At 45.4% G+C, this 141756-nt stretch overlaps 6 protein-coding genes, 1 non-coding gene and 2 pseudogenes across 9 annotated transcripts; 7 read left to right on the top strand and 2 right to left on the bottom strand.

Annotated features, from left to right (window-relative positions):
* Positions 1–30401: 30401 nt before the first annotated feature.
* Positions 30402–31678, top strand: LOC134378995 (MKI67 FHA domain-interacting nucleolar phosphoprotein-like; annotated as a pseudogene).
* Positions 31679–60358: 28680 nt separating this feature from the next.
* LOC134378994 (small ribosomal subunit protein uS10-like) lies at positions 60359–74579 on the bottom strand (annotated as a pseudogene).
* Positions 63149–63222, top strand: TRNAI-AAU (transfer RNA isoleucine (anticodon AAU)). Its single transcript has one exon. It is a non-coding gene; the product is annotated as a tRNA-Ile (tRNA).
* A 4157-nt stretch (positions 74580–78736) lies between the features above and the next one.
* Positions 78737–83238, top strand: POU5F1 (POU class 5 homeobox 1). Its single transcript, XM_063097594.1, has 5 exons — positions 78737–79141; positions 81823–81943; positions 82254–82384; positions 82625–82783; positions 82972–83238. The coding sequence occupies exons 1-5, from the start codon at positions 78737–78739 to the stop codon at positions 83236–83238; spliced, it is 1083 nt and encodes a 360-aa protein (XP_062953664.1).
* Positions 83239–85196: 1958 nt separating this feature from the next.
* On the bottom strand, positions 85197–88040 carry TCF19 (transcription factor 19). The gene is made up of 3 exons (XM_063098466.1): positions 87803–88040; positions 86197–86749; positions 85197–85437 (listed from the first exon to the last, which is right to left on the bottom strand). The coding sequence occupies exons 1-3, from the start codon at positions 88038–88040 to the stop codon at positions 85197–85199; spliced, it is 1032 nt and encodes a 343-aa protein (XP_062954536.1).
* Positions 88041–89502: 1462 nt separating this feature from the next.
* On the top strand, positions 89503–102251 carry CCHCR1 (coiled-coil alpha-helical rod protein 1). Of its 3 annotated transcripts, none has more exons than XM_063096330.1 (18): positions 89503–89535; positions 90613–90679; positions 90758–90959; positions 92829–93132; positions 95428–95591; positions 95695–95830; positions 96014–96124; positions 96337–96486; positions 97017–97127; positions 97234–97340; positions 99194–99306; positions 99466–99511; positions 99669–99811; positions 99918–100106; positions 100195–100296; positions 101282–101433; positions 101589–101718; positions 101967–102251. In XM_063096330.1, the coding sequence occupies exons 2-18, from the start codon at positions 90664–90666 to the stop codon at positions 102077–102079; spliced, it is 2289 nt and encodes a 762-aa protein (XP_062952400.1). In that variant the 5' UTR covers positions 89503–89535; positions 90613–90663; the 3' UTR covers positions 102080–102251. The 3 variants fall into 3 exon arrangements, with proteins under 3 accessions (XP_062952400.1, XP_062952399.1, XP_062952401.1); XM_063096329.1 differs by having other exon boundaries at positions 101547–101718; XM_063096331.1 differs by lacking the exon at positions 89503–89535 and having other exon boundaries at positions 90617–90693; positions 90809–90959; positions 101547–101718.
* Positions 102252–104316: 2065 nt separating this feature from the next.
* Positions 104317–105905, top strand: PSORS1C2 (psoriasis susceptibility 1 candidate 2). Its single transcript, XM_063098497.1, has 2 exons — positions 104317–104371; positions 105153–105905. The coding sequence occupies exons 1-2, from the start codon at positions 104317–104319 to the stop codon at positions 105497–105499; spliced, it is 402 nt and encodes a 133-aa protein (XP_062954567.1). The 3' UTR covers positions 105500–105905.
* Positions 105906–119260: 13355 nt separating this feature from the next.
* On the top strand, positions 119261–123846 carry CDSN (corneodesmosin). Its single transcript, XM_063097770.1, has 2 exons — positions 119261–119345; positions 121609–123846. Exons 1-2 carry the CDS (start codon positions 119261–119263, stop codon positions 123102–123104), a joined length of 1581 nt encoding a protein of 526 aa, XP_062953840.1. The 3' UTR covers positions 123105–123846.
* A 2649-nt stretch (positions 123847–126495) lies between these two features.
* C5H6orf15 (chromosome 5 C6orf15 homolog) lies at positions 126496–127685 on the top strand. The gene is made up of 2 exons (XM_063096222.1): positions 126496–126562; positions 126808–127685. Exons 1-2 carry the CDS (start codon positions 126496–126498, stop codon positions 127683–127685), a joined length of 945 nt encoding a protein of 314 aa, XP_062952292.1.
* Positions 127686–141756: the final 14071 nt, after the last annotated feature.

The raw sequence follows: 141756 nt of genomic DNA, 5'->3' as shown, positions 1-141756 counted from the left end.
GGTTTCTCCCTCTGCCGTCTTTTTTGTCATACATATTCTGGACAATTTTCAGTGACACTTATTTCTGAAACATGAAATCTTCCTTTAGGAAAGTCTCCAAATATTAGGGAATAAAATTATTAATGACTAAGCCCCACAAACAGAAAAAAAACAAACCTTAGGAAATAGAGACGTGTATGGGAAACTGAACATAGAGGCTGTCTGTCAAAGGCTGCATGGAACAAGCTCTGCTGAGCTGAGGTGAGAGCCACTGACTTGCCTTGTGAGCTCAGGCAGTGCTTGGAACCTCTATGTCCTCTTTAGAAAAGTGAACTGAGCACCCAAGCCCAGATCTTGAATTCAAAATATTATTCTCCATTAAAGGGATACGTGATGATCCTGATGAGCCTGGAACATCTCGTAGTGCCAGAAAGAAAGTTCCCTTTGGCCCCTCCCTGCAAGGGGCCTTGTCAAAGGCACACAGGAACCAATGTGAGAGAACTTCCTATGAACAAAACTGGAATATCCTGAGCAACAATATAATAATACTATTGTATAATAACCCCAAATTTAAAGTAAACATACATGAGTCCATACTGAAACAGATAAATGATTGAATAAATAAACAAATGGGAGAGAAGGGAAAAATATTCCTTACAGAAGAATTCTAAGTAATATATAAAGAGAACCCTCCCTTCAAGAAGAAATTTGGGGTGCTCAATTTCCTTCCCTTTATTTGTATCCTGGACTTGGTGACTCACTTCTAAAGAATTGAGCATACAAAGGAAAAAACAGTAATTTTATGGAAGGGAAACTTGGCAGACATAATCTAAATCTAGCGATCCAAGCCACGTTGATATCATGCACCCCCTGATGTGATGTCATGAGAGGGGCACATGACCTCTATGGTACTCTTCCCCAAGCCCATACACCCAAACTGATCACAAGAAAACCTCAGACAAACCCAATCCAAGTGACATTCTACAGATTACCAGTCCGGTACTCTTCAAAACTTTTAGGGTCATAAAAACAGGTAAAGAATGAGAAACTCACAGATGAGACGAAGTTAAGGAGACACGAGAACTAAATACATTAAAGTTGCTGGACTGAATCCTAGAAAAGAAAAAGTGACATTACTGGAAAAACTGAAGAAATCCAAATAAAGTCTACCATTTAGTTAATAGTATCGAACCAATGTTAGTTTCTTAGATTCTAAGTTTTAACTTGGTTTTGTTATTCACATGCAGGGAAGCTGGGAGAAGGATATACAGGAACTCTGAGTTCCAAGCTTTACAACTCTTCTTCAAATCTAAAGTTATTCAAAATAACTTTTTAATTAAAAAGAGAAATGAAATACACAATCTGAATTACAGACCTATATTTGTTACAGAAAATTGGATCAAAAATTAATAATATTCTAAACTCAAAGCACCGGGGCCAGATGGATTCACTGGTGAATCTACCAAACATTTAAGGAAGAAATTATAGCAATTTTCTATGATCTCTCCCTGAAGAAAGAAAGAGAGGGAATACTTGCCAAATCATTCTATAAAGCCAGCATTACTCTAATGCTAAAATCAGACAAATACATTACAGTAAAATTACAGACCAATACCTCTCATGAACATAGATGCAAAACTCAACAAAATATTAGCAAATTGAATTTACAATGTATATATAAGAAGTACTATACACCATGAGCAAGTGGGAATTATCTCAGGTATGAAAGACTGGTTCAACATGTGAAAACTGAATAACGCAATCCATTACATCAACAGGCTAAAGAAAAAGAATATCACGATCCTATCAATAGTTACAGAAGAAGCATTTGACAAAATCCAACATGCATTCATGATAAAAAACAATCAAATCTTAGCAAATTAGAATGGAGGGGGAACATTCTTAACTTGGTAATAAAACCCACAGCTTATTTCATACTTGATGAGAAATTACAATCTTGCCTGCTAAGATCAGGAACAGGGCATGAATGACCCTCTCAGCATTTCTTTGCAACATCAAATTGGAAGGCCTAGCTAATGTAATAAGAAAGGGAACTAAAAGGTATACAGATTGTAAAGAAAGAAATAAAACTTCGTTCACAGATGACATGATTGTCTATGTAGAAAATCCAAAGGAAACAACAAAAAAAGAACCTCAAGGAACTAACAAGCAATTATAGCAAGTTTCTAAAATACAAGGTTAACATACAAAAGTCAATTGCTTTCCTATCTAACAGCAATAAAAAAGTGGAATTTAAAATTAAAAGCACATTACCATTTCCATCAACACCACCAAAAATGAAATACTTAGCTATAAATCTAACAAAACATATTCAATAATATGTACAAAAATAGGTACAAGATCAGCATGAGGAAAACTACAAAACTCTGATGAAAGAAATAAGAAAACTAAATAAATGTAGAGATAATCCATGTTCAAGATTAGGAAGACTCACTATTGTCGAGATGTCACTTCTTTCCAAATTTATTTATAGATTCAATGCAATCCCAATCAAAATCCAGCAAGTTATTGTGTGGATATCAACAAACCATATCTGGCCAGAGCTGACCCTGATAGGTCCTGGCACAATGAGTGAGTGCTGCATGGAACTGCCTGGGCCAAGTTCTTCATCTGCAAACCAGTGCTTTAATTCCTACATAAGGAATTGAGGGGAATAAGAGAAGACATAGTGTTAGAAAAACACGCACAAACTGTGAAAGGCTGGGCACCAGCATTCTAAAGCAAGTTCTGCCTAAACTGGAGGAATATTTCTCCCTTCAGGAAGAGGAGTTGTTCTTGGAATGTGTCTGGGCCCTGCTGGGTAGGAGTTGTGGGCAGCAGAGCAGGGCAGGTGTGGGGGTCTGGGCAGAGCTGGCACAGAGGAGGGGCCAAGACTGCAGGGAGCCAGTTCCTGGAGGCTTCTGGTTCCTGGAGCCAGTTCCTGGAGGGCTCAGTTTTCTGCCTACCCATCATGTTCCTCCCTATGCCTGGGGATCTCTCAGTGCTGTTGTCTTTGCCTCCTTCTGCCCTTGTGATCCTGGCATCCCAGGGCTCCCAGGGGTGCTGCTCCCAGAACTCCAAGGCCAGCACAGAAGAGCAGACAAGCTCGATGGGCAGTGGGAAGATGAGGTCACCCCCAGGGTAATGGTACACAGGATGAGGGTGGAGGGAGTGAGGGGGACTTGTACTGGGACGGGGGACATCCCCCCAATCTCACTCTGCACCTGCCCACCCTGCTGCTCCATGCCCAGTTTCAGCTCTCAGCACCCAGCTCCTGCCCACCCCACCCAATGCAGTCATCGGGGCTCCTCTCCTCACACCCTCTCCCTCCACAGCAGCACAGTGTACAAAGTCCCTGAACAGGAATGCCTTCTCATCTAACAGTTACTTATTTCTCAAGGGGGAGAGACAGTTCTTCCTTCATGGGATGGTCTCCATGTTACATTGTGAAGGGGGAAAAATGCAGGTGAGGGATAGCATGTGTGGGCTGCTGGAATTTGTGTGAAAAGGGGGAAAGAATACACACATGCACATTCATTCTTGCTGACATAGGCATAAATGTCTCTGGAAGGGTAAGCAAGAAACTGATACCAGTGGCTGTCTGTCAGGGGTGGGGCAGGAGTGAGAGACTTTTGAGCCAAGTCAAACAGACACAAAAGATAATTCCAAGAGAGACAAAACAAACAAAACCAAAACACTCAAAATGGAAAACTTTTTAAAATGTCTGATAGAAATAATTCACTTACATTAAGATCAAAACAAAATTTCTAAAACATATCGTTCCTTAAACAGGCAATTACTACCATTTTAATTCAGGATGTTGTTTTCTTTTTAAATGCATTATCTTTCCTTATATATTTGTCTCTCGTTCATTACAAGGTAAAATAGGGCATGATTAACAAATGTAATTTCTTTGGGGAAGAAATTTTGACCAAATCTTGATGCGAGTGGGAAAGCCCAGTCTACAAGGGATTCTAGGTGGTCTGACCACACTCCTGCTGCAACTTGTGTGACCTCCAGATGCCCTCTAGTGTCCTTCTGGACTCAAGGATGTGATATTTAGGGGGAAAAAACAAATAAGGGGGAAAAAATCCACATTGGTAGTTCTCCTCTAGGACACCCAATTGAAGCAATTCATTTGTCACGTCCTCATTATGAGCCCATTCTCTTTTCCCTATACGTTTGCTTACACCTGTCAAAGTACGTCACCCTATCTCTGGATTAGAAAGTAGCTCAGATTTTCTCCCATGACATCATAGACTGAAACAGCTGAGGAGTGGCGGGGCCTGGAGGTCCATGTCGTGAGGTGCAGGGCAGCACTGAGGGCTCAGAAGCCAGTCTGTGGAGCAGCAGGAGCCTTGGATTCTGTGTGTAAGCCCTGACCCGGGTCACCCTCTGATCCCACACCCAGTCCCTCCTTCGTGTCTGCCATTCCCGGGACCTCCAGGAAATCAATCACTGAATCCTTGGGTGCGGGGTCTCTAGGATAGGCCAGGTGTGGTCTAGCTTGTCCTACACCTCTGCCTCACGGCCCTCTTTTGATATCAGGAATGAAACCAGATGGGCTTAAGGCAGTCCTTCCCAAACTGTGGTCCTGGAACCAGCAGCACTGGCATCACCAGGACTTGTTAGAAATGCAATTGCAGGGCCGGCTCCATGGCTCACTTGGGAGAGTGTGGCGCTGGTAGCGCCGAGGCCACTGGTTCGGATCCTTTGTAGGGATGGCCGGTGTGCTCACTGGCTGAGCATGGTGCGGACCACACTGTGTCAAGGGTTGCGATCCCCTTAGCGATCAAACAAACAACAACAACAAAAAAAGAAATGCAATTGCAGGCCCCACACCAGACCCACTGGTTAAAAACTACATTTAAACAAGCCTGCAGCAGAACTTTGCTTTTCCAGTCAGTCTTTTCTTGCTCTCCCTCAAGTCTCACTATTGAGTAGCTGTGATTTCTGAACAGTCACATGTAGGACACACTTTCTTGGCAGGAAGCTCCTGGCTCCTCAAACAAACTAATCTGAGACCTGACCTGGCCCCAGGAAGGAAACTCATGTTCTGGATTTTGAGCAATTCACTCTTGTCCTGGGTGCCCACTGGGCTTCTACTTATACCTCGAATCTTGGTCAACTCTTAGGTTTTATGAGGTTTTGTGACTGTTTGGTCAGCACTGATGGTCCACATGTATATGCACAAAGCAAGCATGCATGTTGCACTTACCATCTGTGCTCTGATGTCGTTATGATCTAAGCCTGAGGAAGACTGGGTCAACCTCCAGGGTGAGAAGAGTCTGGTTCCTCTTCCCTCAGCCCCAGCTCCTCCTAAAGACAAGTGCAGTGCACAGTAGATGTTTAATAAATGTTTACTAAATGAAGGATTGTCTGCCATGGCCTAGCAGACAGGGAAGTGGAAGGGAAATCACAAGCCAGGAGTGGCCAGGAAAAGATTTTCCAAATCCCTTTACTGAGCCACACGCAGAAACACTGAAGTGCTTTTGGGACCTTCCCATCTGTCCTGGTTCTCCTTTCACCAGGCACTTCCCTGTGCTCCCCAGAGCCATGTAGTAAAACACCACCTTTCAGGACCCCTTCCAGATCAGCCAAGTCCACACCCAAAATGACTTCCTGCCTTGGCTCCAAATGCTCAGTGGTTAATTTCAGTGGACTCAGAAGATTATCCAGTTGGGATGTCACTAGGAGTGACAATGGCTGGACCTCAATGTTTGCATTTCTAAAGAGAAGCCTGCTCACAAGGAATATAGAGTCTTAGTATGTGCAGGATTTGGGTCTTCAGGAGAAAAAATAAAGATAGCTCCAGGAATGCCAGGACCCACACTCAGTGGCTAATCCACCCACCCATCTGCCAACCATAGCTAAAGACAGGAACCAGATCCTTACCTGGGCCCCCATCTGCACCCCAAGATGTGGACCTTTGGTCAACGTAAATGTCCCTGAGCTCTGACCCTGACATTGCTCTTCCCACTGTTGTGGGTCCTCTGCTGCTGTGGCTCATGTCCAGTTGAGCATCATAGGTGACCAAGAGCCCTTTAAGTCTCAAGGGCAACATCCCAGGCCAGGCACTCAAAATCTCAGGGACTCAGATCTCAGGCTGTGTAAATGAATCTATCGCACTATCTCAGGTGTTGGATGTCACATATATGTATCACAATTGGTAATCTATAAGTTGATGGTATTCTGTGTTGACGTACTGCTCAGCCGATGCCAACAAGGAAGAGTTAATTTCTTACTTCTCAAGGAGCCATCAAGAGAGATTTCTGCCCTGTGGAGTCCACAGGAGATATTTTGTCTCAAGATGAGTTGAGAAAGGAGATGTACACTTTTTTTAAATTAAAATTTATTTCACATATTTTAAAACTTCACAATAACTATTTTATGGTATTAAAAACTAAGATCTACTCAATCACAGAAATATGAATAATGTATGAAGCAGAAAGATGGAAAACCACCCATTATCTCCACTGCTTCGCCTTCGACAGGAAGATTTGCATGGACTTCAGAATGAAGGGCCCTGAAACTGTGCTTTGCAGCTGGCCTCAGTCCCCAGTTGTTTCTTTTGTGAGTGTCTCTATGCAGGACTGCATGGCTATGGTCATACACTATGCATTATTTGGAATGCATCTTGCTTTTGAAAACTGTATTATTATCAATAAGCAACTTTATATGATATTACAAACTCTTCTTAAACACTGCTTTTACCAGCTGTATACTATTTCCAAAACAAGGACATAACCACTCCTTTTTTGTATCTTTTTTCATCATTGTAAATAATGTCTGATTAATATCTGTAGTGGACTGAATTATGTCCCCCTCAAAACTCACTGAATCTCGAATTGTGTCCTCCAAACTTTATGTATTTGAAACTTGCTCCCCACTGTGACTGTTAAGAGGATGGGAAATCCTATTATGGTAATTGAAAGGTAGAGTCTTGGAGAGGTGATTGGATTGCGGGACCATGTTGTAGTGAATGGATTAAACATGGTGGTCAAGGTTGTGATTCTGAGGGCTTTAAAAGAAGAGAGAAGAGAGTCTGGCTTTCGCTCTTGCTCTCTCTGTTTCTAACATCTTACGATGTGAGACCCCTGGGTCACTGTCACTGCCAGCAGGTGGACTTTGGACTTCCCAGCCTCAGAAAGTGTAAGCAAATAGATTTCATTTTCTTATAAATCACCCAGTTCCAGGTATTTTGTTATAAGCAATAGAAACAGACCAAAACAAAAAATTGGTACCAAGAGTGGGGTGTTGCTTATAACAAATACTTGAAGATGTGGAATTGGCTTTGGAACTGGGTGTTAGGTAAAGGGTAGAGGAGTTTGAAGGACTTAGAAGAAGAAAAAATTGAAGTTTGGAATGTCTTAGAGACTGGTTACATGGTGACGAGCAGAATGCTGATAGAAATATGGACAGTAAAGGCCATTCTGAGAATGTCTCAGATGTAAATGTGAAGGGACTTATTGGAAATCGGGACAAAGCTCACCCTTGTTAAGAACTGGCAAGGAACTTGGCTTCATTGTGTCCATGCCCTAGGATTTTGTGGAAGTTGGAACATAGGAGTTGTGAACCAGAACATGTGGTGGGAGAAATTTCTAAGCAGCAAAACATTCGAGAAACTGCATGGCTACTTGTAACAGCCTACTCTGAGTTATGGTGGCAAATTCATGACATAATGCCAGAATTTAAAAGGAAAGAAGAGTGTAAAGATTTGGAAAATTTGCAGCCTGGTCATGTGGTAGAGATGCAGAAAGCATTTTAAGAAGAAAAATTCAATGATATTAAGAAGATTAGTACAAAATGTTGTGAGAAATTAGAAAAGGACAAGAGTGGGAAGGGGAAACCTAGCTGTTTGTGAATAGGATAGGAGGTACTGCTGGTTCTCTGAGGACTAGGCATGCACAGCCACAAGAAATAAAGACAGATAGGGAGTTCTGACCCCATGTTTGGCACTATTCAGTTGGGCCAATGAGCTCTCGCCAGCTAAGGTGCCAATCAACAGAGACAACCAGGGGTCAACCAATGACCAAATGACATGAATCCAGCTGGGAGGACTATAAAAACAGGCACTCGGCCAGTGGAACAGAATAGAGAACCCAGAAATCAAACCTCAGGTTTACAGTCATCTGATATTTGACAGAGGCAACAAGAATATACATTGGGGAAAAGACTGGCTCTTCAATAACTGGTGCTGGGAAAAATGGATATCCATGTACAGAAGAATGAAACTAGACATGCACCTCTCACCATATACTAACATCAACTCAAAATGTACCAAAGACGTAAGTATAAGACCTGAAACTATAAAATTCCTACGGGAAAATATAGGGGAAGCACTTCAGGAACTATGTCTGGGCACATAGTTGAACATGAGCCCAAAAGCACAAGGAACAAAATAAATAATAAATGGGACTATATCAAACTAAAAAGCTTCTGCACAGCAAAGGAAACAATCAACAGAGTGAAATGACAACCTACAGAGTGATAGAAAATTTTTGCTAACTGTGCATCTGACAAGGGATTAATATCCATAATATACAAGGAACTCAAGCAATTATACAGTAAAACATAAAAAAAAACAACTAAATATGGGCAAAGAACTTTAATAGACATTTTTCAAAGGAAGACATACAAATGGCCAAGAGGTACATGAAAAAATGCTCAACATCACTAGTCATCAAGGAAATGCAAATTAAAACCATATTGAGATACCACCTCACCCCATTTAGACTGGCTATAATCAAAAATACAGAGAATAACAAATGCCGGTGAGGGTGTGGAGAGAAGGGAGTGCTCCTACACTGTTGCTGGGACTGTAAATTAGTACAACCACTATGGAAAACAGTATGGAGGCTTCTCAAACCACTACAGATAGATCTTCCATACAATCCATCAATTCCACCTCTGAGTATATACCCAAAGGAATGGAAATCATCATGTCAAAGTGATACCAGTACTCCCATGTTCATTGCAGCTCTGTTCACAATAGCCAAAATATGGAACCAACCTAAATGTCCATTAATGGATGATTGGATGAGGAAAATGTGGTATATATACACCACGGAATACTACTCTGCCATAAAAAAAGAATGAAATTCTCACATTTGCAACAGCACGGATGAGCTTGGAGAAACTTATGTTGAGTGAAATAAGCAAAGCACAGAGGGATAAATACCACATGTGCTCACCCATAAGTGGGGGCTAAGAGAGAAAGAAGGAAAGAAAGACCACAGTGGTGCATTGGACTTGCAGAGGGAGAGAGCATACCTAGGGATACAAAGGGGGGTGGGGGAAAGAGGGATGGGGAGGGAGGTTGGGGATAATTGGGTGGGGGACATGGGGTACAATTGCAATTTGTGGTAATGAGCATGCTTCTAGTATGGATCTGGCCATCGCATCTTGGGCACAAGTGGTGACAGTCAGCTTTGCATCTCATGAATATTCATAACCACTAAAAAATTTAACTGAAAAAACAAATTAATCTTAAGATGGTAAACATGAAGTCAACATCTACAAAGTCAGTGAGTAAGTGTAAACCTCTAGGAATCCAGGGAGACTCCACACATCTCCCCAGGAAAGGCTTCACTGTGCACTGCTAACGGGAGAGGGTCCTTTCAAGAGAGCCCACGGTGTAGGGGCTATTGGGCTACTGCCCTAAACAGAGATGTCCTTCTTTCTAACCACCGTTTCCACAAAGCATTATAGACAACTTCAGTGATCTCATCTGAGCTGGGGATTTTTTTCCCCCCTCAATGTTAGTTCTATTTGAGCTATTGTATGCCCTTAAAAGAATGACATGATGTTGTTATAATGGTATCTCTTTGATGGAATGTGACGTCCACAGTGGCTTGACTTGCCTGTCTGGTACCTGGAGGGATGCACAGTCCTGCACCTGCACATCTTTCTGTATCTCTTTGTGCAGGAGTGATCAGTTGACTTGGACTTTGGGGCTTCCCCAATCTTCCCCGCTTAATGCAGAGTCCCTTGAGCTTTTGGAGCACAGTGTTGGCACTCTGCTGAACTGCTGATTGTCATCGTCCCATGTCCTCACATAAAGGCACATGTGCACATAACATCAGCTCTTGCCTGCAATGCCAAAGTAGGGAGGTTTCTTAGATGACACATTAAAGGCTTTGATGGACCATTTATACCCATGCACACACACACACACTAAGCATGGTCTGGGGAAGGGGGCTAATGTCTAGGGTGGGAGTCACAGGTGTCCTTCAGTTTTTCAGTGAGTGGTCTTTGTCTTTTTTTCCCCCTGGAGTTTGGAAAAAGTCTTTGAAGAAGGTGAGAGGTGTTCAGGGACTGGGTCCAGAGAGGAGAAAAGGATGAGGAAGTAGAGACAAAGTGCAGTGGGCTGGGTAGGAGGTGAGGGGAGTCCAGATCAGAGGGGCCTGGCCTGACAGCTGCAGGTCCGGAGCCCATAACCTTATGGCATGGAGTCCTGAAGCAGGTGAGGAATGGGAGAGTGGCAGGACCTTCTCATGCCAGAAAATCCAATGCCGAATTTGTTACTTATTTAGAGTGGGAGATAGGAGCCTACTTTTCTTTTCTTCTTTCTTCTACTTTTTTTTTTTTTTCTTTTTGGCTGGCAGATACAGCAATAAAACCTGGCTCCTGTGTTAGAGTGCCACGCTCTAACCAAGTGAGCTAGCCAGTCAGCCTCTCTCTCTCTCTCTCTCTCTTTTTTTTTTTTTTTTTTTTGACCGGTAAGAGGATCGCAACCCTCCGCGTGGTGTTGTCTGCACCACGCTCAGTCAGTGAGCGCACCAGCCATCCCTATAAAGGATCCGAACCCGCTGGCATCGGCGCTACAGCGTCGCACTCTCCCGAGTGAGCCACGGGGCTGGCCCAGCCTCTCTTTTTAAAAGCCTTCAGCACCAGTATCCCCAGGCGGTCTCCTATTCAAGTACTAACTATGCCCGACCTTGCTTAGCTTCTGAGATCAAGGGAGTTCAGATGTGTTCAAGGTGATATGGCCTCAGACTGGAGCCCAATTTCAAATGACAACTTTTATAATTCCTCCCAGTTTGAACTCATCAGTAGCAAATGGGAGAAGGAAGCCAAACCCTCTGCAAGGGATCCATAAGGCCACTTTATGGCGACACCGGTTTTTTCACACCACAGGCTGCCCCTCCAGGGACCAAGATGGCCCTCTCCACGCCCACAGGGAGGGCAGGAAGGAGAGGTCTGGAGGTTTGGGGTCCTCCCTCGCACGCCTCCTTCCTCTACCAGTTATCATCCGAGTGTCCTTGCCTCTCGCCCCTACACCAGCCCCCACTACTGCAAAGCACGTGCCGCGCGCTCTTTTGGCCTCAGACCCGCCTGTGCAGTTTCGCTGCGTCCCGTCCTTCCGGCCTTTGCCACTGGGTGGAGCCAGAGAGCATCACCTGTGCGGGCTGGATTCTCTTTACGGAGACACTGCCACCGTCCAAAACTTCTAGAAACGTGTTTAGATTAGAAAGTCGGTCTCATTCTTCAAGTTTTCTCCAAAAGCCTTTGCCTGTTCGCAAGGGCAAATGGATGCTCAAGGAACAAGATGTGCTCGGCGTTGTCTAGGTCCCAAGGATGATATGGTAATGTGGATTTCAAACTCGGTTTGAGTATAAATGTGACAAGGTCCCGTATGCCCACACTCGATTTTGCGTTTTTCTATTATAGCCCACACGTTTTGTAAATATTTATTATATGTTTGTCCACTCCACTGAAAGTATCCAGTTCAAAATCGCTTTAAGAAGGATTCAGGGCTGGCGGGTTAGCTCATGGTCAGACCACGGTGCTAGTAACACCAGGGTCAAGGGTTCAGATCCTCTTACAGGTCAGTTGCACACCCCCTGCAAAAGAGATTCGGTGCTACAAAAATTTAAAGGCTTATCTCAAAGTGCTAGTTTCTGGCATTGGATTTTCATCAACATTTTGGTTTTAAAGATCTGTATCTGATTGAATTTGGGCTTTGTTGTATCATGTTTTTAAACTGCTGCATTTTATCCTTGATCACCCATGCAAATTCAAAAGAGAAAATTACAACATTTCAGAGAAAGTGAAAATCACTAAGTTATCCCAGTCCCTGCTGATGCCACTGTCAAAACTTTGGTGTGAAACCTTCCAGGTTTCCCCCTATTTAAAATATATGCTATTTAAGTGACATTAGTGGCATTACAATTCAGTATTGTCTTAACCTTTTAAAAAAGCCTAAAAGTGTGTTGGGCACATCTTTTCAAAGCAATACATTAAAGTAGATCTTCCTCCTTTCAATAGCTGCATAGAATTTTATCACGTAGCTTTTCTTTAAGGGACGATGGAAATGTTTTACATTTTCTTTTTTTTTTTGGTTTTTTTTTGGTTTTTTTTTTTTTTTGTCGTTTTTTTGTGACCGGCACTCAGCCAGTGAGTGCACCGGTCAGTCCCATATAGGATCCGAACCCGCGGCGGGAGCGTCGCCGCGCTGCCAGCGCAGCACTCTACCAAGTGCGCCACGGGCTCGGCCCATGTTTTACATTTTCACTGTGATAGTGGTGACGTTGGCGTATAGGATTGCCAAAACTCAAGGAGCTGCACATTTCAGTAGATGCATCTTTCTGTATGTAAATCATACCTCAGTAAAGCTGTCCTAAAGAATATCATCCCTCTTTGAAATTTGGACTTTGGTTGTGCAAAACCAAAACCAAACAAAACCCTTGATGTTGTTCTTAAGAGAAACTCCCTGACATATCTGGAGGTAGAGTCATGAGATCTGCAACTTACTCTCATAAGGTTCAGCAATTCCATCTTAGCCCTGTGATGTATTAACATATCCAGAGACAGAGCGATCAAGCAGCTGTGGTAAAATGTTAACAAAAGAGGAAACTAGGAAAAGGATAAAAATAAAAGTTTGCTTTCTATCTCAAAGTTAGTATTTTCTTCAATCATGAACGTAGGCAGAAAGCTGGGGTAGTATTAGCCATATCTCTGACTTTGACCACAAAAACCACAGGTATCTGCATATCTCACACAGTATTGCAGGGAGCTGGAAACATGAGTTATGCTCCTCCCTGCTGTGATACTATGGTGGTCGTTAGACCTGCTCCCAGCTCTGATTTCTTAATGTGTTAAGAAAAAAACAAATGTATTATCTTTTAGTATTCTCAATCATTTATTTATTTGATGACAATCACATCCTAAATCCAAACTCCATTGTTATTTTTATTGTTATTAGAATTTAATTATTTTTTTTGAAAAAAGAGTGTAACAAGGTTAGGCACATAAAGAAATTTTGTGAATTCTTGCTCTTAATAGTACCAAAAGTCTGCACAATTGAACAAATGCATTTCAGATACAGATTTTTTTTTTATTATTCTTTTTTTATTGAAGCATTGATTTTACATATTTTGGGGGTTCAACATTGTCATATGTTGATCAAATCAACATTATTATCATGTTTTATTAGAAATTGTACTTATTCTTTATGCCCCTTATCCAATCTGTCCCCATCACCCCTCCCTCCTCCTCCCACCTCTGATAACCCTAGATTTCTTCTCTCCTTCTGAAAAAGTAATGATTACTATGTTGATTTGTAGCAGAGATGATCTGTCCAGTGCTGAGAGAGGTGTGTTCAAGTCCCCCACTATTGTCATAGAGCAGATGCTTCGTCTGTCTCTCTGGAATGCGCTTTGTGGAGGGAGACATCCTCTTCTTTTCTTTGTTCTCAGCTGGAGACTCTCCTTGTGCCAATGCACTCCAGCAGCTGGCTGACCATCTGCATGGTGATTGTGGCATCTAGTTGCTATTGGGTCAGCCATGCCATGGTTATTGTGGTGGCTGTAGCGGGCCACCCACATGGAGGTGATGTTTTGGGGATGCTCCTTACCTAGTTGCTGGTGGCTCCTGGCTTCAAGCCTCAGGACCCCATGTGGGCCCTGTGGTGCTGACACATTGCCCATTTTTGAATGGATTGAATGTTTTGTTGTTTTAGAGTTACAGGAGTTCTTTATATAATCTGGATATTAATCTCTTATCAGAAAACATTACAACTGTTTTCTCCCATTTCAGGGGTTGCCCTTTCACCCAGTTGATTGTTCTTTGATGCACAGATGTTTTAATTTTGATGAGCTCAGTGTATCCATTGCATTTCTTTGTTGTCTGTGCTTTGGTATATCCATGAAAGCACTGTCAAATCCTATCTCAGTAATATTATCCGCAATGTTTTCTTTTAGGAGTTTTTTAGTTCTAGGTCTTGAGCTTAGGTCTTTGATTCATTTTGAGTTAATTTTTGTATATGGTGTAAGTTAAGGGTCCAACTTCATTTTTATGGATATGTAGTTGTATTAGTCTGTTTTGTGTTGCTATAACAGAAATACCTGAGATCAGATAATTTATAAAGGAAAGAGGTTTATTTGGCTTACGATTCTGGGACAGCTGCAACTGACGCGGGCCTCAGGCTGCTTCTACTCATGGCAGAAAGTGGTAGGCAGCTGGCGGGTACAAGCAGATCACATGGTGAGAGGAAGCAAGAGAGAGAAAGAGAGAGAGAGGAGGTGCCAGGGTCCATTGAACTATCAGGTCTCGTGGGAACTAATACAGTGAGAACTCACTCATTAATCCCCCCTTCCCCAGGGAGAGCATTAATCCATTTGTTAGGGATCCACCCCCATGACTCAATCAGTTTCCAACACTGCCACATTGGAGATCAAATTTCCACATGAGTTTTGGAGGGGACAACACATCCAAACTCCATCAGCTGCAGAACCTGGCTTGAGGATACACAGCTAGGAACACCATCTACAATCCCACCCTAAGTTGGGTCCCACATAGAAACCTCTACTGGGCACAGATGCCACTGCTGACACCACTGACACCCTAATGCTGTACACTAGACCTTCCTGCTAGGACTACTGTCACTGCTGCTCCCAGAAACTGTATGTTGCTACTGCCACTTGCGCCACCTTTACCAAAATGCATTCTGCACAGTCCGAGCCTCTCTGTTTCACCTCATCCTGAGTCAGAGTCCAGCAGGTGGTCATCTGACTTATACTGAGGAACCTAGAAGGCACATGCATGCCCATGCTAACACATATGCTCAAAAAAGACCTGAAATGACCTGAAACTTTCACCTCTGGCTGATCTTTAAGCTCCATATAAGCAATAAATGAAGATGAAGGTGGAGGTGTAAACAGCTTGGTTAGGGGTTTTTTAATTTTTATTCATTTTTATTTATTTGTTTTGGTGGCTGGCCAGTACAAGGATCCACACTCATGATTTTGGTGTTATCAGCACCATGCTCTCCCAAGTGAGCTAACCAGCCAACTGGTTAGGTGTTAAAGAAGTGTCCAAACTCAGAGCCGATTTGGAAACTCTGGGAGAGTATCATTTATTTATTTGGTTGCAGTTGTTTAAGGAAACCTCTGTCAAATCACTAGCTGCCCATTAAGCTAATGGTGACTTTAGTGACCACACATGAAAAAGAACAATCTTTACAAAAATGTTTTAGAAAAGTTACTAAATAAAGAAACAGGTACAATCCACAAAAAGCATCAACAAGAAACTAGGGAGGGGAAGGAGTCTGATTTCCAGATTTACCACATTATAAGTATTCAGCATATTTGGTTTTCAACAAAAACATTATGAGGCATACAAAGATTCAAGGAAGTAGTTCATTCATAGGAAAAAATAAATTAAACTGTCCCTAATAAGCCAAGTCATTGGGCTTACTAGACAAAGACTTAAATCAACAGCCTTAAATATGCCCCAAAGAGCCAAAGGAAACCACGGACAAACTAACTAAGGGAAACCAGAGGAACAATATCTTACTAATAAAGACTATCAATAAAGAGATGGGAATTATAACAAGGATAATAATGTGGTAAAAATTCTACAGTAGAAAAGTATAATTACTGAAATAAAAAATTCACTAGAGTTAAAAACATACTTGAATAGACAGAAGAATCAGCAAACTGGAAGACAAGTTCTTTGAAATCATAGAGCATGAGGAGAAAAGGGAAAAAAAAGTGAACAGAGTTTGAGACTTATAAGACGCCACCATCACCACCATCAGATGAACAATATACATAGTTTATCAGGAATAAGGATCTGTGAATTGAAGATACACCAATTAAATTATCCGATCTCAGGAGCAGAAAGAAAAAGGAATGAAGACAAATTAACACAGCCTATGAAACCTCTGGACACCATCAATTGTACTAACATAGTGAGAGTCCCCAAAGGAGAAGATAGATAGAAAGAGGCAGTAAGAATGTTTGGAAAAAGAACAGGTGAAAAATCCCCAAATTTGATACAGACGTGAATATTCATATTCTGAAATCCAGGTAGAATAAACTCAAAGAGGTCTATTCCAAGACACACTAAGCCAACCTGTTGATAGAGAAAGACAAAGAATCTTGAAAGCAGTGAGTAATAAACAATTCGTCATGTACATGGGAACTTCATTTAGTTTAACAGATGATTTGATACCAAAAACTATTGAGGCAAGATGACAGTGGAATGACACTTTAAAGTGCAGAAAGAATAAAACTGTCAACCAAAAATTGTATATCTGAAAAAACTATCCTTCAAAAATGAAGATATAGAGTTGGCAATATAGATGAAAAGAATTCTGGAGATTGTTTGCACAACTCTACTGACCTGTATGGCTAAGAACAGTTAAGATGGCAAATTTTATGTTATGTGTATTTTATCACTATTAAAATAAATAAAGAAGAAATTAAGACATTCCCAGGTAATTAAAAGCTGAGAGAGTTTATTGCTATTAGACCTTTTCTATAAGAAACACTAAAGTGAGTCATTAAGGCTGAAATGAAAGGGCACTAGACAATAATCCAGAGCCATAAAAAAAAAAAAAGAACATCAGTAAAGGTGTCCAGACCACTCAGTGATGAAAAGAATAGGCTCCCCATCAAATGGTACTGGGACAAGGGGATATCCACATGCTAAAGCATGAAGTTGAAATCTCAGCTTGTACCATATACAAAAATTAACACAAAGAGATTAAAGATCTACATGTAAGGGCAAAAACCATAAAACTTTTTTTTGTTTTGTGGCTGGCTGATATGTGAATCTGAACCCTTGATCTTGGTGTTATCGGCACCACACTCTAACCGAATGAACTAACCAGTCAACCCCCATAATACTCGTAGAAGAAAATAAAGTGGGCTCTCATCAATTTTTCTGTTTGTTTATCCTTGAATAAATAGTCCACTCTCTTCATTACTGTAGCTTTTCAGTACCTCTTGATATCCGGTAGTTTTAAGTCCTCAAATTTGGTTCTTTGTCAAGATTTTTTTCAAAGATTTTTTCTTTTTTCAAGTTATTTCAGGTGCCTCACATTTCCATATACGTTTTGGAAGGTGCATGTCAGTTCTCAAAGAAAACTGTTCTGAAATTTTGATTGAAGTTACATTTACTCCGTAGATCATTTTGTGGACAAATGGCATCTTAGAAGTATTGTCTTCCAGGCCCAGCCCGTGGCGCACTTGGTAGAGTGCGGCGCCGGGAGTGTGGCGACGCTCCTGCCGCGGGTTCGGAGTTGGGATCCTATATGGGAATGACCGGTGCACTCACTGTCTGAGTGCCGGTCACGAAAACGACAAAAAAATAAAATAAAAAATAAGTAAATAAAGTGTCCCATCAAAAAAAAAAAAAGTATTGTCTTCCAATCCGTATGCATAAAATGATTCTCCACTTAATTCATCTGAGTAATTCTGTGTGACTTTTAGTGTAGATATTTTAAATATCGTGCATTATATTTATTTCTAGGAAGTTTTTGTTTCTTCTTGCTTGTAAAAAGTTCTGTTTAAAGAATGTCATTTTTTTCTCATTGTTTATTACTCACATAGAGTAATGTTACTTTTTGTTGTATATTGACCTCGTCAAATTCAATTGTTATTTTTAATAATCTGTTCGTAGAGTTTCATAGGTTTTCTACATAAACAGTAATGTTTTCTGTGAATAAAGACAGTTCTCATTCTTATCTCCTCTGAATTTTTTTTTTGCTGTTGGACCCACAGTGCAATGTTAAATAGAAATAATGTTATTGAACATCCTTATCTTTTTCCCAACTCAGAAAAGCGTTCAATATTTGTCCATTAATTATGGTTTTAGATATAGGGATTTCTTTTTTGTAGATAGCTTTTATTAGATTCAGGAAATTCTCTCATTTCCAGTTTATTGAGAGTTTTTATTATGAATGGTTGTTGAATTTTATCAAATCATTTTTCTGTATATTTTGAGATGACCGTGAGTTTTTCTACTTTTTTCTGTTTATGTAGTAAATGACTCTAATTTTCTTGAAGTTATACCAAACTTGCATTTCTCCTATAAACCCCATTTGGTTATTATGTATTATTCTTCTCCTATTTAGTTCTTTTTACTAATATTTTTATTGGAATTTTTGCAGCTATGCTCAAAAGAGTTTTCAGTGTGTGGATCTTCTTTCTTCTCTCTCCTTCTTCTCCTTCATGTCTTTGTCATGTTTAGGTCCTTACCGGGTTATGTTGCCTCACAAAATGAGTTGGAAAGTTTTTACTCTTTCGTTACTGTTTGAGAGAGTATAAGATTGATGTCCTTTCTTTAAGTTTTTGAAAGAATTGATTGGTGAAAATGTCTGGGCAAGGAGATTTTCTAGTGGGAAGGAATTTAATTACAATTCAATTTGATAATAGATATAGGACTACTGATATTTTCTGTTTATTCCTCTGTCAGCTTTGTTCAACCATGTTTTTCAAAACCTCATTTTATTGCACCTAAATTTTAAAAGGTATTTTAATGATGTTGTTTTAAATATCTTCTTATTTTTGCTTTAATAAAATCTATGGGTTCTTAGTGTTGTTCCTTCTCAAAGTGTTTATTTGTGTTTTCTATCTTTTTTAGGATTGATTTGGGGGGGAGCTTTCAAACATTTTGCCCAACTTTTCCTCTATTTTCTTTAATATATTAATCTTAATTATTTTGAGATAAGTCCTTGCTTGCTGGCTTCAATATTCATATCATCTCTGGGTCTGCTTCTGTGGATTATTTTATTTCTACTGGTTACATCTTTCCTGCTGCTTTGCATTCCAGATGTTCTGGATGAGTTTTAGAGACTCTGGAAATGCTATCTTCCTCCAAAGACTGCTGACATTAGTTTGGCAGTACATGTATCTTATTTTGGAGAACTGCAATCGGGCCAAGCCCGTGGTGCACTCGGGAGAGTGCGGCGCTGGGAGCACAGCAATGCTCCTGCCGCGGGTTCGGATCCTATATAGGAATGGCCGGTGCACTCACTGGCTGAGTGCCGGTCACGAAAAAAGACACACACAAAAAAGAACTGCAATCTTTCTGCCGTGTCTCCGACAACAGCATGGTGATTCCTCCAAGAAACCCAAAGCACCATCTGCATACAGGGGCTCCCTGACTGTCACATTTTTATTGTTAGACTGTTCCTGCCTTTGTCTTCTTACCAGCACAGTCACCAGAAGCCTTCTTAATTCCCATGCACTGTAGTAAGCCAAACTGTGGGATCAGTGTGGAGAAGTGATGTGTCAGTTCTGCAATATTAGTAAATTCTTCTTGATATTTTATCATTTTCAGTGCCCTATATCAGGTAGGGACCTGGCAGGAAAAAGATTGCACAATCAAAGTGATCATTAGAGAGACTTTAATGACTGGGTCATATACAGAGGTATACACAGATGTTAAATGATAAAATTACAACAAACTTAGTTGTAGATGTAATTGGCTTTTACTCATGATTTGTGAATCAGGGCAGCCTTCATTCTGTAAAATAGAATGAGAGCTTCAACTGGGCAATGGCAGAACAGTGGGTTTTGTAAGCTGGAAACAAGGAAACAGAACAGTAGAAAAAAGGCTGATTGATTCACATCAGGTTACTTCAAGTTACTTTTTCTGTATGTATTCAAGTAGAGGGGGCTTCCTTATTAAGCTGACTCAGGGAGACTGGAATCTCCTGTTTGAGGAAAAACTGGTCTGTTTTAGGATTTACTTGCTTTCTTAAAGTTTTAGTTTGATTATGTGACATTTAGCATGAATGGCTCCATTTTGGTTTGGTCTGGCCTTTGGGAGCCTAGTGCAGGAGGTCAGTCAAAATAATGTCCCCCTGCCCATAATTTTTGTTTAGCATAGGCAACAGCAATATCTAGTAAAGAGCCCTGAAACTAGCAACAGCAGGAAGCTGTTCCCACCTCTACACTGAAGGGACGGCAGAAGGGAATTGTTTCTAGAACCCAACAAAGCTATATATGGTCTTGGAGAGGAGCCATAAAACCTGTGCTGCAGCTGTCAGCAGAGAAGTGCAGGCACTACTGCAGCACAGCACTGCAGGACAGAGTGTGCTAATAAATGCCTTGAATTCTCACTCCTCCAACACAGTGAACCCTGCAGTGCCTCCTATTGTCAAACCCAACTGGAAACCAGAGGACAAGGAGCCCAGGTGACATATCCTGTAAGGATAACAGGGAAAAAAAATGATTCTTCACAAGCCATTTGGGACCTGAAGATTAGACAAAGGAGAGCAACTAGGATGCAAAGATTTTGTAGATTCTGTGAAAGAAAAGGCAGCATTGTGTCTGCTATTGTAAAAACAAATTCTAAAATAATGACAGACATTAGGCTTGTTCTACATGGCTTCACAGTTCTATCTGGGTGGAAGGGAGAAGAAATGGCTACAAGAAACTATGATGAAGAGCTGCGAGGTCTCCCTCAATCAGGATGGACGAGCAGAGGCTGGACAACCATGTAGAAGGGATGTTATAACAGGGATTAACACCCTAGACTAGAGGACCTGTGTTCATTTCCTACGATGTGTGTTAAAGCAGAAGTCTAGAGACAGGTGCCATGGTGGCAAATGAGAGTGGTTCCCTCAGATTCCATCAGCACAGGAGAGCTCATGCCTGTGGGAATTAATCTGCTGGAAAAGGGGCCCAATCTCCCTGTGAATTCTCCCCAAAGGGTCATGGCCTGAGTTTACCTGCTTATACCACTGAATACTTTTTTACATATGTTTTATGTTCCTGGGCACATCTAGTGTTCACCCTCACTTGTATGCTTTGAATTTCACAGGGTCCCACACACCCATTTGTTAGGTTTACATTTGGAAAGCCTTTTTGCAACCCTACAGTTTTCATCTGACACTGAACATTGTACTGAACAGGTAATAAGCATGTTTGTTTCTTCAGTAGCCAATCCCTTCCCTATTATTTAAACTAAATATTATCCAAATACATCTCTACAAATTTGGGTTCACTTTTCCACAATGTTTTACCCATAGGATAAAACAGTAGGGAAAAAAGAGGCCTTGTTTGTACAGAAGCAAAAGATGAGCTCAAGTGTGAAGGTGTGAAAACCTGGCTCAGTGCTGCCCCCAAACCCAGACAGGACCCAGACAAGCAGAGCTCCTGGCCCGGCCGTACCTCTGTGGTCCTCACTTGTGGGAGATTTGGGCCCCAGGAGACGTTTTGAAAAGTCTGGGACATTTGTGGCTGTCTTATGGGATGGTAGGAGGGGAATAATTGGGTGCTACTGCCCTCTAGTGGGTAGAGGCCAGGAATGCTGCTAAACATCCCATAATGCATAGACAGCCCCACAACAAAGTAGTATCTGGTCCAAAATGTTAGTGGTGAAGAGGTTGAGAAACTCTGCCCTAGAGGTAAGTGTTATAATGTCCTTAGCAGTTCACAGATGAGGGAACTGAGGCACAAAGACGGAAAGTGCCAGAAGACCAGAGCTGCGACTGAGGCCAGGCGGTCTGGCTGCAGATCCCATGCTCCCCAGTTAGATTAGTGGGTGAGGAGCTGACCAGACACAAACCCAGCTGTGGTGCCTTTAGGGTCTGTCGGAACCATCCGGTGTTGGCACTGGGCTTGTGGTGTCATGAGATCTGTGGGGAAAAGGTAAAAGAAAAAATCATCGACAGAAATGAGTTAATTTGGTGGGAAGTCTTTGTCCTCTCAGTAACACTCCCTCCTCAGGCTCTCCACTTATCAGGCTATAATAAGTCCAGAAAATATAAGGCCTCTCCTTGATTCTCCCTCCCACTCCACTTTTCTCAGTGCTCACCAGTCTCCTCCTAAGACCCAATCATCATCTTCACCTCCACTGTTTCCACCACCCACTACATAGGGAGTGAAAGGGCCACAGGACTGAAAGACAAGTCCCAGGAATGGAACCCAGTGCCCTCTCCTGCTGTCCAACACAGTGGGAGGCCTCTCCAAAGAGAGGTCCTGGCTTGTGTCCTTCCTGGCCTGGGGTCACACACACAGTCCTTCCCTCCCTAAATTCCCAGGCCCTCCTCACCTGCAGAGGCTCCTGCTCACCAGGACAGACCCTGCTCCCTGCAGGCTCTGCCCTCCACCTGCAGCTCAGCTTTCCTCCCTCCCCAGCCATGAGCCAGCAGCTCCTCACTGGACAGCCCATCATGATGCCCAGGGGCACCAGCAGACTCAGGCTAGAAAAACTTGGCTGCCTCATGGTCTGTACCTGCCCTGACCCTGCAGCACCCATGCTCGAGGAGGCCCAGCCTTCCCTGCCCCTCTGCACTGACCAGACTCTCAACCTGCACATTGGCTGTCCTTGCTCCTTCCTGGTCCACTTGGCCCTGGAATCACAGCTCCATCCAAAGGGCTGCTGATTGCCCAGGACTGCCACAGCCTTCCTGACCCTGTTCTTAGCAGGGATTCAACCTGGGCCCCTGTCCTCACAGCCCACAGGTGATCTTCTTTCCCACGTGGAGTAGGGGGTTTCTTCAGGCCCCTCAGCCTGAGGCTATGTCTGCCCACCCTCTGCACCCTGGGGTTGCCACTGCCACAGTCCACCATGTACCCCATGGAGCCTCGTCCAGAGGGATTTCCAAATTTGAGTTCCTTTCTAATTAAATTTCATTACAAGGTTAGCAATGCAGGAAATTCTGTAAAGAGTATCCAAGTAAATTGATAAACAGTTTTATTTACTTCAAAAGTCAAAATAGGGATTATGAGAAATAAGACCCTAATTACCAAAATGGTGAATAAAAGAGAAAGTATCACTAACAATCCTCTGGACATAAAAAAGCATTATAAGGGCTGGCCCATGGCTCACTTGGGAGGGTTTGGTGCTGAAAACACCAAGTCAAGGGTTAAGATCCCCTTACCGGTCATCTTTAAAAAAAAAAAAAAAAAAAAAAAAGCATTATAAGGGGATAATGCCTTGGGTTGAATGTTCCCCCAGAAAACTTAATTTCTACTGTAACTGTTAAGGGTGGAAAATCCTATTATGGTATGTGAAAGGTGGGGCCTTGAAGAGGTGATTAGATTGTTGGACCATAACACAGTGAATGGATTAATAATGGTGGTAGGGGCTTGGTTCTGAGGGCTTTAAAAGCATCACACATGAAGAGTCTACTCACTCTCTGCTCTCTCTGCTTCCACCATTTTGCATTGTGAGACCCCTGGGTCATTGTCACCACTACCAGATGTGCTCCTTGGACTGTGGACTTCCCGGCCTCCAAAACTGTAAGCAACATACTTCACTTTCTTATAAATTACCCAGTTCCATGTATTTTGTTATAAGCAACAGAAACAGACTAATAAAGATTATATGAATAACTTTATGCCAATAAATTAGACCAATTAGATAAGAGGGACAAATCCAGAGAAAGATATAAATTACCAAAACCAACTCAAGAATAAGTAGAAAATCTTAGTAGAAGTGTACATTAAATCAGTAGTTTAAAAATATTCCCTCAAAGAAATTCCTGTGTACAGATGTCATCGCTGGTGAACTCTACCAAATATTTAAATAATAAGACAGTCTTTCAAAAGTTCTCTCAGACAATAGCAAAGGAAGGAAAACTTTCCAGCTCATTTTATGGGGCTGGCATTACCCTAATATCAAAGTCACACAAAAGGAATACTACAGAACAGTATCACCAATGAACATGAACGCAAACATCCTTAACAAGACACTGGCAAACTGAATACAGCACCACATAGAAAGGATTATATTCCATTGGAATTTATCCCAGGAATACAAGGTTAGTTTAACATTTGGAAAGCAATTAATGTATCATATTAATGGAATAAAAGACAAAAGCCGCATGATTGTCTCAAAAGATGCACAAAAACAATTGACAAAAATCTTCGTATCATTCATAATAACAACTCTCAACAAAATAGGAATGGGCTGGAGATGTCATCAAGATGGTGGAATAGATGGTCCCCAGTGTCACTCTGCCCCAGAATCGACCAATTTACAATGATTAAAAAGCAAAAGAAAACAACTAACTAGACAAATAACTATAAATAAATAAGGGAGGGGGGGAAGACTGCCAACCTGGGACTGCTGGAGCTTGGGGTAAGAATAGGAGAAGCCCATGGAGTTGGAGAAGGTGGGAGAAGCCTCTGTGAGAGGAAGAAGAAACAGCTGTGACCATTTCGAGCACCAACCGCATCAGGAAGAAGCTGTGAGAGGAGGGAAGAAGCTGCAGCACACATGGAACAGGAGCCAGCAAAAGCTGTAGTGAACCCTGTGCATGAAGTTGCTTGGAGTGTGCAGGGAAGAAGAGGGCCTTGGAGTGCATCCCACCAGCCCCCAGGCCAGCGAGACCACTGACAGGTTTCCCATGGACCCACAAAGTAGTGAGGGGCCGCAGCCAACCAACTAAAGATAGGAACCACCCAGAGGCTGGTAAATCATTGCAAGGGACCTGCACATGGCCCACCCCAGAGGAAGCTTTTGGAGTGTGGGAGGGAGGCTGGGCTGCTGGGAGAACACTGGGGTGCAAAGTGGGCAGCTGATCTGCCTTCCAATTGGCACAGGCCCACTCAATGGAGACTAGTCAGGGCAATAAAACCGGAGGAGGCACAGTTTTCTGGAAAGACTCAGTCCTGGGCCAGAATTTCCACACAGTCCAGGAGTGTCTAACCTCACAAGACCCAGAAGTAATTAAAAGGCCAACAATTAAAATCCAGTCCACACAAAAAACCCTCTCCAGAGAATGACAGCAAAGCAGCCATTTAGTACAACCACAGAGCTGAAGTTCTGGTCCCCACAGGCAGTTTCCCTAATTTTGTAATTAACCAAAACCACAGACTACAAAGATCTGTTATTAACCAGTAAAGGTCTAACACCACCAAAAAACACCTATAAAACCTAGAAGAGGTATCAGTCTCCTCTAATGCCCAGGCATCATTGTAAAAACAGAAAGCTCAAGAAAGAAGAGAGAAATATGATACCAACAAAGGAAACAAATGAGGCACCAGCAATGGACCCAGAGGACAGTGGATTTATGAAATGTCCAACAGAGAGAATAAAGAATACATTATCTGAACTGAGAAACTCAACAGAGAGCTCCAACAGCAGACTCAGTCAGAGGGGGAATCCACGAGCTCAAAAATAGAGTATATGAAATTACCAAATCAGAGGAGCAAAAAGAAAAAAGGAATAAGAGAAAGTGAAACAGAAATACACCAAATATGAGACTCCCTCAAGCAAAATAACCTCTGCATAATTGGCATACCTAAAGGAGAGGAGAAAGGAAGAGATGTAGAAAGCATATTCAAGAAAATAATGGCCAAATTTTTCTCAAGTATAGAGAAAAATGACAGCATCCAGGTATAGGAAGCTCAGAAGTCACCAATCAAATTCAGTCCAAGGAGCAACACCCCAAGGCACATCATAATCAAATTATCAAAAGCCAAAGACAAAGAGAGAATACTGAAAGCAGCAAGAGAAAAGAAACACACAACACTCAACAAAGCCCCAATATGTCTCTCAGTGGATTTCTCAATAGAAACTCTTCAAGCCAGAAGAGAATGGGATGATATATTCAGAGCGCTGAAAGAAAAAGACTGTCAGCCAAGAATTCTGTATCCAGCAAAACTGACTTTCAGATATTAAGGAGAAATAAAGCCTTTTCCAGACAAACAAAAGCTATGGGAATTCGTCAACACTAGACCTGCATTACAGGAAATGCTAAAGGGAGTTCCTCGAACTGAAAGAAGACAGTGCTAAACAGAAGGAAGAAAACATTTGATGGTACATAATTCATAGTAAAATAAGTTCACAAACAACCTCAGAATACTCCAAAGTTGTAAGGGTGGTGTATAAATTACATCTTAGTAAGAAGACTAAAGGATAAACCTAACAAGACACTAACATAAACAACAACTATATAAGAGATAGGCAATATTAAAAGATGTAACTTGAAACAACAAATTGCCAAAAAGTGAGGAGGAATGATGCCAGAGTGTAGAGTTGGCTTTGGATTTTTCTTTTTTCTTTGATATAGAAGTTAAGTTGGTAACTGTCTAAAATAATTTGTTATAACTATAACATGATTTTTGTAAGCCTCTTGGTAACCATAACACAAAAACTTATGAGACATACTACAAATAAATAAGGAGAAATCAAAATTCACTGATAGAGAAAACAACTAAATTACAAAAGAAGACAATAAGATTGGAAAAAAGAATCAACAAAACAACCCAAAGAAAAGAAAAAAATGGCAGTAACAAGTCTGTTATTAACCAGTAAATACTCTAAACGTGAATGGTTTAAATGCTCCAGTTAAAAAACACAGGGTGGGGCCGACCCCGTGGCGCACTCGGGAGAGTGCAGCGCTGGGAGCGCAGCAGCGCTCCCGCCACGGGTTTGGATCCTATATAGGGATGGCCGGAGCACTCACTGGCTGAGCGCGGTGCAGCCGGTCACAAAACGAGACAAAAAAAAAAAAAAACACACACAGGGTGGCTAAATGGATTATAAAACAAGAACCAACAATATGCTGCTGTAGGGCTAGGGCTAGGTCTCACAGACCTCTTGAGCCCATTCACAAACCCTTCACATGCAGTTCTATGAGCTAGGCAAGGAAATGACCTAGGAAAAGGTCATTGGAGCTGTGGGTGAAGAAATAATAGGATTTATTTCTAGACGCAAGCTCGTACCAGCCAGGAGCTCAGAGCCGCTGCCTCATACACACTGAAGAGCACACAAAGATAGCAACAAGCAAAAAGATACATGGGCACACATGCACACTAACTCTACTCCCACACAACTTGTCTACAAAGGATGTGCTATACCACGCCCAGCTGTACCTCAGGGAAGGAGGCCTGACTAAAGTACTCTATTTTCCTCACAGCTGCCTGCAAGAAACTAAATTCACCTATAAAGACACATACCATCTGAAAGTGAAGGGATGGAAAAAGATGTTTCACGCAAATGAAAACCAAAAAAGAGGAGGAGAAGCTATACTTATATCAGATAAAACAGACTTCAAGCCAAGGAAAGTAAAAAACAAGAAGGAAGGTCATTATATAATGATAAAGGGATCAATTCAACAAGAGGATATAACAATTCTCAATACAGACACATCCAACTCCAGAGCACCCAGTTACATAAAGCAACTAATATTAGATCTAACAAGAGAAATAGACTCCAACACAGTAATAGCTGAGGATTTAACACCCCACTCAGCAAAGGACAGGTCATCCAGACAGAAAATTAACCAAGAAGCATGAAAATTAATCTCTGCTCTAGGCCAATTAGACCTAATGGTCATATTTAGAACATTTCATCCAACAGCTGCAGAATACACATTCTTCTCAGCAGCACATGGAACATTCTCTAGAATAGACCATATGTTAGGCCACAAAACAAGTTTCAACAGATTTTTAAAAATTGAAACCATATCAACTACCTGGTCTGACCACAATGGAATAAAACTAGAAATCAGTGGGCTGACTGGTTAGCTCAGCTGGTTAGCATGTGGTGTTATAACACAAAGGTCAAGGGTTCAGACCCTCACGCTGGCCAGCCACCAAAAATAAATAAATATAAATAAATAATAAAAGAGACCCTAGAAACCATACACATATGTGGAAATCAAACAACATGCTCCTTAACAATGAATGGGCCAAAAAAAAAAAAAAAATCAAAATGGAAATTTTTAAAATTCCTGGAAACAAATGAAAATGAAAATACAACATACCAGAACCAATGGGATACAGCAAATATTGTTCTATGCAGGAATTTTTTAGCACCAAATGCCTACATTAAAAAAGAAGAAAAACTTCAAATAAACAACCTAACATTACACCTCATCTGGATAAACAAGAATAAGTCAAACCCAAAATCAGTAGGAGAGAAATAACAAACATCAGACAGAAATAAAAGAAATAGAAACTAAAAAAAAAAAAATACAAAAGATCAATGAAACAAAGAGTTAGATTTTCCAAAAGATAAACAAAATGAATAAACCTTTAGTCAGACTGATAAAGAAGAGAGAAGACTCAAATAAAATCAGAAATAAAAAAGGAGACAGTACAACTGATACACAGAAACAAAAAAGATCAGAAGAGACTACTATGACAAACCATTGGCGAACAAACAGGAAAATCTAGAAGAAATGGATAAATTCCTGGACACATACAACTTATCAAGGTTGAATCATGAAGAACTAGAAAACTGAAACAGACCAATGAGAAGTAACAAGATTGAAGCAGTAATAAAAAGTCTCCCAACAAAGAAAAGCCCAGGACCAGATGACTTTACTGCTGAATACTGCCAAACATTTAAAGAACTAATACCAATTCTCAAACTCTTCCAAAAAATTGAAGAGGAGGGAATACTTCCAAATTCATTCTATGAGACTGACATTAACCTCATACCAAACCTGGAAAAACATACAACCAAAAAATAAAAAAACTACAGACCAATATCCCTAATGAACACAGATGCAAAGATCCTCAACAAAATACTAGCAAACAGAATCCAACAGCAATTAAAAAGATCATTTGCCATGATCAAGTGGAATTCATCTCAAGGATGCAAGGATGATTCAACATATGCAAATCAGTAAATGTGATACATCACATCAACAGAATGAAGAAAAAAAACCACATGACCATTTCAATAGATGCAGAAAAAGCATTTTATAAAATCTATCACCACTTCATGATAAAAACACTCAACAAATCAGGTATAGAAGGAATGAACCTCAACACAATAAGGGCCATATATGACAAACCTATAGTTAATGTCATACTGAATGGACAAAAATTGGAGGCTTTTCCTCTAAGATCTGGAACAAGATAAGCATGCCCACTTTCCCCACTCTTATTCAAAATAGTACTGGAAGTTCTAGCCAGTGCAATAAGGCAAGAGAGAGCAATAAAAGGCACTCAAATTGGAAAGGAGGAAGTCAAATTATCCCTATTTGCAGATGCCATGATCCCAAACAAAGAAGACCTTAAAGACTCTACCAAAAAATTACTAGAACTAATAAATGAATTCAGTATAGTGGCAGGATACAAAATCAACACACAAATATCAATAGCCTTTGTATACGCCAATAATAAAATAGCTGAAGAAGAAATCAAGAAAATAATCCGATGCACAATAGTTACCAAAAAAAATGAAATACTTAGGAGTAAATTTGACCAAGGTAAAAGACCTCTACAATGAGAACTATAAAACGTTGGTAAAAAATACTGAACAGGACACAAATAAATGGAAAGATATCCCATGTTCTTGGGTTGAAGAAATTAAAATCATCAAAATATCCATATTACCAAAAGCAATCTATGCATTCAGTGCAATTCTTATCTAAGTATCAATAACAGTCTTCACAGAAATAGGAAAAAAGATCTTAAAATTTGTGTGGATAAACACAAAAAGGAAAAAAAAAGAGAAAAGCAAAGAAAAAAAAGAAAGAAAAAAATTTGTATGGAACCACAAAAGACCCCAGATAGCAAAAGCAATCTTCAACAAAAAGAAAAAAGTAGGAGGCATCATACTTCCTGACTTCAAAATATAGTATAAAGCTATAGTAACAAAAAGAACATGGTACTGACATAAAAAACAGACAAATTAACCAACTGATTAGAATAAAGAGCCCCAAAATAAACCCACACGCTTACAGCCAACTGATATTCAACAAAGGTGCCAAGAATATACATTGGGGAAAGGACAGCCTCTTCAATAAACAGTGCTGGAGAAACTGGATATCCACATGCCGAGGATTGAAACTAGACCTCTAGCTCTCACCATACATAAAATTTAACTCAAAATGGATTAAAGATCTAAATTTAAGACCTAGAAGAAAGCAGAAAGAAATTGGATATGTACATGAAGATTGGAAACACTCCATGAAATGGAGTGGGCAGCACTTTTTTGAGCAAAACTACAAAGGCACAGACAACTAAAGCAAAAATACACAAATGGGACTACAACAAACTGAAAAGCTTATGCAGAGCAAGGGACACTATCCAAAAAGTGAAGAGACAACCTGCAGAATGAAAGAAAGTGTTTGCAAACTACGCATCAGAAAAGGGGTTAATATCCAGAATATATTAGGAACTGAAACAATTCAACAGCAACCCCCCCCCCCCCAAATAACCCAGTTTTAAAATGGGCAAGGGCTGGTGTTTGTCTGTTGGTGCGTTTTTGGTATGGTGAACTTTGAAGCCCCAGCTGGGCCGCTTCTGTCATTGAACCTGCAGGAAGCCACCAAGTTTCAGGAGGTGGCACACATTCACTGTCACATAACCCAGTGACAAGAGCAAGAAAAATTTACTCCAGGAGTAATCTATGTGAACCACCTACCTTATGCACTTTATGAAACCCAGATCTGATTATATTTCTCCCAGTTTGTTACTGTTACAAGACTCAGACTGTCCAGAAGTAAAAAGACTGGAAATAGCAAAGGCTACACCTTTGTGGAGTTTGAGTCTGAGTATGTTGCCAAGATAGTTGCCAAAACAATGAACAACTAAAATTTTGGTGAAAGATTCTTTTAAGTGTCATTTTCTGCCACCTGAGAAAGTATGTAAGTGTCATTTTCTGCCACCTGAGAAAGTATGTAAAGAACTTTTTTTTTTTTTCCTAAAAGATGACTGGTAAGGGGATCTTAACCCTTGACTTGGTGTGGTCAGCAACACGCTCAACCAGTGAGCCAACCAGCCATCCATATATAGGATCCAAACCCATGGCCTCGGTGTTATCAGCACCGCACTCTACCAAGTGAGCCACGGGCTGGCCCTGTAAAGAACTTTTTAAAGAGTGGAATCTTCCATTTATTTATTTATTTTTTAAAGATGACCGGTAAGGGGATCTCAACCCTTGGCTTGGTGTTGTCAGCACCACACTTAGCCTGTGGGAGAACCGGCCATCCCTACATAGGATCCGAACCCATGGCCTTTGTATTATCAGCACTGCACTCTCCCGAGTGAGCCATGGGCCGGCCCTGGAATCTTCCATTTAAACAGCCATCATATCCAGCCGTGAAATGTATAATCAGAATTGGACACTTCTACAGAAGTTACAGATGGAGAAGTGATTTTAAAATAAAGAAAAATTACTCAGGGAGAGATTAACTGATAAAGGAATTGATTATAATTTTCCTTCACTGATTTTACAGAAGAAGGAAAATGTTTCAAACACTGAACTTCAGAAATCTACAAATAGCCAGGTTTTACCGAAGAAGAAGAAGAAGAAAGTTTTAGGCACTCCTAACTCTCCTGAGAAGACTGGCTAGACAGGGCCCATACCAATTTGTATGCTAACATTTTTGGAGAAGTGACAGTCTGAAGTGGCTGAGATGAAAGAAGATGATAAAGATAATGAAATAGTTTTCAAACAGCCCACATCCAGTGTAAAAGAAGGAATACAAGAGACTCAAACACCTATACATTCAGGGAAAAAAAGACAACAAAAAAGCAATCAGTGATTCTGAATGTATTATGTATAATATTTCTTATGAAAAATGTGGTAGTTTTTTTACAAAAAAAAAAAATATATATATATATATATACACACACACATATATATATATATATATATATATATATATATATATATATATGGGCAAAGGACCTGAACAGGCATTTTTCAAAAGAAGATATACAAATAGCCAAAAGCACATGAAAAAATGTTCAAAATCACTCATCAGGGAAATGCAAATTAAAACCACGCTGAGATATCAACTCCCCCCAGTTAAAATGGCCATTATCAACAAGACAGTAAATAACAAATGCTGAGGGGGATATGGAGAAAAGGGAACCCTCCTACACTACTGGTGGGCATGTAAATCAGTACAACCATTGTGGAAAACAGTATGTAGGTTCCTCAGAGAACTAAAAAAGATCTACCTTATGACTCAGCTATCCCACTACTGGGCATATACCCAAGCAAATGAAATCAATAGATCAAAAACACACCTGCACTCCCATGTTCATCACACTACTCACAATAGTCAAGAGAACCTAAATGTCCATCAATGGATGAATGGATAAAAAGCTGGTGGCTTCTGGTCAAGATGATGGAACAGACAGTTCCCAGTATCACTTTCTCCCCCAAATCAATCAATTTACAACTATTAAAAAGCAATGATAGAGATAGATGCCACTGCAGGACTCCCAGCCCAGGCCAGTCCCTGAGGCCCAGAGAGGTCTGAGCCTCCTGCCCACAGGCACCAAGGCAGCCATGCAAAATTGGCAGTCACTGCAGGATTCTAGCCAGACATTAGGGCTGAACGAGAGGACCATGAAATCCCCTGCCGCAATGACTAAACACCAAAGGAAAAATACCAGAAAAATGAAAAATCAAGAAAATACAACACCACCAAAGGAAAATGATAACTCTCAAGCTCTAGATCCTATAGAACAGGAAGTCCTTGAAATGACTGACAAGGAATTTCAAGCAACAATTCTAAGGAAACTAAATGAGATACAAGAAAACTTAATCAGACAACACAATGAAATAAGAAAAAGTACACAGGACCTGAAAAAAGAAGTGTACAAAGAAATCACTGCCCTGAGAAAGAATGTAGCAGAGCTCACAGAGCTGAAGAATTCATTCAACAAAATAAAAAACACAACAGAGAGTTTAACCAGCAGGCTAGAACAAGCAGAAGAGAGAATTTCTGACCTTGAAGAGGGTCTGTTTGAAATAACACAGGCAGACAAAAAAGAAACAAAGAAAAAAGAATTTAAAACATTGAAGAAAATCTAAGAGAGATAACAGACAACCTTAAGCCCTCAAATATCCAAATGATGGGTATTCCAAAAGGGGAGGAAAGGGGAGGAAAAAGGAAATGGCATTGAAAACATATTCAACAAAATAATGGCAGAAAACTTCCCAGGTATAGGGAAAGACACAGATCCTCAGATTCAGGAGGCTCAAAGATTCCCAAACATATTCAGCCCAAAAGGGTCCTCTCCAAGACATGTTGTAGTCAAATTGGCAAAACTCAAAGACAAAGAGATAATCTTAAAAGCTGCAAGAGAGAAGCACCAAGTCACCTATAAGGGAGCCCCAATCAGATTAACATCATACTTTTCATCAGAAACACTAAAAGCCAGAAAAGAATGGGATGATATATTCAAAATACTAAAAGACAAAAATTGCCAGCCCAGAATACTTTACCCAGCAAGGCTATCCTTCCAAAATGAAGGACAAATAGTATATTTCTCAGACAAACAAAAATTGCGGGAGTTCACTACCACACGACCAGACTTAAAAGAAATTCTCAAGGGAGTTCTGGGTTTGGTACCTGAAAAACAACCACCACTACCATAAATACTCAAGAAAAAACAAAACCCACTAGTAAAATAAAAATGCTAACAATAAAGAGAAAAAAAAGTTTATCTACCATCTCAAGAAAACAACAAATACAGAAGACAAACAGTAAAGCAGAAAGAAAGGAACAAAAAATACTTAAGACACCCAAACAACAATCAATAAAATGCTAGGAGTAAATCAACACCTTTCAATAACAACTCTTTTTTTTTTTTTTTTTTAAAGATGACCAGTAAGGAGATCTTAACCCTTGGCTTGGTGTTGTCAGCACCACCCTCTCCCAAGTGAGCCATGGACTTGCCCTCAATAACAACTGTTAATGTAAAAGGATTAAATTCCCTACTCAAAAGACACAGCCTGACTGACTTGATTAAAAAGGTGGACCCACCAATACGCTGCCTTCAAGAGACTCACCTCACCTGTAAAAACAGACATAGACTAAGAGTCAAAGGATGGGAAAAGATATACCATGCAAATAGATATGAAAAATGAGCTGGAGTAGCTATTCTTATATCAGATAAAATAAAGAAGAGATATATAAGGCCACTATATAATGATAAAAGGATTTATCCATCAAGAAGACATAACAATCATAAATATACATGCACCCAATGCTGGAACAGCCAGATTTATAAAGCAAACACTATTAGACCTAAAGAATGAGATAGACACTAATACCATAATAGCAGGGTACCTAAACACCCTACTCTCAATATTGGACAGATCATCTAGGCAAAGAATCAGTAGAGAAACACAAGATCTAAACAACACTTTAGACCAAATGGACTTGGCAGATATATACAGAACATTCCATCCAACAACCTCAGAATATTCATTCTTCTCATCAGCACATGGAACATTCTCCAGGATAGATCACATGTTAGGTCACAAATCCAGTCTCAACAAATTCAATAAAATTGGAATTATTCCATGTATTTTTTCACATCACAATGGATTAAAATTAGAAATCAATAACAAATGAAACTCTGGAAACTATACAAACACATGGAAATTAAACAGCATTCTACTTAATGACATATGGGTGCAGAAATTAAACAGGAAATCAAAAAATTTATTAAAACTAGTGAAAATAATGACATATCATACCAAAACCTGTGGGATACTGCAACAGTACTAAGTGGGAAATTTATTGCATTAAATGCTTACTTCAGAAGAATGGAAAGATGGCAAGTAAACAACCTAACAGTGCACCTTAAAGAACTAGAAAAAAAAGAACAATCCAAACTCAAAGTTAGGAGATGGAAAGAACTCATTAAGATCAGAGCAGAACTTTATGAAATAGAAACCCAAAACATGATACAAAAGATCAATGAATCAAAAAGTTGTAGTTTTGAAAAGATAAATAAAATTGACACACTAACAGCAAGGCTAACTAAAAAAAGAGAGAAGACCCAGATAAAAATTAGAAATGAAAAAAGTGATATTACAACTGATGCCTCAGAAATACAAGAAATCAGTAGAGAGTACAATAAACAACTATATGTCAACAAATTTGAAAATCTGGAGGAAATGGATAAATTTCGGGACACACACAAACTACCAAAACTGAGCCAAGAAGATGTAGAAAATCTGAACAGATGAATAACAATAAAATAGATTGAAGCTGTTATCGGAAGGCTCCCAACAAAGAAAAGCCCAGGACCAGATGGGTTCACTGCAGAATTCTATCAAACCCTCAAAGAGGAATTGATACCAATTCTCTACAAACTATTCCAAAAGACTGAAACAGAGGCCATTCTCCCAAACTCATTGTATGAAGCAAACATCATCCTGATACCAAAACCAGACAAAGGTACAACAAAAAAGAAAACTACAGGCCAATATCCTTGATGAATATGGATGCAAAAATCCTCAATAAAATACTAGCTAATAGAATATTGCAACACATACACAAAATTGTACACCATGATCAAGTGGGATTCATCCCAGGGAAGCAAGGTTGATTTAACATATAAAAATCAATAAATATGATACACCACATCAATAAATCAAAGACCAAGACCATATGATCATCTCTATAGATGCTGAAAGAGCATTTGACAAAATTCGACATCCATTCATGATAAAGACTCTCTACAAGTTAGGTATAGATGGAAAGTATCTCAACATAATTAAACCCATATATGATAACCCGACTGCCAATATCATCCTGAATGGGGAAAAGCTGAAAGCTTTTCCTTTAAGAACAGGAACTAGACAAGGATGCCCACTCTCACCACTCCTATTCAACATAGTGTTGGAAGTACTAGCCAGAGCAATCAGAGAAGAGAAGGAAATAAAGGGCATCCAGATTGGAAAAGATGAAGTCGAACTGTCCCTGTTTGCAGATGACATGATCCTATATATCAAACAGCCTAAAGCCTCTACAAAGAAACTCTCAGAGTTGATAAATGCTTTCAGCAAATTTGCAGCATCCAAAATCAATACATAAAAATCAGTAGCATTTCTGTACTCCAACAGTGAACATGCAGAAAAAGAATTCAAGAAAGCTATCTCATTTACAATAGCCACCAAAAATAATAATAATAATAATAGACTACTTAGGAATAAAGTTAAGGATGTGAAAAATCTCTATAATGAGAACTACAAACCACTGCTGAGAGAAATTAGAGAGGATACAAGAAGATGGAAAGATATCCCATGCTCTTGGATTGGAAGAATCAACATAGTGAAAATGTCCATACTACCCAAAGTGATATACAAATTCAAGGCAATCCCCATCAAAATTCCAATGACATTTTTCTCAGAAATGGAAAGAACTATCCAGACATTTATATGGAATAACAAAAGACCACGCATAGCCAAAGCAACGCTGAGCAAAAAAAATAAAGCTGGAGGCATAACACTACCTGACTTTAAGCTATACTACAAAGCTATAATAACCAAAACAGTATGGTACTGGCATAAAAACAGACACAGTGATCAATGGAATAGAATAGAGAATCCAGAAATCAACCCACACACCTACAGCCATCTGATCTTTGACAAAGGCACCAAGCCTATACACTGGGGAAGAGACTGCCTCTTTAGCAAATGGTGCTGGGAGAACTGGATATCAATATGCAGGAGAATGAAACTAGACCCATACCTTTCACCATATACTAAAGTCAACTCAAAATGGATTAAAGAATTAAATATAAACCTTGAAACGATAAAACTTCTTAAAGAAAACATAGGAGAAACACTTCAGGAAATAGGACTGGACACTGACTTCATGAATACGACCCCCAAAGCACAGGCAACCAAAGGAAAAATAAGCAAATGGGATTGTATCAAACTAAAGATCTTCTGCACAGCAAAAGAAACAATTAACAGAGTTAAAAGACAACCAACAGAGTGGGAGAAAATATTTGCAAAATATACATCTGACAAAGGATTAATATACAGAATATACAAGGAACTCAAACAACTTTATAAGAAAAAAACAAGCAACCCAATTAAAAAATGGGCAAAAGAGCTAAGTAGGCATTTCTCTAAGGAAGATATAGAAATGGCCAACAGACATATGAAAAAATGCTCAACATCACTCAGCATCCGGGAAATGCAAATCAAAACCACACTGAGATACCATCTCACCCCAGTTAGGATGGCTAAAATCCAAAAGACTCTGAACGATAAATGCTGGCGAGGTTGCAGAGAAAAGGGAACTCTCATACATTGTTGGTGGGACTGCAAAATGGTGCAGCCTCTATGGAAAATGGTATGGAGGTTCCTCAAACAATTGCAGATAGATCTACCATACGACCCAGCTATCCCACTGTTGGGAATATACCCAGAGGAATGGAAATCATCAAGTTGAAGGTATACCTGTTCCCCAATGTTCATCGCAGCACTCTTTACAATAGCCAAGAGTTGGAACCAGCCCAAATGCCCATCATCGGATGAGTGGATACGGAAAATGTGGTATATCTACACAATGGAATACTACTCAGCTATAAAAACGAATGAAATACTGCCATTTGCAGCAACATGGATGGACCTTGAGAGAATTATATTAAGTGAAACAAGTCAGGCACAGAAAGAGAAATCCCACATGTTCTCACTTATTGGTGGGAGCTAAAAATATACAAATAAATTCACACACACACACACAAAAAGAAAACCCGGGTGGGGGAGGGAAGAAGACATAACAACTACAGTTCCTTGAAGTTGATACAACAAGCAAACAGAAAGGACATTGTTGGGTGGGAGTGGGGGGAAGGAGGAGGGAGGAAAGTTTCAGTAATGGGCCACAATAATCAACCACATTGTATATCAACAAAATAAAAAAAAAATTTTTTTTAAAGAAAAAATAAATAAATAAATAAATTTTTATGGTAGTTATTACATAAATAAATAAATAAATAAATAAAGCCACCCATCACCAAGAGTTCAGAAAGACCACAGGATATAAAACCAATACTCAAAAATAAATTATATTTCTCTTTTTTTTTACTTTTTCTTTCAATTATATTTCTCTATGCCAACATGAAAATCTAAAATTTTCTTTCACAATAGCTTTTTTAACAAGTAAAAGAGGAATAAATTTAGGAAGAGTGCAGTATTTGTACACTGAAAAATACAAAACATTACTGAGAGAAATTTTAAAAGGTCTAAATAGATGGAGAGATGTGGGTTGTTCAATAGCTCAATGCAGTTAAGACAGCAATTCTTTCCAAATCAGTCTGTAGATTCAATGCAATCTCTATCAAAATCTCAACAAATTTATAGAAATTAATAAAATAATCCTAAAATGCATACGAAAATGCAAAGAATGCAAAAGAGCCAACACAAATTTGAAAATATAAAAACAAAATTGGAATGTAGCATAAACCTACTATAATCCAGACAGTGTAGCACTGATATAAGGATAGGCATATGATTAGTGAAACAGAGTTGAGAATTGAGAAAGACATCTTTACATTTTTGGTCAGTTGAATTACCCTAGGCAAAGTAGGCTAGGGTAATTCAATGGGAGCAAAGTAGCCTAGGGTAATTCAATGGGAAAAGAACAGTGTTTTCAACAAATGATTTGGAGACTATTAGATATGTACATGAAAAGAGAGATGAATTTAGACACTTACACCATATAAAAAATATTAACTGAAATGGATTATAGACCTAAAGAGGTAAAATATATTTAAGAGTTAAAGCTATAAAATTTCTAAAATAAAATATAGGCAAAAAACTTTGTGACTTTAGATTAAGCAAAAAAAATTCTTAGATAAAACACCAAAAGCATGATGCAAAATGAAGGGGGAAGAAAATATAAATTGGACTCAATTAAAATTTAAAACTTTAATACTACAAAAGACACCACTAAGAAAATGAAAATTAACTGGCTGGTTACTCAGTTGGTCAGAGAGTGGTGCTGATAATGTGCTGATAAGGTCCGGGGATCAACCCCTGCACTGGCCAGCCACCAAAAGAAAAAAAGAAAGAAAGAAAAAGAAAAAGCCATAGGCTAAGAGAAAATATTTGCAAATCATACATGTGATAAAGATCTTGTATCCAGAATCTACAAATATGCCAAATTCTTAAAACCCATAAGAAGACAAACAACTAAAAAATGGGCTAAACACACAAACATGCCCAACTGACAATTTTTTACAAAAGTGCAAAAGCAATTCAATGTGGGAAGGAAAGGCTTCTCAACAAAAGGTGTTGCAGCAACTGAAAACAATGGAAAAAAATGAACCTAGACCTAGACTTTATACTTTATGCAAGAAAAATCCCAAATTGGATCACAGACTTAAGTGAAAAACATACATGTAAAACTACAAAACTTTTAAGGAAAAAAGGCAAAATTATCATAACCTGGGACTGGGCAAGGAGTTCTTAGACATAACACCAAAAGCATGATCCATAAAAGAAAAAGATGATATATCAGACCTTATCAAATTTAAAAACTTTTGCTTTATGAACCACCTATGAAGAACATGAAAAGACAAGCTACATAATGGGAGAAGATATTTGCAAACAGCATATCTGATGAGGACTTGTATTTAGAATATATGAAGGACTCAGCAGTAGAAAAGAACTCTAATCACAAAATAGGCAATGAGCAAAAGACATGAGTAGACATTTCACTAATGAAGGTAAACACAGGACTAATAAGCACATGAAAAAATGTTCAACATTGTTAGCCATTAGGGAAATACAAATTAAAACCACAGTGAGACTAAGTATACACACATCAGAATGGCTAAAACAAAAAATAAAGGTAACATCAGATGCTGCCGAGGATGCAAAGAAACTGGATCACTCATATAGTGCTGGTAAGAATGTAAAATGCCACAGCTACTCTGGAAATCTGTATGGCGGTGTAGAGCTAGGGCTGGGTCTGGGGCTCACAAACCCCTCAAGCCCATTCACAAACCCTTCACATGCAGGTCTATGAGCTAGGTAACTGGCAAAAACGTCCTTGGAGCCTTGGCAGAAGTAGTAATAGTCTTTATTCAGCACACACACACATCTGAGAACTAAGCAGTACAAAGAGAAACTCTGAAACTCAACTGCTACTGGCAAAGTCCAAAGAGAAACTGAGCAGCTGTGGGCAGAGTAAACATGCTCTATCTTTAGACAGGAGCTCTCTGCCAGCTAGCCTCCTTCACAAACTACAGAACACACAATAGCAATAAAACTAAAAAGATACGTTGGCGCACATGCGCACTAACTCCACCCACACACGACTTGTTTACAAGAAATGTGGAGGGAGCCTGACTAAATTATCCTATTTTCCCCACAGGCAGTTTTCTACAAAACTAAATGTGCAATCACCAAATAACCAGCAATTTCTCTCCTGGTCACAGAAAACCCTGTACATGAATAATCATAGCAGCTCTATTGATAATAGCAAAAATCCAATGTCTTTCTATGAGTGAATGAGAAGATCAGCTAGTTGAGCTCACAACTCAATCACAAGTGTTTCATGCACACTTCCCATTTTCTCACAAAGAATATTAAAAAGACATGTATTCAAGGATCAAAATTTAGTGAAAGTAATTTCTACTGCTTCATCAAAGACATTCTTAAGTAAGATTGCAATTTGGTGCCGTTCCCATGATTTCTGCTAAGGTTCTGGGTGCTTTCCTTACCTTGGCATTTGCACCATCAATGGAAAAGTCTACGCACTGAAACAGGCAGGTGGCGTCTTGGCATTATTGTGAAACCAGGTTTCCCTTCTGGACCCACTGAAAGCAATTCAAGAATCCCAAGAATTTCTGGGCCACACTTTGAGAACTGAAAAGATTAAGTATCTTTCCTAGTGGTACACAACTTCTAGGATCTTCAGATTCAGCTCTCTCTGTCTTCTCTCTCTCTCCTGTTCTTCCAATTTATAATTATATAACTTTCAAATGTGCAAAAAAAAGCAGCCAGTCTCATTTGGTTCCTAATATCAGAAAAGGGCTGGACGAGGGCTGTGAGGCAGAGGTATAGGACCAGCTAGACCACACCTGGCCCATCATAGACAGCCCCTACCCCAAGGCTCCAGTGTTTGATTTCCTGGGGGTCCCAGAAATGACAGATAGCAGAGAGGGACTGGGTATGGGGTCAGAGGGTGACCTGGGGCAGAGCTTACACAGAGCATCCAGGGCTCCTGCAGCTCCACAAAATGGCTCCTGTGCACTCAGGGCCCTCCTTCCTGTCAGGACATGGACCTCCAGGCCTGGCTCTACTGCACCTGGGCGGTTTGGGCCTGTTATCTCACTAGAGGAGTTTTGAGCTACTTTCTCTTGTCCAGAGAGTGACGTAGTCTGACAAGTGTGAGCAAATTTATAGGTAAAACAGAATGAGCTCATAATGAGGACCCTGAAAATCTGACAAACTGAGAACTATTGAAGTATTTTTTTTTCTAAGTAATATCACATCCTTGAGCCCACATGGACCCTAGAGGCGACTGAAGCTTGCTGAAGCTTCAGCATTGTGCCATACCACCTAGAATCCCTTGTAGATTGGGCTTTCCCTCTCACACCAAGATTTGGGCAAAATTTCATGAACCACACAAATTGCATTTGTCAGTTAATCATAATTAATTATGTTTAATTTTCATGCCCTAATTTTACTTTTTAATGAATGAAAGATATGTAAAGAAAGATAATGCAATTAAAAAGAAAACAACATAGTGAATTAAAACATTAGTAAATATACTCTTTTTTTTTTAAATTTATTTTTTCTTAATTTTATTTTGTCGATATACAATGTGGTTGATTATTGTGGCCCATTACTGAAACCTCCCTGCCTCCTCCCTCTCCCCCCTCCCTCCCAACAATGTCCTTTCTGTATGCTTGTCTTATCAACTTCAAGGAATTATAGTTGTTATGTATCCCTCCCCCCCACCAGTTTTTGTGTGTGTGTGTGTGTGAATTTATATATTAATTTTTAGCTCCCACCAATAAGTGAGAACATGTGGTATTTCTCTTTCTGTGCCTGACTTGTTTCACTTAATATAATTCTCTCAAGGTCCATCCATGTTGTTGCAAATGGCAGTATTTCATTCGTTTTTATAGCTGAGTAGTATTCCATTGTGTAGATGTACCACATTTTCCGTATCCACTCATCTGATGATGGGCATTTGGGCTGGTTCCAACTCTTGGCTATTGTAAAGAGTGCTGCGATGAACATTGGGGAACAGGTATACCTTCGACTTGATGATTTCCATTCCTCTGGGTATATTCCCAACAGTGGGATGGCTGGGTCGTATGGTAGATCTATTTGCAATTGTTTAAGGAAACTCCATACCATTTTCCATAGAGGCTGCACCATTTTGCAGTCCCACCAACAATGTATGAGAGTTCCCTTTTCTCCACAACCTTGCCAGCATTTATTGTGCAGAGTCTTTTGTATTTTAGCCATCCTAGCTGGGGTGAGATGGTATCTCAGTGTGGTTTTGATTTGCATTTCCCGGATGCTGAGTGATGTTGAGCATTTTTTCATATGTCTGTTGGCCATTTGTATATCTTCCATAGAGAAATGCTTGCTTAGCTCTTTTGCCCATTTTTTAATTGGGTTGCTTGTTTTTTTCTTATAAAGTTGTTTGAGTTCCTTGTATATTCTGTATATTAATCCTTTGTCAGATGTATATTTTGCAAATATTATCTCCCACTCTGTTGGTTGTCTTTTAACTCTGTTAATTGTTTCTTTTGCTATGCAGAAGATTTTTAGTTTGATATAATCCCATTTGGGCCGGCCTGTGGCTCACTCGGGAGAGTGCGGTGCTGATATAATCCCATTTATTTATTTTTCCTTTGGTTGCCCGTGCTTTTGGGGTCGTATTCATGAAGTCAGTGTCCAGTCCTATTTCCTGAAGTGTTTCTCCTATGTTTTCTTTAAGAAGTTTTATCGTTTCAGGGTTTATATTTAATTCTTTAATCCATTTTGAGTTGACTTTAGTATATGGTGAAAGGTATGGGTCTAGTTTCATTCTCCTGCATATTGCTATCCAGTTCTCCCAGCACCATTTGCTAAAGAGGCAGTCTCTTCCCCAGTGTATAGGCTTGGTGCCTTTGTCAAAGATCAGATGGCTGTAGATGTGTGGGTTGATTTCTGGATTCTCTATTCTATTCCATTGATCACTGTGTCTGTTTTTATGCCAGTACCATACTGTTTTGGTTATTATAGCTTTGTAGTATAGCTTAAAGTCAGGTAGTGTTATGCCTCCAGCTTTATTTTTTTTGCTCAGCATTGCTTTGGCTATGCGTGGTCTTTTGTTATTCCATATAAATGTCTGGATAGTTCTTTCCATTTCTGAGAAAAATGTCATTGGAATTTTGATGGGGATTGCATTGAATTTGTATATCACTTTGGGTAGTATGGACATTTTCACTATGTTGATTCTTCCAATCCAAGAGCATGGGATATCTTTCCATCTTCTTGTATCCTCTCTAATTTCTCTCAGCAGTGGTTTGTAGTTCTCATTACAGAGATTTTTCACATCCTTAACTTTATTCCCAAGTATTCTATTATTATTTTTGTTTTTGGTGGCTATTGTAAATGAGATACCTTTCTTGAATTCTTTTTCTGCATGTTCACTGTTGGAGTACAGAAATGCTACTGATTTTTATGTATTGATTTTGGATGCTGCAAATTTGCTGAAAGCATTTATCAACTCTGAGAGTTTCTTTGTAGAGGCTTTAGGCTGTTTGATATATAGGATCATGTCATCTGCAAACAGGGACAGTTTGACTTCATCTTTTCCAATCTGGATGCCCTTTATTTCCTTCTCTTCTCTGATTGTTCTGGCTAGTACTTCCAACACTATGTTGAATAGGAGTGGTGAGAGTGGGCATCCTTGTCTAGTTCCTGTTCTTAAAGGAAAAGCTTTCAGCTTTTGCCCATTCAGGATGATATTGGCAGTGGGTTTGTCATATATGGCTTTAATTATGTTGAGATACTTTCCCTCTATACCTAACTTATAGAGGGTCTTTGTCATGAATGAGTGCTGAACTTTATCAAATGCTTTTTCAGCATCTATAGAGATGATCATATGGTCCTTGTGTTTGACTTTATTAATATGGTGTATCACATTTATTGATTTGCATATGTTGAACCAACCTTGCATCCCTGGGATGAATCTCACTTGATCGTGGTGAATAATTTTACGTATGTGTTGCTGTATTCTGTTTGCTAGTATTTTAGTGAAGATTTTTGCATCTATATTCATCAAGGATATCGGCCTGTAGTTTTCTTTTTTGGTTATATCTTTACCTGGTTTTGGTATCAGGATCATGTTTACTTCATAGAAAGAGTTCGGAAGACTTGTGTCTGTTTCAATCTTTTGGAATAGTTTGTAAAGAATCGGTGTCAATTCCTCTTAGAATGTTTGGTAAAATTCTGCTGTGAATCCATCTGGTCCTGGGCTTTTCTTTGTTGGGAGCTTTCTGATAACAGCTTCAATTTCCTTTATTGTTATTGGTCTGTTCAGATTTTCTACATCTTCATGGCTCAGTTTTGGGAGCTTGTGTGTGTCCAGAAATTTATCCATTTCCTCCAGATTTTCAAACTTGTTGGCGTATAGTTGTTTATAGCAGTCTCGAATGATTCCTTGTATTTCAGATGAATCAGTTGTAATATCACCTTTTTCATTTCTAATTTTTGTTATTTGAATCTTCTCTCTTCTTTTTTCTGTTAGCCATGCTAATGGTTTGTCAATTTTATTTATCTTTTCAAAAAACCAACTTTTTGATTCATTGATCTTTTATATTGTTTTTTGGGTTTCAATTTCATTAAGTTCTGCTCTGATCTTAATGATTTCTTTCCGTCTGCTAACTTTAGGTTTGGATTGTTCTTGTTTTTCTAGTTCTTTAAGGTGAAGTGTTAGGTTCTTCACTTGCCATCTTTCCATTCTTCTGAGGTGAGCATTTAATGCAATAAATTTCCCCCTTAATACTGCTTTTGCAGTATCCCACAGGTTTTGGTATGATGTATCATTATTTTCATTAGTTTCAATAAATTTTTTGATTTCCTGCTTGATTTCTTCTTGGACCCATATGTCATTAAGTAGAATGCTGTTTAATTTCCATGTGTTTTTACAGTTTTCAGAATTTCGTTTGTTATTGATTTCTAGTTTTAATCCATTATGGCCTGAGAAAATACATGGGATAATTCCAATTTTTAAAAATTTGTTGAGACTTGATTTATGACCTAATATGTGATCTATCCTGGAGAATGATCCATGTGCTGATGAGAAGAATGAATATTCTGAGGTTGTTGGGTGGAATGTTCTGTATATATCTGCCAAGTCCAATTGGTCTAGAGTATTGTTTAGATCTTGTGTTTCTATGCTGATTCTTTGCCTAGATGATCTGTCCAATATTGACAGTGGGGTGTTCAGGTCCCCTGCTATTATGGTATTAGTGTCTATTTCCTTCATTTGGTCTAATAGAGTTTGTTTTATAAATCTGGCTGCTCCAACATTGGGTGCGTACATATTTATGATTGTTATGTCTTCTTGATGGATCAGTCCTTTTATCATTATGTAGTGTCCCTCGTTGTCTCTTTTTATGGTTTTTAGTTTAAAGTCTACTTTATCAGATATAAGAATAGCTACTCCAGCTCGTTTTTCTTTTCTGTTTGCATGGTAAATCTTTTTCCATCCTTTCACTCTTAGTCTATGTGAGTCTTTATGGGTGAGGTGGGTCTCTTGAAGGCAGCATATAGTTGGGTCCTCCTTTTTAATCCAGTCAGCCAGTCTGTGTCTTTTGATTGGGGAATTTAAGCCTTTTACATTAAGAGTTGTTATTGAAAGGTGTTGATTTATTCCTAGCATTTTGTTGGTTGTTTGGTTGTCTTAGCTGTCTTTTGTTCCTCGCTTTCTGATTTACTGTTTGGTTTCTGTGTTTGTTGGTTCCTTAGGTTGTAGATAGCCTTTTTTGTTTGTTTGTTTTCTCTTCATGAATGCCATTTTTATTATACTAGTGGGTTTAGATTTTTCTTAGGTTTTTATGGCAGTGGTAGTTATTTCTCAGGAACCAAACCCAGTACTCCCTTGAGAATTTCTTGTAAGGGTGGTCGTGTGGTGGTGAACTCCTGCAGTTTTTGTTTGTCTGAGAAATATACTATTTGCCCTTCATTTTGGAAGAATAGCCTTGCAGGGTAGAGTATTCTTGGCTGACAATCTTTGTCTTTTAGTATTTTGAATATATCATCCCATTCCTTTCTGGCTTTTAGGGTTTGTGATGAAAAGTCTGATGTTAGCCTGATTGGGGCTCCCTTATAGGTGATTTGACACTTCTCTCTTGCAGCTTTTAAGATTCTCTCTTTGTCTTTGAGTTTTGCCCATTTGACTATAACATGTCTTGGAGAAGACCTTTTTGGGTTGAATACGTTTGGAGATCATTGAGCTTCCTGGATCTGAAGATCTGTGATTTTTCCTATACCTGGGAAGTTTTCTGCCACTATTTTGTTGAATATGTTTTCAATGCAATCTCCTTTTTCCTCCCCTTCTGGAATACCCATGACTTGGATATTTGAGCACTTAAGGTTATCTGACATCTCTCTCTCAGATTTTCTTCAATGCCTTTTATTCTTTTTTCTTTTTTTGTCTGCTTGTGTTATTTCAAACAGCCCATTTTCAAGTTCAGAGGTTCTCTCTTCAACTTCCACAACCTTGTTGGTTAAACTCTCCGTTGTGTTTTTTATTTCGCTGAATAACTTCTTCAGTTCGGCAAGTTCTGTAACATTTTTTTTCAGGGCATTGATTTCCTTGTACATTTCCTCTTTCAGGTCCTGTATACTTTTCCTCATTTCATCATGATGTCTAGCTGAGTTTTCTTGTATCTCATTCAGTTTCCTTAGAATTATCACTCGAAATTCCTTGTCAGTCATTTCAAGGGCTTCTTGTTCTATAGGATCTAGAGCTTGAGCTTTATTATCTTTTGGTGTTGTACTTTCTTGATTTTTCGTATTTCTGGTGTCTTTTCTTTGATGTTTATTCATTGTGGCAGGGGGTTTCACAGTCCACAGGTTTGACACTATTGGCTGACTAAGATGTTGCTGTGGTTGCCAATTTGGTATCGCTATCTCAGTGACTCACTGTTCCGTGTGCTCAGGTCCGGGCTGCTGGGATGCGCCGAGGCACCGCAGAGCGTGTGGTCTCTGCAGAGCTTCCCCTTCCCCTACAGGATGTCTCCCTGCTCTGTGCGCACTAGGCTGGGCTTGGGATGGAGCCCGGTGGTGGTGGTGAAGCCTACCTGCTGCTGGATTGCAGTGGTAGCAGCGTGGACTCTGTGGAGTTCCCGCCTCCCCTTCCAGACGTCTCCCTGCTCTGTGTGCACTGGGCTGGGCTGGGAATGAAGCCGGGTGGCGGCAGTGACGCCTACCTGTTGGATCACACAGTGGTGTCCCCGCAGGGCGTGTGGTCTCCGTGGAACTTCTGCCTCTCCCACTGGACGGCTCCCTGTCTTGGCCGCGGGTTGATTCGCTTCCAGCTCCAGGGACGGGCGGGTGGGGGTGGGGCGTCAGAAGCCGTGGTCACCGCTGCAGCCCGGGGTGACACACGCCAGCTCAGGCCTCCATGTTTCCACCTCTGCGGCTGCGGCTGCGACGAGGCTGCAGCGCACCGGCGGGTCGCGCGCGCGGGTTGGGGGAAGATTCCCGGTTCTCAGCAGGGTAAAGGCACCCTTTCAAAACCATTCCTTTGCGCCGATTCTGCTACAGCTGCATCTGGTGCAGGCTTCAGGCTGCTTCTCGTGATTACCTTTTAGTTTCTGAGGCTGAGAAGTCCAAAGTCCATCTGGTGGTGGTGACAGTGACCCAGGGGTCTCACATTGCCAGATGGTGGAAGCAGAGAGAGTAGTAAACATCCTCATTTAAGGAATAATACAATATTTTTTTAAAAGATGACCAGTAAGGGGATCTTTTTAAATGTCCATACTACCCAAAGTGATATACAAATTCAATGCAATCCCCATCAAAATTCCAAAGACATTTTTCTCAGAAATGGAAAAAACTATTCAGACATTTATATGGAACAATAAAAGACCACGAATAGCCAAAGCAATGCTCAGCAAAAAAAATAAAGCTGGAGGCATAACACTACCTGACTTTAAGCTATACTACAAAGCTATAATAACCAAAACAGTATGGTACTGGCATAAAAACAGACACACTGACCAATGGAATAGAATAGAGAATCCAGAAATCAACCCACACACTTACTGCCATCTGATCTTTGACAAAGGCACCAAGCCTATTCACTGGGGAAGGGACTGCCTCTTCAGCAAGTGGTGCTGGGATAACTGGATATCGATATGCAGGAGAATGAAACTAGATCCATACCTCTCACCGTATACTAAAATCAACTCAAAATGGATTAAGGATTTAAATATACACCCTGAGACAATAAAACTTCTTAAAGAAAACATAGGAGAAACACTTCAGGAAATAGGACTGGGCACAGACTTCATGAATACGACCCCAAAAGCACGGGCAACCAAAGGAAAATAAACAAATGGGATTATATCAAACTAAAAAGCTTCTGCACAGCAAAAGAAACAATTAACAGAGTTAAAAGACAACCAACAGAGTGGGAGAAAATATTTGCAAAATATACATCTGACAAAGGATTAATATCCAGAATATATAAGGAACTCAAACAACTTTACAAGAAGAAAACAAGCAACCCAATTAAAAAATGGGCAAAAGAGCTAAGTAGGCATTTCTCTAAGGAAGATATCCAGATGGCCAACAGACATATGAAAAAATGCTCAACATCACTCAGCATCCGGGAAATGCAAATCAAAACCACATTGAGATACCATCTAACCCCAGTTAGGATGGCTAAAATCCAAAAGACTATGAACGATAAATGCTGGCGAGGCTGCGGAGAAAAAGGAACTCTCATACATTGTTGGTGGGACTGCAAAATGGTGTAGCCTCTATGGAAAATGGTATGGAGTTTCCTTAAACAATTGCAAATAGATCTACCATACGACCCAGCCATCCCACTGTTGGGAATATACCCAGAGGAATGGAAATCATCAAGTCGAAGGTATACCTGTTCCCCAATGTTCATCGCAGCACTCTTTACAATAGCCAAGAGTTGGAACCAGCCCAAATGCCCATCATCAGATGAGTGGATACGGAAAATGTGGTACATCTACACAATGGAATACTACTCAGCTATAAAAACAAATGAAATACTGCCATTTGCAACAACATGGATGGACCTTGAGAGAATTATATTAAGTGAAACAAGTCAGGCACAGAAAGAGAAATACCACATGTTCTCACTTATTGGAGGGAGCTAAAAATTAATATATAAATTCACACACACACATACACACTCACACACACAAACCGGGGGGGCGGGGAAGAAGATATAACAACCACAATTATTTGAAGTTGATACAACAAGCAAACAGAAAGGACATTGTTGGGGGGGAGGGGGGGAGGGAGAAGGGAGGGACATTTTGGTGATGGGGAGCAATAATCAGCTACAATGTATATCGACAAAATAAAATTAAAAAAAAAAAAAAAAAAGAATAACTATAAAAAAAAAAAAAAAACCCTTTGACTTGGTGTTGTCAGCACCACGCTCTCCCAAGTGAGCAACAGGCCATCCCTATATAGGGATCTGAACCCTTGGCCTTGGTGTTATCAGCACCACACTGTCCCGAGTGAGCCACAGGCCAGCCCTGGAATAATACAATTTTTCTATTACCTTTTTTTGGTGGCTGGCCAGTAAGGGGATCTAAGGGGATCTAAACCCTTGCCTTTGTTGTTATAATACCATGCTCTAACCAACCGAGCTAACCCAATTTTTTTTATCTTAATGAAAGTAAAAGAATTATTTGTATCAGAGGTTTTGGGTTTTTTTTTTTTTTTTGAGTTTTGAGTTTTTTGGTTTTGTTTGTTTTGTCTCCCTTAAAATTATCTTTTTTTTTTTTTATGTTTCAACTTGGTTCAAAACTCAGAATTCAAAAGATGAAAAGTCTCTCTTATCCCTGTCCTATCACTGACAGGCAGCCACTGATAGTTTCTTGCTAATTCTTCCAAAGACATTTTATGCACATGAAGCAAATATAAATGTATATGTGTATATTCTTTCCCCCTTTTTACACAAATTTTAGCAAACTACACATGCTTTTCTGCACTTTGCATTTTTTCCCTTAACAATGTATCATGGAGATTATCCCATGAGAGAACAAGAAGAGCTTTCTACATCTTTTTCTTTTTTTAATTTTCATGGTACTCTATTGTAGAGATATGCAATACCTTTTTTTTAATTGTAACATAGTTGATTGTACATATCTGTGGGGTACAGAGTTGAATATCAATATTCATGTGTCATATGTGATGCTCAAATAAGAATAATTATTATATTTAATAATATACACTGTCATTGCTATTCATGGCCCTTTACCAATTCCTCCCTCTCTCCTCTCTTACTGCTTCTAGTAACCTCAGACCTACTTTTGAAAGTTCAATGTATTATTGTGAATGTCATATCTTTCTTTCTTTTATTTATATGTTTATTATTTTAGCTCCCACTTATGAGTGAGACCATATGGTATTTTTCTTTCTGTGCCTGGCTTATTTCACTTAGTATGGTTTTCTCTTCAATTCATGTTGCTGCAAATGGCAATATTTCATTCTTTATTATGGCAGAATAATATTCCATTGTGTCTATACACCACATTTTCCTTATTTGTCTGATGATGGACATTTAGGTTGGTTCCAACTGTTAGCCATGATAAATAGATCTGCAATAAACATGGGAGTGCAGGTATCTCTTCAACATGATGCTTTCCATTCCTTTGGGTATATATCCAGCCGTGGAATTGCTGGATTGTATGGCATTTCTATCTGAAGTTGTTTAAGGAATCTCCACACTGTTTCCCATAATGGCTGTACCAGTTTACAGTTCCACCAACAGTGTAGTAGGTTTCCCTTTTCTCCACATCCTCGTCAGCATTTGTTGTTCTCCATCTTTTTGATGATAGGCAGTCTAACTGGGATGAGATGGTATCTTAATGTGATTTTTGATTTGCATTTCCCTGATACTGAGTGATGTTGAGCAGTTTTTCATATGTCTGTTGGCCATTTGGATATCTTCCTTTGAAAAATGCCTATTCAGTTCCTTTGCCCATTTTTTAGATTGGGTTATTTGTTTTTTTAGTTAGGTTGTTTGAGTTGCTTGTATGTTCTGGATATTAATCCTTTGTCAGATGCATAGTTTGCAAATATTTTCTCCCACTCTGTAGGTTGTCATTTTGCTCTGTTAATTGGTATTTTTTGCTATGCAGAATGTCGTAGTTTGATGTAATCCCATTTGTTTATTTTTCCTTTTGTTGCCTGTGCTTTGGGGGTCATGTTTATAAACTCTTTTCCCAGTCTTACTTACTGAAGTGTTTCCCCTGCATTTTCTTTTAGGAGTTTTATAGTTTCAGGTCTTATATTTAAATCTTTAATCCATTTTGAGTTGATTTTGATATATGGTGAGAGGTACAGGTCTAGTTTCATTCTTTTACATATGGATGTCCAGTTTTCCCAGCACCATTTATTGAAGAGGCAGTCATTTCCCCAATGTATGTTCTTGTTGTGTCTGTTGAAGATCAGTTGGCTGTAGGTTTGTGGGTTGATTTCTGCGTTCTCTATTCTGTCCCATTTGTCCTAGTGTCTGTTTTCATGCCAGTACCAAGCTGTTTTGGTTACTATAGCTTTGTAGTATATTTTGAAGTCATGTAGTGTTATGCCTCCAGCTTGCTTGCTTATTGATTGATTGATTGATTGATTGATATTGATTGATTGATTGCACCAGATTGCTTTGGCTATTCAGGGTCTTTTGTTGTTCCATATGAATGTTAGGATTATTTTTTCTATTTTTGTGAAGAATGTCATTGGTATTTTGATGGAGATTGCATTGAATCTGTAGAGTGCTTTGGGTAGTATGGACATTTTCACAATGTTAATTCTTCCAGTCTAGGAGCAAGGAATGTCTTTCCATCTTTTTGTGTCCTCTCTAATTTCTTTCAACAGTGACTTATAGTTCTCATTGTAGAGATCTTTCGCCTCCTTGGTTAAGTTGATTCCTATGTATTGTGTGTGTGTGTGTGTGTGTGTGTGTGTGTGTGTGTGTGTGTGTGTGTGTGTCCATGGTAAATGGGCTTGCTTTCTTGATTTCTTTTCCTGCTAGTTTGTTGTTGGAGTGTAAAAATGCTACCGATTTTTATGTGTTGATTTTGTATCCTGCAACTTTACTAAAATCGTTTATCAACTCTAAGAGTTTTGGTTTTATGGTAGAGATTTTAGGCTGTTCTATATGTAGGATCATGACATCTGCAAACAGGGACAATTTGACTTCATCTTTTCCAGTCTGTATGCCTTTATTTCTTGTCTTGCCTGATTGCTCTGGCTAGTATTTCCAGTACTATTTTGAATAGCAGTGGTGAGAGTGGGCATCCTTGTCTCATTACCATTCTCAAGGGGAAAGCTTTCAACTTTTCCTTCTATACCTAATTTGCTGAGAGTCTTTATCATGAAGCAATGTTGAATTTTGTCAAATGCTTTTTACTGCATCTATTGAGATAATCATATGGTTTTTGTCCTTGAGTTTGTTGATGTGGTGTATCACATTTATTGATTTGCATACATTGAGCCATCCTTGCGTCCCTGGGATAAATCCCACTTGATCATGGTGTTTAATTTTTTGTGTGTGTTGCTATATTCTGTTTGCTAATATTTTGTTGAGGATTTTTGCATCTATGTTCATCAAGGATATTGGCCTGTAGTTGTCTTTTGTTGAATCTTTGTCTGGCTTTGGTATCAGGATGATACTGAACTTATAGAATGAGTCTAGGAGAATGGCCTCTGTTTCAATTTTTGGAATAGTTTGAAGAGAATTGGTATTAATTCCTCTTTAAATGTTTGGTATAATTCAGCAGTAAAACCATCTGGTCCTGGGCTTTTCTTTGTTGGGAGACTGCTGATTACTGCTTCAATCTCTTTGCTTGTTATTGGTCTGTTCAGATTTTCTATTTTTTCTTGGTTTAGTCTTGGTAGTTTGTATGTGTCCAGAAATTTATCCATTTCCTCCAATTTTTCAAATTTATTGGTTTATAGTTGTTCATAGTAGTCTCTAATGATTCTTTGTATTTCTGTGGTATTGATTGTTATGTCTCCTTTTTCATCTCTAATTATTGTTTTTGGGTCTTCTGTCTTTTTTTTTTTTTTTTTTTTTTTAGTTAGTCTGGCTAATGGTTTTCTATTTCATTATCTTCTTGAAAAGCCAACTTTTTGTTTGATTAATCTTTTGTATTGTTTAGGGGGTTTCTATTTTATTGAGTTCTGCTCTGATCTTAATCATTTCTTTCCATCTGCTACATTTGGGATTGGATTGCTCTTGTTTTTCTAATTCTTTGAGATGTAGTGTTACATTGTTAATTTGAAATCTTTCTATGCTCTTGATGTAAGCATTCAATGCAATTAACTTCCCTCTTAGAACTGCTTTTGCAGCATCCCACATGTTTTGATATGATGTTTCATTATTTTCATTAGTCTCAAGAAATTTTTTGATTTCCTGTTTAATTTCTTCTTGGACCCATATGTTGTTCAGGAGCATGTTGTTCAATTTCCATGTGTTTGTATAGTTTCCAGAGTTTAGCTTGTGTTGATTTCTAGTTGTAATCCATTGTGGTCTGAAAAGATATGTCAAATGATTTCAATTTTCAAATATGTTGAAGCTTGATTTGTGACCTAGCATGTGCTCTATCCTGGAGAATGTTCCATGAACTGGTAAGAAGTATGTATATTCTATAGTTGTTGAATGAAATATTCTGCAGATATCTGCCAAGTCCAATTGGTCTAAAGTGTGGTTTAATTCTGTGTTTCATTATTGATTTGTTGCCTACATGATCTGTCCAATGTTGAGAGAGGGATATTTAGATCCCCTACTATTATCAATTGGGGTCTTTCTCTTTCCTGAAGTCTAACAGTGTTTGCTTTATGATGGAGTTTGGATGTGTTGTCCCCTCCAAAACTCATGCGGAAATTTGATCCCCAAATGTGGCAGTGTTGGAAACTGACTGAGTCGTGGGGGCAGATCCCTCATGAATGGATTAGTGCTCTCCCTAGGTGGGGAGAGAAATGAGTGAGTTCTCGTGCTATTAGTTCCTGCCAGAGCTGGTTGTTTATAGGACCCTGGCACCTCCTCTCTCTCTCTCTCTTGCTTCCTCTTGCCATGTGATCTGCTTGTACTTGCTGCTTTCCACCATGAGTAGAAATAGCCTGAGGCCTGTGCCAGATGCAGCTATCCCAGAATCATAAGCCAAATAAACCTCTATTCTTTATAAATTACCCAGTCTCAGGTAATTCTGTTATAGCAACACAAAGCAGACTAAAACTATATATCTCAGTGCTCCAATGTTAGGTGAGTATATATTTATGACTATTATGTCTTCTTGCTCGATAGATCCCTTTATCTTTATATAGTGGCCTTCTTTGACTCTTTTTATAGTTTTCGGTTTGAAGTCTATTTTATCCAATATAAGAATAGCTACTCCTGTTTGTTTTTGATTTCCCTTTGCATGGTATATCCTTTTCCATCCTTTCCTTCTTAGTCTGTATGTGTCTTCACAGGTGAGGTCAGTCTCTTGCGGACAGCATGTAGTAGAGTCTAGCTTTTTAATCCAATTAGCCAGTCTGTGTCTTTAAAGTGGGGAATTTAATCCACTTACATTTAGGGTTGTTACTGAAAAGTATTGTCTTACTTCTGACATTTTATCAATTTTTAGTTGGATATTTTGAATATCTTATGTTTCTTTCTTCCCCTTTTGTTATTTTTCTTTGGTGTAACACAATGGATTACAACTAGAAATCAACACAAGCTAAACTCTGGAAGCTATACAAACACATGGAAATTAAGTTGAGTTTTTGAGGTGGTGAGATACAGTTTCTTTCTGGTTCTCATTTGCATTTTTGTTCCATCAGTGGGTTTTGTTCTTTCTTGTGTATTCGTGGAAGTGATTATAATTTTTTGGATTCAAGATGCAGGACTCCCTTGAGAATTTTCTTGTAGGGCTGGTCATGTGGTGATGAACTATCATAGTTTTTGTTTGCCTGGTAAATACACTATTTCTCCTTCATTTCTGAATGATAGCTTCACTAGATGTAGTATTCTTGGCTGGCAGTTTTTTTCTTTTAGTATTTTGAATATATCATCCCATCCTCTTCTGGCTTGTAGAGTTTCTTTTGAGATGTTTGCTGTTAGTCTGATGGAGACTCCCTTATATGTGACTTGACACTTTTCTTTTGCTGTTTTTAGGATTCTCTCTTTATCTTTGACTTTGAACAGTTTGACTGCAATGTGTCTCAGAGAGGACCTTTTTGGATTGAAACTGTTCGGGGATCTTTGAGCCTCTTGAATCTGAAAGTCCATGTCTGTCCCTGTACCTGGGAAGTTTTCTGCTATTATTTCATTGAATATGTTCTTAATGCCTTTTCCTTTCTCCTCCCCTTCAGGAATACCCATGATTCAGATATTTGTATGCTTAAGGTTACCTGCTATCTCTCTTAGATTATCTTCATATTTTTAAAATTCTTTTTTCTTTTTCTTTTTTTTTGTCTGCCTGACTTATTTCAAAAAGATTATCTTCAAGATCAGAAATTCTTTCTTCTGCTTGCTCTAGTTTTCTGCTTAAGCTTTCAGTTGTGGTTGTTTTTTTTTTTTTTTTTTCATTGAGTGACTCCTTCAGTTCATGAGTTCTGCTACATTCTTTTTTAAAGTATTAATCTCTCTGTAGATTTCCTCCTTCATATCCTGGATAGTTCATTGTGTCATCTAACTGCGTCTTCCTGTATCCCATTGGGTTTCCCTAAGATTTTTACATACAATTCCTTTTCAGTCATTTCAAGTGTTTACTGTTCCATGGGGCCTGGATCTTGAGAGTCATATTCCTTTGGTGGACTCATATTTTCTTGTTTTTTCATATTTTTAGTACCTTTATATTGATGTTTAGTCATCTGGAACAGCAGTGGCTTCTTCTATTGCTGTCTTTCCCTTGACTCTGCTAGTGGTGCTCTTTGTGTCAATTCAGATGAGTGGTTGGCTGTCCACCTGCACAGCTGCAGTGGCTGCTATGGCTGCTGCTGTGGTAGCAGGCCACCCTCATGTTGGTGGTTGTTGTGGTGGTGGCTTTGTCAGGTTGCCTGCATGGCAGCAGTGGCTCCAGCAGTGGTGGGCTGCTTGCACAACAATGGTGGCTATCTGGCAGTGCTGATGGTGGCAGTGACTGCAGCAGTTGTCGTTGCAGTAGCCACCCACTTGGCTATAGTGACCTCCACAGCTGCCTGTGCAGCTACAGTTACTGCAGCATCAGCTGGGTTAGCTCATGGAGGTGGCAGCTGCATTGGTGGCTGTAATTGCCTCCCTTACATATACAGTGTCCACAGCAGTAGAGGGGTTACCTTGTGAGGGTGGCAGCAGCACTGGCAGCTGGAACTTCCTCCCTGGAGTTTGCTGTGTCTGTAGTGACAGCAGGGTTACCTTGTGGGGGCAGCAGTGGTGCCAGAGTCTGCACCTGCCTCCCTCTCATCTGTGATGTCTGCAGCAGAAATGAGGAAAGCAGTGGTACCTTGTGGGATGGCAGTGGTTCTGTTAGCTGCAACAGTTTCTGACTCTTCTGAGATGTCCACAGCAGCAGGAGGGTTACCTCATGGGGGTAGCAGTGCCACGCCAGTGGTTGGAACTGCCTCACTCTTGTCTGTGGTATCCATGGTGTTGTCCTAGGTGGCAGCAGAGTTACCTCGTGGTGACAACAGTGTCAGTGACAGCTGTAACTAACTGCCCCACTCTCATCTGAAATTGCTCTGGCAGCTGCAGGGTCAATTCAGTGTGAGAACAGTGGCTTTGGGATTTGCAGCTGCCCCACTCATTCCCTCAGCAGCTTTGGTGGCTGCAGGATTAATTCACAGCTGGATCAGCAGCCCTGGGTGTTGCGGCTGCCTCGCTCACCTCCACTGTGTCCTGGGCAGCTGCAGGGTTGATTCATGCTGGCAGTGATGGCAGCAGTGGGTGTGGCCATTTCTCTTGCATCTGTGGAGTCCCTTGTTGCTGAGATAGGCAATCCACAGGATTGCTGCTCTGCAGGGAGTGGCTCTGCAATGGGCAACGGTTCTGGGACCACATAGTGGCCCTGGCGATTGCAATGGTGGTGGCAGTGGGACCATCTCAATCTTCTTATGCACGTCCCGGGCACCTCTAAGCCACTGTCTTCCTGGAGCTCCGAGATATGCAGTGCTTTTTAACCAGTCTCCTAATAATAGACATTTGTATTATTATTTTCTTTCTTTCTTTCTTTCTTTCTTTCTTTCTTTCTTTCTTTCTTTCTTTCTTTCTTTCTTTCTTTCTTTCTTTCTTTCTTTCTTTCTTTCTTTCTTTCTTTCTTTCTTTCTTTTGCTTATACAAACAATGCTGCAACATGTAATTTCAAGTATGGTCATTTTGCAGGTATGCAAGTATATTATTTTCAGACACATTCCTAGAGGTAGGACTGCTGGGTATATGCAATTTTTAATTTGAACATAAAGTTGCGCTATTGCACTTTCTAAATACATTACCAGTTTGCAATCCCTTCTGCAAAATACGAGAGTACCTGCTTTTGGTACAATTATTTTTTTAATTATAAAAATATGTAGAGATACATATTTGGTAACCATCCTTGTATAGATGATATTTAAAATCCTGGGAACTGATGAAACTAGAGCACTTAAGAAGTCAGTAAAAGCAGAACAAGAGCCTAGGTGAAGCTCTCAAGCATGCCAACATTTATAGCAAAAGGAGCCAGCAAAGCAGACTGAGAAAGAGCAACCTGGGTGGTACGAAGAGAACTGGAATTGGATAATGTCACAGGAGCTTTTAAAAAGGGAGCAAGGTCCCTGTACTGGCCATCCCCCAAACAAGAAAAGGTGGTTTTGGGGGAAGGCGAGGAAAGGGCTGGGTGGTTAACTCAGTTGGATAGAGCATCATGTTGATAATACCAAGGTCTGGGGTTTGATCCCTGAACCAGCCAGCCACCAAATAAACAAACCAAAAAAGGGTGAGGGGGGTATGGAGGAGTATAAATCAATACAACCTCTTCTGAGAACAATTGGCATCATGTAGAGTCATGTGGTAAAGATGCATTAATTCCACTCCTACATATATATCCTAGGGGAACTCACACAGGGGACAACAGAGAGATGTCCCAGAATGTTTACTGCAGCAATGTCTATGATAGAAACAAAGATCAATGAAGAGGGGAAGAGATAAACTGTAGCGTATTCATACCGTGGGGTGCTATCCAGCAATGAAAACAAATGACCTAGTTGTATAAACACAGATTCTTCTCATATGCAATGTTAGCTGAAAAAGCAAGCCACAGAATTAAACATTCAGCAAGTAACAATTTGTACAGTCTAACAACATGTCAAGCAAAGGGATAAAAGCAAATACTTAGTAAAAATATAAACGCATGCACCAAATTCAAGACAACTCCCCTTACAGCATGGTGCTTGTATTAGTCTGTTTCTGTTGCTTAGAATACCTGAAACTGGGTAATTTCTAAAAAAAAAAAATATAATTTATTCCTTACAGTTTCAGAGACTGGGAAGTCCAAAGTCCAGGGCATGCGTCTGGTGAGGGCCTTCTTGGCAGTGGCTCTACAGCAATGCAGAGTGTCACATGACGAAAATGACTAAGCAAGAGACTGAGAGTTCAGCTTCTCATTGTCTCCCTTTATAAACCTGTCATAACCATGCCTGTGACCACCATTAAACCATCAATGGATTAATCCATTCAGTCCTCACAATCTAATCACATCCTAAAAGCCCTACCTTTCACTTACCATAATAGGATATAACAGTTACAGTGAGGATTAAGCTTCAATGAGTTTTGGGGGCATATTCAATCCACAGCAGTACTGATAACACCAAGGTCCAGTGTTCAATCCCTGTACTAGCCAGCGGCCCCCCAAAAAGCAAACACTCCCCCCACTTTGCTTTGCTCAGTACAGTATTATCTGAAACATGCATATCAGAACTGTGTGAAATTAGGGGCTGGCCAGTTAGCTCAGCTGGTTAGAGCACAGTCTTGTAACACCAGGGTCATGGGTTCAGATCCTCCTACTGCCAGCCACCAAAAAAAAAAAAAAAAAAAAAAAGAACTGTGTGAAATGAGGATCGTCTACATAAATTTCTATTATTTGCTATGTATACTACATATAGCCTCTAATACAAAAATGTTACAAATTGATAAGTCTGGGTGGTGGCTTCACAAATGTTTCTTGTTGTTCTCTATTCTTTTCTTCCAGTTAGAACTATGTGATAATAAAATTTGTGAAGTAAATCCACAGGAATTGAGCAAAATCATTTTAAAAAGAGTCGTTAAGTGTGAGGAAAGCTGCTGAGAGGTAAAGAAAAGTGAAGAGCTGACAATAATAAGCGTGTCAGTGACCTTAACAAGAACAGATTTCCTGGAGGAATGTCAGCTGAAGACAGGATGAAGCAGACAGAACTTGAAAGGGGGTGAAAGAGTGGGGACTTCAGGGACAAATGGGCCTTAAGTGGGGTGGGGTGGGCCAGACTGGGAGGTAGGGTTGGATTCTGAGCATTCTTCTTTAGGTCCAGTACTTAGAGAAAGAAAATTCATGTTTATTTAGCTTTTTCCACAATTTTCAGAGAAATCCTTTGCAAAAGGTTTTACAATCTGAAGAATGAATTTCTCCAACAGTTCCTGGATCCCTCAGAGAAATTAAATAATTTGGCCTGGCTTCTGACACAAAGACAATAATGTGAAGCTCCTACGGGCTAGTCCTCACAATTTGGGCCATTATTTTGGAATAATAGTGTGAAAAATCAGTAGGTTTTGCCTTCTACGAGGATTTAAAAAGAAAAAAAAAGCAAAATTCTTTGTTAGAATGTTTACATTTGTCTGACAAAGGATTTGTATCCTGAATATATAAACAACTCCTGTAACTCCATAGTAAAAAGACAAATAAGTAACAACAACAATTAGTTCGCCCATCAGCCCTGTTGGTTAGAACGCGATGTTACAACACAAAGGTTCAGATCCCTGTACTGGCCAGGCGCAAAAAAAAAAAAACAAAACTTATAGTTGCTCTATTTGTAATAGCCAAAAACCAGGAATATCCCCCAATGTACAAAAATTTCTGAATTGATCATACAATGGAATACTATCAGCAATAAACTACTGATACATGCAAAAACGTGGATGGATCACAGATACTACGCCAGATAAAAAAGCCAAATGCAAAGGAGGCCATACTCTATGAGTGCATTTATATGCAGATTTTTTGTTCTAACAACGGATAATCAACTTATTAAAATAGTTGATTTAAGCATCTGCAATGGTGACTTCAACCTCAACTCCTAGCTCAGTACTGATGGAAGTAGTCTGTTCAGCAATCTCGTAAGGGCTGTGCGAGTCAATGAGTTGCTTGTGGGTTCTCATCTGGGAACGATCCCATGTCTTAGAACCTTCACCACAAGGCGTTTTTCTTGCAGTGACTCTCAGAGTCTTGGTAGACATCCGAACTGGTCCTTTCACTCCGAGGTTCTTTTCCTTTGTTCCTCTGGTCAAGTCAGCACATACCTTCTCCAGGGATTTTATGTCCGAATTCGGTGAATTGCCACCTCTGGTTCTATGGATGTTTTTCCAGTGTCTTTCAAAGCCTTGACTGGGCATGTCTTCCCAACCAACTTGTCCCTTGGTGACAGCGAGCAGCAGTGAGCCAGCAACAGGAGCTGGAGAACTGAAACTCACAGCACCTGCCACTGCATCTTCCTCAAAAAAAAGCTACGTGAAGTTTTAGAACAGGCAAAAGTACTCTGTAATGATAGTCATCACCAAAATAGAAAAAGAAAAAGAAAAAACAAAAAACATAACAAAATAAGAGTTATCAGCTCAATGGCTGCTGGGGGTGGGGAGAGCTGGATGGAAGGGAGCAAAGAGAACTTTTTAGGGTGAAAAAAATTCTTTTTTTTTTTTTTTTTTTTTTTGGTGGCTGGCCAGTATGGGGACCTAAACCCTTGACCTTGGTGTTACAAGGCCTTGTTCCAACCAACTGGGAAAACCAGCCAGGCTGAAAGAAATTTTTTATCTTGATAGGAGCATAGGTGACATGACCATGTGTATTTGTCAAATCCATGGATGGATCTGCTAAAGATTTGTTCATTTCACTGTAAGTAAATCACACAATTTAAAGATGTGTTTAGGGCTGGTCGGTAGCTACTCAGTTGGTGAGAACATGGTGTTATAATACCAAGGTCAAGGGTTCAGATCCCCATAACAGCCAGCTGCCAAAAGAATAAAAAATAAAAAAATACTAAGAATACAATGTAATTCTCAATTTATGTGGCTTTTTTTTAAAAGTTGACCAGTAAGGGGATCTTAACCCTTGACTTGGTGTTCTCAGCACCACGCTCAGCCAGTGAGCAGACCAGCCATCCCTATATAGGGATCCGAACCTGTGGCCTTGGTGTTATCAGCACCACACTCTCCCGAGTGAGCCATGGGCCGGCCCCTTATGTGGCTTCTTTATCTTTTTAAAGATATGACCTTATGTTGTTGTGTATCTTTTTAAACGTTTATCTATATCCCTTCCAGCATACACTCTTTGAAGGTAAGAACCACCCCAAATTTCGATAGTCTGAAAGCCAAATTTTCTCCTTGTTATTCCTATGAACATAGGAATAATTTCTTTTTAAACTTGGGGACACTCCTGGACCCCAACCCCACTTCCCTTCAATCTAGCAAATGCCATCTATGGGGCAGAAGTTCCAAAAGAGAGAGTGAGGAAGCTGCACAAATGGCTCGTGCACAGTGGATTCATAACCAGTGGCACGCAACACCTGCCCAGCACCCAGGCCAGGCTGGAGGAAGAGGCAGAATGAGCTCAGAGCCCTGATAGCTGGCACCTTCCCATTTTGTTTAAGAGAAAAGAGTAAAAGCACCAGACAACCACAGGATAATGACATAAGATCTTCAAGCTGACATTTTGTGATTTGTATGATTTCAGAAAAGAGAGATCAATGTGGGCCAGAGGAAGCACTAAGGGTTTGGAAGGCAGAGGGAAAAATTAATGGGGGAAAGTCACTCAGTTCTTTGTAAGCATATGCTATTTGCCAGGAGCTTTATATTATTATCTGCTTTAATCTTCACAATGTTCCTCTAAGGTGGAACATTCCATTTTAGGAATCTATTACTGAGAGTCAAGAGTATAAGTAAGTGGTCTACAAAATCACCCAGGAGCAAAGCTAGATAGTGACCCAGAACTTCCAGCCTCCAAGTCTGCCCTGTTTCCATTGTCCTACCTCTGGACTGCTAAAAAAGGAAGATTTTGAATGTGTCATGAGACTGGGGACAGTGTGCAGAGGGCTAACATCTTGTGGTCTTTTCTGCTAAGAGGACAGTCATGACCTCTGGCCACAGCCAGAAGAGACACATGGCATCAGTACCCATGTGGGTCGTGCTGTACACAGTATTTCTCAGGATGATAACACCAGCTGATAGAAACTGCTGCATCCTTGAACTCGAGGGAGTAAGCAGTATAGTCCATTCAAATAAGATTTCAGAAGGTTCTGCCCTGGGGCTCCCCCTCCTTTATCCCTGTTTGCATACTTTTCTCACTGCTTTCATAATAAATATCCATTGGACCTTTACTCTTGGTCTTCACTAGCTTAGTGAACGGTCGCTCCTGGCCCCTCGGTTGCAACTGCCATTGTCTCTGAGTAGTTCATTACCATCTCTGCTTCAACCTTCATCACAACAGTGCTTTCAAACACTGCAATAAAAGAGTAAAGAAGCTTCCCACCCTACCACCACCACAAGCCCTCCTCAAAGAATCAGAATCATCCCCTCTAATCCACCCCACACCCCTTACTCTCCCTCTCCCCACAATGGCTGGAAGAATGGTGGGGAGGGGGAGAAGAAATTGCCTTTGTTCTTCTCAGACCTTCCATCTTTTAGGGTTTCTGCCTTTCCATTATTTACCTTTTCCCACACCAGACCCGTTTAACTTAACAATTACTTGAGTGCCTATTATGTGCCGAGAACTGTGCTTGCCTCTGGGGATAAGCACATCAGTAATACAGCCCCTGCTCTCAAGGATTTTAATGTCTAGCTGGCCGGTTAGCTCAGCTGGTAAGAGTGTGGTGCTAATAACACCAAGGTCCAGGGTTCGATCCCTGTACTGGCCAGCCAAAAGAAAAAGAGGATTTTACTGTCTAAATGGGAACAAAGACACTAGAGCATAATCAGTCCCTCTTTGTGTTAAAATTAGGCATCATCTGAGTCAGTGGGGAGAGAACAGGGGTGATTCAGGGAAAGGGACCTCCATAGAGCTGATACATAGGATATAGCAGGCCCCAGAACTTTCTTTATTGAAATTCAAGTCTGGGCTCATGTAAATAATGTCCTGACTAAATTCCTTTCCGTGCTCCTGAGGGATGGGAAAACTCATTCCAGAACAAAGACACACTACGTGAAGAAGACTAGTCCTCAAGGGCACTGGCCTAGTACACTTGAGTTCTACTGGTCACCATTGCCCACACACACTTCTAGGTCGAGCCTTCTTCCAAATCTCTCACAACCCTTGATTGCGTTTCCTTGGTGTCTCCATGGACAATAGGGCTGCAGCCAGCCTCAGGGCCAACTGTTGTGAAATGAAACAACACTGACCCATGCTCATTACCTTCTGTTGGTTGAGATAAACCTGGCACTTCAGCCTCATTAAAAGTCTTAATAATATATCTGAATGGCCTGCAGACCTATAAAAGATCACTTAATTGGTTAGCCCCAACATCCAGGGCTGATAAAGATACAGGGAAGGGAACATGCTCTACTTTTGGAGGCTGGCCAGTTCGGGAATCCAAACCTGTGACTTTGGTGGTATAAGGCTGCACTCTAACCAACTGAGCCAACCAGCCAGCCAAGGGGGCATTCCTAAGGTAAGAAGGGAAACTGTGGAGGCTGGAAACTGCTTCCATTGTTTGTGAATGTAATCTGACAATATGAATGAAAATATTCACCATGCCCTGACCCAGCAATCCGCAGTGGTAGATATCGCCTATAGACAAGGTCAAGGGTTCGGATCCCCAAACTGACCAGCAGCAAAAAAAAAAAAAAAAAAAAAGAATATGTAATAACGTTTAATATAGCTTTATTTGTAGTGTTGAATTGGAAACAACCCAAATGTCCATCAAGAGTGAAAAGATTGGATTAATTGTGATACATCTATTCTATGGACTGTTATGTATTTATTAAAAAGTGGCTTAAGGCATATGTATGGAAGGATGTCTATGAGTTACAGAATACTATGAAAAGTACAATCCTATCTTTGTGAGAGCATAAAATAAAACCCTCGAATAGGTAGATATCCATTTGTATGGTCATTAGAGAAACATGGGGAGGGGTACACAGCAGCTTGTTACTGTGGTTACCTCTTGGGGTAAGCCGAGAGTGCAGTTTGCTAACCTTTCTTTTATATATCTTTGCATTGTTCACCAGTAACAACAAGCATGGATCAGTTTTGTGATTAAAATTTTGTAGCTGCTGGTTAGCTCAGTTGGTTAGAGAGCGGTGTTATAACACCAAGTTCAGACCGGCCAGCCGCCAAAGGAAAAAAAAAGAAATCAGATATGAAAGTGGATTTAAAAAAAAAAAATTATATATATATACATACACACACACACACACATACACATAGTAATTGTACAATATATATATATACATATATATAATGTCGTAGTAATGCGGAAAAAAATAAAAAACATAATATTTAATTGGCGGGTAAACGTCTGAACATTAAAACACTCACAATGCCACAGTGAACGTGGAGGAACACTTTGAACTTTCACAAAGTAGGAAAGACCAAAGCACCTCTCTGGCTGCGGAGGAGGAGAGAATCTTGTCTCTGACTAGATTTAGTCCAATGGGACTCAAGGAAAAGGGAAAGTCCCGCCTCTCAAGCAGCTACGGCCCAATGGGAGCCTCCCGGGACGCGTCCAGAAGTGTGGGCAGGCAGGGAGCTCGGCCTGGCTATCTGCGGACCCGCAGGCCGGGGACCGGACCTGGGCCAGGTGCTCGCTCCCCGGCTTGCCTTCCTGCGCTCCCTCGCCCTGTGCTGTGCTTGCTGGGGCGGCTCGTTCCGGAAGCCAGGCCAGTGGGTGCGGAAGGCCCAGTGTGTGCGGCTCTATTTCAAGTTCCAGCCCTGCCGAGCGCGCCCCCACCCCCAAAGCCCAACAGCGAGAGGCCTGCCCTCCAGGGAAACTGAGGCCGGGTGCCCCACTACCACGCCGGAGGCTTCACGAGGGCTATGAGTTGGGGGCGGGGGGGGGCCGCGAGGACTGCTTAATTGTGTAGACTCTCTCTCCTTCCTGCGACTCATATCCTACCCCAACTGTGTCCTTTATGAGGCCCCTTGTGAGCCCTTCCTGGAGCCCAGACGCGGAGGACGGGGCAGATGGAGGTCGCCAGTCTGAGAGAAGATAAGGTCAGGCGTGGGGTGTAGGGTTTTCCCTGAGACTGCTTTTCTCTCGTAAGTGGGTTGCCCCAATCCGCATCCTCTTCCCCACATTTGAACCTTAAAACTTAACTCATACCTACAGTTAGTTCTACTGCATGGCAGGAGGTAAACAAAGAAAAAGTGAATTTCATGTGAAATTGATTTTTGCAACACCCACTTGCTGATCAGCTACTTCCTCCTTGGCGTGGGGGATGCAAAGATGAATAAGATCTGGTCTTAAGGGTTGTCCAGTCTGGTGAAAAAGAACTATTGAGCAGAAAATGTTGTAGATGCTATTGCAACAGAATGGGTACGTTCTTGAGGTTTCCCAAAGGGAAGAGTGAATTCTACCTCTGGAGGTGTGGAAAAGCTTGAGAGAGGTGGCTAACATTCAGAGCTGAAAGGGTCTGAATAGACAAACCAGAGGCGGAAAGGACACTGCAGGCAACTGAAGCAGCCAGAAAGTGGGGTTCTGGGAGCCACAGGTGTATCTGCAGAACTGGTGGTGGGGTGGACGGCTGAATCAGAGCATCTCAGTTGTTAGAGCACTCATCGGTCATTGCTTTCTGGGTATTTACTAACATAAAGCTGTTGAATCTTAGCCATACTCCTCCATGGTAGGTCTTATTTTCCTGGGTTACAGATGAGAAATGGAGGCTTAGAAGTTTGTAATTGCCCTAACTTCACACTACTGACTGGTAAGTTGGTGAATGAAGGATGTCAATCAGATCTTTGATTCCAAATACCAGGCAAGTCCCAGTTTCCTCCATGAGCCAGGCCAAGAAATGAACTGTTTTGAGAGGCAGTGGGGAGGGTCTCATTGAAGGATCTCAAGCAGGGCAATAAAATTATTGAATTTGAGTTTGGGAAAGATTACTTGAGCAGCTGCATGGAGGAGAGATGGAGGGAGCTTCAAGGGAAACGAGAGGAGAGCATTGAAACTGAAGTCCAGCGGTGAGTGTGTTCTCCAGGCAGTAATTGTAGAATGAGTGGAGGGTGGGGCCGAGGAAGTGACTCAGAAAACTGGATAGTCACTGCTCAGGCATTGGAGCCAGACAAGGAGGCTGAGAGGGGTCACCTTCCAATCAGGAGAGTGACAAGAAGAAGAGACATCCAGAGTCACAGGCTGCTTAGAGACCTCATCAGACAAGGGCTGAAAAGAGTCAGTAGCTCTGGCAATTAGGAAGTGGCTGCTGACCTCACTATCACGTTGAGGTGGGGACAAAAGCAAGATTTGATGAGATATATATTTACTAAGTAAAAAAAAAAAAAAGTTAAATGACAACCTGAAAGAATTTGACCAAGCTGACAGCAGTGGTTATCTTGGGGGAAAGGATGTTGAAGGGTTTATGGCTTTCTTCGTGATAATATTCTAAGATAGTTGACCTTACTTTCATCAGAAAAAAACTATCAAGTAAAATATTTTGTTTAAAATATGTTTTTCAACTTCTCCTAGGTGGGCCAGTTGGTGAGAGTGTGTGGTGTTAACACCAAGGTCAAGCGTTCAGATCCCTGTACTGGTCAGTGGCAAAAAACATTAAAAAAAAAAAAATTCCCACTAGGTGTCACTTGTTTTGTTTTGGTATTACCTCTAATCCTCCGAGGTAGGCATTATCTCCTCATTTTATATGGGAGGAATGTGAGGTTCAGAGACCTAAAAGCTTGTCCAAAATAGTACATCTCATAAGAATCATTTGAGGTGTTTATTAAAAATACAGATTCTTGGGCCTGACCCCAACCCTCCTGAGTCAGGTTCTCAAGAGGAAAGCCCTGAGAAACAATGGCCCAGGTGATTCTTTGGCTCTAGCAAGCTTGGGGGGCACTACACCGTACCCTCCTACCTCCCTGGACCTGGTATTCAGGAGAGGACTTCCCTGCTGGATAAAGAGGGATAACTAAGGGACCAAGGGAGGCCAGAGGAATTAGTTTTGAACAGAAAAAGGGATGGCTTATGTGGGAGGTACAGCGATAGATGAGTGTGTAAGGGTGTGTGTGTGTCAGGGATTAGCCACCATTCTCTGAGTAAGAGTCAGGGGTTATCTCTGAAATAAAGTGCAGCAGGACGGTAGATGGTTTGAGGCCAGGGTAAGGGTTTAAGAGAAGGGAAGGATGGGTCATCTCTCAAGAGTGGACAGTCTCAGGAAGGCACTGGGACATGCAACAGCACCAGGAGTACAGAGATGCTCAAATGTTCCTGTTCCAAGAGGATCTAGTGAAGGCAGGGAGTGGTGGGAAGTGAGGGTGGAGATGTCAGCCTTTGAGGGGCCTTGTTTAGCTTACTAAGGAGCTTGAAATCATCCCGAAGACAAAAGGGGAATCCTTGAAGGAGCAGCAGAATGGTATGCAGTCAGATATGTGTTTCCAGATAGATCCCTCTGATTATATCAAGGAGGACAGATTTTTTTTTTTTTTTAAATTTTATTTTGTCGATATACATTGTAGCTGATTATTGCTCCCCAGCACCAAGACCTCCCTCCCTTCTCCCTCGCCCCCTCCCCCCCAACAATGTCCTTTCTGTTTGCTTGTCGTATCAACTTCAAATAATTGTGGTTGTTATATCTTCTTCCCCCCCCCCCGGTTTTGTGTGTGTGTGTGTGTGTGTGTGTGTGTGTGTGTGTGTGTGTGAATTTATATATTAATTTTTAGCTCCCACCAATAAGTGAGAACATGTGGTATTTCTCTTTCTGTGCCTGACTTGTTTCACTTAATATAATTCTCTCAAGGTCCATCCATGTTGTTGCAAATGGCAGTATTTCATTCGTTTTTATAGCTGAGTAGTATTCCATTGTGTAGATGTACCACATTTTCCGTATCCACTCATCTGATGATGGGCATTTGGGCTGGTTCCAACTCTTGGCTATTGTAAAGAGTGCTGCGATAAACATTGGGGAACAGGTATACCTTCAACTTGATGATTTCCATTCCTCTGGGTATATTCCCAACATTGGGATAGCTGGGTCATATGGTAGATCTATCTGCAATTGTTTGAGGAACCTCCATACCATTTTCCATAGAGGCTGCACCATTTTGCAGTCCCACCAACAATGTATGAGAGTTCCTTTTTCTCCGCAACCTCGCCAGCATTTATCGTTCAGAGTCTTTTGGATTTTAGCCATCCTAACTGGGGTTAGATGGTATCTCAGTGTGGTTTTGATTTGCATTTCCCGGATGCTGAGTGATGTTGAGCATTTTTTCATATGTCTGTCGGCCATTTGTATATCTTCCTTAGAGAAATGCCTACTTAGCTCTTTTGCCCATTTTTTAATTGGGTTGCTTGTTTTCTTCTTGTAAAGTTGTTTGAGTTCCTTATATATTCTGGATATTAATCCTTTGTCAGATGTATATTTTGCAAATATTTTCTCCCACTCTGTTGGTTGTCTTTTAACTCTTTTAATTGTTTCTTTTGCTGTGCAGAAGCTTTTTAGTTTGATATAATCCCATTTGTTTATTTTTCCTTTGGTTGCCCGTGCTTTTGGTGTCGTATTCATGAAGTCTGTGCCCAGTCCTATTTCCTGAAGTGTTTCTCCTATGTTTTCTTTAAGAAGTTTTATTGTTTCGGGGTGTATATTTAAATTCTTAATCCATTTTGAGTTGATTTTAGTATACGGTGAGAGGTATGGATCTAGTTTCATTCTCCTGCACATGGAAATCCAGTTCTCCCAGCACCATTTGCTGAAGAGGCAGTCCCTTCCCCAGTGAATAGGCTTGGTGCCTTTGTCAAAGATCAGATGGCAGTAAGTGTGTGAGTTGATTTCTGGATTCTCTATTCTATTCCATTGATCAGTGTGTCTGTTTTTATGCCAGTACCATACTGTTTTGGTTATTATAGCTTTGTAGTATAGCTTAAAGTCAGGTAGTGTTATGCCTCCAGCTTTATTTTTTTTGCTCAGCATTGCTTTGGCTATGCGTGGTCTTTTATTGTTCCATATAAATGTCTGAATAGTTTTTTCCATTTCTGAGAAAAATGTCTTTGGAATTTTGATGGGGATTGCATTGAATTTGTATATCACTTTGGGTAGTATGGACATTTTCACTATGTTGATTCTTCCAATCCAAGAGCATGGAATATCTTTCCATCTTCTTGTATCCTCTCTAATTTCTCTCAGCAGTGGTTTGTAGTTCTCATTATAGAGATTTTTCACCTCCTTGGTTAACTCAATTCCTAAGTATTTTATTTTTTTGGTGGCTATTGTAAATGGGCAGGCTTTCTTGATTTCTCCTTCTGCATGTTCACTATTGGAGAAAAGAAATGCTACTGATTTTTGTGTGTTGATTTTGTATCCTGCTACTGTGCTGAAATCATTTATCAATTCCAACAGTTTTTTTGTAGAGGTTTTAGGCTCTTCGATATATAGGATCATGTCATCTGCAAACAGGGACAGTTTGACTTCATCTTTTCCAATCTGGATGCCCTTTATTTCCTTCTCTTCTCTGATTGCTCTGGCTAGTACTTCCAACACTATGTTGAATAGGAGTGGTGAGAGTGGGCATCCTTGTCTAGTTCCTGTTCTTAAAGGAAAAGCTTTCAGCTTTTCCCCATTCAGGATGATATTGGCAGTGGGTTTGTCATATATGGCTTTAATTATGTTGAGATACTTTCCCTCTATACCTAACTTATAGAGGGTCTTTGTCATGAATGAGTGCTGAACTTTATCAAATGCTTTTTCAGCATCTATAGAGATGATCATATGGTCCTTGTGTTTGAGTTTATTAATATGGTGTATCACATTTATTGATTTGCATATGTTGAACCAACCTTGCATCCCTGGGATGAATCCCACTTGATCGTGATGAATAATTTTTCGTATGTGTTGCTGTATTCTGTTTGCTAGTATTTTAGTGAGGATTTTTGCATCTATATTCATCAAGGATATCGGCCTGTAGTTTTCTTTTTTGGTTATATCTTTACCTGGTTTTGGTATCAGGATGATGTTTGCTTCATAGAATGAGTTTGGGAGATTTGTGTCCGTTTCAATCTTTTGGAATAGTTTGTAAAGAATCAGCGTCAATTCCTGTTTGAATGTTTGGTAAAATTCTGCTGTGAATCCATCTGGTCCTGGGCTTTTCTTTGTTGGGAGCCTTCTGATAACAGCTTCAATCTCCTTTATTGTTATTGGTCTGTTCAAATTTTCTACGTCTTCACGGTTCAGTTTTGGGAGCTTGTGTGTGTCCAGAAATTTATCCATTTCCTCCAGATTTTCAAATTTGTTGGCGTATAAGGGAGGACAGATTTTAAATAGTTAAGACTGGATGGAGAGAGACCATTTAGAAAGACTCTGGCTATACTCCAAGAAAGCCATGCTGTGGGTCGGTTTGGTGGGAGTAGAAGAATGTCCAGATTTGAGAAACAGGAAGTAAAATGAGCAGGACTTGGTCATTGTTTGAAACTGGAGGGTGTTGCAGGAGGCAGCATTCTAGGGTAACCACCCATGTAAAGCACTTTCCAGTTTGGACGTATCAAGTTCTGCTATAGAAGACAAAATAAATGGGATAGATGGAACTCAAAAGAAGTGTTACACGTAGATAACCAAGTAAGCAATCTGCCAGATAAGTAAGAAAAACATAGTACTTCAAAAAGTTTGTGGAAAAATAGAATTAAAAGATTTGTTCTTGCTGAAGACAAAAAAAAAAAAAAAGGATAATATGAATCTTTTCATGAACTTTTTGAAGTACCCTTGTATTTGTGTGAAGTCATAGAAAGGGATGGAAAGACCTAGGAGGCACTAAGTAGTTGCCACACCCTAAGTATATGAGATGTAGGAGGAACACAGTATTCATGGGGTCTCTGGAAGGACAGATGCACGTTGCATAACCCAGAATTCAGGCTGGGTGATCTTTCCACCCAACCTGCACGCTTTCTTATGTGTGTTAACCTACCCCAGTGCTTCCCTCCTCACTGTGTGTTGTACCTTTATTTAATAAACTGGGTTATTTGAGCATCCTCATTTGGTCTGTGAGCCTTTTTCTTCCACAACCTCTGGGATAGCCTCATAATACTGTACCAGGAGACTATCATGGCATCTAGGTAATTTCCCACACCTCGCCTGGTTCTGGCTTGAGGTCAAAATGGCCAAGAGCTGGTTGGATATACTGATATGAAGTACAGGGATTTAGAGATTTGGGAGTTCTTACTATTTAAAACAATGAGAGAGCTGTCTGGTTAGCTCAGATGGTTAGAGCACAGTGTTATCTAACACCAAGGTCAAGGATCCACATCCCTGTACTGTCCAGCTGCCCCCCAAAATAAAACAATGGTCTGGATGAGTTTCTCCAGGGAAACAAGAGTTTCCCTTCCCGTCGTTCACTCCCTATTCCCCTTCCTGCTCCTTTGATGCCCTCAGAAATAGTTGTACAGGCTGGCCAGCTAGCTTAGTTGGTTAGAGAGCAGTGTTATAACACCAAGGTCAAGGGTTCTGATCCCCTTCCCTGTGGTCGTCTCCCAGGCAAGACTCCTGTTAGAGAGAGAGAGAACTCTCTACCATCATTTATTTTTCCCTCAGCAGTCCATTCTCTGCTATGACTTCACTGCTCTTTCCCAGCCCAGCACTGGGCAAGCCCCTTATGATGACTCAGTCTATTTGGATGACCAGCCTTTCTTATGGTGCTGCAAGGACAGCAGGTGGGCAGAGCCCTCGGCATCCTGTCCCAGGCCAGGGACCCAAGGGCTTGGGAGAAGCTGGTTCTCAGACTGAAGGCCAGAGCCCAGCACCTTGTCATCATCCTAAGGAGCATCATGGCACAGAACAACCAGAGCCAAGGTGATTGGGGTTGCACCAGGAGGAGGCAGGGAAGGAGAGGAGGAACTCAGCAGAGGCCTAAAGATGTGGAGTTGCATTCATTATTATTCAATTAAGATTTATTAAGCTCGGGCCAAGCCCGTGGCGCACTCGGTAGAGTGCTGCGCTGGGAGCGCGGCAACGCTCCCGCCGCGGGTTCGGATCCTATATAGGAATGACCGGTGCACTCACTGGCTGAGTGCCGGTCACGAAAAAAAAAAAAAAAAAAAAAAGATTTATTAAGCTCTGTGCCAGGCCCTGGGCTGGGCACTCTGGATACCACACCCCTTCAACTGAGATCCTGATATCTCCACCCTCTGTCTGAGGGATTTCATCCCTGACTCAAACCCTGTTATGTACCCAGTGGTGCCAAAAGGACTGGATATTAGATATTGGAAAGGGGAAGACATGAGACCCCCACCCTTTACCCCAGTCAAAGAATAGGCGTCTAAGCTATTGGCCATTGTCTCTATACTCCCAAGTCTTCCCTTCAGGTGAAAAAAGTCTTATCCAACTTTTTCACAGCCAGGAACTGGGAAATAACTGGACTTTTTCTGGCACATCCATTTGGAGACCTGATCAGGGTCCTGAGCAAAGTATGTTTCTAAACTATGTCTTTTTTCTTTTCCATCTAGCAAACATTTGAGGGCTTAGTAAGAGCTGTTTATTGTGCTATTACCAACAATAGCTATTACCTTACAATGGCAGCTACTAGTTCTTGAATTCTTATTGGCAGGTTTTACATCAACACTGGCATGCATTATCTCATTTAATCTTTCCTTGTGGGGTAAGGACTATTATGATCTCCAATTCCCAGATGAAGAAAGTGAGGCTTAGAGAGGTTCAGTTATATTTGCCATGGGCATATAAGTGGCATTTAAATCTGGGATGTAAACGTGATGAGGGCTTCTGGAGGGCTCTTTGTGGTGGGAGCGGCAGCTGTGGCATGTGCAATGCATGCCGGGAACACAAGAGGGAGCTGTTTGCTGCAGGGGAGGAAGGGAGGACTGCAGCACAACTTTGCTCAGGTTGTGCATGATGGAGAAGATACGTCCTGGAGAATGAGTGAGGGTTTATCAGTGGAGAAGGGAATTCCAGGCATTTGGGGAGGTAGTGGGAGTGGAGGTGGAGGCCACTGTTTTGCTCTCTTGCAATTGGAGTTCTGGGGCCTTGGCATTTTAGAGTCACATGCCCTTCAGACCATGGTGGTCTATGAGTTGCTGGGGAGCCAGAGTACCCGGGGACACTGGCAATACAACTGTGACGGCCAGGACTTCCTTTTCAGCACACTTGAGCCTTTCACTCCAGCAAAAGCAAGCCAGAAACGAGGAGAGCTGCAGAGAGGGAGAAGGGAGAGGAACGATAATCCTTCCTGACCCAGAGCTGCATCTGCCCTCTCTGGAAATACCTGGAGGCTGGGGTGGGGCCACAGCCTACAGTAGGTGTGATAGGTGCAGACTGATCACTGTGACGACGGTGGCAGAGCTGAGGGCATTGTCAGGAGGGATGGGAGAACAGACCCCTCAGCCAGCCTCAGAAACTCCATCTCATTACCTGTGTCCTGTATGAGCACAGTTCCATCCCTGGCCACCCAGCCATTGTGCTTTCCTCTCTCACACATGCTCGGTCTTCCCTTTCTCCACTTGGTGTTCAAGTTCTGACCCAGGGCTGAGCACCAAGGGCACTCATGGTGGGGCGTCTCCCACAGTCATTATGGAATGCAGTGGACAGGTGCCTGGGTGGCAGCCCTGGCCCTGCTGTGGAGGATGCTCTGCAGTTTGGCAAAACCAGAAGCAGCGAGTTTCTCCTGGTCTAGGAGGTCTTGAGGTCTCCTTTGCCACCAATTCCTGACCCCCTAGCCCCCTTGGTGTGTATGACTCTACAAAGCCCCTGGAAGAGAGCCCATTCAAACTTGCTGAGCTTTTGGCTTCTGTCCTTCAGTGTCCGGCTAATCTAGTTGTGGGATGGGCTACTTCTGACTCCTGAGTCCCTGGGACCTCAAGCCACCTTCCCCCCAGGGAATGACACTGCTCAGAGCCAGCAGTTCACCAAGATCCCTTTTGAGGTGAGCAGAAGCTCTCCTGTCTGATGGAGCACCAGGCCAGTGCTGGATCTCTGCGAGACCCCAAAGGAACAGCCAGCGTGGCCAGAAAAAGGCAAGGAGTCCAGCTGGTCTGTCACTGGCCGACATGCTCCCTCACCTTTCAGAACCTCCCTGTGCTAAGCACACCCCAGTCTGGATCTTCTGTGGGCTTCTGGCATCTGCAGTGGTCATTGCAGGAGCTGCAGGTGCCTTCCTCTGGAAGAAGTGGAAGGGCAGGACACCAGCTATGCTCAGAATATGAGAGCTGGAAGCGACCTTAAGCATCACCTGGTATCCCTCTCTTTGTGAGAGAAGAGATTTAGAGAAGAGCAACCTAGTGAGTATGAAAGAGGGAAAATAGGTTAAGGTTCCTCTTTCCTTGTAGCCTTTGACCTGGGCCGCCTCCTCCCAACACATACTATGATGAGCTCTTGGGTGCACGCGCTCTCTCTCTTTCTCTCTCTTTCTCTCCTTCCCCCTCCCTCCTTTCTAGCCTCCCTGTCTGCCCCCTCTGTCTCCCTCATCCTTCTCTCCTCACCCCCTCCCACTTATCCAGAAGAAGTTTAGCTCCTGAAGTGTGTTTCTTGTAAGCACTCAGGCACTAAAAAACAAATAAAAAACTCCCAAACTCCTCATACATATTGTTATCAAACTTGAGGAGAAAACATGCCAGATTTCCCAGGAAGGCTGCATGGAGATGGGGTGCAGGGAAGGCCTGTGCCCTCTCTCCCACCCCTCTAACCCCAATTTCTCTTCTCAGGTCTGCAGAGAGGACTGTATGTTCCCATGTCAAGTAAGTGATGAGGGTAGATAGAGGGTTTATGGGAATGGGCAGCAATTTTATGTCCAAGTTGGAAGGAAATTGAGAGTTCATTTAGTCTAATTCTTCATTATTATTACTTAATGGTAAGGAAACTGAGGCACAGAAGGGGAGGCGCATTAGCCAGGAGTCAGAGCCAGGGTCTAGAACCCTGGTCTGTGGCTCCCAGCTTCCCCACCCCTCTTGCTCTCTCTTCTGTTTGTGAAGACTACAACCAGAGTGGACTCCTCTACTTGAGAGAAGACTGTCTGGATTTGGGAAAAGAAGACCTCAGTTTGCAGGTCTTAAGGAAAAGATCAGTCTGTTATTGCAAAGAGAGGGTTGGGCTACAGTGAGCGGTGGAATATGTATAAATTGAGATTAATGGCCCAAAGTGGGCCTTGAAGCTTCTCTCCTGATCTCTCTGTTCCTTCCCTTCCTTTTGCCTTCAGATTGACAGACTCCAGAAGTCAAAGTGGTTTCCCAGCCCTTGTGGAGAGCAAGTCTCCTTTGGTCTCTGTCTGAGTCCTCTCAGCTGGTTTTCCAACCACACCGCACCCTCACCCCACTGCAAGGATGTGGCCAGGCTGCCAGTAGCAAGGCCACTCCTCTCTTGGGTTTGCAGCCATGCCAGCCAGCCACATCCGGCGGGAAGTAGTGGACCCCACCTGCCCACCTGGGTCTCCCAGCAGTGCTCTGAAGGGCCATGACATTGCACTTTGGTAAAGGTGTGTGTGGAGAGTTTGTGAGCCCAGTCCTGTATTGGTTTTGGAGACTGAGGTTTTTTGGTGACTAAGACCCAGGAGAGTCAAGGAGCCAGGCTTCCAGTCTCCTCCAGGCCCGACCGAGGCCAACAGCACCTACCAGGGCCAGGCCTGGGGAGAAGTGAAGCTCCCTACCCTTCAGGCTTGACAGAAGGGGGAGGGGAGCTTTCTCAGCCTCACCTCAGTCCTGAGCACCCCAGGAGGGGGCTGGCTAGGACTCCAGACAAATTCAACTTTCCACTAAGGTTCTGGGTCAGACTCCAGGCCTGTACAGGGCTGACCTGGCTCAAACATCCAACCACAAGGCAGCCAGTGACCCAGGCACCCACCCCTCCTCTTGATCCCTCTCCAGAATGGGCTTCTTGCCCAGGCCAGAAACATACTGCCTAGAGCAACTACAGATTGTAATCTAAAACAAGAGGATGGCATTGGATGGGGAAATTGGGGAAGGTGTTTTTAGGAGCCACTGGGAAAACAGAGACATCAGAGGCCCTCTGGATGGGCTTGGGGAGAGGGGCTTCTGGAGCCTAGAGGGTGGTGAGCTGAGGAGACTGCAGTTGGGGATTTCAGCTGCATCAGGTCCTGCCCCTCCCCCACCTCCCGGCAGTCTTCTTGGCAGACAGCAGATAGATGCATGACAAAGGTGCCTTGATGGTTCTGTCCTGGGGGTTGAGGAGATGGCTGGGGAGGGGCTCCTCCTGTTCCAAAGCACGTTTCTCCACCCCCACCAGGCCCCTTAATCTTCCTGCCTTTTGGGCAGTTAATGGCTGAGAGATGAACACAGCTCCAACCCCATTGCCCTGTAGATCTTCGAACAGACTACTTTCATGGAAAGTACTGAAATGCATGCATACAGTTAGTTGCCCAAAAAGTACACACAGGTGGGAGAAGGGCACACGAACAGAGGCAGTGTAACACAGACTTGGGGGAAAACAGGCTCAGAAGACTCCTGGATACCACCAAGATGAAGACAGGGCCATAGTCAGGAGGCCCCTGTGAGACATCCAGCCCCTCAGAAGGCAGACAGAGCTGCTGGCCCAACAGACAACCCCAGACAGGACTGAGCCTGGAGCCCATGATGAAGAGGTCAGTGTTCCAGGCTCGGGATCCTGGCCTTCCAAGCTATGGGCAGTTCTGGTCCTGAGCCTTTCTGGACCCCTTGATTCACCCTGGGGTCTCCATTTAGGACAAGTTTTGGGCACAGACAAACATCATCCCTCACAGACTAGTGCTATTCTCTTGCAAACAAAATCAAACACTAGGCCAGCTGCGTGAGCCCTGAGGACACTCAGGCCAGGCCCAGAAAAACAGACCTTGAGGGAGAGCTTAGGGCACCCTTGCTGCACCCCTCCCCAAATCGTCTCTACCACTTCTGCAACTTTCCGCCAGCCAGCCCCCCCAAACAAAGCACATCCCATGGCCTGGGGGGCTGGGGGAGGGGTGGGTGACTAGGCTGGACGCCTGAGTCCTCCGGAGGAAGGGGAAACAGGACAGCTAGGTCCTGGTGGGGGGGCCCTCAGTGCCTGTCTGAGGCTCAGTCTTTGAGGGGATTGGGGAGGGGGTTTGCTGGAGCTCATTTTGGCCACTCTGAGGGGGATTCTGTGTGAGGGGATTGGGGATGGGGGGTTGGGGGCAGGAAGCTGTCCCCAGGGGAGCCATCCAGGTCCATTCAGGGGTTGAGTACTTGTTTAGGGTTAGAGCTGCCCCCTCTGGGGACCGGGATTGTCCACCCAAGGCCATTGTCCTGCCCCCTTCCCCCCCAGTCCCTCCCAGGCCTCTTTGAACCTGAAGCCCGGTATTTTTTTCTCCACACCCCATCCCTTGGTTTTCCCCATCCAGGGCCTAGGGCTGGAGGCTTGCGCTGGGGAAGTGGGGGAGGGAGAACAGGGCCTACTACGGTATTAGATATCTGAGTCCCTGAGGAGGTGGACATGGAGCCTGATGTTCAAGTCCTGCAGTGGGGGGCCCAGATTCCTCTGTCTGGACAAAGGTTGGGACACTCAGGCCCAGTCAGTACAGAGCCTGGTCCCTGGAAGGGGGAAAGGAGGACAATCCTTAAGTCTTCCTGAAGTGAAGACTGGGATATGGGCTGGAGGCATTGTCTGGCAATCTGCCCCTGGAGATAGGTGGAACTTGGCAGGCTGGACAGATGAGTGTTGGGCATCTGAGGCTGCAGAGTAACTGGATTTGGCCAGTATCTGGATGGGAACACCTAGGTTTCTGGATGGGGGAGGGCAAGAGGGGACAGCTGGCCACTTTGCCTGTGGCTGTTGGTGAATTGAGGGACAGCCCCAGAATTACTTGGCAAGTTCAATAAATGTTTGAGGAGCTGAGAAGGGTGGCTGGGCCCCAGTGAAGGGACAGTGCCAGGGGTCTTTGGAGAGAAGGTCAAGCACCCGGGTTCCTGAAAATGTGGGGAAGGTGTGGAAAAAGATCCCAGACAGCTCTGAGGTGGACAGAGCCCAAGGGAGGGCAGGGCACATTTTTGGGAGCTGAAAGTGAAGTCCCCAAGGGGTCTCTGCACTGGGGGCCTGCAACGAGGGCCTGGAGGGGCGCCCAGTTGGATCTGCCCCGCTTTCCCCTTCCACAGACACCACCGTCAACATCAGGCGAACACCCTCCGCCTCAGTTTCTCTCACCCCCACCGCCCTCTCCTCCACCCATCCAGGGGGCGGGGCCAGAGGTCAAGGCTAGTGGGTGGGGTTGGGGAGGGAGAGAGGTGCTGAGCGGAGCCTTGGCCAGGCCTTGTTTCACCAGGCCCCCGGCTTGGGGCGCCTTCGTTCCCCATGGCGGGACACCTGCCTTCGGACTTCGCCTTCTCGCCCCCACCGGGCGGTGGAGGCGATGGGCCAGGGGGGCCAGATCCGGGCTGGGTTGACCCTCGGACCTGGCTAAGCTTCCAAGGCCCTCCTGGTGGGACAGGAATTGGGCCAGGGGTTGGGCCAGGCTCCGAGGTGTGGGGGATTCCCTCGTGCCCCGCGCCGTACGAGTTCTGTGGAGGGATGGCGTACTGTGGACCTCAGGTTGGAGTGGGGCTAGTACCCCAAGGCGGCCTGGAGACTCCTCAGCCCGAGGGCGAGGCGGGAGCAGGGGTAGAGAGCAACTCGGAGGGGGCCTCCCCCGAGCCCTGCACTGCCGCCCCTGGTGCCGTGAAGCTGGAGAAGGAGAAGCTGGAACAAAACTCTGAGGAGGTGAGTGAGCTGAAACCAGGACCGGGTCGGGGAGAGGGGAAAGTGGTCCCCTGCAGCTGCCCAGGCCTGGAACCCAAGAGAGGAGCGGGCTAGGGAGAGGGCTGTGTGATGACTGCAGGCAATCCAGGAGGCAGCAGCAAGGGGGAACTAGATTCCTGAATTCGCAGAGAGAACCGCAGGGGAGGTGGGGGCGGCCTGGAGAGTCGGAAGCTGGCTCGGGCCTGGCTCTTGTCAAGAAGGTCTCTCTTGCCTCCTAGGCCTGCCCAGGTCAGGCCACTCGCCCATTACCAGTCCAGCACAGGACTCAGCTTGGAGTTCATTTGAGCTCCATCTCCCACCCTTAGCTCTTGAAAATTTGATCCTTATCAGACCCAAGATCGTGGCTTCAGGGTTAAGCATGGCCTGAAGGTAGAAACAGTGCTTATCCCGGAGTTATTGTTCCTGAAAGTCTAGGGTGTGACTTGGTTTCTGATAGCTCTTGTTTGGGCTGTATGTGTGTGTGTGTGGAGCTGGGTCTACCTCCAGTCAAGTTGAGGTCTTCCCTCGACCTCTGCCTCAGGCCAGTGAGTCACCATTAAAGTGCACACCCTGGCGCCCCCTTGTAGAGAGCTAGAAGTACCGATTTTGACTGAGTTCAGTCTCAGTTCCATAAGTTGTAAATAAACAAAAAAATGGTGGGCGAAGTTATCTCCAGGCCATTCCCCAGGGTTTGCTGAGGGATTGAAGGTGGCCAACCCTACTGGGGACTATTAGAGATGGATCTACCAGTCCTCAGAAGCGACAAGTGAAAGCAATTAGAGATCAAGTACTAAAAGCCTTCAGACTTCATGGAAGGTGTGAGTGGTTTCAGGAGGGACCGAGCAGCCCCAGACCCTTTGCAGGAGGTGACTGCTGAGCCCTGAATAATAATGGCTGCCAACTGTGGTCTGCTTCCCAAGTGCTGGCTGTGTGCTCAGTTTATACATCATCATCTCATTAACTGGCACAAAATCTCCAAGGGAGGTGTTATTAGCCTGTTTCATGGGTCTTCACTGCTAGATGATGAAGCAAGGATTTTAACTGGGGTTTGCATTAAACCAAATCCCCAAAATAGGATTTGGAAAAGCTGAGAAGACAGCTGGGGGCATTTATAGGTTTTCATCATTGGCTGAGAAGTTGGGAATGAAAATTAGCCTATTTGAATTTGATAGGATCGATCACCATTGAAACACTTCCCTTCAGGCTTCCAAGACTGCACAGAGGCCTTGTTTTTTCTCACTAGCTGCTGCTCCTCTTGGCCGGCCATGCTACCCTGGAGTGCCCGGGGGCTCGGTCCTTCCACCGCTGTTCTATCTACCCTTCCTTCCTCTCATCCACCCTGACGTACCATTAGATATCAGATGACTACCACAATTTTGTGTCTCCTGCCTGCAAGTCTGCCTGCCTGATCTGCTCCACCCCGTCACACAGTTGCTCAAGGCCAAAGCTAGTTATCCTCGGTTCCTTTCACATCCTACATCCTGTTCTTAGGAAACACTACGACCTCTACCTTCCAAATACATCCTGAATCAATCACGTCCTACCCCCTGGCCCCTGCCACCAACATCTGCCGAGATTACTGCAGTAGCTCCTTACAGGCTGTTACTAACATACCAACTACAGTTTTAAAATGTGGGAGTCAGATCATTTCACTCCAGTAGCTTCTCTTTTCATTCTGAGCTGTGCAAAGTCACTGTGGCCTCTATAGAATCTGCCCAGATCCCCTGTGCTCTCTCACATCCTCAGCTCTTACCCTCTTGCCATTTGCTCAAATATCACCATCTCTAAATATCTTGCTTAAAATTGTCACCCTCCTCCAGTCTCCTATCCTGCTCTACTCCTGCAGCCTGCGTTATTTTTTCCTTCAGCACTTCTATCATACAGGATATAGTTTTACCTGTCTCACTATATTAGAATGTAAGCTGCATGAGGTCAGGGCTTTTTCTCTACTTTGTGTGGCTACTGGTTTATGGAAGGTACTCAATATATCTGCTGAATCAATCAATGAGGATGCCTCTATATTGCAAAAAAAAATAATAATAATAATAGTAAGAGTGAAAAAAGTAAATAATCCGACAAAAAAAACAAAACAAAAAAAACCAAGCACCAAGGATACACAAAGCACTTCATTTGTGCCTCTTATGGCACCTGTTACTTTTTTGTGTATACGTGCCATGTCAGAGTTTGTGGGGTCCTTGAAACAAACTGGGGAAAATATACTGAATTTAGAATCAGACATGAGCTCTTTTTTCTTTCTGTAGTTTCAAAACTTCCTCAAACTGGGGGTAATTCTTCAGTCAAAGGGACTTTTGTGAGTATTAAATGAGCTGTCAGGTGGCAGAGCGCTCTTTACAACCTGGCAGGTGTTCTCACTGAGACCAAGGCCTGTCTTTCCATCTTTGCTTGGTGCTCTGTCTCCTGGATGTACTGTTTTCTGGAGGAAGAGCAGTCCCTCCTCATATGCATGTGTCAATGAGCAGTGAATGGGTGAATGACATTTGTAGATGGGTTATTTCTAGATGTTAGGTGGGCAGCCTGGGAGGCAGGGATACTCCCACAGATGTTTCCTTGGGGCCAGTCAGGTTCTTGATCCCAAATGGAAAGGGGAGGTTGATAACTGGTGTGTTTATGTTCTTATAAGTCCTCTGCCTTTTTATACGCAGTCCCAGGACATCAAGGCTCTGCAGAAAGAACTCGAGCAATTTGCCAAGCTCCTGAAGCAGAAGAGGATCACCTTAGGATATACCCAGGCTGATGTGGGGCTCACTCTGGGGGTTCTCTTTGGTGGGTCCCCTGAGCATGTTCTGACCCACAGGGACCACATCTGGAAGGAACATTCTTGAACTTAGGCCTTTAATCCCCACCAAGGAAGGAGGAGGGAGTGTGTTTCAGGGGCAGGCCCTACCCTTACCCATGAAGAGGGAGAGGAGAAAGGAAGGGGGAGAAGATACTTGGGCCTTGAGCCTCCCCGTGGGAAGAAGTGGGACCCTGGTGTGGGTTCTTGTGAGGGTGGAAGAGGAGGGAGGCCTGGGTCTTGGCATCAGGAGTGTCCCACGTGCTGCCTCACGTTCTTCTTTCATCCGGCTTCCCGCAGGGAAGGTGTTCAGCCAAACGACCATCTGCCGCTTTGAGGCTCTGCAGCTCAGCTTCAAGAACATGTGTAAGCTGCGGCCCCTGCTGCAGAAGTGGGTGGAGGAAGCGGACAACAACGAAAACCTTCAGGAGGTGAGGAGGGGAGGGAGGGATGCACGGGGACCTGCCGGGGCTCAGCCCAGCTTCCATCCCTGGTTGCCGCGCTCCCTCTTGGGAGCAGTAGTTCTCAATGGGGTGGAATGCAATTCCTCAGCTCTGGTGACACATCCAGTCATTGCCCCCCTAGCAATTTGCTCTCCAGTCACTGACCCTGTGGTGCTGTTGCTCAGCAGATCCAAAGCCTGCTCTTGTCACCCCTCCCCATCTGCCCAGATATGCAAAGCAGAGACCCTCGTGCAGGCCCGAAAGAGAAAGCGAACGAGTATTGAGAACCGAGTGAGAGGCAACCTGGAGACCTTGTTCCTGCAGTGCCCAAAACCCACGCTGCAGCAGATCAGCCACATTGCCCAGCAGCTTGGGCTGGAGAAGGATGTGAGTGCCCCTGTCCCCTGTGCTCCCTCTCCTCCTCTCCAGCCACCACCTCCCTTTCCCTAGCTCTGGTTCCTGCCCTCCAGCCACTCTAGGGCTGTTGACTTTGGGCGAGATGATCAAGCAAAGCCAGACCCATCTCTCAGAGCTTATAGTCCAATGTCACTCTCCCTTGTGTCGTCTACTCCCAGGTGGTCCGAGTGTGGTTCTGCAACCGGCGCCAGAAGGGCAAACGATCAAGCATTGACTATTCTCAGCGAGAGGATTTTGAGGCTGCTGGGTCTCCTTTCTCAGGGGCACCAGTGTCCTTTCCTCTGACCCCAGGGCCCCACTTTGGTACCCCAGGCTATGGGAGCCCTCACTTCACTACGCTGTACTCTTCGGTCCCTTTTCCAGAGGGGGAAGCCTTTCCTTCTGTCTCTGTCACCACTCTGGGCTCTCCCATGCATTCAAATTGAGGTGCTTGCCCTTCCTAGGAAAGGAGAGAAGCCAGGGAAAGGGAACCTGGAGTATGTACCTGGGCTTTTGGGAGTAAGTTCTTCATTCACTAAGGAAGGAATTGGGAACACAAAGGGTGGGGGCAGGGAACTTTGGGGGAACTGATTAGAGGGAAGGTGAAGTTCAATGATGCTCTTGATTTTAATCCCCACATCACTCATCACTTTGTTCTTAAATAAAGAAGCCTGGGACACAGTAGAATAGATACTTGTGTCTTTGGTTTATCCTCCTTTAGTCACTGAAGGGGGCATGGGGAGGGGATACCCAATGATAACTGCTCTCGTCCTCAAGTAATCAAGGTGCCATTCAAAGTGCTCGAGGTCACACAGTGAGAGCTGGGATTGGGAGAGTTGGAATTGGAACCCAAGTTTATTTGTAGAGGGCCCTAATAGGCTAGTTCTTGAGAGCCTGTGACATGGGGTCTGCACACCATAATTCTGCCCACAGATGCTGTCACCATGCAGCCCATTACCCTTTAGGAGCTGGCTATTTTTGCTTTCCCCATTCTACTCTGGAAGTTCCTTAGTGTCTTTATACTAAGAAATCAAGTCTTTAGACAATCTGCTGCATATCATCCCAACCTGAAACTCCACCTTGTGCTTTCTTTTTTTTCTTTAAAGATGACTGGTAAGGGGATCTTAACCCTTGACTTGCTGTTGTCAGCACCACACTCTCCCAAGTGAGCCATGGGCTTGCCCTACACCTTGTGCTTTCTTGATAACAGCAGCTATTTGGTTTCCACTTAAGAATTCTGCATACCCTGTCCATAAGTGACTCACCTAATAGCCACATTTTATCCCTGGCCCTGCCACTAGCTAATTAGTGGCCTTTGCAGCTGTTTCCTTGATGTGGAAAAAACTTGAGTTGGCAAGCCTAGGTTGGAGGAGGTGGACATGCATGTTTCAGTAGGTCAAGATAATGCTTTCCTAATAACAGTAGAAAGGATGTTTTGACAATATCTTGGCTTGGTGTAAGGCTCACCGGAGAAAATCACACGTGCCATACGTAGGTTAAGAGGCTGATCACACTGGACCAGGTCAGCATCTGCTGCAGCTGGTTTACCAAGTATTCTTTTTCCCTAGTGGTACAGGGTAAGCCTGTAAAAGTTATGTCATCCTTTTGAACTTGACCAAATCCCAACTACCTTACTTTAATGGCAGTAGATCTGTTTTCCTTTAAACTAGAAACTGTTACTTGTGTTCCTTTTTTTCTGTCTCCTACCTCCAGCTCATCCCATGTATTTGCACCTTTCCAGTGAGCAAGTTTGTATTTCTCTGTTCATCCCTCCTCCCCTTCTCCCAAGAATCTGAATTGTTCTCCAGACCTTACCAACTCCATTCTTCCTAGAATTGGGAAGGAAGGGATATCAGACCCACAAGAAGAATAAATACCCAGTAGTGAGTGAAACTACTCATTCTTTACTTGGAAATTGAAGCAAATCTCTGAAAAGCCAGGTCACTATGATTATGGTCAGCAGCAGGACTAGCCATAGTATAAGAAAGTTTTGGGACCAGGCCCTAGGTTTTCCCAGAATGCCTTAGGTGATGCCATTTAAAAACATTAAGAATTCTCTTACATCTTTGAGCAGTTGCAAGCAGGCTTTTGCAATTGATGGGTGCTCTGATCATAGACAACATTCTAGTGTCCTTGTACAGCTTGTAACTAGGAATTTCTAGCTCACTGACAACTTCCTGAAGGCAGCAATATCTTTGGCAGGAAAACTCTTATGTCACCTTGGTCATGAGGGCCTGTTACAGGCCTTGAATCAGTATCCATAGCAATGGATTCTTCCCCACAGTCATTCCCTCCTATTAAGGAAATAAGGGGGTCCTTTCTTAGGACCCATTTACACCCCACTGTGTCCATCAGTGTTCTGGAGGTGCCAGTTCTGTGTCCTCTGGTGCCTTGGTGGTGGGCCTTAGGTCTGGATGCCAGCACGGCAGCATGGGCATCGGAAGTCAGCCTCCCTGGCAGCCTGGATGCTGCAGCCAACACAGGCCACATGGAACCAGATGTCACAACCATCACACTGAACCCAGGCCACTGTCTCTTCTTGGGGCAGGCAGCAACAGGGAGCTGCACAGGGCTCTCCACCCCCAGCTGCAGGGGGAGCCATGCTGGTGCTCACTGGGTGCTTCCGAGGACGGCCACGTCGATTGCTGAGTGGAAGTGACAAACAGTCACTGGAAACCTATGGAAGCCTAGACCTTGCCCCTGGATAACAGTAGAGTGAACCTACACAGACACACTGGACTGATGTGAACCTGAAGTCTGTCCTTAAAAACATTAGGGTGGGGGCCGAGCCTGTGGCGCACTCGGGAGGGTGCTGCGCTGGGAGCGCAGGCGACGCTCCCAGCGGCCGCGGGTTCGGGTCCTATATAGGAATGGCCGGTACACTCACTGGCTGAGTGCCGGTCACGAAAAAGAAAAAAAAAAAAAAAAAAAACATTAGGGTGGGCCTAGAAACTAGTCCCTGAAAACTGGCAGGGTGAGCCTGGAAGTTGTGCATCCTTAGGCACTAGAAGAATGGGGTTAAAGCCATCTGAATATAAAAGGCAGGAATTCTGTTTCTACTGACCTGCCTGCTCAGGTGGTTTTATAGCTGTGTAGCTGCTGCCCCAACTCGACCTAAGTCTTTTTCATATTTTTTTCTTCTGTCAGCTCCCAGGTCTTGCCATTCTAACATTTTTGTGCGTGTGTGGCTGGCTGGTATGGGGATCTGAATCTGTGACCTTAATGTCATAAGGCTGTGCTCGAACCAACTGAGCTAACTGGCCAGCCATTCTAATCTCTATTCTGTCTCTGTCCACCTCCCATGTCCACCCCACAAGCAGAGGAGTCCTCTTACAACCTGGGGTTCTAAAGGAATCAAAAAGCAGTGAAATACTGAGGCAAGATGGAGAGGACTCTTAACTTACCCACTGGGTGTCAGTGGGGCTTTCTCGATGCGGAGTTTCTTCCTGGGCCCTGTGAGGACTGGTGCAGGGCTCTGAACCTCCCTCTCATCATCCAGTTCCGCCAACACTCGGTGAGCTGACTTCCTCCGATTTCTTGCGGGTGGAGCAGAAGGAGTGGTCCCCGCCCCAGGTGGTGTGGGAACAGGCAGGCTCTGTGGCCCACCCCCACCCCGGGAGAAGGTGAAGGGCTGGGGCTGGAGCTTGCTGAGGCTACCAATGGAGTTGAGGATCAGCGTGGCCTTGGGGGCAGGGGAGAGGGCACCAAGGGGCCTCTGTGGGGCCCCCTGGGAGGGCAGCATGGGCCGGAAACCAGCCCCAGTCCCGGCTTCTCCCCTAGACCGTGGGATGGTAATGGCAGCAAAGTCCTGAGGTTTGACTCGGACTTGTTGGAACATGAAGTAGAACTCCGAGGGGCTGGTTCCTGGGGGCCCTTCAGGGCCAAAGGTCAGGAGGTCCCCATCACTCAACTCCAGCCTGTGACCTCTTGGGAGTCGGACATTGTTGACCAAAGTCCCTGTTGATGGTAGGGCACCAGACAGATAGGGAGGACAAAAACAAGTGAGCAGAGTCAGGAGTGGAGAATTCTGGCCCTGTTTGATTTCTGGGGAATGTGGGAAAGAACATGACACCTGTCATCAAATTCTCCCTCACATTCTAAGCCCCTCACCAGGTGACACCAGGTAGTAAGCTCCTCATGGGCTGGAACAAGTTTATGTTTCTTGTGCTCTCCTACAGAGGACTCTTTCCCACACTCTCCTCAAGGCCAATCCCCAGATATGCTCACTCTCACCCAGCTCCAACTCTGTCTCAACATAGCTCAGACTGGTTCAAATCCTGGCTGTACCACTTATCAGCCATGTGACCCTGGACAAGTTTCTTAATCTCTTTGTGCCTTTTTTTTTTTTTTTAACTATAAAACTAGGATGATATTAGTGCCACCTACATTTAATTCACTTAAAACAGTGCCTGGCTCATACTAGTAAGCACTAAATGAATGTTGGCCACCATAGTCAAATGCCCAGAACACCTCCAAAGCAGACTTACATTTCACCTAAGAGGAAACTAAGACCCAGAGAGGTGGAGTGAGAGCCCTGAGGTTTTGCCAGGGGCCAGTGGCAGAACTCAAATGTGAACCCAGGTCTTCTGAGGATGACTAACTGCCTCAAGTCAGGAAGAAAGACACATGCCCAGATCATAAAACAATTCAATATAAAACAGCCCTAACAGGAATAAAGTGCCTCAGCAAAGCTGGAAACAAATCAAGTCTGAGCTTGGCCTCCAGTGGCCCCAAAACATCCCCACTGTGACACCTCTCTGATGATGCCCCAGGCCCTGGATCTACCTTCCTGTATTTCCTGTATGAGCTAAACAGGACCAACAAGAGTCAGTCCTACAGTTTGTGACACTGCACACTTCTGCTGGGAAGGCTGCGGTCTGGACCACGACCATCTGTTCAACCTGATGGTGAGTATGGGAGGCAGGTAGCGGGGTCCCTATGGAACCCCTTAATCATTCCAGCCTGGAACTTTGATTGCCCAGGGGTAAAGCTTCCTTGCTCACTGCTCACCTTGGCTGCTGTGGTCCTCCAGGCTCACCCTCCAGTCATCACCCCGGGGTTCAGCATGCAGCTCAGCATGGACCCCAGAGATGAAGCCAGGTTCCTGCTGGGGCCGCAGGGCCACATCACACAGGTCGGCCCTGCGGCCCAAGCGATAGGTGCAGCCAGCCTCAGTGGGGGGGTGGAAGGTGTAGAGATCGCCGCCCCTGCCGCCCCCTATGCGCAGCAGCTGGAAGCAGGGCAGCATGGGCGGTGCCCTCTCTGCATCACCTCTTCCACTTAGGCATCCAACACCTTTCCCACTCCTGGGCCATGCACTGGCCTGATGCAAACTTGGGCTGTGCTGTGTGTAATTTCAACTGAGCATACTAGCTGAGTAGTGCAAATTCAGAGTGCAAGCAGCCTAGGCACGAAATGCAAAGTTAGCTGTGAAGCAGATTTGTAACTGAAAAAGTCTAGGAAGGTCCCAGGGCAATGCAAAAACAGGAACGCGTCCTATGGCACCTCGGTTGAGCCGGATTCTCGGACCGCAAAGTATTCGGGGAGCCTCCGATCTGTGCAAGGCAACGATACATTAGACAGCTTCTGGGGAAATGCAAACTGGAGATATGTCCTGCTGTTTGTATTGAAAGTGTACGTTTGAAGTATACGTCTGAATGTATCACCTCAGTGTAACTTGGAGAAGAGAAGCTTATTCCTGTCAAACTTGGTTATCCAAATAGAGCACACAACCCCCCCGCTCGCCCGCGCCCCGCTTTTCTGGGCAATCCCTCTTATTATTATTATTATTTTTAAAGATGACCGGTAAGGGGATCTTAACCCTTGACTTGTTGTTGTCAGCACCACGCTCGGCCAGTGAGCTAACCAGCCATCCCTATATAGGATCCGAACCCGCGGCCTTGGTGTTATCAGCATCACACTCTCCCGAGTGAGCCACGGGCGGGCCCTTGGGCAATCCCTCTTATAACTAGGTAGTATGAACCCCCAGAGGGACATGAATCCACCGTCACCTCCCAAAAGGTAGTGCAAACGGGTCCTTAAGTACTCTAACAAAGTGGATCTAGACTCCTGCTTCCTGGCTTCGCCGGGTGGGATGAAAACAGAGGAAGGAGCTCCCCGCGATCATGCAAGGCATAACCCGACCTTTTCCCTCCCTGCCCCACCCCAGTTTCGGATCTACCTGTGCGGTGCAGTCTCGGAATAGCCTCCTCTCCAGGCAGTGCCAGCCTGTGCGGCGGCCCGGGGACCCCTCACACTCCTCGGCCGGAGCCGGCGCTCCCGCGACTGTTTGACAGCCAGGAAGCCGGGGCCAGGAGGGGCGCGGCCTCGGCGCGCGGGCTGCGCCGACCCCACCTTCGAAATTCCCGGGTCCGAACTTCGCACCGAGCGAGCCCGCCCCTTGCCGTCCCTGATTGCCCAGCTCATTTGCCCTCCCCCGCTCCATTGGGCTGCGCGCTGGGAGGGTCCCCGATCTCCCGCCTTTCGCTTTTTCTGATTAGTTCACAAGTTTCCCGGGTTCCCTGAGTGGGGAGGAGCCACCAGGGCGCCGAGACACCCCGTCGCATTAATTGGGCCCAGCTTTGGACGCCACGGCGCCTGCGTGCACTTTTCCCCTCCTCCTTCCGGGGCGAAAGAGCGACCCGCCAACCAGCCCGCCTGGCGCAGGCGCAGTCGGGGCGGAGGCGGGGCCGGGGAGGAGGTGCGGGGGGTGTGGCCAAAGGGCCGAGGGGGTCTCGTGCTGGGTAAGGGGCGTTCGGGAAGGGTCGGTTGGGGGCGGGAAGGGGCTGAGGGGGGTGCTGGGGTGGGTTCAGGGGGTCCACCATAGCGGAAGAAGGTACAGGGGCCGAGAAAAAAGAACAGCTTTAGAGCTCAGGGCCCAGCAGGGTGAAGACTAAGGGGTACCTGGGGGAGAGCAGCGGGGAGGAGCGGGAGCCGGCCAGGGTGCGGGGAGGCGAGAGCAGGCTGTTGAGTTGAGAGATGAGGGTGAGAGTGAGGGACCAGAATAATTCCTTCAGAAAAAAGCAAATTACGATGTAGGAAGGGACGGGCGTAGGAATCTCAGATTCGGGTGAAAAATAGAGGATTCGAGTGGTAGGGTGGAAAGAAGATCTTGTAGAGCCCCCTATGCGTTAGCACTCTAGAGAGAGGAGGTGGGCAACAGGAATGGAAGCTGAGGGGACCGTAGAGAGAAACTGAGAGGAAAGTTGCGAGAGATTTGGATGAGATGTGAGGGAGCTGGTTTTTCTGACACGGGATCTAGGCTGCTTGGTTTTCCGGGGATCCTGGGGAAGTGTCCAGCCCTACATGTGGCCACATTCATCTGGGGCCAGGCTTTGGGCCAGAGCTTTAACACGGAAGGACCCAGGAGTCATGGTTTGGTGGTGTCTGGATGGGCTCCCCCCAGGCCTTGCTGAGCCATGGCAAGAACTCTGGAGATTGGGTTCTGGGTCCCTGCACTGTGCACCTCCTTTCTCACCTTCAGCCAGGAGCAGCAGGGACTGTAGAAACTCAAGGATGAGGGTAAAGGCACTGCCCAAAATCCTAAAAGTATGGAGTAAGGCCTAAGAGCTCCCTCTTGGCCTGTCTCTCAGTAAATTCTCTCCACCTCATAGTTATTGCCTGGGTTCTATCAGGAACCAGGTTAGGACAAGCAAGTGATCTTGGGGTATCTTGTACTTCTTTCAGGAAATAGTAAAAGGGGAGCCGAGAGTTGGGTGGACCTGGCTGTAATTATTATGACTTTGTTATTGTAGGGGCTTTCTCTATAGAAGGTGGCCTGAAAATTGAATTGGAGTGTCCTTGTTTCTCCTATTGTGCAGGGAAACATAGATGGCTGGAGACAGAATCTAGAGCCTTTAAGTAATGTGGAGATGTTTCCAACTCCAGGTCAGTGGCACCAGGTAAGGGGACTGATGATTACCTCTTCCTAAGAAAATGACCATCTTTGTTCTTGTTATTCCTCAGGTTCCACTAGGCTGATTCCCCCCTCCCACTTCCAACCTCGGCCCCTTTCAGCTCTGCCAAGAATGGCTCCCGCCTGGGTCTCAGACATTCCCCTGGTCCATCAAGATGTCTCAGAGAGGCAGTTAGACACCCAGAGACCTCAAGTGACCACGTGGGAACGGGATATTTCTGGTGATAAGCAGGAGCCGGGGCGGAGAGGCAGGTAGGGATCCATCTTTGCCGTTTTCTCACACTCTCTTGCTAGTGACCCTTCTTCGCTGGAATAGATTCCTTATCCTCTTCTAGCCCTTGGTTCCATAACTTGTTTTTTTTTTTTTTTTTTAAGAAGGATGACCGGTAAGGGGATCTCAACCCTTGGCTTGGTGTTGTCAGCACCCCGCTCAGTCAGTGAGCCAACCGGCCATCCCTATATAGGATCCGAACCCATGGCCTTGGTGTTATCAGCACCACACTCTCCCAAGTGAGCCACGGGCTGGCCCATAACTTGTTCATTTTTACATAGACAATTATTGGTGCCTACAATGCAGTGTGCTAGACTCTAGAGATGGGGATAACAAAAGTGAATAAGAGAGATCCTGACTTCACTTTTAAATTAATAAGGAATTTAAAATCCCAAGGGAGCAGTTAGATTGACGAACAGCTGATCATAAAGCATACTGTATGGCAAGAGGAAGAAGCACAGTCTAGAAGTGTAGACCTGGGACTGTAGCATGACCTCATTCTGATGGAGTAGTTGAAGAAAGCCTTTACAGAAGACATGCCATTGGAGCTGGCCCTGCTGTCTGTGAATGTGTTATCTGTAAAATGTCTCATTCTTCTTATTTCATGTGTCTTTTCCCAAATATACTGGGATGTCATTCTGCCATTTTGCTCCAGGGAGAGATTACATCACAGAGGAAGGAGCATGGTGAAGAAGGGGGAATACTAGATGAGAGGTCAGGAGACAGACTCTGTACTTCTAGTTTGGCGGCTGGCTAGGGGACCTTTGGCAAGTCACTTAATTTCACTAACCTACGGATCCCTGCCTCTTAAAAAAAAATCCTATGTTTCTGGATCTGAGTAAGGGAGCTGTCTCAGAAGCTGTGTTACAAGCTGGTTTAAACTTTACAGCAGTAGACTATATTCTCCAAAGGTTGGGACTGTGTTATTTATTGATGTACTGTCCTCTCAGACTCCTCATACAGTATACCTAACACTCAGTAAATGACTTTAACTAGTTCCTGGCCTCACCATATTGATACTCGGAGCTCATGACCTTTCTACACTGGTGCCTCCCTCAAACTTGTCCTTGCCGTTTAATCAGAATTCAGAAGTCTCTATGTGTTCTTCAACCTCTCCACTTAGAACGTGTGACCTAATGGTGTGCACATTTGATGTTAAATACATCTGCCGGCATATAGCTCTCTAGAGAGATAATCTTCCATACTCTCAGCTAGCCTTTAAGTCCTGAGGGCCCAGGCATGATGATGATGATGTAAATGCAGAGATTCCCCATGCCACAACTTCATCTCCCTCTCCCCCACCTCCTCACACAGGAGCTGAGGGGTGCTCTTTCCTTCTGTTTCCATTTGTGCCTTTGGCTACTGTCTTAGTCCATTTCTGTTGCTTATAACAAAATACTTGAAACTGGATGATTTATAAAGAAAATGAAATTTATTGCTTACAGTTTCTGAGGCTGGGAAGTCCAAAATCCATCTGGTGGTGACGACAGTGACCCAGGGGTCTCAGATTGCAAGATGGTGGAAGCAGAGAGAGAGCAAGAGGACAAAGGAGAGCCTCTTTTTGCTCTCCTTTTAATGCCCTCCAAACCACACCCATGACCACCATTTTTAATTAATTCACTACTGGCGTGGTCCTATAATCTAATCACCTCTTCAAGCCCCCCCCCTTTGAATTACCGTAATAGGATTTCCCACCCTCTTAACAGTCAGTGGGGGCCAAGTTTCTAATACATAAAACTTGGGGGACACAATTCAAACTTCTGTGAGTTTTGGGGGACATCATGCAATCTACTACAGCCTGCCTTCCAGGGCCAGAGACATGTCTCACCTGCACCAACCTGTCTTTGAAGGTCTCTGGAGCTGGTGGGGTCACAAGCCCTGAGCCAGCAGGCTGAGCTGATCTCTCGGCAGCTGCAGGAGCTGCGGCGGCTTGAGGAAGAGGTCCGAGTCCTGCGGGAGACCTCACTGCAGCAGAAGATGAGGCTGGAGTCCCAGGCCATGGAGCTGGAGGCTCTGGCACAGGCAGAGAAGGCTGGCCGAGCTGAGACCGAGGGCCTGCGTGCCGCCTTGGCTGGGGCCGAGGTCATCCGGAAGAACCTGGAAGAGGGGAGCCAGCGAGAGCTGGAGGAGGTTCAGAGGCTGCACCAAGAGCAGGTGAGTGTGGAGGCGGAAAGGGTTCAGATTCATAATGGGGTGAACTGGGCAGTAGCCTCCCAGCAGAGCTCAGGTATCTCAGAAAAGACCCCCATGAGCAGTGGAGCGATGAGATCTTTGGAGAAAGAGAAAAACACAGGTCGCCTGGAAAGAAGGAGAACTTGGGTGTTGGAATATTCAGATTGCACCTTTTCTACAGGACTCAGGTGACCTCCCAGCACTTGAAGCTCTCCTTCCCCTTCTAGTAGGAAGTAGTTTGCGTCCTTATTTTATTCCAGGTACTCAATTCATCTGGGAGCATTGTGGGGGGCAGTGGGGAAGGTGGGTGTGGGGTCCTACAGTGGACTGCGAAAGGGAGATTATTCCATCAGCAAACTCAGTGCTTACTTTTTGCTGTCCCTGAGACTCAATAACCAAATCAGCTCTAGTCCCTGCCCTCATGGATGGAGCTGACAGCCTAGTGGGGGCCATTCACACTCAGCATTTAATTTAATCATAATTAATCAATTGCAGTTGGGAGGAATGCTTTGAAGGAGAAGGACAGGGGAATCCTAACTTAGTCTGAGGGTTAAGGAAGGCCATCCTAACTAATCAACATGTCAGGAAATGAAACCATAAAGGTACTGGAAGGAAATATGGGTGAACTCCTTTATAATCTTGGAATGGGGAAGGCCTTTCCACCTGTGAGTCAAAATCCAGAAACCATAAAAAAAAGAATGATAATATTATAATATTAACATTAGGAGTGACAAAAATAAGTTAAAGGACAAATAATAAACTAGAGGAAAATATTTACAGCTCATACCACAGGAAAAGTCTAACATCCCTAACGTATAACGTGTGCCTAGAAATTGGTAAGGGGAAGCCCAGCCATTCAATCAGAAAATGGACAAAGGAGTTAATTCAAAGAACAATATAAATGACCTTTAGATTCCTGAAAGAAGTTTAGTATTAGGCAGGTGACTTTTGTGCTGTGCGGGAGATGGCTGGTGAGGCATGTGGGGTGGCGATGGGAGCAGTGGACGCTCCTGCGAGCAGCGCGTGGTGGCCTGGGCCGGGCAGAGGCTCCAGAGCGTGAGGGGCCAGTTCAGAGCTTCATACTTTCCCTCAAGAGCAATGAGCAACTGTGAAAAGGTTTTTTTGTTTTTGTTTTTGTTTTTTTAAAAGATGACCAGTAAGGGGAATCTTAACTCTTGACTTGGTGTTGTCAGCACCATGTTCTCCCAAGTGAGCTAACCGGCCATCCCTATATAGGGATCTGAACCCGTGGCCTTGGTGTTATCAGCACCACACTCTCCCAAGTGAGCCACGGGCTGGCCCTCGTGGAAAGGTTTTAATTAGGGAAATGACAGATCAGATTTGTATTTTATGTCTAAAAAGACCAGTTTTGTGATTTATATCCAAGATAATCAGTTCACTGTCGTATGGAGACAGGGCTAGAGGGGGACAGACCAGGAAGCAGGGTAGCTGCTTTTCCCTTCCTCCTCAGTCCATCCCATGACTCTTAGTGGCTCTGACATCCCTACCACTATTTCCAGTGAGCAAAAGAGACAAGTCCACCCTTCCTAGAGTTTCCTTTCCAAGGGGGTGTGACAGCAAGCACATACGTGAGTAAGATCATGTCAGATGCTAGTAAGTGCTCGGAAGAATGCAAGCAGGTGACAGGACAGAGTGGGAGGGATTAGAGGGTCAGGTGAGGCCTTCCTGAGGAGGGGATGTCACCTGAGATCTGCAGAGCATGGAGGAGCCACTTTCTGGTTCCAGGTAGACTCAGTGTGGCTGGGGCAAGGGGAGCAGGGGGAGCCACAGGAGACGAGTGCAGAGAAGCAGAGATCATGGCGGGCTGTGCGGGCGTGGGAAGCAGTCGGGTTTTGTTTTCAATGCCATGGTGAGCCATATGAAGGCTTTTAGACTAGTTAGGAGTTGCTGTTTTACAGGCAAGAGACGAGGCTGGCAGGTTAGCTCAGTTTAGAGCATAGTATTACAACACTAAGGTCAAGTGTTCAGGTCCCTGGACCTGAAAAAAAAAAAGAGAGATGAGGGTGGCTTACCTGAGTTTGGCAGAGGAGACAGGGAGAGATATGTTTTGGGGGGAGACCTGACAAGAACTGCTGATGGGTTGCGGGGGTGACCAGGCGATCAAGATGCCATGTGCAATTGGATAATTTTTTGGGTCATTCTTCAAGGTCACAGAAAGTGGGGGAGAAGGGACAAGGTCAAAGCAGGGGGCAGGTTTGGATGGCCCTAAGTTGGGAGTGAGCTGGGGCCCTGCTGAGCCCTCTTTTCTCTCCACAGCTGGCCTCCTTGACACAGGCTCACCAGGAGGCTCTTTCTAGTTTGACCAAAAAGGCCGAGGGCTTAGAGCAGTCTCTGAATTGTCTGGAAACCAAGAGGGCAGGGGAAGCTAAGGAGCTGGCTGTGGCGCAGAGGGAGGCCGAGCTGCTGCAGAAGCAGCTGAGGTGAGTGGGCAGGGGCGGGCATCCCAAGGGGCCCAGCAGCTGTGGTGTGCTGGGTCTCCAGGGTGCCCCACGGATGGCTGCCCTATTCCCACACCAACCCTAGCAAGACCCAAGAAGACTTGGAGGCTCAGGTGACGCTGGCTGAGAATCTGAGAAAGTACGTGGGGGAACAAGTCCCTCCCGAGGAACAGAGCCAGGCCTGGGAACTGGAGCGACAGGAGCTTCTGGAAACTGTGCAGGTGAGAGAGACAGTGCAAGGTGTCTGTGTGTGGGAGTCGGGGTGGGATGTAGGGGCATATAGATCTGGTTGGGGGGTAGGGTGGCCCCTGGTGGCCACCGAGAGCAGTCCCCAGGAGAGACTGGCTGTCACCTGGAGGCTGACAAGGAGGCCCTACCAAGGGGCTGCTCTCCCTCCCCTGCAGCGCCTGCAGGAGGACCGGGATGGCCTGCACAACACCGCCGAACTGCTGCAAGTGCGCGTGCAGAGCCTCATGCACATCCTCACCCTGCAGGAAGAGGAGCTGACCAGGAAGGTAGGGCCCTGCCCAGCCCACCCCCCGCTAGCCCCAGCCTCCCTCCCTGTGTCCGGGGAGCGTTGGTGTGCTGCCAGGACCTGCTCGGGATCTTTCTCTCTGCGAACTCCTCTTCTTGCTGTGGCCCCTGTTGCTCAAGCGGGGCAGAAAAAATGAAGATACCACCTCCTTTCTCCACTTCCCCAGGAGCCCATACTTTCTCCCACCCTCAGGTTCAGCCTTCACACTCCATGGAGCCCGAGTTTGCCAAGAAGTGCCAGTCTCTGCTGAGCCGCTGGCGGGAGAAGGTGTACGCCCTTCTGGTGCAGCTCAAGGCTCAGGAGCTGGAGCACAGAGACTGCGTTAAGCAGCTGAAAGGACAGGTCACTGGACCCTCTTCTCCCTATATCCCTTCAGCTCTTTGCTCCTAACATAAGGGTGGCATTTATTTAACAATACTTGTTGAGTGGTTACCTCATGCTGGGCACAGCCCTGGACAGACAAGTCCCGCTCCCCTGGAGCTTACATTGTGGAGCAGAGACCCAGAAAAAAAAGAAAGCTAGATAATATCAATTAATTATATGTGCTATAAAGAAAAACTTAAAAGATAATGTGACTGAGAGAAACTGTGGGGTGTGTCTGTCTTCAGTAGGATAGTCAGGGACAGCCTCTCTGAGGAGGTGACAACATCTGAGGCTGGGGGGCATGGTCAGAGATGGTGGATTCTTGTGGATGAATGGGGGGACAGTTCCTCGAGGTTGTGGGCACATGGAACATGCTTCTGGAAGGAAAACTGGATGGACTCCATTCTTAGGAACAGAAGCTTCTTGTCTCCCTGCATGGCATTCTTTCAGATGTCTGCACCTGTTCCTTGGTTCCCAGTGCCCCTCTACAGCTCCATCTCCTCCCCTAGGTGGCTGAGCTCCAGGAACAAGTGACAGCCCAGAGTCAGGAGCAGGCCATCCTGCAGCGTTCCCTGCAAGACAAAGCCGCAGAGGTGGAGGTGGAGCGGATGGGCGCTAAGGTCAGTGTCTGAGACAGGTAGAGGCTGAGGGAGGGCAAGAAAGCCCCTGGCCAGCGTCTGCAGTGGCTCCAGGGAGGGACACTTCCTTTTCCTGCATCCTCCCCAGGCCCTGCAGGTGGAACTGAGCCATGCCCAGGAGGCCAAGCGCAGGCGGCAGCAGCAGACAGTCTTGGCAGAGGAGCAGCTGAAGCTTGTGGCCAATGCTGTCAGCAGGTGTCTAGGGTGGAGGGCTGGCTGCAATAGTATTTCTGCTTCTCCAGCTTCCTGGGCAGCTTGGAGTTAGCCTCAGGCAAGAGGGGTTGGAAAGCTGGCAATGGAGGATACAGAGTTGCAGGTGTTTAGCCCTATGAAAGTTTCTGTGTTTGTTTTTTCCTGGGGCAGCTCCCTGTACATTCACACCATAATCACTTGCTGCAGGTGAGGCGATGCTTTCTCCTACTGTTCAGTCTAGTAACAGCTTGAGCTAAATAGAGCACATGGGAGGATCTCCATCTTCAGATTTGTTCAGTGATGAGGGTGTGGATACTTGATCTCTCTTTCTTTCTTTCTATCTCTCTCTTTCATTAAAATTTTACAGGCATACCCTCTTTAGTCTTTAGTTGGAAAAAAAAATGTAATCTGTTTATTTAAAGCTATATACCTACATGCATACTAGATATCCCATCTAAAATATATGCTAGTTTCCTTCTAAACCAATTGCAAGCCTGTGTCTCTTGTTCCAACTTCCTGGTTGTTTCATTGTTGACAATTGTTATATAACCTTTTGAAAAGACCCCCTAAGGAAAAACAAGTTTCTGTGTGCTGGTATTAACCTCTTCTCAGCCTTGGACATTGAGGTGCCTGAGGTAGGTGGTCTGTGTAGAGCTCTTAGCACAGTGGCTGGCCTGCAGTTGGTGCCCTGTAAACATTTACTGTTTTGTTTTGTTTTTTTTTAAAAGATAACTGGTAAGGGGATCTTAACCCTTGGCTTGGTGTTGTCAGCACCACGCTCACCCAGTGAGCTAACTGGCCATTCCTATATGGGATCCGAACCTGTGGCCTTGGTGTCATCAGTACCACACTCTCCTGAGTGAGCCATGGGCCGGCCCTAAATGTTTACTGTTATCAGGCAGTTCTTCATGGATTAGATAACACTTTTTGGTTTAGTGAAATTATGATGCAGGATGGGTCCTTGCCCATCATTCCTTTCTGGATTTGTGCCTTGGAGACTCATTCAGCTTTAAAAAAGACATGGAAAATTTCAAACCTGCATAGAATTGGACTAGTTATGATGAACCATTACCCAGATTCAATCCATTGCCTCTGCTTCCTACCTGCAGGAGAACAGAAAGATGCACAGTGGACAGGGTTTTGCTTCGGTACCCGGAGATCACAGAGATGGTGCTTGCTCTTAACGATTTGTTGCCAAAAAGTCCTCCAGGCTTAAGGCAATAAGAACTTGGATTATTGCTAGGTTTTTTAGTCCCTAGATGACTTGGAGACTTTATCAGAAAATGGCTTTAATAAGAGCCACAGTGGGTGTTGGAAGCACCTACTCAATTTCAGGTAAAAATGATCTCATCTTTGCTGTGCTGCTAGGGACACAGCTGTCAGCCTTTGTCATCATGTGTTTTTCTGTTGGTGCAGACTGGGATTCTCCTGAGGACATTTCAGCGCTGCCCCTAGGTACTCCCTTGGTCTCCTCCCTGGGGTCCTGTTTAGGCTTCTCAGTTTTCTGAGCCATGTTGGTTCTGCTTCTGACATAGCCAGCTGACAAAGCACATGGACCTGACCTTCACTGGGTGTTAGAGAATCTGTACTCCTAGGCTCATTGGAGAGGATGACTTTGATCTCTGATGCAGAATAGTGATCAAAACATGAGTTGTGAGAAATAAGCTCTGCAGGTTGCTTGAGAAGATATGTAGTCATTTAATGCTTTCTTGTGGCAAGGGCCCGTTAGAAGCTGATGGAAGCTATGCTCTCCCCACTTGTGTAACAGTACAGGGTAGGGGGAGCTGTCTGTTCAGGCATGGCCAGCCCTGGGGATGAGGTGAGGGTGGAGGGTCAGTGACCTGTGCCTTCTCCAGCTCTCAGATCTGGCTCCAGACCACTGTGGCTAAGGTGGAACAGGCTGCAGCCCAGCTTCCCAGCCTCAGCAACCGACTCAGCTATGCCGTCCGCAAGGTCCACACCATTCGGGGTGGGTAGGACAACTGCAAGCCTCATCCCGCCTCTGCTCCCACCTGCTCTAACCCTCTTCTTCCTGGCCCAGCTCTCTCTGATCCCACATCCACCCTCCTCCCTCCTCCTCTCCCCTGCAAACTCTTCCCTCTGTTGCTCTCTGCCTTTTCCCTCCTAGGCCTGATGGCTCGAAAACTGGCCCTTGCTCAGCTGCGCCAGGAGAGGTGATGTTTGGGCACTTTGAGGTGAATGGGGGTGGTGTAGGGGTAGGGCTCTAGAGTGTTAGCTGCTAGGAACCACAACAGTGAGGACCAAGGGTGGGGGCTTAGGGACAGACAGCTAGGTGATTTCTCCTGACTCTGTTTCTCTGCCCTGTTCCAGCTGCCCCCTGCCCCCAACTCCGCCAGTCCCAGACATGAGCCTGGAGTTGCAGCAGCTGCGGGAAGAACGGAACCACCTGGATGCAGAACTGCAGCTGAGTGCCCACCTCATCCAGCAGGAGGTGGGCCGGGCCCGGGAACAAGGTACATCTCGTCCTGGAGTGGGTGCTGTGGGGATGGAGAGGAGGAGGGAAGACCTGGGATCTGGGCCATGGAATGAAAGGCCTGAGTGAGTGCCACCTCTGGCCAGGGGAGGCAGAGCGGCAGCAGCTGAGCAAGGTGGCCCAGCAGCTGGAGCAGGAGCTGCAGCGCACGCAGGAGTCCCTGGCTAGTGTGGGACTGCAGCTGGAAGCGGCTCGCCAGAGCCAGCAGGAGAGCACTGAGGAGGCTGCCAGTCTCCGACGGGAGCTGAACCAGCAGCAGAAGATCTATGGGCAAGGTGTGGGGGAAGGGAGATGGGTGGGGGTTGCACTGAGACCCCAAACCAAGGCTCCACCTGACACTCCCAATGATCACCTTCACCGCAGCTCTGCAAGAGAAAGTGGCCGAAGTAGAAACTCGGCTGCGGGAACAGCTGTTAGACTCGGAGAGGCGACTGAATGATGCTCGGAGGGAGCATGCCAAGGCTGGTGAGATTTGCCAGGGTGGACATGGGCCTTGCAGGAAGAAGGAAGTGTTGAGACGTGAAGTTATTATCTTCCCCCAAACTTTTTTTGAAGTTTTTTATTGAAGTACGTAAGTAATGAAGTTATTGAGGAATGACATAGACGAATTCTCACGTGGTGGACACGCCCATGTAGCCAGCACCAGATCAAGAATCAGACCTTGACCAGCTCTGGAGGTCCCTGTGCCCCTCCTAGTTGCTGTCCTTCCACAAAGGCCACCACCATCTGTGTGTCTAACTCCAGCAATTACCCACCAGCAAAAATTTCAAACACCTAGATGACTTAAAAGAATTGTGTAATGAATACTCACATATTTACATGCACACACACGTGTACATATACATTTTTTTGAGTTTTATTTAAAGTAAGTTGCAAACATGATTGTTCAGCTGCATCTCCCATAAATAGGACATTCTCCTGTGTAACTGCAATACCATTATCACACTTTAAGAAAATGAGCGCTAATTGCACAAAATCTTTTTTTTTTTTTTTTTTAAAAGGATGACCGATAAGGGGATCTTAAACCTTGGCTTGGTGTTGTCAGCACTGCGCTCAGCCAATGAGTGAACCGGCCATCCCTATATGGGATCCGAACCCATGGCCTTGGTGTTATCAGCACCACACTCTCCCGAGTGAGCCACGGGCAGGCCCCCAAAATCTTTTTTTTAATTGCACAAAATCTAATATCCAGTTCATATTCAGGTCTCCCCTCGGGATGTCTGGGATGGTTTGGGGATGGGAACAGTGCTTTGGGTTCACAGGATCCTAGAGCATCAGCCCACCCCTCCCACTGTACAGAAGCACACTGAGGTCACAGAGCAGGACTACTACCTGAGTTAGATCTGGTGGCCCAGCGTCCCTGCCCATCATTCCAGTCTTGTTTTCATGGTGCCTGGCTGCCCCTGGGCTGATCCACGCCTACTACCTCTGTGTCCTGGCTTCTCTGTAGTGGTGTCCTTGCGCCAGGTCCAGCGCAAAGCCACACGGGAAAAGGAGCGGAACCAGGAACTCAGGCGCCTGCAGGATGAGGCCCGGAAAGAGGAGGGGCAGCGGCTGACCTGGCGTGTGCAGGAACTGGAGAGGGACAAGAACCTCATGCTGGTATGGACGGCAGAGACCAGGGCCCATTTGGGGCTAGTGAGTGGGCAGAGGCATGGAAAGAGGAGAGGGAGGTTCTGCCCGGGCTAGGTGGCGTTTAACCCTCTCCTTCCCAGGCCACCTTGCAGCAGGAGGGTCTCCTCTCCCATTACAAGCAGCAGCGACTGTTGGCAGTTCTCCCTTCCCTCCCGGATAAGGAGAAATGTGTCGAGTCCAGCCCCCGGCCTCCAGGGTCTTCAGCACCTGTGCCTCCAGCAACAGCAGTGTCCACCAGGGAGTCCATTAAAGGTAATGGCTAAGCATGACAGGACAAATGGGGCCACTTGAGAAACCTCTACTGCAGACATTCTTGCCTGCATGAACGTTGTTCTCTGTGATCCTTGGAAGCCCTCAGCCTCTTTTATCCACACCTACCTCGGAACACAGAACCTTCTCCCTGCTAATCCTCATTCCTGTGCCGGCCCTGTTCCCTCTGCACAATAGCCGCAAGAGTCTTCTCTTGTCAAGCGCCTATCCCTGGGTGTCTTTTTTCCCAGGGTCCCTCTCTGTCCTGCTCGATGACCTGCAGGGCCTGAGTGAGGCCATTTCCAAAGAGGAAGCTATTTGTCAAGGAGACAACCAGAACTCTCCTGCTCCAGTCCGCCACTGAGCAGCTAAGCAGCTGGGGCTCGGGAGAAGCCAGTCTCGGGCCCAGAGGATTGTGGAGAAGTGGGGGCAGGGACCAGCCTGGCCCTCTTCCCCATCCAGTGGCCTGGCCCCAGGACACCAGCTACCAGGAAGTCCAAATTCTCCTGCACTGAATAAAGATGACTACTGTAGGAGCCATTGTTTGGAAATGTCATCTCTGGGAATGTAAGGGAATTCTCCCTGCAGTCATCTCTTCCTGGAGGTGTGACAAGTGGTCCCACACACAGCTTCTTTCTTTAGGTTGTACCTTTTCCAAACCTCTTTCTTAGACTGCTTTGGAAGTTTTTTGAGCACATCCCATTTTTCTTTATTCTCAACTTTTATTTTTATTTTTATATTTATTTATTTATTTTAAAAGATGACCGGTAAGGGGATCTTAACCCTTGACTTGGTGTTGTCAGCACCATGCTCTCCACGTGAGCTAACCAGCCATCCCTATATGGGATCCAGACCCATGGCCTTGGTGTTACCAACACCACACTCTCCCAAGTGAGCCACGGGCCGGCCCCTATTCTCAACTTTTAAAACTTCTGGAAGATGATAAATGCCAGGTGAGGGGAAGGTAGAACATTCACTCATTCAACAGGTGTCTGCGAGCCAGGCACTGTCCTAGCATGGAGGCTGCAGTGGTGAGCCCAACGGGCAAGGCCCCTGTGCACACTTGCATTCTAGTGGGAGGGACAGATGGTAGGCTGGGTCCTAAACAGACAGACAAGATCATTCCAAACAGTAAGTGCTGGGAAGAGAGGGTAAAATGTGAGGTGGGGAGGGGTGGCATTAGATGAGGGGACAAGAGAAGCCTCTGAGGAGGGGACCTTGTGTTGAGGCCCGAGTGAAGGGAGGGAGCTGTGAGGCCACCTGGGAGGGGGGCGTTCCTGCGGAGACATGGCAGAGTTTGGATTCTGTCCTAACTCTGTAAGAAGTAAGTTTCTACTGAAAGCCCTTAGTGTACTTTTTAAGCAGGGAAGAAGTGACATGGTTTGATGTACATTTTTAAGAGATCCTTTGGCTGGTTGTGGAGGATGGGCTTGGGGAGGGGAGGGATGAACAGTGGGAGCTAGAGACCAACTAGAAGAGGGGGGCATGGAGAGAGATGGAGGTTCAGGACCAGGGAGGTTTGGTGTAGTGTGAAAGAGGCTTGCAGGTGGGTGGGGTGGGGTGGGGGAGGAGAGGAATGAAGGTTTCTACGTAAGCCATAGAGGGGACACTGGTGTCCCTTACTGCGGGGGAGCAGACCAGGCAGGGAACAAGTTGGGGAGGAATCGAGTTCTGTTTGGGACATATTATGTCTGAGAGGCCTATAGACCTCCATGCAGAGAGGACCTGGAGGAGCAAGTTCTGGGGGCATCTGAGAGACACACACAAGGAAACCGAGACCGAAAGGATCGGGGGAGGGCACACGGGCAGAGAGGGAGATTACCAAGGGAGGAGGAGGAGGCTGGGGTTTCAGGAGCAAGGCTGCTGCTTCCTGAGCCGCTGGGTGGAGACCAGTGCAACCAGGTCTGTGTGGGGAGAGGGAATCAGGATGTCCTCGTATCTTCTTCCTCTTCTGCAGTCACCCCAGGTGGCTTCTGGATGGAATTCCTCAAATGTCACTTCCTGGGAGGTCCCCTGCGTGCTGAAGAAGGCACGCGCTGGAGGGCAGCATGCCTGGGCCCTGAGAGGGGCTAGTGGGGCATGGGAGTGGGTGGGAAGCTGGGGTACAGGCTGACATTGTCCTGGCCACATCCCAAGTTTCAAAGGCACCCCTCCCCCCAGCCTGGGCATCCTGTCTCCCAGCCCCTTTAATTATGGTGGCTTCCCCACGCGTGGTTTGCTCCCATTCTTTGGCTTCCAATAGCTGTGAGGGACCGCTGTGATTATGGAGATGACAAGTGGGTATTGATTGCTTCAGGGTGTGGATGGAGAGGGCATGAAAACAAGGGTGGGGTGACCCAGGGTCTGGGTCATTGATAGGGAGAGCCAGGGTGGCTGGGTGGCTGGGTCCTGGGCCAAGGGACGCCACCGTCAGAGGTTACACATTAGCCATGGCCTTCTAAACGGGTTTGACCAGTTGAGTTCTGATGGGTCTTTTGTGTCACTGGGCTGGCCCCTCCGCAGAGATTGGCTTCCTCCTCTCCCTCCTCCCCTATAAAGCTACTTGGGGTTCCCAGACACCCAGACTCAGCCCACCCCGACTGTGGGGGCCAGTAGACAGCCATGATGCTCAACTGGAAGCTACTGGGGATCCTGGTCCTTTGCCTGTATGCTGGAGGTGAGCTGCGAGTAGAGGCCAGGGGTGCAGTTTGAGGGGATGGTCACGATAAGGCAGGGGTGACCGATAAGAAGGAAGGGGGTGAATTGGACACAGGGATGGGGGAGATTCTGGAAATTTGCTCAAGGGGAAGAGTTAAAGGGATATAGGTGACACAGGAAGGTGCCTTTTGGCTCAAATGTTTTGCTGGTTCAGATGTAGCTCCATGTGATGATTTAGGTCAGAATTCAGGTTTGGGGGGCAAATATTCATTGGTGTGGAGGTCTGTGTTGAGAAGGGTGGGGTCATTGTAGAGGGGGGTCTGGGTGTTACATGGTGCCAAGGCGTAGACCTCTTTGGGGTGCACACCAGCCTGGGGGCCGTGCCAGTGGGCGGGGGGGAGTCCCAGCAGAGTTACGTGGAGCTTATTTTGGGGGAGTTCCAGTCAGTTTATTTCATTTATTTATCTTTGGTGGCTGGTCAGTACAGGGATTGAACCCTGAACTTGGTGTTAACTCCACATTGTAACAAACTGAGCTAACCGGCCAGCCCTCTGATCAGTCTAAAGTTGGTCAAGTTAATGGTTTGGATCAGTATGGTCCCCTCATCTTATGATCACCTCAGTATTTTGTTAATATGTGGAGAGCTCTCTGAGAGTTCCTTTTGAGGTTTGTTTGTGGGATTAGCTCAGGCTGTGGCCATCCCAGAGAGGCCCTGCCTTTTGGATCTGAAGCTGGGGTGGGTGTGGTGGGGACAGGTGTGGCCCTCACCACCTCTGACCTTTCTCCATCCTCCTCTACAGGCATCTCAGGCAGCGGGGACTACCCCTCTCCCCCACTCACAGAGACCCGAGAGGAGGAGAGCTCCCCAACATTGCCTCAGGGCCCCCCAGTCCCTGGTGACCCCTGGCCAGGGGCACCTCCTCTCTTTGAGGACCCTCCACCTCCAGGTCCCAATCGTCCGTGGAGAGACCTGCCTGAAACTGGAGTCTGGCCCCCAGAGCCCCCTAGAACTGATCCCCCTCAACCCCCCCGGCCTGATGACCCCTGGCCAGCAGGACCCCAGCCCCCAGAAAACCCCTGGCCACCTGCCCCTGAGGTGGACCACGGACCTCAGGAGGAGCCAGACCTTGGCCCACCCCAGGAATAGTACCAATAAGGGGGATCCCCCAGAGTCACTCCTGCTCCCAGGCATCTCGGGCCTCCAGGCAGAGTGCACCCAAGCCCGTCTCCACTCTTCTGATTCCCCTTAAATTCTCCCCAATTTAGACTAACTCTTTAAGTCCCTTCCTCATTTGCTCAATTTTATAATTTTATTCTAAAGCAGGAAGGTGTCATTTTCAGTATTTTCTGTCCCCTCTTGAGATCTGTATTTAACTCCCATGTTTCCCCCATTTTTTCTGTGAGAGCCCAACATACACTCCTACCTCAAGTCCAGGCCTCTCTCCCCACCTGCCTCCCACTTCTTCCCCCAAGTCTCCCAAGCTGGGGCAGGGCTGGTGGCACTGTGCTCCCTGCTGCCACCTGGTGGCTTACGCCCGGCAACTATCAGTAGACAGTGATGGCGCTTCCATGAAATGGAAAAATAAAAACTACGTTTGCTTAATTTTGAATCTAGTCTGCTTTTTTTTTTTTCAAACCAATGATTAAGTTTTGAATATTCAGATACCCTCCTCACAGTCCTAACTTAACAGATCTGGAAGCAATTTGAGTTTCTATTTGTCCCACATGCAATGCTTAAGGATGTGGTCTTCAGCAGAGGAATGTTTGAAATGTAACCACTAGAGTCACAAGGATATTCAGACCCACATTTCTTGCTTTCTAGGACCCCCGTCTTGAATGAGAAAACAAGTTAAGTCTCTCTTTAATGGTTTGCATACTCCTGGCAATACATGCAAACTTTCCCAGGGATATATGGGCAGGGCTAGTTTTAAGGGAATCAGTTTCCGGATGTACATGTGCTGCTAAGATGAATCTCTTGCCCACCCGGAACCTGACCAGTGTGCTCTTCCTGGAGCTGCCAAACAAAGGTCAATAGGAAACAAACCAGCCATTTCCATCTCCTTAAGAGATGCATTTTTCAGTAAAAGTTTACTTCATTGTTAATATTTGTAGTTTTTTTTTTTAAAGATGACCAGTAAGGGGATCTTAACCCTTGACTTGGTGTTGTCAGCACCATGCTCTCCCAAGTGAGCTAACTGGCCATCCCTATATGGGATCTGAACCCGTGGCCTTGGTGTTATCAGCACCACACTCTCCCAAGTGAGCCACGAGCCGGCCCTAATATTTGTAGTTTTGATCAATTGTGTCTTGCAAGAATTATAATTATTTTATTAGTTGGTAGATTTGTGGGTTTTTTTTTTAATTGAATCATAATTGATTATACATATTTTTGGGATTCAATGTTGACATATGTTGATCAAATCAATATTACTAGTATGTATATTGTTACAAATTGTACTTATTCTTTTTTTTTAAGATGACTGGTAAGGGGATCTTAACTCCTTGACTTGGTGTTGTCAGCACCACGCTCTCCCAAGTGAGCTAACCGGCCATCCCTACATAGGGATCTGAACCCATGGCCTTGTTGTTATCAGCACCACACTCTCCCAAATGAGCCACAGGCCGGCCCTCAAATTGTACTTATTATTTATGCCCCTTGTCCAATCTCTCCCTATCCCACCTCCCTCCCCACTCCCACCACTGATAACCCTAGATTTCTTCTTTCCCTCTGAAAGAGTAATGGTTACTCTGTTGATTTGTTGCCTAGATGATCTGTCCAACACTGAAAGGTGTGTTCAGGTCCCCCAGTGTTATCATACAGATGTATGATAATGCTTCATCTGTCACTCAGGAATGAGCTTTGTGGAGAGAGACATCCTCTTCTTTTCTTTGGTCTCTGCTGGTGACTTTCCTTGTGTCAATACATTCCAGTGGCTGGCAGACCATCTGCGTGGTGGTTGTGATGACTAGCCACTTCCGTGGCAGCTGTGGTTACTGTGGTGGCTGTGGTGGGCCACGTACATGGAGGTGATGTTTTTGGCATGTTCCTTGGTGCTGGTGGTGTGCCTGGTTGCAGGGGGGTCTGGGTCTGGTCTCCAGCTCCAGCCCTTGGCCTCAGGCGGGGCCCCGAGGCACTGGCTTTGTGCCTGGATGTGGGCATGTCATCCAGTCCCCGTTTCCATGTCTTTGCTTTTGCTTACTTCTAAAATGGGGGAACTTCCTATGGAAACCAGTACTTGAACTGCGTGGTTCAGGTAAATTGCTGCTGTTTCCCTAGGGAAGGCTTTTTGTGCAGCTCAGGGTTCAATGGTTGACCTTATATGTACTCCAGCTCTCCAGAGACCAGGTGCACCAGGGTTGTGTAGAAACTCTGATCTGGGCCTGAATCTTTTCATCAAACTGCACCCCATGCAATTCTGCATTCCCGACCAGTCTCCTCTGAATGGTCCTGTGCTGACTGGGGGGGCAGGTCCGCTGTCTTTGCTGTGTCCCAGTGTTCTCCCGGTGAGCCTGTCTCCCCCACCGCCCGTGCCCCAAACACTTCCCATGGGATGGGCCCTGCAACAGTCCCTTGTGATGACTCACCAGAATCTGAATGGCTCCCCTTTTTCAGCTGTTCTGACTCCTCGCTCCTGCGTGGATCCACAGGAACCCTATCAGTGGTCTTGCTGTCCTGGGGGCCACCAAGGCCCTCTTCTCCCCTGCTGCCTCCAAGCAACTCCATCCAAAGGGCACAGCTGCGGCTTCTGCCGGCTCCTGCTCCAAGCGCTCAGCAGTTCTAGCCTTAAAGCAGCTGTGGCCCAAAATGCTCAGAGCAGTTTTTTCTTTCTCTCATTGTGGTTTCTCCCATGGTTATGAACTCCGTAGGTCTCTCCTCCTCTTCCCCTGAGCTCCAGCGGCCCCAGCTTGGCTGTTGTTACATTTGTATAGTTGAAAATTGGTTGATTTGTGTGAGACAGTGATGCTGGGGACCGTCTATTCTGCCATCTTGACCAGAACTCTAAAAATTGTAATTATAAATCCAGTGCACAATAACTAACACTTAAAACTTATGGTTATAGGAAATAAATTTCAATTTATATACATATTTTTGTTACAGAGATATACAATAAAAAACTTTCCAAAAAAGATAAACAATAAAAAACAAAAGAAGTAGAGATATACAACAAAAAAACATATTCCATTAGGATAAAATTATATAGAGAAAGTAGAATTGAAAAAGGAACGAAAGAGAAAAAGGAACAAGATAAAATTTCTGACTAGTTAAAGGGCCTGTTCGCATATTTCTTAAAAGTGTTAATAGATTGACAGTCTCATGGTATTATATTCAACCTACTACAGTTAAAAGAATAATGTGACTTTTGATAGGTTAGTATTTACAATTCCTTGGAAAATATACCCTTTGAAATATTTAAACTTACAGTTAAAAATGTTAGATATTATGACCTAATTGGGAAAATTAAAAAAAAAAAAAAGATGCTGACTTAAAAGTGTGTAAGGGATACATAGCTTTTCAAAATTCTTTAAAGGTGCAGTCAGTTTCTAAGGGCAGGAATCCAGAGATCCAGTGTTCTAGTGTCAGTCAAGTGGCTGACCAGGGTTGGGGTTGAAGAGGGGCTAAAAGAAATTGAGGTGCGTGACCTTAAAATTCACTCCTGAAGACACAGTTTGCTTATGTGGTAATGCCCATTAAAACCTACACGTGACGTGAATGAAAGAAGACTAAGGTTAGGGTTTGGGAATGATCTTAAAAACACATTAAGAATTGTAGAGGTGAGCCTAGTAGACTTCTAGACTAAAAAGTAGACTGGATTCACCCATTCATTCATTAAGTCATTATCTTACACCCTTAATATGTCTATCAATGCCGGGTGCCGTGGGAGAATACAAAAATATAAAGAATACTTTAAAAATATACTGGTAAAGTGTTCTTTATATTCTTTTCTACAGTTCCTACTCTCAGGAAGCTTAACACTAAGCCTGGGGGAAAGGGACTAACATGCAAAGTTAAGTAACAATTTTGCAGGCAGTAAGGATGCATACAACTAAGTAATTACATGAGTAAGCGCCAAAATAATAGCTTTGGCAGTAAACGCCATGAGTTCAGAAGAGTCACGGTGATCTGGAATAGTCTGGGGAGGTTTCCAGGAGGAGGCTGCACCCCGCTCCGAGCAGGCCCCGGAAGGAAGGGCCAGTCGTGTGCGGTGGGACCGGCCAGGAGGGGCAGACCCGGGCCTCGCGCCAGCCCCTGCAGCCCGACACCGACCACCTGCGCGGCCGGCCCGCGAGCCTGTGTGCGCCAGGCTGCTGCAGGCCTCCGCCTTGGTGTTGCTTCCTCTGCCTGGTTCTCCACGCACCAGTCCCTACCTCCACCCCCGGTCCCGCGCCACCCGACAGCAGTGACTTATTCTGTCTTCCCCTCCCAGCGCACGAGCCACTTGGGGGCAGAGACTGTATTCTGCACGTTTCTTCCCGGACCCCTTTACCTGACTCCCAGTGTGCTGTATCACTCCCAACAGCACCACCTATGCCTCGGGCTGTCCGGACCTTTGCCTGGAGCAGAGTGCAGAGAGCACCTGGACATTTTTCTCTCGCACATCCTCACCTCCCCCCAGTCCCCTCCCCCATCCCCAGGCCTTAACCGATGACTGACGCGTATGGAGGTACCCTGAGCCGAAGTTGACCTCCATGAGACTTTGCTTGGTCATTTGCTTGGCCCACTTGCAGGTCCCACTTCCCCACTCCCTTTTGACTCCTCCCCACTCTCATCACGTTTCAATAAATCTTTTACTTGAATCTTTGTCTCGGGGTCTGTTTCTGGAGGATCCAACCTATACCACAAAGTAGCCAGAGAAGCTACTTTCTACTGTGCATGTGCCACAGGGCGCTATTGCCAAACTCTCCACAGATTAAGGTCTCGGTTAACTTGCACAATAACCCTATCTAGCCTTATCACCATTTCGAAGAAGAGAAAAATTGAGGCTGGGAGGGGCGTGACTCGTGCAAGGTCGTACAGGGGACGAATGGCAGAACTGGGATTTGAACTTAGGTCTGTGCTGTGCTAACAACTTTGCTTTATAACCGCAACGTTATCCCATTCTTTATTCATCTGTGTAACCCTGACACAGAGCAGGGCCTGGGCCTTAGTGGCTGAATTCATTAATGAATGGCAAGTTTGGGCAACAGAGAGTAGAATGAAAAGGTTGGAGTGTAGCATGTATAACCTGGAGAAGAGGGAGAAACTGTTGGACAGGTAGGTTGGGGGAAAATTAGGGGAGGTCTTGGTGCCAGGCTCGAGCTCATGTCTGGAATTCTCTCTCCTCTGTTAGAGCTGTGCCCGGGTGGTGAGGAGCACACACATCTGGGCATACTGTGGAAGGGAAGCAGGAAGTCTGCACCCCTCACAGTGAGCCTCAGCAGCCTCCCACGCCAGTGAGATGGAGTTAGTTGGCAAAGGAAAGAGAAAAAAAAAAAAAAAATCCTTAAAGGAGAAAGTAAGGAAAAAGAATGGAGTCCCTGATGTCGTCCAGGTAAGGAGCTCTGGTCCTTCACACCATGCTGCCTCAACTAACTCCGCAGCATCATGTTGGTGTCCATGTCCTTCTCCCCTTGTAAAGTATGAGCTTTGTGAGGGTAGGGGCTGTGCCTTGTCTGTCTTTGCATCCCTTACTTCTCTCCTGGTACCTGGCACAGAAGGTGTTCAATAAAACATTAGCCCGATTTCACAGACAAGGAAACTACTCAGGGTGCTGAAAGAGGTAACTCATCGGTCCAAGACACATTACAAGTGCCAAGTCAAGACTGGATGCAGGACTGCCTGGCTCCCAACCAGTTTTTCCCAGTTCAACACAACAGATGGGTGAGTGAGAGAGAGAAGGGGGAGGCATGAGGTAATTGGAGATTTTAATACCTATTAATAGGCAGTGTATGTTGGCATTCAAACATGCCGTGTTTATTAGCTGGGGAGGAGACTGAGTGGGACTGGATGGATGGATGTTAACACAGGGAAAACCATTGTGCCAGCTTCTCCATTCGGATTAGACAGTGCCGGTTCCTTTCCATCTGCCTTGGCTGACCTCACCTTGGAGTGAATGCGGCGGGTACATCGTCACATCTTATGTCAACATGGAGTCATGGAATTAAACAATAGAATAGGATCACAGGTTTATAGAACAATAGCCCAGTACCTTGGACATGGCAGATAGTCAATAAATACTTGGCCAGTGAGAGAAAAGAAACTAGAACAAGTATCATGGTATAATCTAATTATAGAAGCTGAGTTACCTTAGAAAGTATCAGGCACAGCCCTCAGCCTTTGGGCAGGCAAATGATGTCTTTGGACTGGACAAAAGAGATGTTTGTCTGCCTTGCTTTGAAGATCTGTAGGTAGGGAAACTCCAAACCACTCATTTGTTCATCTATTTGCCGACACAACCAACATTTATTGAGCACCTACTGTGTGGGGGCGCTGGGTGATGGTGACAATCCCAGGAAGCAGTTTCAGTCCTCCCTGCCCTCAAGGAGCTCTGTGTCTAGGGAGGAAATAAACATGTAAATAATGGCCATAAAATGTGATAAAAGTTAAATCAGACAGGGGCCCAGCCCAGGAGGGAATTCCTAACTCCTCTGCCAATTTCATGATTCAAATTCATTTGACCGAAAAAGAGTTGCTTTGGTATAAATTTAAGCTCTCTTACTGTACATTTTTCTCCCTCTAATCTTTAATTAAGTGCCCACCAGGTGCCTGGCACTGGCTCAAAATCCACCTCCTGAGGGTTTTTTCCCCCTACTATCCTCAAAGGAAGTAACCAATCGCCCCCTAGCCTTCTCTTTTGCAGCAAAATCTCAGCTCCTGTGATGGAGCGGGCAGGATAGCACAGTAGCAAAACCATCAGACTGTGACCCGAATTCTTGTCCCTACGCTGCCATCTGTTCTCCGTGTGACCCTGGGATGTGACTCTAGGGGATTTCTTTAATAATCTCTACACTCCCAAACAACGCTGAGCACTGCCTGAGTTGCCCGTGTGTGGGTGTTCCACGCTCTGCCGCCAGAGGGCAGCCTCGAGACCCCTCGCAGGTGTTTTCCTCCTTGCTCTCTGCCTCACTAACACCATCCACTTCCCGGGGCCGTCCTCTTAGTTGCCAAAGTGACCCCTCTAAGGCAAGCCAGGAACGTGAGGTGAGGGTGAGGTAAGCTCTGAAGCCCTCAGGAAAATGCAGGCACGGGCTGCTTGGCCTAGTGGCCCATGCAATCACTATTTATTCGTCCTCAAGTTATATATTGAGTTTCTTCAGCGGGCCAGTGCTCCGGCTGTGTGATGCAGCCCTGAGGCTGCGGACCAGCGGCTTCCCCCACCGGCCTGGCGGGGAAGCCAACAGGAGATGGGCGCATACGGGACGTCTGCACCGGACGTCATGAATGATAAATGCCTCGAAGCAGAGTAAGGCAGAGAAAGGCAATAGAAAGCGATGGGCCACGCTTGTGTGGGTGGGACACGCTTTTCCATAGAAAAGTCAGGGAGGGCCTATCTGAGATGACAGGTGAGAAGAACTGAATGAAAGGAGGGAGCAAGCCAGGCCACGGGATTACATGGGGAGAAGCAGCACAACCATTGCACACAACCAGGTGTGGTGTGTAAAATACAGCATCAGGATCCCGGGTAAAGTCCCCAGCTGCGGGTAGTAGGCATTGTGCTTAACTCCCTGAACTTATGTCTGCAACTCTAAGGGACAAATAGTAATTCCTGTCTTCTAGGGTCACTGAGAGGATCAAGATAACTCCTACATGCACAGTTGTTTGCAATGGACTGAATGTTACACGCTGTCAGGGAGTCAGAACCATTCTTTGGTGGAGATTGTCTAGTCCTGGGGTCTAAGAGAGCCAAGTAGGACATGAGACGCTGGCCTCTCCAGTAGTCGTCTGTGTTACTGATCACCTCTCTGTGCTGGGTGATGCATCAGGTGCTAGGGAGACACTGGGGAATAGGAGAAGCTCCCTGCCCATGCGGAGCCCTCAGCCAGAGGCATTCCTACAGCTCAGAATGCAGGAGAGAAGATAGACCCATTCTGATCCCATCCCCAGGAGCTCCAAGGGCCACGCCTGGCCTAGAAGTCCCTCCCGGTCCAAGTCCCTCCTTATCCAAGTTCTTCCAGCCCTTCCCAAGAGCACATTGAGAATGCTCACAGCCCTCCCTCTTACTCTCTCCTGCATGGTCCTCCTGGATTAGGGAGGGAGCGAGTCTCTAATTCTGTGTGACCAATAGCAATAAAAAGCATTAGTATCCATAGTGGAAAGAATGACTATTTAATAGGTGCACATGACGAGCAGGCAATGAGCACGTTTTCCCCAGCACTCACTCCACAGAGCAGAGAAGGGGAAAATGTGGTTTTTACTGTGGGAGCTAATCACAACCTCTGTAATGCATCTCCTCACCAGACAAGAGGGTGGTGGCCAAATCAGATGTGATGTGACGTCAGCAGAGTGGCAAAGTCTTGGGCCTCAGGAGCATGACTATCCCTCAGCTGACTCCTGATGCTTTGGGGAAGGGTGGGTGAAGGGAAAAGAATGGACAGCAGATAGCCTGGTGGTGGAGTTCCACCTGCCAAGTTTTTCCTCTTTCAGGATTCAATGCCTGAAGGTGCACCTGGCCCTGATCCTAGTTCTCAAACCCGTGTGCCTCTGTGGTGCCTTGGGTCCCTTGAGGGTGCCAGCAGGGCATGAGAAGGTGGGACATAGAGGCTGATCAGGCCAAGCTGCAGGAGGGCAGTTCTAGAGGAGAGAGTGATGAACAAGGAAGGAGCCGAGGAGGGAGGAAAGGAGGAAGGAAGGGAGGTAGAGCTGAGTTCAGCTGCACTGAGCATCCTGAGGGAGAGGGATGGGTGTAGAGCAGTGGCTATCAGCTAGGGGTGACTTGCTGCACTGAGGAGTGGGCACCAACAGAACCTCTAGGGGATATCTAAATTACACAGCACCATTCTACCCCACCCCAGCATCAGATTAATGCCTCGTCCAGGGGGAAATCCCATTACTTCCTCATTATGGCCATGTGAGCTCTGCTATTTGTTAATGGAAGCATGTTGCATCCCTCAAAAAAATAGAGATAATCCAGGACAGGACAGCGAAGAATGGCTTAGAGCAGACAGTCACCCAGGAGGAATGAGGGTGGGACAGAGCACAGGGAGTTGGAAGAGTGGCTGTGTGTCAGAGCCAAGCACACCCATCTGCCCTTCACCCCCAACTGAGCACTCCTGGGAACAAGGCCTCGGACATCGGTGGTATCCTGCAGCACTTGGAGAGGGCTTTGCACCCAGTAGGTGTGGTAGGGAGGAGCAGAGCTCATGGAAATCAGAGAGGAGGGAGATGTGTTTCTGAGTAAGACAGAAAGGGGGTGTGTGGCCTGAACACATTCATTCCTTCTTTTATTCCAAAAACCACCAAGTGCCTACCACAGCTAAGTGCTGGGAACTCAGTGAACACACATGCTTTGCCCACTGCCATGGAGCACTCAGTCCAGGGGGAGATGGTTTCTGTCACAGCTGAAACCATGGGGGATGTGGATTCTTTCCCAGATTGTCTACCACAGGGAAAAAATTGCAGATGTGAGGGGCATTCCCAAGAGGAAGGCAGAGAGGTGAGACTAAAACTGAATTGAGAAGTTTAGCCAGTCCCAGTGCAGCATCTGGGCTAAGGAGGGCCTATCCTAGCGCACAGATGTGTCCTCTCCTTCTGTGTTCTTGTCACCAGAGGGACCAGGGGAAGAGTGTGGGTGACTTAGGGCCCCCATCCCCACGACAGGAAACAACTCAGAGGACATACCCCACTGGGAGTGGGCCAGGAGCACCGGCTTCCATGTGGGAGAGGAGGGTGTTGTTAGAATTGGAGAGGTGAGTCCACATGGGGGAGTGGGTGTGATGGAGAGGAAAAGAGCTGAGCAGAGACAGGAACAGGGAGGGGAGGAGCCCACAGGTCCTGGAGCCCCAGAGTGGCCTGGGTGGCTGCTTTCTCCGTCTGCCCAGCTGCAAATACAAAAAACAAAACCCAAACAAACAAAATACGCTCCTCTTTCAGGGCTTTTCTCTTCCTGTCTTTGTTCATGCATTTTCCTTCTCCAAATCCTAAGCCCCAGGTTTACTAAGGATCCCTTCATGAACCACTTGTTCTAGAACTTCTGTCCTGACTTTTAGATCCACAGATGAATACACAGAAGGAAAGCTGAGTGGGAGGGACAGCGTGTGCTGCAGACTCTCTCACTTAGAGCTTCTTAACTTTTGATAATTTGATAGAAGATGAAATCTTCTCTACGAAGATGTACACACACAAGGAATTCTGCACACATTCTTACAGCACTTAAGAAACCTCTGCAGTCTGTCCATGAACCGCTGCCATTCATTGATTTATAGCACGACATCAGCTGCTCAGAGTAATGGGATCTATGTGGGCTTGGAAGTCCAACAGGCCTAGGTTTGTCTTTTCAAATTTTTTGCTTGTTAGCAGCTGGTTTGGACAAACAATTGAAACTCTGGTTCCTCACCTGTGAAAGAGGGAGAAAAAGCACTTACACCAGAGAGCTTTTGTGAGAATAAACACATGTCGAATGCCCGGGATGGCATCTGGCCCTGCAGTAGGCCATCAGTAAATGGTGATTCTCTTGCCCCAAGCCTCCCCTTTGACCATTCAAAGTCCTTTGGTTCCCTGTGCCCTCCCACATTTACTCCGCTTTCCATAAAAGCCAAATTCCTTTAGCCTGCTGCTGCAGATTATCTATATCCTGGCCAAGCAGCCTATCCATTCTTCGCCCCGCTGCACGTGCTTCCCACGCCAACACAGGCTGTCCACTTGTTTCAATAAAGCTTAAGCACCATCAGGGCCCTGAGTCTGAGCAGCCTGCTCCCTGCTCTTCCATTCCTCAAGGCCCAGGAAAGGTCCTGCCACCTCCTTGCAGACAACTGCCTGCTCCTCCTCCACTCTAGCCTCCTCTCTATGCTCGGTGTCCCCAGCTGGACGATTCATCTTCCTCCTTGTTGCTACTTCCAAAGCATAGCATGGGAGCACATACAGTGATCCAGTGCCTGGCACAGAAGAGACGGAGGCACAGGGTTGCTAGAGTGGACAGAGACCTGCCTTGTTCATAAATACAAGGCGGGGACCCCCATCTCTTGTCTACGGAAGGTGCATGCTTTGAGCTTGGTTTTCTCTGGGGGTGGGAGGATGCTTTGTGCCACCCACACTTTCTCACCCAGTCCACCCATTGGACTATGCTCTCGCTGGCAGGGTCAGGAGTAGAATCTATTGCTATTGGATGAAGCAGACGCACCTGCACCACTATAGACATCATAACACCGGTCAGCTTCCCGGAAGGTGACCCTGGCCTGTGCAGGAGCTCAGCCAATGTCCTTCCCTTCCCTCCTCAGCCCCATTAGCTTCAGGTTTTCACCGCCTGAGCTGAGAGAAATGGTGAGCAGCGTATCAAATACAGCAGGGCAGGAAGGATTTCAGTAAGAAACAGGGAGAGTGGACTGGAGCTCAGAGGGCCACGCTGTGGGCAGGGCAGTCGAGGAACAGGGCAGCGGGGAGCAGGAATGCGGCTGCAGCCCCAGCCCGCGTGGGTGGCTGGCGATGGCGGGAGGCCGAGAGAGACTGGCCGAGGCCTGACGGCAGCCGGGAGGAACGCGACCGAGAAAACAGGATAAACTTCGCCCCCTCTGGCCGGCCAGGAGAGGTTTCTCTCGGGAAGAATAACCCGCAGGCCCCGCTGCGCCTCCGCGTCTCCCCACCCGCTGTTGGGGACGAGCCCAGCGTGTTGCAGCCCACAGGGCCCCCACTCCTCGGCCACTCCCTGCCCGCTCCCGGAGCCCCCTGTCTCCTTCCCCACGTCCTAGACGGAGCCCGGCCTGAGAGTCTAGGGAGGAGCGCAGGGAGCATTGGACGTTCAAAAACAGCGACATCATTTTAAAAGGCGTCTCGTCTCCTGTTTGTGTCTGTCGCTCTGTATGAGGCAGGAAGGGAGCAGAGGAGACTCCTCCAGGGTCCGCTGGGCCGGGGAGAGAGCCCCAGGCTGTGGGCCGTGGGGTGAACCCATCCGTTTTGCTTTCCCCCATGGGGAGGACACTGACGGGAGCAGCTGTAGGGCCCCAATTGCCCGGCACCTGTGCCAGGACGACACACCCCTTCTGCCATTTAGTCTTTCTGATAATTTCCTGTTTGGTCTTCACAAAAACCTTACGAGGCGGGCATTGTTTAAAAGATTCCCATTTTACACATGAAGAAATGGAAGTTCAGAAAGGCTTGGCAAGTTGCCTAAAGCCAGCGTTGCGTGCGCGTGTCCCCCACTGCACCTGCCTTCAGGGGACGCCATCGGCTACCTCCTCTCCCCGCACCTCCCACAGCCCTTCCTCCTTCCCACTCCCACTCTGAGTGCTGGCAGAAAATCAAGGAGTAGACTAGAAGGTAGCCGCTAGCTGCATGTGGCTATTTACATTTAAATTAACATTAAGTAAAATTAAAGATTCAGTTCCTTCGTGTGGCTAGTGGCTAGTGGCTACCGCGTCAGACAGCACAGGTAGAGGACATTTCCCTCATCGCGCTTGGCTGGCGTTAAAGGCATGTCAGGAGGGAGACGGAGGGGGAGGACCGACCCCGGGTTCCGGGGATGGAGCTGTCCTTGTGAGGAGACGGGCGTCTGGGCGAGGGGACCTGAGGCTGCCTGGGGGAGGAGGAGAGGGCAGCTCGACCGACCCGACGGCTCCCAGCCCCTCCCTCCGATACTGATACTGATACTCTGGGCAATACTAGTGAGCAACTCATTGGCCGGGGTGGAGCCAGGGCCAGAGCAGGAGGGAGGGAAATGCACCACCCACTTCGCAGGTGCCAGGACTCTGGTCCTCCATCCCTGGGGACCCAGAATCCTGCCCGGCCCTCCTTCAAACTACCCAGACACGAGCTGGCTGCTTCCTGTTCACTCATCCAGGCCAGGGAGCCGGCTAATGGGGCCACCACCTTCCCAATTAACCTTATTTGCCTCTTGCTCACACACTGCAGCCTGGGTCACCAGCGTGGGGGACAGGCTGTGAGTGGCCTGTGAGTAACTGAGGCCCAGCTATGACTGGGGTCCCCAGCCCAGGCCTCTCCCCAGGCTGGGCCCCGACACCCAGCACCCTCATGCTGTCCCGGGAGTTCCCCAGAAGGCAGAGGTCAGGGAACTGGCTTTCAGAATGCAGGTGCCCAGTTTCTGAGAGAGAAAAGGCTCAATCACTGAGGGGACAGGAAATAGGTGTGTGGCGGGCCTAGTACTTGGACATTGAGAACAGGAAGGAAGTAGACTAGGCAGCGGGGACAGGTCTTCATATCTGAAGAAAGAAAGTGGAGGCTGCGTGATGGGATCCCAAGGGAAGGAGCAGATCCAGGGCTGTGGATGGGAGTCCCAGTGGGGTTGGACCATGGGGTGCATGGGGGCTGGAGCAGCTTACCCAGTGCTGAAGGGAAAGCTGAAATGCCCAGTCTGTGAGTGGACAGAGGATGGGAGCTGGACAGGTCAAGCCAGGGGAGGCAGGAGAGTGAAGGAGGCAGGCGACTGGGTCCCATGGTGAGAGTGGCCGCCCACTTGGGGCAGAGTGCCTGGTTCCAGGTTAGGCAATGATGAGCCAGGGGCAGGCCAGTCAGGTGGCAGGATCATTAGGGCCCTGTGGTCATGGGTACCCCACACTGCAACCACCACCGCTGCTGAGTAGACAGATGCTCCAGGCTGATTACTCCAGCTCCTCCCAGCCACACCAACTTCCCTGGGGCACCCACCCCCTCCACCCCTCCTCTCCTCCCCACAGTGACTATTGTTCAGAGAATGTCCAGCCCTCACATAAAGGACCTGGGTGTCCACGAGTTGCTGTCAGTCAGAAGGCTGCACAGTCCGAGATGGGCTCCTCTCGGGCACCCCGGATGGGGCGTGTGGGAGGGCAAGGGATGATGGCATTGCTGCTGGCTGGTCTCCTCCTGCCAGGTAGGAGGCTGGGGGCCCTGGGAGCGGGAGGGAGAGGAGGGACACAGACACCAGGCCAGGGAAGGGGGGGTTATCCAGTGCCTGGGAGGGAGTGCCCAGGGAAGGACCCAGAAGCGGGGAAGGGCAGGGGATCTGGAACCTGATGTTTGAGTCCAAGGGCTGCTCCTCACTGTTTTGTCACCTCAGACAAGTTATTTAAACTTTCTGAGCCTCAGTTTCTTAAACTCTAAAATGGGGGCAGTAATAACACCTAGCTCTAGTCTCTCTGTGCATCTCTAATGTATATGACACGCGCTTTGGAAATTCTAGAGGGTTATATAACTATTAGTCGTGGCGGTTCTTATTATTATGAGAGTGCTAGAAGATGAAGATTGGATATTTGACAGTAACAGCAATTATTAACAGGTTTAGAGCTCTTTTTATGTGCCAGGCACCATTCTAAACACTTTACATACGTTAACACTTTTGATCATTGCAAGAACCATTTGAGGGAAGATTTGTTATTCCCAAGGCCAACTGAGACTTGGAGAGGTTAAGAAACTGTCTCAAGATCACAAATTAGAAAGCAGTGAAGCCAGGATTCAAACCCCAGGCTGGGTGACTCCTGGGCTCTGCTGTTGACCACCAGCTATTTGCAGCCCTTGAGGAATTTCTGTGACTTTCCCCAAGGTCTGGTGGGTGGATGGAGTGCAGGGTGTGTGGTGTCTGGGGGAACAGAGGAGGAGAGAGAACGCTTGCTGGGTTGTGCAGAGGAGTGGAGGGCTGTGGGCAGTGCTGGGGTTTGGCATGAAGGTGCACGCAGAGGATTTCTTTCTGAGGAGAGAAGGAGGACATCGCAGCCTGGAGATCTGGTTGCTGGCGGAGGGCTGAAAAATGAAGGCAATAATAAATCATAACGTCTAAAGCTTTATGTTTTTAAAGGCATCTTCCACATAGATAACCTCATTTAGTCTTCATAGTAATGCTGTGTGGAAGGCAGGACAGATTCAGCATCTCTGAAAGTTTAAGTGAAAGCTCAACAGGTTTCGTCTCTTGCTAGTATGTGGCTCTGTCCAAGCCACTTGGGACCTGAAGGAGTTGGGATGGGCAGAGGAAACTCGTGTGAAAGAGGGTCGTGGAGGAAGGATGGGGGTAAGTTGAGCCTGGGTGTTAGGAGCAAAGGGTCAGTTAAGGAAAGAAGTGGTTTCACATCTGCGAGGGAAGTGAAGGCAGAAGTCAGATGTGGACTGGGCGGGGGGCAGGCAGGCGCGTGCGTGTGATGGCTGGGTGAGGAGGGAGGGAAACTGATAAAGGTCCTTATTCTTGGAGGAGGGTTTCACCCGGGTGTCCCTGGGTTGGGCCCGCCAGAGCAGGGGTGGCTCAGGGTGCGGTGTCCTGTCACACTGGTACCAGCAGGTTCTGAAGCAATAGGTGCCCCCACATCCTGGCCCGCACCCAGCTGTACTGGCAGGGCCAGTGCTGAGACAGGAAGCAGGATTTCCATCTTTTACCCAAGCCTGGACTCTCGTGAGGAAGCTGGTGACCGAATCTTAGCCCTCAAGTACGCTATCCTTTATTTCAGCCCTTCTGCTATCAGGTTCCCTTTCCCATCGTCTCTTACTATATTTTTGCTTTCAGTCTCAGCCCTCCATTGTTTTGCATTTGTCTTTTTCTATCTGGTCCCCTGCGGTGTGGCCCAGGGTTTTTTCCCTTGCGATTTATGCCCCCACCTCTGAGTCTCAGTTTCCCCACTCTGTCTCTTTAGGGTCCTTTCCTTTAGACATATCTGTTCCTGCCACTTCTCCATTCCCTCTCATCTTCAGGGTACTCCTTTGAGGTCTCCCACTTTGAAGTCTCATTTTCTATTTTTCTGGTGGGTGTTTGGCCTCCTCCCTACCCTCAGAACAAGGAAATGCTCTTTTTTTTTTTTTTTTTAAAGATGACCGGTAAGGGGATCTCAACCCTTGGCTTGGTGTTGTCAGCACCATGCTCAGCCAGTGAGCAAACCGGCCATCACCTATATAGGATCCGAACCCGTGGCCTTGGTGTTATCAGCACCGCACTCTACCGAGTGAGCCACGGGCCGGCCTAAGGAAATGCTCTTGTTCTTCAATCTCAGTGTCCTTTAGAGACAACAGCCAGTTCTCCTTTCTTTTTCCACCTCCAAACTCTCCCTGGGATCCCTCAGGAGAAATCAGAGTGGCAGATGACTGAGATGGGACTGGGAGGTGAGGGAGAAAGGCAGGCTTCCCTGGCCCTTACTAACCACTACTTTCCTCCCCAGGGACCTTGGCTAAGAGCATCGGGACCTTCTCAGACCCTTGTAAGGATCCCACACGTATCACCTCCCCCAATGACCCCTGTGTCACTGGGAAGGGTGGCTCTAGTAGCCACAGTGCCTCCAGCAGTTACAGCAGCTCCATTTCCAGTTCCAGTGGCTCCAGTGCTGGCTCCAGTGGTGGCTCCAGTGGTTCTGGTGTCTCCGGTGCTGGCTCCAGCGGATCCGGTGTCGCCCAGGGTAGTTCTTCAGGATCTTCGGCATTTAAGCCAGGAACAGGGTATTCGCAGACCAGCTACTCCTCCGGATCTGGCTCTAGTCTACAAGGCGCATCCAGCAGTTCCCAGTCAGGAAGCAGCAGTTCCCAGTCGGGAATCACCAACTACCAAGCAGGGCATGGCTCCGCTCTACCAACCAACGCTGATTCTTCCCGCTTGTTAATAAGCTCTTCCCAGTCTGGAGGAAGCTCCTCCATTTCCCAAAGCTATGGGATGTCCAGCAGCAGTGGCCAAAAGGTCAGCTCCAACCTGCGTCCCTGTAGTTCCGACATCCCCGACTCTCCCTGCAGTGGGGGGCCTATCGTCTCGCACTCTGGCTCCTACATCTCCAGCTCCCACTCCGTGTCAGGGGGCCAGAGGCCTGTGGTGGTGGTGGTAGAGCAGCATGGCTCTGGTGGCCCTGGAGTGGTTCAAGGTGCCCCCTGTAGCAGTGGAGGCCTTCCAGGCAAGCCCTGCCCCCCCATCACCTCTGTAGACAAATCCTATGGTGGCTATGAGGTGGTGGGTGGCTCCTCTAATAGTTATCTGGTCCCAGGCATGACCTACAGTGGAGGTAAAATCTACCCTGTGGGCTACTTCACCAAAGATAACCCTGTCAAAGGCTCTCCAGGGGTCCCCTCCTTTGCAGCTGGGCCCCCAATCTCAGAGGGCAAATACTTCTCCAGCAACCCCATCGTCCCCAGCCATGGCTCTTCCAGTTCCAGCGTCTACCAGTCGGGAGCTTCCTCAGCCATCGTGTTCCAGCCAGTGGGCTCTGGCGGGGTCCAGCCCTGTGGGGTTGGCTTCACAGGCTCTAAGGGGCCCTGCTCCCCCTCCAGTTCTAGAGTCCACAGCAGTTCTAGCATTTCCATCAATTCTGGGTCATCCTCCCATCCCTGCGGCAGTGCTTCCCAGGGGCCCTGCTCCCCATCAGGCACCGGCTCCTTCAGCGGCAGCTCCAGTTCCCAATCCGGTGGCAAAATCATCCTTCAGCCTTGTGGCAGCAAGTCCAGCTCTTCTGGTCATCCTTGCACTTCTGTCTCCTCCTCGACATTGAGTGGGGGTCCTGACGGCTCTCCCCAACCTGATCCTTCTGCTGGTGCCAAGCCCTGTGGCCCCAGTAGCTCTGGAAGGATTCCCTGCCGCTCCATCCGGGACGTCCTGGCCCAAGTGAAGCCTCTGGGGCCCCAGCTTGCTGACCCTGAAGTTTTCCTTCCCCAGGGAGGGTTACTTGACAGTCCATAAGTCAGTTTTGCATCTGTGCTTGCACGGGCATGCACATATACACACACACCACTACCCGATTGGGAGCAGTCCCGGGGCCCAGGCATAGGGTGAGCTCAGTTTCCCTTCTCCCTCCCAAGACAGCTGCTCCACTTCCTCCACTACCCTAATGTTGCGGACTCTCCCTTATCACTTCTTACCTCATGTACCCAAAATGGTAGACTCCAAATCCCTTTCCTCATTCTCTCCAACTGCTTAGATTCCCATTCCACCGCAGTGCCCTCTGCCAGATAACCACTCCTTGAAATTTCCTCTGCTGTTTCTTTGAGACGGTCCGTTGACCAACCATACCCACTCAGGTTGTTGCCTGGGGAACCCCTCAAATGCTCCCAGAGAACCTCTAATGCCTGGACTCCCCTTTCCTCTCCCCCTTTGCCAAATAAAGCAAAGTCCAAACCATGACCTGAAAACAATGACCACTTTTCACAGACTTCTCTTCACCATCTGGTCAATGAAATGGGTTCTCAATCCCAATTCCACCTCCACCCTCCATTACAGAGCCCACCACGCCCTCTGAGATCAGTTTCCAACAGACCCCCTGTCTCTCGAGGTCTCCATCTCAGCCCCATTCCTGGCTGCCACTCCCCTCAATGCTCAGATGCTTCCCTGTAAGGGAGATGCCAGGACATCCTCAGAGACTGGAGCAGGCTCCCTGCTCTCTCTGGATTCTGGACAGATGGCTCAATAAACTTTGTGAACTAGATGCAGACTTTTTGCCTTCTTGGAGTCCTGGGTCTCCTCTTAGAACCTGGGTGGTGCTCCTCCTATGCCTCTAGAGGTCCCTGTGCCCCCCATTTTCATTCAGAAGTTGACCAGCATTTCTCTTATACCTTACAGCTCCTCCCACAAAGGAGGAAAACAATATTTAAATATTTGTTGAACTGAAAGCAGAGGTTGCCTGGTCTCCCAGATCCTTCCTCCCCACCCAGGCTCCTTCTCTATCATCTGCGTGTCTCACCTTCTAGACACCATCCTATCTGGGAGTCACAAGTGTAGATTTCCTGTGTTTCTGGGACACCTGGAACCTTGGGAAGGCTGGGACACAACAACCCAGACCAGATTCCTAGTGACTGAGTAGGAGCTGGGGCAGGTGTTTTTCTGGGGGTTGGGGGTGGAGAAAGCAAAAGACAGGATGGGAGCACGGCAGGGAGTGCAGCCACGCACAGTGACTCACTGGCCTGCGTAAAAAGGCTCCAGCCCATGCAGGACAGAGCCAGCAGTGTCCTCTCCACCTCCACAGTCTGGCTGCTTTGCTGTGGTTCCAGAGTGAGAGCCATGAATGATGTGGTTCCCAGGTGAGAGGTGAGAGGGCAGAGCACTTGAGTGGAGAAGGAGAGGTGGCCTCCATGGGAGAAGAGAGGAGTGGAGAACATGGTTAGGGCCATGCCACTTACATCCTGGTGATGGGCAGGGGAGACTATGAGGCCGAGGAAGTTCTTATGTCCCAGGAGGGCAGAGAGGGCTGTGCCTCACCCCCAAGCACCGGCCACCTCTCAGAGCCTCCACATGACTACAAAGGAGTTTCCCCGTACCCTAGGATCTAACCCATTCTCTCCTTTTGAGATGGTATTAGCTGGTCCTGAATTTTGAGCTGTTGAAAGTCCAAGTCCAGAACCAGCAAAAATGTATTACATGGACCAGAAATGACCTGAGGCAGCTGAGCCAACCTGCAGGGATCCAAAACAGTCCTATTTCTGTCATCACTGTTGAGTCAACCTTGGTCCAGTATCTGGCCCATGGATTGCAGCCAGTGGCAGGAATCGAGGCCCTCAGGGACTGCAGATGGCAATTGCACGAGAAGAAGGCCTTTTGATGTGGGGACTCCTTTAGTTCCTGGTGTGGTCCAGGTTGAAAGTTTTTGCAAAACCAGCGGATGGCAAACAAAAGGCCACTGAGCCCCACCCATTGGCTAGTGGAGAGGAGAGGAGCTCTTCATTCTTCCAGTAGGGACTGGAGATGAGGATGGAATAGTAAAATAAGCTAACAGTGTTTTGATATCAGGGAGCCAGAGAAGCCCACACTGGGGGCCTCTTAGAAGCAATGGAGAGAGGCTTTTAGACACTTTTAGACACATTTTGTTATGAAAATTTCAAACATATTTACAAGTAGACAAAATAGTTAATGAATCCCCATGCTTCCATCACCCAGCTTCAACAATTAATCGAATCATGGCCATTTAACAACCGCATTTAAATACCCTCATCTACTGTTAATTGAAAACAGTCACTCTTTCTAAGTGTTTCTTATATTCTATGGATACACTTGACCTTCTGTGGTAGGCAGAATGGTGTCCCCACCCCCAACACTACCAAAGATGTCCACGTCCTAATCCCTGAAAATGGTGAATATGTTTGACTACATGGCAAAGGGAAATTAAGGTAGCAGATGGAATTAAGGTTGTGAGTCAACTCACCTTAAAATAGGGAGATGATCCTGGATTATCTGGGTGGGTCCAGTGTAATAACAGAGTCTTTAAATGTGGACATGCAAGACAGAAGAGGAAGTCAGAGCAATACGATGTGAGAATAACCTACTGTTTCTGGCTTTGAGGACAGAGGTAGGAAACCATGGGCCAAGAAATGCAGGTGGCCTCCAGAAGCTGGAAAAGGCAAGGAAAGGGATTCTCTCCTAGAACCTCCAGAAAGAAATACTGCCCAGCTGACACCTTGAGTTTAATCCAGTGAGACCCATTTTGGACTTCTGATATCCAAAACTGTAAAATAATAAATTTGTGTTGTTGTAAGCTGTTAAAATTGTGGCAATTTGTCACAGCAGCAGCAGGAAATCAATACATCCTCATCTGGTAAGGATAGGAACCAGGCCCGTTCCCCTAGATACCAGGTCTTGCCTAGGAGCAGCCCCTCAGGAGAGGCCACTTCTGCACCCCTGATCCTCCTGCAGGTTGGGGTCCAGGTGAAGGAGATTTGGAGATGCATGAGAAAGGGGTGCTGGGAGAGAATGATCTGGATTCCAAAGAGAAAGAGGAGAACCACGTGTTTCTATTGCTGAGAGAGGCAATGAAGAGATTAGGACCTGGGGTGATGGTCCCCCTATGCTTGGTGGAGGAAACCGGGGAAGGGGAGCTGGCAACTGGGTTGAGCTGTGAGCCAGGACACCTGGATCAAGAGGGACAGGGCGCTCAAGGCAAGGAGCCAGGATGGGGAAACACCCTGCTTCCTTCAGGATATTCAAGTGGCACCTGTTGCCACAGGCTGTAAAAGGAATGAGGGTGGAATGTGGAGATTTATTGTCTCCTCAACCACTGGCCCAGCCTGTTTCTGCTGGCCCCCACCCCACTCACAGGATAAAGGGCTGGCTGTCTCGGGGCTGGGAGATGCTGGAGCTGAGCAGGATGTGGGGCCGCGTGGCTGGGAGCTGTGCTCCTCTGGGCCTGCTCCTGGTCTGTCTTCACCTCCCAGGTATGGAGGCCATGCCCGAGCCATGAGCAGGAGGGCACTGGAGTCCCGCAGGGAATTAAGGGAAATTCCCTTAATTCCAGTTCCCTGGGGCGGGATAGTACACACTCAGGTCCTTGAGGAAAGTAAGAATTCGCGAAGGGGAGGTAGAGGGGTTTGAGGTGAAGGGAATCAGGGAATCAGGGAAGGGAGGTTGCTGGGACTTAACATCAGAGAACACTGGTTGCTTTATTTTCCTTCTCCCTCAGGACTCTTTGCCCGGAGCATTGGTGTAGTGGAGGAGAAAGCTTCCCAGAATTTAGGGACCAACTTGCCTCTTCCTGGGCAACCTTCCTTGACCGGTGCCTCCAACTCTGAACGTCCTCACCCTGAACCAGATCCGAGGTCTAACAATCTAGCAAGGGTTCCTCTGATGCTCCACACTCGTCCATCAGATGGTGCCCAGCCTGCAGGAGGTTCTGGGGGGCAGAGGTGGCCTCCATCTGGGGGGCTGCCCGCCATGGATTCCTGGCCCTCTGCAGATCCTTGGCAGGTGATGGCTGCTGCGGCTGAGGACCAACTGGGGGAAGTGGTGCCTGAAGGACTGTCTTACCTTTCCAGTGCTGTCGCCCTCCCTCTGGGCAGCGGCCCTTTGCCTGCAGAGTCCTTTGCACACTTTGCAGGCCCCTCACCTGAGGCTTCACTCTTCCACCAGGACTCGGAGTCTAGACAGCCCCCCCGTTCTAATGTGCTGGGAGCCCAGAGAGAAATCCTTGCTCAACGCCCACCCTGGTCTCTCATCCACAGCGTTCTCCCTGGTCACCCCTGGGGGACCCTGAATCCCAGTGTGTCCTGGGGAGGTGGAGGTCCTGGGACTGGGTGGGGAACAAGGCCCATGCCACACCCTGTGGGAATCTGGGGTATCAATAATCAATTTCCGGGTACCAGTTGGGGGAATATTAATCGGTATCCAGGAGGCAGCTGGGGAAATGTTAATCGGTATCCAGGTACTAGTTGGGGAAATATTCATCCACAGCCAGGTATCAATAATCAATTTCCTCCCAGAATTCTCCATCCTCCTGGTTCTTCTTGGGACATCCCAGCTGACATCCCCAGTCCTCAGAACCCTGGGTCTCAGTGGGGCTAGAGCACGACAAAGGGGAAACCCGACGATGGAAGTCAAAGGAGGGAGTCCTGCTCCCACCCCTTGCAGTGTGAGCTGAACCCAGGTTTAATCAGCATTTCCCACACTCTTCAGTGACCCCCCAAGTGCCCCCATGTTGATCTTCAATAAAACAAAAGCAGTTATTGAATTTGCTTCTTCTCGGCGTGTTTGTTTCTGGGCACACACTGAAGTAAGTTTTGTCCACACCCATTTCCTAGCCACCCCCACATCCCTCTAGGGTCCCCTGCAGATGCTCTCTTGCTGTCCCCATCCCTTGCAAGAGACCAAAGCCCTAGTGCTTGAGGGTGGAGCCTCATGATCTCACCCTGGCCAGGTGGGAGAGATGGTTCCAGAATTGTCCTGGAATGTGAAAAGGGGAGGAGGGGCAGTGGGACTCATTGAGAGGGCACCTGTGTCAGGAGGGAAGGACGAGGTCCAGGGAGCAAGCACCAGGGCCAGGTGGGATGAACACCCTTTAGTTCAGAGACAGAGAGTTGGAGAAGCTCACGTGGTCTGTGCTTGTCTTTTGTTCCCCAGAAGGTCAAGCTTCGTGGAAGCGGAGGATGCCTTGATGTCCTCCCTGACACGCATCACTTAGCTCATTGTGCCCCAGAGAACCGCAGACGGAGCATTTGCTGAATAAATAGCAGATGATGATAAAGGAAAAGAGAAAAGGGAGAAGGGGAAGGGAGAGGGAAACACGGGAGCCGACAACCCCACCTGCGGCGGCACTTGCTGCTTTTATTCCAAGCCATGCCGCGGTCTCTTTCTTTGCTTCCGCACCTTGCACTGCTGTCTCTCCCGCCCTCCCTTTGGTTCTCCCAGGAGCCTGGCCTCCTCCTACAGGAGTTGGAGAGAGGGCGGCGGAAGGTCAGTGTACAAAAGCCGGGCCAGAATTTAGCAGGAGTGGTTGCAGGGGATGTGGTTTCCGGATTCTCTTTTCCCTGTGCCGTGTATTTCACCCTCGATGGCCCAGGAGCACGTACCCTCCCTACTGCCTGGGAATCACCCCAGGTCCCTGGGGGACTGGGCAGCTGTGGGAGAGCGGGCAGGAGGGGGATAAACACCAGAACCCGAGGGATGGGGAGCTGCCTGCCTGAGTGGGAGGTGGGGGTTTTCAGAGAAAATTCTCCTGTCCCAGTATCTGCCATAATGCTCCATCCTGCATCAAGAATTCCTTCTTGGGACACCTTCCCGTACAGCCCACCTTTCCTATCACCAACCACACTGCCTTCTCTATCACCTCAACCTCCCCACCAATCCTTTTTCTACCTTGGACTCCCAGGGCAGGGGCAGGGGCTGTCTGCTTTCAGCACCTGTCTCTTCTACAATCCTGAGGTGACTCTCTCAGGCTTAGGGTCTTATTTGCCTCTGTCCCTCTTTCTGGTTGCCCCCCTCTCTGTAGTCATTCCTATCTGCATGTTTAGATTCTCTGTCCCCCAGACTATTAGAATGTCAGCACCACAAGGACAGGGACTTTGTTCTGCTCACTGCTGCACCCCAGCCCCAGAGCAGTGTCTGGACCAGTGGAGGCACTCGGCCTACATTGAATGAATGGGGGGTCCACTCTGTCTCTCTCTGTGTCTCTCCCCCATTTTTTCTCACCTTCCACACAGCTGCACACAGAGCCTAATCCACATTCCTGTTGTGGCCTTCCCAGAGCCTCGCTGACATTCCCTCACATCTCATGACGCTCTTCTCAGCTCATAGAATGCTCTGTACATCTCATAGTCTCACCCTCATTACTACCGGAGAGGAAGGTACTATAAGATTCTTTTTGGGCCGACCCTGTGGCTCACTCGGGAGAGTGCAGCGCTGGGAGTGCAGCGGCGCTGGGAGTGCAGTGGCCACGGGTTCGGATCCTATATAGGAATGGCCAGTGTGCTCACTGGCTGAGCGTGGTGCGGACGACACCAAGCCAAGGGTTACGATCCCCTTACCGGTCACACACACACACACACAAAAAGATTCTTTTTACAGACAGAGAAACTGAGACTTGGAGAAACTGAGATTAAGCAGTTACAAGTGACAGAGGCCGTGACTCAAACCCAATGTTTCTCATTATCTGTCCAGGGAGAGTTCAAGTCCAACAATCAATTAATGGAAATACCAACTAACTGTTATAATATGTGCCAGATCCTAGACAAGGTGCTCTCATGCATACCCTTCCAGCTAATCCTTGCACCAAGCCCACCAGGTAGGCATTGCTGGGCCCATCTACAGGGGAGATATTGAGGCCCAGAGAGGGCAAGAGCCAGAGCTTTGCAAAAGCAGCGCTGAGCTGAGGGAGTGACTCGGCTGGTCATCAGTGCCAATGGCTCACCGAAGCTGGGCTGCAACACTGGAGGGTCCTGTGTAGCTGTGGCCAGTCCCATCAGTGTGGTCTTTGGCTTAAGGTTCGTTGTTGCTAAAAAAGCGGGGAAGGGTCAGTAATCTGTGATATTATAAAGGTCCTAGTGTTTGCAGTAGGGACTGCTGCTGGTGTGCTGATTTTTACTGGTGGTTAATTGGTGGAAGTGGTGGCTGGAGTAGCAGGAGTCATCTCTCCCAGCCTAGGGGGGAAGGACTTTGGTAGGAAGAGCACTTGTCCAAAAGTCAGCAGACCGGGGTTCCCCTTCTGCCACACAGCCTTCCCTGCCACATCAGTTTAGGAAAGTCATTGGTTGTCCTTTGTGGGTCTTTGTTTTCTCATCTGTAAAATGGGATGAAAGCAGATGTCCAGCCTACTGCACAGGGTTGCCATAAAGTTTAATTCAGACAATGATAAGGTGCATTAGAGACTGACACACTCTGATCAGTCGTAAGGGGTTGATCATGACGCAGTACATCATCCTAATGAGGCAGTCCTGGCAAGAACACAGGGAAGGATAGTTCTCAGCCCCATGGTGGGAGGCTGGTCTGGTGAAGTGGCCACAACTGACCTCACAGTTGATTGTTAAGGTTGGTGAGATGCTTCCCACTAGGAATTACACTCAAGAGAATGATTCCAAGATGAGGAAGGGAGAGTTGGCTTCTCATTTAAATATTTCTTTCCTCTGACAAACTACGTTCAGTCAGTCAGATGTTTTTCACTTACACACTCTTGGGAAATAATAATAGCTTCCTTCATCATCTATTTGCCATGAACTAAATGTGTTAGAGTTATTTCAATTCTCACAGCAATTCTAGGGTGTGCTTATTATTTCCATTTTACAGGTAAAGAAACTGAGGCTCAGCAAGATCAGGTAACTTGATCACACAGCCAGTAAGAGGCAGAGCTTGGCAATGGCACCATTTGGAAACTGCAAGCATGCGTGACAGAGCAGATGACAGTGAGATTCTCCAGTCCCACAGCTGGAGTCCTTCCTCCCACAATTTCGTTTTCACCCATCCTCATGTCATCTGAAGGCCAGCAGTCTGGTTTTAGAATTGCTAACTCCACGTTCAACCTTTTGAGGAACTGCCAGACTGTTTTCCAAAGTGGCTGCACCATTTCACATTCCCACCAGCAGTGTAGGTGGGTTCTGATCTCTCCATGTCCTCGCCAACACTTGTCATCTCGCTTTTTATTATAGCCAGCCATAGTATGAAATTACATCTCATCGGGGAATAAAACTCTTCAGGTGTACATCCTTCACATCGATTTTAGAATTTTGCAACCTTTTTTCTCCCACTACTATAACATACTTTAAAAATCTCTCAAGGGCTGGCTGGTTAGCTCAGTTGGTTAGAGCTGCACCAAGGTCAAGGGTTCAGATCCCTGTACTGGCCAGCTGCAACCCCCCCCCCCCAAAAAAAACCCCTCTTTTGAACAATATTAGATTTTTTCTCTCATTATGATATATTGACTTGATCTACTAGCATTATTAAATCTATTCACTCCTTATTTGTATTTTATTTTATTTGTATTTTTATTAGTAGGGCAATCTAGGTATTCGATCTTGTAGGAGATGAGGAAATTGGGCTGACTTGGTTAGCTCTTCCTTTTAGTATGTTTTTTGGTTAATTTTCATCTTGGTACCTACTATTGAAACTGCCTTCTCTTTCATTATTGCCTCCGACACCACCCCTCAGACATTCTTATTTCTGCTTAAGTCCATGCTTACAGTGGGGCTACATGGCTTTCTAACCATTCCCTTTGTTTTCTTTTCTGCTTACATAAACAAAAGTAAGCCTCTATCTCTGCTTTATAAACACAATTAATAGAAGAAATGAAATGAACAGTTCCCTTTTTATTAAAATCAGTTTTAAATACTCTATTCTTTTCTAATATAGCCATCTTTTGTGCCATTTATATATTAACCTTTATCTTTTGAGTATCCTAACGATCTCATGGCCTTCCACAGCCTTAATTTACTTTAGTTAACCATAATTATCATTCCTCTCTCATCTTCTTTCTTCTCAGGCTCAATTGTCTCAACTTGCACAATGGGAGCTCTTTAAGTTGGTTCCTTGGACCTCTTTAGACTTTCTTTGATATTCTTGAAGGCATCCTTGTTTTCTGGCAACAACAGAACTTTCCAGTCTTGTCCTAATCCTCTCCTGCCCCGAGACATGGGATCAGCTATCACCTAAGCCTCACTTTCTAAGGGGTCCTGGTTTCTGTGAGTGGAGAGCAGTATTTGAAACCAAAGCCTAGGCGCTGGGGTCCACGTGAGAGTTGGTGGTGAAAATGCCACCTCCTCTGTTGGCCACTTTGAAGATAGACACTTCACATTGAGTTCGCTGACTTAACATGATGTGCTTGTTGTCTCCTACTTTTATTGGTATGGGCATCATTAGCCACGAAGACTTTCTATACTGTGGAGAGACTGAAGGAGGGGAACATAGCCTGGATCAGGGTCTGTGTGAGAGTGAAGACGAGGAACATGTGGAGGTCACATGGGGGTGGTGAAAGTTGGAGGGAGTGACTTAGGCAACATTCCAGGTGACATGAAGTGACGTGGGAGCCAGGTCACTGTAGAGACTTTGAAGTCATCAGGTTGGGATAGGATGAAGTGCTCAGTCATTTTCCACCTGTCATTCTCACCTAGCTATGGCCTGTTTGAGCTACAGTCATTTGAGATGTGACCACATTCAACCCTGTTATGGGTTGACTTGTGTCCCCCCCCCCCGCAAAAGATATGTTGAAGTCCCAATCCCTAGTACCTTCGAATGTGACCTTACTTGCAAGTAGGGTCTTTACAGAGGCAATCAAGTTAAAAAGAGGTCATTAGGGTGGGCCCTAACCCAGTATGGCTGATGTCCTTATAAACAGGGTAAATCTGGACACAGACACACACAGAGGGCGGAATATGTAACGACACAGGGATAATGCCATCTACAAGCCAAGGAAAGCCTGAAACTACCAGAAGCCAGGAGAGAGGCATGGAACAGATTCTCTCATGGCTCTGAGAAGGAATCAACCCTTCAGATACCTCGAATTCAGACTTGCAGCTGTAAAACAGTGAGACAATGGATTTCTGTTGTTTAAACTGTCCCATTTGCAGTACTTTGCTACAGCAGCCCCAGCAAACTGAGACAAGCTCTTTACCACCCACTCCCCTTACCTGACACCTCCTCAGTCTCCTCTCCAGGGTCACTTATATTGTTATTAGTCACCTGCAACTAAGAACAACTGGCTTTAGGACACTCTTCTGGGAGCAGGTTACATCGTTCACTCTTTCACTGGTGCACACTTGTTACGTCCGGGCACTTGGCTACAGGAAGGAGGGAGACACGCGTGATCCCTTCCTGCTGGAACCTACCGACTGCATGATGGTGTGTTCATACAAAGAACACCGCGGGAGGTGGCCCTGTGTGGGTGAGGGGCTTGTGTGAGCCCTGAGGGGGATCCTGGGCATTTGCAGGACCGAGGGAAGCCTGAGGGCCCGGGAGAGCTGCCGAGGAGGGGCCAGTGCAACTCCTGCGGGGCCTTCTACAAGGCGAGCAGGCGGCGGCTAAGCGCACTGACGCAGTGCAGGTGCTGTGCGTTGCCAGGGGCTGGCAGCAGCCGGCAGCCGGGCAAGTCGCCAAGACAGGAAACACAGGGCCTGACACAGTGCGAGAGAGCCTCATGCACAAGGGAGGTGCTTTTGTTTAGTTGTTAAATGTGTTTCCTGTTTATGCCCTTCTGTCTCACATGGGGATCCTCGTGGCCTCCTGCCTGGGTGGTTCCAACAATCTCCTAATTGCCCTCATACCCACAGGCTCTGCCTCGTCCAGCCCCTCCTAAAAGTCAGTAGTCAGACTACTCCTCTGTTCAGGTACTGGCAGGTTGCAGAGCCTGGATCTGGCGCTGAAGATCATTCATGTGTGGCCAACTGCCCCTCCGGGCTGTGGTGGCTCCCTGTAGTCCTTGCCCTCACCCTGGGCCCTGCTCTCTGCTGGGGCAGAAAGCACTGGTTAAACTCAGCAGGCGTTTGCAGAGCCAATGAATGCACCAGAGCCCCCACCAGCAATGCTGCCTGGCCAACCCTGGAGTTCTTGGCCACTCTGCACCTTGTTCCTGTTACCCCCACTTCCCCTTCCTCTGCCTGTTACATGGTTCATTCATTTGCCAGATTTCAGTTCCAGAGATTTTAGCAAAACCTGGAGAATCCTAGGAGGGTATAGTAGAAGGAATAGAAAGAGGAAGGGAGTGAAAGTGTGTTTGGTTCAGGGGGAAGACCAAAGATACTGATTAATCTTTGATGCTAAATAAAAATATAAATTTAAATAGCTTTGTTAAAAATTTAAGAGTCATCACTAATTAGACTAGAACTAAAGGTCCATGTTTTAAACTACTGGAGAGGCTGAAGGAACAAGATAGAAAGCAAAGTGAAAATCAGGAAAGAAAAAAACGATATCCAGAAAAAATAAAGTAATATAGACATACGGGTTGATCTCTTTATAATAAGTATATTCATGGAGAAAGATCTGTCAAGGTATTTTTCAGTGGTTAATCCTTGGTGGTGGAAGCTTTTCAGGACTTTTCAACTTTGTACTTTTTCAAGGAGCATATGCAGTGCTGGGTTTATAATGAGAACAAACCAAACAACAAAAAAGCCCATCCACCTGCAAACAAATCATTGTTCAAGTCTCTCTTGACTCCCCTCTGAACTCCCCTGCCCGCAGTGCCTTTCTCATGACATCAAATAATTATAGTTGTGACTACTGTAACTAATGGGCCAGGCACTAAGCGCTCTAAGCTTCAGTTTCCTTACCTGTAAAGTGGGGATAATCAGAGTTCCCATGAGATAGGGTTGTTGAGATGAGTCAACCAAACATTTGCATGTTAAATGCTTAGTCTGGTGTGTGGCACATTAAGAACTCAATAAACTTTTGCTGCCCTTACTATTATTAAAATTTACCCTAATTCAAAACAACCTCCAAGGCAGGCATTATCAACTTTATAAATGATGAAAATATGGCTCAGAGAGGTTATGTAACTTGCCTAAAGTCACACAGCCAGGAAAGGATTTTCTGCGAAATTAGATGATAATCACCCATGAATGAGAGTTGTGGGGAATCTGCACACAGTGAGTGAGACATCATCTGGGGGGAAGAATCACAAATGGTTCTGAGGAAATTGGGGAGTAAATAAATCCAAGCTGTTGCTTTGTGTTGCTTCGTCCCCCAAGGATTTGTCACCCCATTTCCCCTGGGTGACGGAGATGAAAAGGATTACTCAAAGCCCATCTCTTCTGAGCAGTGAGAAGCCCTGAAGTGGTTAATTTCCCTGGGACCCTCCAGCGAGAGGCAATCCTTCCTCAGGAAATTAACCCCAAATTTGGGTTTTCTTCCTGCATTTATTTTCCAGACCAGGAAGTTACAGGAAGAGAACATAGGTGGGGGTTATAGTTTAACAATATAGGCTGGTAACTTTCAGTAAAACAAGCCAGATGACGTTCCAGTAAGGCATTTAAGTGGTCCTATCAACACAAGCTTGATCTTAGCAAACATTCCTTCTCCCTCTACAGTTTTCCAGCAACTTAGATATCAATCAGTAGCTCATCTGTCTTTGAGCCAGCAACCTTGCTGTGCCACAATTCTTATCTTGCAACAGAGACTCCAGCCTGGGGAAAATTTCCTGTCCTTGCAAGATCAATATTTGAAACTGCGAGGCTTTGGAAAACCAGGCCTTGTGAGGTACATTTGCTTTATAGTATATTCCACACTAAGCAAAGGGTAACCCTGGGAAGCAAGCATGGATGGAGACTAGAACTAAGGAAGCTGTTGAGAAAAACATGCAAACTGTATGTTTTTCCATTGCTCTTACTCAGCAGCAAGCACAATCATTGACACAGTAGACAGACTTCTGTGACCAAATGTGTGGGGACTTCTCCCCACCAGCAAGCAAGCCTGCAGCAGATACCAGCCAGGTGACTTTCAGTTCAATTCTCACAGCATCAGACCCCAGAAGTTGAGGGCTCAGTCTCTGCAACTCCCCCCCCAACCCCTTTCAGATTCCAGTCGCAAGTCCAGGCCTCTGGAACTTCTGACCAAACAGCTATAAATCAGGGTTCCCACAATCTCCTCTTTGAGTTCGATTAGTTTGCTTGAGCTGCTCACAGAACTCAAGGAAACATGTACTTATGTTTACCTGTTTATTATAAAGGATATTACAAAGGATACAGGTGAAGAGATGCATAGGGCGAGATATGGGATTAGAACTTCCACACCCTCCTGGTTGCACCACCCTTGAGGAACCTCCACGTGTTCACAGAAACTCTCTGAACCCTGTGCTCCTGGGTTTTTATGGAGGCTTCATAACATGGGAGTGACCGATTAAATGATTGGCCACTGGTGATCAACTTAACCTTCAGCCTCTCTCCCTTCTCCAGAGGATGTGCAGTGGGAATAAACTCACCTTGGTCTTTCCTGTGACCGGCTCCCATCCAGAAGCTACCCAGGGGCTGCCAGCCATGATCAGCATACGAAAAGACTCATCCCTTTGGATATTCTTTGGTTTTTTTGGCAGCTGGCTGGCTGGTACACCCCAGACCTTGGTGTTATCAGCATCGTGCTCTCTTCAGCTGAGCTAACCAGCCAGCCCACATGTTGAAGATTCTAAGAATTTTAGCAGTTGTATGTCAGGAGACGGGGACAAAGACTAAATACGTATTTTCACAATATCGCAGAAGAAAATATCAAATCCGTGGTACAACGTTCCATCTGAGGAAAGAAATTGGCTGCAGAAGAGGATGACCTTTATGGAATCTAGGAGAGTGGGGGGGCCCGATGGACAAGAATTGTGAGCTGTTTAGTCATTACTCCCTGCAGGGAGGGAGACAGGCCATGACTACTCTGTTGTAACCTACCTTTAATCAGCAGCCCAAAGTGGCTTCCCACGTCAAGCGTATAATAATATTGAACTCACAGTCATGCTCTACATATCAAAAGATGGGTGGAGAGAGAGACTTCTTATGTCAGTTTGATGGAAGAATGCATGTGCCACCTATTTCCTGATTACACTAGAATCCATCCCTGGATTAAGCTGGACCATCTGCATTGGCACCCAGTATGAGACTGAATTGCTCTGATTCTGCCTGATCATAGTGCCACCAGCTGTCACATGGACACTGGAAGAAATGAATAAATCCTATGAAACTTGTATTTATAGTAAGGATGTGGTGGAGATGTTGTTCACTTTATCACTCCACTGCCAGTCCATGGGAACCAAAGGAAAACTGCCTCCTGGTCTAAGAAAAAAGAGTAGCCGTACTTCTGAGGCTCTGGTCTCTTTTTACCTTATGGACATTGGTAGCCATGCAATGATTGTGTTTTCCTCTTTGAACTGGCTGCTAGGGAGCGCAATTCCAAATTTGTGACATCTCCCCACAACATAATGTTTATATTACCCTCACTGTTGTTTTTCCTTTTCTGATTTTTCTAACTCATCATTTGCCCTAGTCATAATTTTTTATTCTATTGTATTGTGTTTGGCTATTTTATTTTATTTTATTTTTATTTATTTATTTATTTATTTATTTATTTATTTATTTATTTATTTTGCAGCTGGCCATACAGGGATCCGAACCCCTTACATGTTTGGCTATTTTAGATTTTAGATTTTGTTTAAAACAAGGCTGGTATAAATAAATGCAATGTTTTATTCCAAGACTGAGTTTTACTGTGACCTGGATGAAAGACCCCAAAATATCTGCCTCTCCTGACTTTGATTTCTTGGTCACCAAGCAACATTCTGATTGGCAGCTGGCCTTTCTTTCCAGACATCTTGCTACTAGAAGGTAGACACTCTGGATTGTGAACAAGAGCATTTCACCTAAGGAGCTTTCTGATTCCTAAACTGAAGATCCAGTAGTAATCTTGTGTCTGTCCCAGTTCCTTTTCTGGGAGTGAGGATTGTTTCAGAGCTCAGAAGGGATCTGCCTGGGCAAAATACACAGTGCAGCCAGCTCCCTTGCCTCTTATATGATGCAAACCCATTTGTCATGAACAGTAAACGATGCTTCCCAGGGGAAGACAAAGGAAAGGAACCCGCGCTAAGGAACCGGGACTCAGAGTACTAGGCAGTTTACTGCATGAGCACATTAATTCTGGCAGAAGTAGCTGCTGACCGGCAGCAGGTTGGAGAGTTAAGCCCATTTCTTCATTTGTAAAATGGGAATAGTAATATCACCTCCCTCTCTGTGTGGATGAAATGAGATGATGAACGTAAATCACTTAGCCCAACTGCCACAGCTATTGTCATTCCGATTACTGCCAACACTATAATCATTAATTGGCCTCGCTACAATTATTAATTATCTGTGAGGTGAGTATGATCTCACATTTTTGTGTTGTTGTTTTGGCTGCTGGCCGGTATGGGGATCCAAACCCTTGACCTCGGTGCTGTCAGCACCACGCTCTAACCAAGTGAGAACCAGCCAGTCCCACCCACACTTGGAAGACGGAAAAAGAGAAAACCCGCGTTCGCGCTCCGCCGCCGTCTTCCTCCAGAGGGCGGGCGGAGGCGGGACGTGCGCGGCGGCCAGAGCCCTACGGGAGCTTTGCAAGCAGGAGATGGCGGCAACGGTGGGGATGGTAGCAAACGTCTTTGCTCAGACTGTATGTGTGAGCCCCGGAGTTCTCAAAGTAATAGCTAGGGCTGCACCTCCTTCGCCTGCTTCCTCTGCTCCTGAAATCACTGTCCTGCTCCAGGTCTCTGTGGTCATAGCCTCTTTCCCTATGACTCTGTCCACAATGACACCGAAATCCTCCTCCTACTGTCCCTTTCCCTATGAAAATCACAACTTCTCTCCATACTCTTTGAGATTTAAGGACTTGATATCCTCCACCCATGATTTCTTCCACCTGGATAAAGAAAAGAGAAACAGAAAGCCCAAAATCCCCTGGGATGATTCAGATTTCTCCTTTAAGCAGAAGAGCAACAAATGACATTCGCCTTTCACTTCTGCGGGGCTTTAGATCCCTGATCTCATCTGATTTTCATGCCGATATTTCTGGTGATTAGGTCTCTTAAGGTAACTGATCCCTGACTGGAGACCTGCCCCCACCCTGTCCCGCCCCCCAGGTCCAGAAGCACATTCACTCACCCAGTGGGGGTGACAGGGCAGCCCCCAAGCAGAACCTTGGGGAAATCGAGGGGGCTTGGGGCAGGCATGTGGGGTGCCCTTCCCAGGCACAGGAGTGGCAACACCGAGACTTGTAAAAATGACCATTAGGGAAGAGGGGTTGAGCAGACAGGCAGGAAGCAGTGTCTACCGGCTTCCCTTCTCCCTGATTCAGACCTTCTGAGTCCCAGCTGCCTCCCAAGCTTCTTTCCAAAATGAACTCTGAAGTCCAAGAAGGTGCTTCAGCGGCGGCTGCTGCTTCACCTGAGGTTTTTCCCTCCCCAGCTCTAGAGAAGGCATCTGGGACTGAGGCTGGGGCTCTCAACAAGGGCAAAGCCTGGCCACCGCCTCCTGCCTCTTGTCTGTTGTCAGCCCTTCTCCTCCTTTTCCTCCTGCTCTTTACCACTCCCTTCTCTGTTCCTTTGCTGCTTGCTTCTCTCTCCCTTCCTTTGCCTCTTCTCTTGCTCTTCTCCGTACTCTCTTTTCCCTTCTTTCTACTCTCAACACTTGGGGTGTTTTAGCCCAGGGTCCTGGGGACTTTGTTTTCTGTGACAGCTTCTTAGAGGGGGTGTGACCCCATGGGTGTGAGACTATTGCATATATGGTGAAGGAGGAAGGGGGTCCTACCCGGGGCTTGCTGCCTATGGCACTTCTCCTGGGAGGCCCCTCACAGGGAACATCCAGACTTGGGGGGACCAACGCTTTGAGTTGTACTGGACTTTACACCTGCCTCAGCCTGAAGAGCCTCATATTTCACCAGATGGGTTTGCAAGTTTTGAAGAGAGACCAATTTTAACTTCAAATATAAAACACTTTCTCCCCTCCCTTTAGAATCTCTATTCATTAGTATTAGTTTGGATTTCTCAGCTTATTTTATTATTTTGTCATTTTACTATTCCCACTTACAATTTTCGATTTTTCATTGTGTCCTTTTTGCTCTTGTGTGTTGGTTTTTTATTTTTATGCCATTTCAGGTTTTATATTATATATATATAGCATATAAAATATAGTTTTCTCCTAATGATTTAAACTTTTGGCTTGCCTATTTTCATTAAAATGTCTTTTATTGTGGTAAAACATATCATACAATTTGCCATTATAACCATTTTAAGTGTATAATTCAGTGGAATTAATTGCATTCCACAAAGTTGTGCAACAATCACCACCATCTATTTCCAAAATTTCCTGTCACTCCAAACAAGAACTCTGTATCCATCAAGCAATAACTCTCCATTCCCCACTTCCCCAAGTCCCTGGGAACCTCTAATTTACCTTCTATCTCTATGACTTCCCTATTTTCGATATTTTATGTAAGTAGAATCGTACAATACTTGCCCTTTTGTGTCTGGCTTATTTCATTTAGCATAGTTTTTTTCAAGGCTCATTCATTGTAGAGTATATCAGAACGCCAGTCCTTTTTATAGCTAAATAGTAGTTCATTGCACTATTTTCATTTTTGTATATTGTTTTCAATAATTTTAACTCCTCAAGTTTTTTTTTTTTAATTATATCTTATTTTCTTAACAGATGACTGGAATCACCGTCGTAATGATGTTAAGTAAGGCCACGCTAGCATCGTAATGCAGTAGTGCCATCATCCCACGCGAGGGAGTTTAGGTGCTCTTACCCCTAGATGGCGCTGTCGCATCATTTAAAGAGCGAGCAGGTATTTCTCCGCTACCTTGAACTTCCTGACTCAAGGCACTTGACCTGGATAATTTAGGAGGTCCAAAACCCCACACATCTCCAAGTCTCCATATTTTCTCCCACTAAGGCTAACCAAAATTTACTTTTATTATCAGCACATGTAAACCCCTTGATAAATTATAAAACAAGTTTTGGTATGGAAATTTTCAAGCTTACACAAAAGAAAAGAAAATAGTAGGCTGAATCTCTATCTACCCACCACCTACTTATTAATATTTTGACAATCATTGAACAAATGTTTTCTCACATTGTTTTATCTCATCCCACTTAAAGAGTAGATGGAAAATCCACGCCCTAGGCTCAATACAATCACTACACATTAGGAAAATCTTGGAAACATTACATTTCAGCAGGAAGAGGAGGGAGATTAGCTCTTTCATTCAAGAAAATATCCTTAACTCCCTACCTTGACCAATACTCAGACAACATCCAGCCTCCCAATAAGATTCCTTGTGGAAGACAAAAAGAAAGCATTCCTAACTGAGTTTTCCAATCCCTCTTACACCTGCCTGCCTTCAACTTGTCTATTTCCAAACTAATTTTACCCGCTTCCTGCCATAGGGAGGGTCTCAGGGTACAGCTGACCTCAGCTCCATTCCTTAGAGAAGAAGCAGAAGAGATTGGCAGGACCTGGGAGTGTGACCAGGAGGAGTTTTAGAATGGCGTGTACTGCATTTCTACTGAGTCACGTCTGAAGCCACATCACAGGGTGCCCACCTATTCAGTAGTCCAGGCTGGTGTGTTTCTCACTTTCTGAATGTGGGTCTTGGGGATCCTTCAGAGGAGCTGTGTGATATCCAGAAGGGAAAAGGGTGTACTAGGGACAGCTG

Source organism: Cynocephalus volans, chromosome 5 (genome assembly GCF_027409185.1).
Source record: "Cynocephalus volans isolate mCynVol1 chromosome 5, mCynVol1.pri, whole genome shotgun sequence".
NCBI classification, from domain to species: Eukaryota; Metazoa; Chordata; class Mammalia; order Dermoptera; family Cynocephalidae; genus Cynocephalus; species Cynocephalus volans.
The sequence above is the reverse complement of the archived record's forward strand: the minus strand, read 5'-3'. Positions and strand labels throughout refer to the sequence as shown.

What these genes read in the sequence shown, in the direction of transcription:
- POU5F1 (XM_063097594.1), top strand. Translation starts at nt 78,737, where the DNA reads ATGGCGGGACACCTGCCTTCGGACTTCGCCTTCTCGCCCCCACCGGGC. An exon ending in ACAACGAAAACCTTCAGGAG is followed by an intron (nt 82,385 to 82,624) that starts GTGAGGAGGGGA and finishes CCATCTGCCCAG; the next exon opens with ATATGCAAAGCAGAGACCCT. An exon ending in AGCTTGGGCTGGAGAAGGAT is followed by an intron (nt 82,784 to 82,971) that starts GTGAGTGCCCCT and finishes GTCTACTCCCAG; the next exon opens with GTGGTCCGAGTGTGGTTCTG.
- TCF19 (XM_063098466.1), bottom strand. Translation starts at nt 88,040, where the DNA reads ATGCTGCCCTGCTTCCAGCTGCTGCGCATAGGGGGCGGCAGGGGCGGC. An exon ending in GGAGGACCACAGCAGCCAAG is followed by an intron (nt 86,750 to 87,802) that starts GTGAGCAGTGAG and finishes TACCATCAACAG; the next exon opens with GGACTTTGGTCAACAATGTC. An exon ending in GCCCCACTGACACCCAGTGG is followed by an intron (nt 85,438 to 86,196) that starts GTAAGTTAAGAG and finishes ACTTCCACTCAG; the next exon opens with CAATCGACGTGGCCGTCCTC.
- CCHCR1 (XM_063096329.1), top strand. An exon ending in GTGGCCAATGCTGTCAGCAG is followed by an intron (nt 97,341 to 99,193) that starts GTGTCTAGGGTG and finishes TGCCTTCTCCAG; the next exon opens with CTCTCAGATCTGGCTCCAGA. An exon ending in GCAGAAGATCTATGGGCAAG is followed by an intron (nt 100,107 to 100,194) that starts GTGTGGGGGAAG and finishes CCTTCACCGCAG; the next exon opens with CTCTGCAAGAGAAAGTGGCC.
- PSORS1C2 (XM_063098497.1), top strand. Translation starts at nt 104,317, where the DNA reads ATGATGCTCAACTGGAAGCTACTGGGGATCCTGGTCCTTTGCCTGTAT. An exon ending in CCTTTGCCTGTATGCTGGAG is followed by an intron (nt 104,372 to 105,152) that starts GTGAGCTGCGAG and finishes CCTCCTCTACAG; the next exon opens with GCATCTCAGGCAGCGGGGAC.
- CDSN (XM_063097770.1), top strand. Translation starts at nt 119,261, where the DNA reads ATGGGCTCCTCTCGGGCACCCCGGATGGGGCGTGTGGGAGGGCAAGGG. An exon ending in GGCTGGTCTCCTCCTGCCAG is followed by an intron (nt 119,346 to 121,608) that starts GTAGGAGGCTGG and finishes TTTCCTCCCCAG; the next exon opens with GGACCTTGGCTAAGAGCATC.
- C5H6orf15 (XM_063096222.1), top strand. Translation starts at nt 126,496, where the DNA reads ATGTGGGGCCGCGTGGCTGGGAGCTGTGCTCCTCTGGGCCTGCTCCTG. An exon ending in GGTCTGTCTTCACCTCCCAG is followed by an intron (nt 126,563 to 126,807) that starts GTATGGAGGCCA and finishes CTTCTCCCTCAG; the next exon opens with GACTCTTTGCCCGGAGCATT.